The sequence below is a fragment of the Pseudonaja textilis genome, chromosome 2 (assembly GCF_049901715.1).
Source record: "Pseudonaja textilis isolate UNSWEBS1 chromosome 2, rPseTex1.2, whole genome shotgun sequence".
In the NCBI taxonomy this organism is placed as follows: domain Eukaryota; kingdom Metazoa; phylum Chordata; class Lepidosauria; order Squamata; family Elapidae; genus Pseudonaja; species Pseudonaja textilis.
In genome coordinates, this window is record NC_141991.1 from 19,776,853 (window position 1) to 19,920,553 (window position 143,701).

General features: G+C 40.0%; 8 protein-coding genes, 1 long non-coding RNA gene and 1 other non-coding gene across 18 annotated transcripts in view; 7 read left to right on the plus strand and 3 right to left on the minus strand.

The window, feature by feature from the left end:
* The first annotated feature begins 5,258 nt into the window (after window positions 1–5,258).
* Window positions 5,259–6,224, plus strand: LOC113449656 (olfactory receptor 2G3-like). Its single transcript, XM_026720763.2, has one exon. The coding sequence runs from the start codon at window positions 5,259–5,261 to the stop codon at window positions 6,222–6,224; it is 966 nt and encodes a 321-aa protein (XP_026576548.2).
* Window positions 6,225–10,351: 4,127 nt separating this feature from the next.
* Window positions 10,352–22,601, plus strand: LOC148126789 (uncharacterized). The gene is made up of 2 exons (XR_015742530.1): window positions 10,352–10,487; window positions 21,983–22,601. It is a non-coding gene; the product is annotated as an uncharacterized LOC148126789 (long non-coding RNA).
* A 576-nt stretch (window positions 22,602–23,177) lies between these two features.
* Window positions 23,178–60,167, plus strand: MGAT1 (alpha-1,3-mannosyl-glycoprotein 2-beta-N-acetylglucosaminyltransferase). Of its 5 annotated transcripts, none has more exons than XM_026720709.2 (3): window positions 23,178–23,327; window positions 24,152–24,666; window positions 55,678–60,167. In XM_026720709.2, exon 3 carries the CDS (start codon window positions 55,751–55,753, stop codon window positions 57,089–57,091), a length of 1,341 nt encoding a protein of 446 aa, XP_026576494.1. In that variant the 5' UTR covers window positions 23,178–23,327; window positions 24,152–24,666; window positions 55,678–55,750; the 3' UTR covers window positions 57,092–60,167. The 5 variants fall into 5 exon arrangements, with proteins under 5 accessions (XP_026576494.1, XP_026576493.1, XP_087784750.1 ...); XM_026720708.2 differs by having other exon boundaries at window positions 23,246–23,333; XM_087928624.1 differs by lacking the exons at window positions 23,178–23,327; window positions 24,152–24,666 and adding an exon at window positions 31,030–31,258.
* An 11,187-nt stretch (window positions 60,168–71,354) lies between these two features.
* TRNAY-GUA (transfer RNA tyrosine (anticodon GUA)) lies at window positions 71,355–71,444 on the plus strand. The gene is given in 2 exon segments: window positions 71,355–71,391; window positions 71,409–71,444. It is a non-coding gene; the product is annotated as a tRNA-Tyr (tRNA).
* Window positions 71,445–79,778: 8,334 nt separating this feature from the next.
* LOC113449614 (uncharacterized) lies at window positions 79,779–85,403 on the plus strand. Of its 2 annotated transcripts, none has more exons than XM_026720701.2 (3): window positions 79,779–80,245; window positions 81,863–81,976; window positions 83,281–85,403. In XM_026720701.2, the coding sequence occupies exons 2-3, from the start codon at window positions 81,898–81,900 to the stop codon at window positions 84,651–84,653; spliced, it is 1,452 nt and encodes a 483-aa protein (XP_026576486.1). In that variant the 5' UTR covers window positions 79,779–80,245; window positions 81,863–81,897; the 3' UTR covers window positions 84,654–85,403. The 2 variants fall into 2 exon arrangements, with proteins under 2 accessions (XP_026576486.1, XP_087784744.1); XM_087928618.1 differs by having other exon boundaries at window positions 79,779–80,191.
* A 7,506-nt stretch (window positions 85,404–92,909) lies between these two features.
* LOC113449630 (histone H2A-like) lies at window positions 92,910–93,392 on the minus strand. Its single transcript, XM_026720731.2, has one exon. The coding sequence runs from the start codon at window positions 93,381–93,383 to the stop codon at window positions 92,910–92,912; it is 474 nt and encodes a 157-aa protein (XP_026576516.2). The 5' UTR covers window positions 93,384–93,392.
* A 5,094-nt stretch (window positions 93,393–98,486) lies between these two features.
* LOC113449615 (butyrophilin subfamily 1 member A1-like) lies at window positions 98,487–112,533 on the minus strand. 3 transcript variants are annotated; one of them, XM_087928622.1, is made up of 8 exons: window positions 112,304–112,533; window positions 111,619–111,753; window positions 110,171–110,361; window positions 107,745–108,020; window positions 107,208–107,312; window positions 105,199–105,219; window positions 103,312–103,344; window positions 98,487–102,041 (listed from the first exon to the last, which is right to left on the minus strand). In XM_087928622.1, exons 3-8 carry the CDS (start codon window positions 110,181–110,183, stop codon window positions 101,524–101,526), a joined length of 966 nt encoding a protein of 321 aa, XP_087784748.1. In that variant the 5' UTR covers window positions 110,184–110,361; window positions 111,619–111,753; window positions 112,304–112,533; the 3' UTR covers window positions 98,487–101,523. The 3 variants fall into 3 exon arrangements, with proteins under 3 accessions (XP_087784748.1, XP_087784747.1, XP_087784746.1); XM_087928621.1 differs by having other exon boundaries at window positions 107,745–107,987; window positions 110,171–110,518; XM_087928620.1 differs by having other exon boundaries at window positions 110,171–110,518.
* Window positions 112,534–118,135: 5,602 nt separating this feature from the next.
* LOC113449624 (vespryn-21) lies at window positions 118,136–125,901 on the plus strand. Its single transcript, XM_026720723.2, has 4 exons — window positions 118,136–118,275; window positions 120,455–120,549; window positions 122,715–122,810; window positions 124,658–125,901. The coding sequence occupies exons 2-4, from the start codon at window positions 120,471–120,473 to the stop codon at window positions 125,143–125,145; spliced, it is 663 nt and encodes a 220-aa protein (XP_026576508.2). The 5' UTR covers window positions 118,136–118,275; window positions 120,455–120,470; the 3' UTR covers window positions 125,146–125,901.
* Window positions 125,902–133,113: 7,212 nt separating this feature from the next.
* On the minus strand, window positions 133,114–134,153 carry LOC113449629 (histone H1t-like). The gene has a single exon (XM_026720730.2). The coding sequence runs from the start codon at window positions 133,830–133,832 to the stop codon at window positions 133,350–133,352; it is 483 nt and encodes a 160-aa protein (XP_026576515.1). The 5' UTR covers window positions 133,833–134,153; the 3' UTR covers window positions 133,114–133,349.
* Window positions 134,154–141,547: 7,394 nt separating this feature from the next.
* RACK1 (receptor for activated C kinase 1) overlaps window positions 141,548–143,701 on the plus strand; it is an 8,981-nt gene continuing 6,827 nt past the window's right edge. The window contains exons 1-2 of one of the 2 annotated variants that reach the window (XM_087928637.1): window positions 141,548–141,777; window positions 142,597–142,684. Coding sequence is in view for 1 of the 2 variants with exons in the window: in XM_026720715.2 (XP_026576500.1) it covers window positions 141,669–141,777 (109 nt within the window). In the remaining variant the exon portion in view is untranslated. The remainder of the gene's footprint in view (window positions 141,778–142,596; window positions 142,685–143,701) is intronic. The other variant, XM_026720715.2, reaches the window with a different exon arrangement.

Below are 143,701 nucleotides of genomic sequence, written 5' to 3' on the forward strand. Positions count from 1 at the left end.
AAGAGGTTTAAGTGTGTGTCACTTTAACTGCAAAACATGTAATTTTGGGTGTGGTGTGAAACCACCATAAGAGGCAGCAAGACAACCTGACTGATTGCTGACGAGACGCTGACAGTTTGCTGGCAATTACTGACAATTACTGGATTGGATTACGTTGATGTTTGGTAGCTTCGTGTTTCTCTACTGAAGAGTTGCTGATAAGGAAGAGAGGAGTTTTTTCTTCATATCTCTCTACTGCGAGGAGATATATCACCGGACTGACATTTGTAAGTGTACTCACCACTCTTTTTCGACACTGGAATTTGCAAATGAATAATCCCTGGACGGACTGAACTAAGTGAATGATATATGGACTGTTTTGACTATGCTTTAACTCTTGCCGGAATAAAACTATTTAATTAGCACTGTGCCTCTGTTTACTGAGTGTAAGCTACAATCTCACATATTTTGCCTGCCTGCCTGCCTGCCCTGCAGATCTTGCTAGGGGTGTATCCCCAACAGTCAGTGAGGCCCCCGAGCCAAAAAGTTTGCCCACCCCTGATACTGATTCAAAAAAACAAAAATAAAACTAACACTAAAGTAGAGGGGAATAGTGAAAAGCTTTAAAACAGGGGTCCCCAAACTTGGCAACTTTAAGACTTGTGGATTTCAACTCCCAGAATTCTCCAGCCAGGTAGGTTTTGCCGATGAAAACCCAAAACTCAGGCAGAGGCAGAGGCTCTTTCCCTCCTCCTCAAACGGCCTTTTAGATTGCTTGGTTAATTAACTCATGATAAAACCTTTTTCATCTTTCTTTTCATCTTCCTTAATGAATTAATTAGCCCTTCCCTGTATATCCCTTCTGTACATCACCACTTCAGAGGATATGACTCAATGGTGAAAGGCCTTTAGGGGAGAGGAAATACATGGCTTCAATGATTAATCTCTCTCCTAATTAGCATTCAGCATGATCTAGGATTCTTGGTGGTTTTAATTCAGAAGGCAGCAGACAATAGCAAGATCACAGCTTCCTTCTCCATGCTGATACCCACAAAAGAGTTCTTACTATCTGCAGCACAAGACCCTGTGCATAGTCACAGCTGATATCTTGGGACACAGTATGGAACCCGAATAACCAAGATTGAATTAAAGAGGCTGATCAGAAGAGGAACCGGTAGGGTGGGTAGTAGAGATCAATGCCATATTTTCCTTCTTATGTTTAAGAATATCATTATAACTTCTTCTTGTGCCATATCCATCATTGGATGTTGGTGATCATTTTGTTTTTTGTTTTGTTTTTAATAAAATTGAAATATTTATTTCAGACATATTAAAAAATAAAACCTTTCTTGATAGCTTTACTTACTTTCTTTCCACGAGGTTTCCCTGTTCATTTTCTGTGTACACTAGAATAAGTAATGAAATAGAAAAAAGAAGACAGTGAAAAAACAGATAGGACTCTAACATGATCAGATCATTCCCATATTTGGAGAGTGGCTGGAATCTTTTCCCCAGTAAAACCCAGTTTATGCTTAATTCATGGACTCTATTCTTTGAGGTCCAAATCCAATGGCCCTGAGTTCTCAGCATCTCATGGCTTAAGACACAAATACTCCAGCAACAAAATAGTTTGTTACATAAATGAATTTAAACCAGAAACATGTGGTATGAGAATTGTCTATGCTGTTAATGGGGCATAAAATCTGCATCTGGCTATAGAATAATGTAATAAAGACCTTAATAATTTGATCTCTGATGGAGATGCATAAATATGTAATTATCCATTAATTCAATATAGTGGATCAACCATTTACTGTGTTCTCAACAAGCTTTCCAGTTCTCATTTTTTCATCACTTTTGTTGCACTCCCCTCATCCCACCACATTAGTCTGCATCCTTCTCCAACTATCTTTTTTCCTTTTCCTTTATTTTTTTGGCTTGCTTGCTTCTCTTCCTCTCTTCCACAGTTCAGGAATAACTCAGGAAACTCTTCCTCCTCTTACCTTGTATGAGAGACGCTCAGTTTATTCTGTAGTGTTGAAGGTTTCCACCTATCCAGAGCTGAACCATGGATAACGAAGTCATGAGGTCAGCCCCTTCCTTCTAAAACAAAGTTATTTACTGTCTCTTTCAAGCAGCAAGACAAAAATACAGCTGCAGACCTTCACATCCCAAAATTGATGCATCAAAGATATTCCTAGCCTCAGTACAAAACTTGATATGGAGAGAAAGAAGCTCCTTCCCAATACAGAGGAATGTTGAAAATACAGTATCTTAGGGTGGGATGGAAGTCAAGAGACTATAAGTTGCAGAAGTAATTTAAATGACCAAAAGGACAGAGATTAAATATTTTTCCAAAAATGTTTTAACCTGACCAGCTTGATTTTATCATCTTGAGGCCAAATAGAGAAGTTTACTGAATCTCTGAATCAGCAGCAAAGAAAGTTGCTGATCTGTGTCTGGTATACAACCCATAATTGAGTTTGTTTGTTTTTAATTGGGTCATGGGTTATGTGGTTGTGCCCTTACATATATAAATATTACATTATATTAATTGTATAGTAACATATTATATAGAATAGAATAACAGAGTTTTTAAGTCTTCTAGTCCAATCCCCTGCCTAGGCAGGAAACCCTACACCACTTCAGAAAAATGGTTATCCAACATCTTCTTAAAAACTTCCAGTGTTGGAGCATTCACAACTTCTGGAGGCAAGTTGTTCCACTGATTAATTGTTCTAACAGTCAGGAAATTTCTTTCCTTCTACCCATTGATTCTTATCCTGCTCTCAGGTGCTTTGGAGAATAGCTTGACTCCCTTTTCTTTGTGGCAACCCCTGAGATACTGGAAGACTGCTATCATGTCTCCCTAGTCCTTCTTTTCATTAAACTAGACATACCCAATTCCAGCAACCGTTCTTCATGTGTTTTAGCCTCCAGTCTTCTAATCATCTTTGTTGATTTTCTCTGCACTTTTTCTACAGTCTCAACATCTTTTTTGCATCATGGTGACCAAAATATATCATATCATACTAATTGTATGAATATTTTTTTCAATTTGGGATTTGTACTTTCAACATGCAATGTGACCTGTACTGTCATAGATGGTTTGTCATGAAAATTCTGTCCCTAGATAATTTTTCTGAGCTAAGGCTTACTATAATACTGTTCTCTTACATCATTTGTTCAGAGAATTTTACATTTAAGGTGGAAGGGACATCAGAAATCGTTTTGAAAGATGAAAATGACAATGAAAGAGAGAAAAGGGGGAGGCAGAATTTGCAAAGGGAACTAAGATGATCCTCAAAGAATAAAAGGTTGGAAACATGTAAAGAAAGAAATGAGGCAAGGATAGGTGGAGAAGTCATTAGGGGGAAATTCACCTTCCAAAGAGTAGAATAAAATAAGGTGAGAAGACCTGATCCATAATGTCGCAAAAGAAATAAAGCTATAAAGAAATCAGTTTGTGGTTGATTTAATCAAAAGCTTGTGATTTCTTTATGACATTATTAATTGCACTCTCATTCAAACTGTAACTTTACAGAATCATAGGTGATTTTGATAGGTCTTAGGATCCCATCAGGTGTCAAGTTGTTATTGGTATTTCAACTTTGTTCTATGACTATATTGAGGATTTGATTTATTGCAGTCCAATTATACTTCTTGGACTCTTAACCAAGAGAGAAAGATGTGTAAGATGAAAAGCATGTTCTTCAAATCTGTACCAGGAATTCTGTCCAAATATCAGGGTATCAAAAACATATTTTATCCTCTCACATAGTAGTTCACTGGCGATCGAAGAGCTAAAAGATATAGCTAGCTATGACCAAGATTAACTATATTTCTGGATCACAGATTCATGTCCAAAGCAATATTTGCTGCTCAGACAAGCCACAATTCTTTCTATATCACTTCTTTATAGCCTTCCATATTGTGTTGGTGATTTATTTATTTTCACGTGTATTGTCCTAGGTTGCATTAACAGAGGGATAGAATCTCGATCACGTGAAGTGATCTTGCCACTTTATAATGCTTTGGTAAGACCACACTTGAAATATTGCATCCAGTTTTGGTCACTACAATATTTCAAAAATGCTGAGACTCTAGAAAGAGTGCAAAGAATAATAACGAAGAGGATTAGGGGACTGAAGGCTAAAACATATGAAGATTGCTTGCAGGAATTGGGTATGTCTAGTCTAGCGAAAAGAAGGACTGGGGAGACATGATAGCAGTCTTCCAATATCTCAGGGGCTGCCACAAAGAAGAAGGAACCAAGCTATTCTCCAAAGCACCTGAAGGCAGGACAAGAAGCAATGAGTGGAAACTAATCAAAGAGAGAAGCAACTCAGAACTAAAGAGAAATTTCCTGACAGTTAGAACAATTAATCAGTGGAACAACTTGCCTCCAGAAGTTGTGAATGGTCCAATACTGGAGATTTTAAAGAAGAGATTCAACAGCCATTTGTCTGAAATGGTGCAGGGCAGGGGTCGCCAATCTTTTGGACCTCAGGGACCACCAAACTCATAATTTTAAATCCTGTGGACCAGAGACCTTGGGAAAATCTCAAAAAAAGTCTGCAAGAAAATTCCCCACCATGTTTTCCTACTGATTGATCATTCTTTATTTGGGATCACAGGATACCATCTCCAGCTCTGTTCTCGGGGGTGGGGGGAGAGAGAGACTTTTGACTTTATGCAAGGAAAGCAGTAGAAGCAGCAGAAGTCTGTCTTTCTCTCTCCCAAACTCCACCAGAAATGGGTCTTTGTGAGACTCGTTGTGCCAGCACAGCCTCTTGGAGCAGGATGCCTTGCAGGGCCCCAAAGTCTCATTTCTGACGGAGTTTGGGGGAGGAAAAGAAAGACTTTTGCTGCTTTCCTTGCATGCAGCCAAAAGCAGAAGAAGAAAGAAGCTGAAAGAAGCCCGGTGGCCAGGTGAGGCACATGGGGTGAGTGGGGCAAATTACTCCCCTCCACCCTTTCCTCCCTCCTCTCACTACTTCGTGTTGTTCACAATGCAAGCGACATAAGTCTTGTGTTCCCATGGGCCATGTGGGTGGTGCAGCCTTGTGTTCCCACACAGCCTGGATTAATTGATTTGGGTGTTGCTTTGGAGGTGACATTTCTCTGTGGAACACCAAAATTTTCTTATGGACCACCAGGGGTCCACGGCCCACTGGTTGGCGATCACTGGTGTAGGATGTCCTGTTTGAGGTTGGAGTAGAAGACCTCCAGTGTCTGTTCCAACTCTGTTATTATGTTTTGCTTTGTTTTTTAAGCAGATGATCCATGGAAATAATGCCTCATGGAAAGACAGTAGCCAAAGCTATCAAGGAGAATTCATATTATTGGGAGTAGCTGACCGACCATATTTGGAGATGTTGCTCTTTGGACTTGTTCTGACCTGCTACATGATGACCCTGTTGGGCAACATTACTATCATTATGGTATCAAGATTAGATCCCCATCTCCATACCCCCATGTATTTCTTCCTCAGCAATCTTTCCTTTCTTGATCTTTGTTATACCACCAGTCTTGGGCCCCAGATGTTGGTGAATTTCTGGAGAAAAAGCAAGACTATCACTTATGGTGCCTGCGTGGGTGAGCTCTACATCTCTCTTGCTCTGGGCTCCACGGAATGTATTTTGTTAGCTGTTATGGCCTATGACCGCTATGCCGCCATCTATCATCCACTGCACTACACTACCATTATGAGCCAGTCTCTGTGTTTCACAATGGCTGCTGTCTCCTGGGGAAGTGGCTTCAGCAATTCAGTAGTTCAAACAGTTATGACTTTTAGTCTTCCACGTTGTGGCCAGAACCAGATAGACCATTTTTTCTGTGAGCTACCAGCCTTAATCAAATTGGCCTGTGTGGACATCTCTGTTAATGAGGCAGAGATCTTTGCCTCCAGTGTGGTGTTCCTTCTACTACCTCTGGGTCTCATCACAGTATCTTATGGCTACATTGGGGCTGCTGTGCTGAGGATCCCCTCAGCTGAAGGCAAAAGAAAGGCTTTCAGAACCTGTTCCTCCCACTTAATGGTGGTGTCACTCTTCTATGGCTCAGCCATCTCCAGTTATCTCCAATCTCCATCCAATTATTCTGGTGACCAAGGCAAGATGATTTCCCTCTTCTATACCTTTGTCACCACCATGCTTAATCCACTGATCTATACTTTAAGGAACAAAGAGATTCAGAAAGCCATCCAAAGAATAATAAAGATCAAGAATAAAGAAGATCAATAATGACGGCCAATGACTAATGAAGGTCACACCTTAATAGACTAGACTAGACTAGACTAGACTAGACTAGACTAGACTAGACTAGACTAGACTAGACTAGAATAGAATAGAATAGAATAGAATAGAATAGAATAGAATAGAATAGAATTCTTTATTGGGCAAGTGTGATTGGATACACAAGGAATTTGTCTTGGTGCAAAAACTCTCCTATACATAAAAGAAAAGATACATTCATTCAGAGTCAAGAATCATAAGGTACAACATTTAATAATAGTCATAGGGTACAATTATTTAGCACAACAAGACCAATACTTTTAATAAATGCACATTTTTGTTGTTAGTATACTCTTTTTTTGTACAAACTCTTGAACATTTTCTTTCTGTTTTGTGTCATTTTTGGAATAATTCAGGGAATCAGATTATATTAAAAATTTAACTCCTTCACCCATGGTACACAAATAGTTCTCTTTAGGAATTCAAACTTGTGCTCAGGAGATAACAGCTAAACATTCCAACAACACCTGGACAAAGAAGTTGGTTTTATTTGAAGCTTCAGTAAAAGAGGCCATTTTTATTATTTCAGCTAAAATGAACTACAGCAAAATCCAACGGGCTTTGAGGTGTGTTTCACCTGTAACTAATTTCTCTTGTTTGTCAGTTTTTAAGGTAGAGGGCATCTACATTAGGTTTTGTTAACATTTTTCAACAGTTTGTTTCTGATCTTGCCACTCTCAGTCCTCTTAAAACAATCACGTCCCCCAAATTTTTATTTCCCCATTGAAAGTTAGACACCACCATTCTACCAAATGGCCAGATAAAATGCCATTGAGAGAGCCAGAAAACTTCAGCACTCTACAAATGTTTATGCCATAATAATTTAATAAATATTTATTTCCTATGACTTGTGTTGCATTTCTAAGTACTGGTTTTAATTTGGTTTTAACCACTTTTTTCATTTATTTCCTTCTAAATTTGCAATGTCTCTTGGAAGAATGAAAATGGATCATAGTCTTATAGGAAGAATGAAAATGGATCAATTTAGGCCCTTGTCTGTAAATATTTTCAAATTCAGGTAAAAGTAATTAGGGGTCTAAAATTGGCAGATGAACTTGAAGTAGAAAGCACAAACAGGATAAATGAAGTGCTAATGTCAATAATGTAAGCCAGCCATTTTCAATTACAATAAATTCCTGATGATCATAAATACTAGGTGCTGGAAACCAAGGTTATTCTTGATAACAGTTAAAATAACAATTTAGCTGTAGTTCTTGAGGCCCTTAGATAAAGACATATGTAAGGGAAGCTTGAGCTCAGGTTTCTACACTTTTCCTCATATTAAGTATATGAATTTATCCAATTAATACTAAATGTATCAAATGGATGATAATGACAAATCACATTATCTTAATTTTACAGAAACTCATCAAATTACAGTGATGACTTACGTAAACATATAAAGAGGGCTTTTAACTTTAGCCTTCAAATATTATTTAACAAATGGTATTGATTGGTTATTAACAACAGTTGCATTTGGGGGCTTCCAGAACACATGAACATGTTTAATAATAGATTGGTGTTCAAGACTCAAAGAGAATTGATTTTGTAGAAAGTCCCACTTCATAACCCAGAAAAGATGTAGGTAGTTCACTAGCTGAAGCACTGGAAAAGCTGTTCTGGCAGCAGTTGCCAGAAATTCAGAAGCAGTGTCAGATACAGGCTCAGAAGAATGAAGTGAACCTGTTGGGAACAGATAGTGCTCCAAATCTGACACTGGTTTTCTTGTTGACCACCATAATTTATTTCTTGCCTGGAACAAATCATTACTTGGTTGCTCCCATCCACCCTAGTTCCATTTTGGATTGGCTCAAGATTGCCACAATCTTCCCAGACTCACAAGTAACAAAATTCTGAGCCAGGAGACAAGCATATTGAAGATATACAACTCCAGATTCATTATTTTAATTAACAGAAGGAATCAGATGAAAAATGCAGGAATTCCAGAGACCAGAAACCAAGGAATGGAACAGATGCCCCATATACTATGGTCTTCTTGGACTTGTTTCACTGTTGGATCAAAGTTATCCCCCCAAAAACCTACTATTCTCTAATTAATGGATAACCTTATCTGAAGGTTATCTGAAATGATATAGGGTTTCCTGCTTGAGTAGAGATTGGACTAGAATATCTCCAAGATCCCTTCCAACTCGTTTTTTTCTATTATGTCTAATAGAAACTCAGAAACTACCACTAATGTTGGTATGAAAACCTGTTGTGAAGACTCACAGAACAAATATGGGCAAATACTGTACACTTTGTCTCAATTGTCTCTATTATGACGTCTCTATTAGATCAGCCACAGCTACCTCAGTTCCAGATCTATAGTAGAAATCCAGTTGTAAAGGGTTCAAGTATTCTCGGTTTACCATAGATTTCTACTAACTTCTTTAGATTTCTTCCACTTGCTTGAGGGATAGAGTGGTGGCCATTTAGTGGGGCTTAAAGGTGATTTGTTTTTCCTTGAAAATGTTTCATTTCTTATCCAAGAAGCTTCTTGGATGAGAAGCAAAAGGTCTTCAAGGAAAAACCAAGAAAGTCCAGTTGCTTTTTCAAAAAGCACCTTTGGGACAAGCATGACCTGGATGACTGAGAATCTCCATAGACATCAAGTGGGGCTATAGTCCAGAAAAGTTTATTCAGCATTGGTCTTAAAAGTGTTCGTCCATCTAAGTTTCCCTTATTTTGATCCAGGAAATTAGATGGAGGATGCCACTCAATTGGCCACCTCTTAAAGCTGTGGCTAACCCCTCTGAGAAAGGGGGAAACTCCCAGCAACTTCAAGGAAGAGCTGCAAGAAAAAGCAACACAGGGAGAAAGGACTAGCTTCACCTCATTTCAAATAAAGTTTCTTCTCTTAAATGGGCAGCCATTTTTGTTGATTAGGTTTGAAATTCAGAAATGTTGAATCTCCTGAGCTGTTTCTTTTTTTGGCAATTTGTGTTCATAGAAAATTTGAATGACTAAGGAGAGAAGTATCATCTAAGGAGATCTGATCCCCAGTCATCATTATATCTCATTGTTTTAAATGTTTTATCCTGGCACAATGGGTCTCATTAGTTTTTCTCTGCTGGGAAACGGTACCTGAAGAGAGCCGTGTTTCATATTAACACTGATAGTTATTGACAATTATAGAACCACAAAAATATCTTCAAAGTTTTAATGGCAGAAAGTTTATTGATGAATCCCAAATGAGTTGCAAACAGTGTTTAATTACGGAGTGTTTTGAAAAAGTTTTAATGAGATACTGTAATCCTCAAAGAACCTTGCAGGCAGCCTTCTCTAAGCTGTACTCTCCAGATACATTAGAACAGGAATGTCAAACTCGATTTCATTGGGGGTTGCATCAGGGTTGTGTTTGACCTCAGAAGGGATGGGGGAGACATGGCTAGGATGTGTGGCCAGCTCAATGTCACTCAGGTACTGTTTACTGTACTGTAAACTGCACACACAAGGGATGTAGGTTGCACACTCCCCTTCCCCCAACCCTGGTCCATGGGAAAATTGCTTTCTAAAGACTGGGACTGCTGATCTAGAGCAGGGGTTGCCAACCTTTTGGACCTCCGGGACCACCAAACTCATAATTTTAGATCCCAGGGACCACTAATTGGTTCTGTTGGCATGGCCTAATTTGTGGGTGTGGCTTGGGCATGGCTTGTATGTAAATATTATAAATATTTATATAAATATTGAATTTTTTATTTAAAAAAAGTGCAACTTTTACCTAAAATCAGGCAGAGCAGGCAAATTGAGTTGCTCACAGAATCACAGATTCATTCAGAAATCTATCTATCTGTCATTGGCTAGCTCAGTCTATCACATAAAATTTGCTTCCAAGCAACTTTGCTTGCAAGCAAACTCACAAAATTAACTCACAACACAGCATGAATGTAAATATTGAATTTTTTATTTTAAAAAAGAGCAACTTTTACCCAAAATCAGGCAAAGCAGGCAGATTGAGTTGCTCACAGAATCATTCAGTGATCTATCTATCTGCCATCGGCTAGCTCAGTCTCTCAAATTTGCTTGCGGTGAGTCTGAATTTGCTTGCAAGCAAACCTTCAGTCCTAAGGGAGATTTGGCTGTGCTTAGCTAGAAAGCAAGAAATCCAACCATTTCCTGCTTCCTAACTAATCTAAATCTCCTGGCACAGCAGAACAGATGATGGTCGGAAAAAAGGAAAAATAGCAACTTAGCAGACAAGTTTGACTGGTAAGGAGTGAGTGGGCGGGGACGGTTCCCGCGCGCAGGCCATGTGGGCTGAGCAGCCTTGTGTTTCTGTGAAGCCTGGATTAATTGCTTTGTGGGGGTGCTCTGGGGGTGAGATTTCTCTGCGGCCCACCAAAATTTTCTCATAGCCCACCAGTGGGCCACGGCCCACCCGTTGGCAACTGCTGATCTAGAGCACTACATATATGGAGAGCACCAGATTGGAGAATTCTATTCTGAGAATAACTACTCCATGAATTTTCTAGTACTACTCCTGTGTATTGTATAGGTTTAAAGCAGGCAGAAAATGAATTGGAAAAAGAGGCAATGAAGAGGAGAAAACTCACCTAATAAACTGATATCCATCATCTACCCTAAAGGTACATAATCACGTACAAAAGGAAGAAGGTGGTAATAATTCTACCCACCTTGACAATTCTTCAGAAGCTCATGAAGTTTTTGTAAATTTTATCTCCCAGAATTTTACCTAGACCTATTTTGAACTGAGTTTGACCAAACTGGGCTCAGGGTAGTGTTGACATTAAGAATGTCACTAAGTATCCAACAGAAATAATGAATAGAATAGAATAGAATAGAATAGAATTCTTTATTGGCCAAGTGTGATTGGACACACAAGGAATTTGTCTTGGTACAAATGCTCTCAGTGTACATAAAAGAAAAGATACATTCATCAAGAGTCAAAAATCATAAGGTACAACACTTAATGATAGTCATAGGGTACAATAAGCATCAAATCATACTAGGAAACAGTCAATAAAATGTTAGGATACAAGCAACAAGGTTACTGTTATATAGCCATAAGTGGGAGGAAATGAGTGAAAGGAAGGATGGGAGGATTAATAGTAATACAAACTTAGTAAATAGTTTGATAGTGTTGAGGGAATAATTATTTGTTTAGCAGAGTGATCGCGTTCAGGAAAAAACTATTCTTGTGTCTAATTGTTCTGGTGTGCACTGCTCTATAGCATTGTTTTGAGGGTAGGAGTTGAAGGTGATAATGATGGGCTTGTAACTTTATAAATAGGGATGTATAACTTTATAAACCTTATAACTTTATAAATAGGGTTTTACCTTCAGCAGCAAACTTTGTTTGAATAATACTATTATCTAGTGATTAAGGCACCGGGCTAGAAACTGGAAGAAAGTGACTCCTTAGCCATGAATGCCTACTGGGTGACCTTGGGATGGTCACCTGTCTCTCAGTCCAATTTTTCAACCTCCCAGGGTTGTTATTGTGGGGAAAATAGGAGGAGGAAGGTAAGTTAGGACTTTACAAAGAACAAGAGGAAAGCTCCAGCTACATTCAATGTAGGTTAAAAATAAAAATGATAAAAAGGAGAAACCAAAGGGTAAGAGCAAAAGAAGGAAGAACATCCCAAAGTGCCTTTGGTAGAAACAAATTAAGTAAAGGTTTCAAGTTGAATTTGACTCTGGGCAGTTCTTAGACACATTCAAGCTATTATTATTATTTTTTTGGCAATGAGAGGGACATAGTTTGCCACCACATTATTTCAGAGGCTTTTCAGTTTCCCAGCCTAGTAGTCTCCAACTGGATTTCCCTACTTGCCTCCAAGGCAGGATCTAATTGATTGCAGAAATTCTTTGGTGAGGCTCCAGAACAGATGAAAGGATTGTGCCAAAGGCTTCACAGAAAGAGTGAGTTCTGAAGAGGACTTGAAAGAAGTGAGAGGCATTCAGGTGGTGTTCCTGACTTCGGTAGCATCATGAAGAAAGGACAGAGTCCATTTAGGAATGGTGAGACATAAATAGACACTGTAGGGTGGTGGAGCAAAATGAGCAAAGACACATATCCCATCCATCCTGGGGAAAGTACAAACATCCAGCAAAAGAAGGACATGTCTGGGGGATTTCCCTGCTGGCTGGGGAATTCTGAGAGTTGGGGTACCCACATCTAAAAGCTGCTCAGGTTGAGAAACAATGCATTACACCAAACTGGTTTTTATTCACTCTCCCTCTCTCTCCCATTCCCCCTCCTTTTCCTTCTTCCTCTCTCTCTCTCTCTCTTTCTCTGTGTCTCCTCCTCCGTCTTCCCCTCTCTCTTCTACTCTTTCTCTCTACCCCTCTTGCTCACAATCCCTATCTCTCTCTCTCCCCTCTCTCTCTCTTCCTTTTTTTCTTTGGTCTTCCCCTCTCCGCACTCTTCTTCCTACCTTTTTCTCCCTCTCCTCCTCCTCTCTCTCCCCCTCTCCATCTCCATCTCTCTTTCCCTTCCTCTCTTTTCTATCCTTCCTTCCTTCCTTTTCTTTCTTTCTTTTCCTCCCTCCCTCCCTCCCTCCCCCCTCCTATTGTCTCAACATTACTCTTGTGTTTCCTATTCTTATTCTGGAGAGGGCTTCAGACCCACCAAGAAGCCTCAACACCAGCCACGACCTTGTCCTCTCTAAATGATACCCTAACTTAGCTTGTGCAGAACAACTTTTTGGTCAGAACCTGAAATTAGGTTCTATGAACCTAGATCCGGCCACACATACACAATATAACTTATCCTTGAGAAGTTCTGAGTTCCCAAAGGTTGTATGTAGGACTTGTATGCTCCATCTTTCTTTTGGTGTGGAAGACACTGAGAATCCTAGGAACTTTTACATTCTGGGATATTTTATGGCTTCTTAGAACAATAGATTCTTTCCTGTTTTTCAATTCAGTTTGGCTTTCCTGTTAGTCAATTCAACTACCGGTAGTTTTCCTGTTATTGTCAACTCGTAAAGAATTCCTATGCCTGTTTTTGAGTTGCCATGTGGGGACGGGAAAGGACCCAGAAGTACAATCCACACATTTCTTACAAAAATTGTAGCTAGGCTACCGGATCTTCTGCCCACAAAAATCCTTCATTGGAGAATGTGATTAATGATGGCCAGCCCATGTGCTTCTTGGAGAATTTGATTGATGACACACCCAGGGGGGAGGGGGGGAACGGGCACAGGTGACCACAAATCATGTGTGCCAGAGTTGGCTCCAACTGGGATAATGCCAACATGTTTCTCCTAATAAATCTTTTGGATTTTTTTGAAGCTTGGCTCAAGGTTCATGATTTAATTAGGGCAATCACCAGAACCCTGACATTTATCCAATTCTTTTAGCTTTGTCTTTCCTGTTTTTCAATTCAGTTTGTCCTTTCAGCCAGCTATTTCCTCTTACAGCTGTTTTGAAGCTTGTATTCTTCCACTTCGCACTCTGAAAACCTAGTTAATTTTAGCCTAAGTTATTTTTAAAGTTCTTAAGCTTGTGAATTTTTACTTTTTGTTCAGAATTGAAGAAAAAATACCCCAATTAAGATTTTTCTTTTTAAAAAAAGTTTTATTGTTTTTTAAGACAAACATAGACAAAAAAACATAAAAACATCAAGCCATCTTCCATATATATACATACAGTGTGTCGGTTGGTTTACAAATTGTTTTGTGCTTCCACTTCATAGTCTTCAATTACAATTACATTATATATATTCTCATATTGTCAATCAAATATTCCTAAATACATTAATATCATTATTAATCAGTCATTTGACTATACTATTATTCATTCATGTTTTACAAGATAATCCATATTTTATTTAATTTGTTTTGTGACAATTCATATTATCATCTCAGATCTATCCTACAATCATTTTGTAGATATAATAAAAAAATACATTTTTATATATTCATTATGTTCTAAAAATCTACATATTTCATTACCATGTTTTATTGTCTAACCATTGATAGAATAGATCCCAAATTTTATAAAATTGTTTATCATCTTGTTCTCTGATTTCAAATGTCAATCTACTCATTTCAGCACATTCCAATATTTTCTTAATAATTTCTTCCTGTGATGGTACTTTCTCAGTTTTCCAGTTTTTGGCAAATAGAATCCTAGCTGCTGTTAATACATTTACAATCAGATATTTCGATTCTTTACTATATATTTCAGGTAAAATTCCCAGTAAAAATACACTGGTTTCAAGTCTATATGCTTTTTTGTCATATTTTTCAACCATGTGTGGATTTTAGTCCAATATTTTTTGGCATCTGCACAAGTCCACCACATATGGTAATATGAGCCAGGTACTTGATGACATTTCCAACATTTTTCAGATTTGTTCTTGAACATTTTTCCTATTCTTGTTGGGGGGAAATGCCACCTGTAAAACATCTTATACAAATTTTCTTTATATGCTGTTCACAATGTCATTTTATAATTTTGAGACTACAATTTTTGCCATTTCTCTAGATCAATCCCATATCCAAAATTCTTCCCCCAAGCAATCATTGTTTCTTTAATTTGTTCTTCTTCTAGTTTAATTTCTAATAGATATCCATACAATTTTTTTATCACCTTTTCATCAGTACCTGTCAAAATCTTATCTAAATCAGTCAATTTATCATAGAAACCTTCTGTTTTAGAATCTTTATCATACCTTGAATGTATTTGCACATATGAAAACCAATTCATCTTTATACCTTGTTCTTCTAATTTTTGCACAGATTTAAGTTCACCCTTTTCATTCAATATTTCACCATATTTATTTCTTGCATATTGGCTAACAATTCTGTTGACATCCATATAATATCTATTCTGGACCATGATAAATGTCTGTCTGAATAGAAAGTGTATTGTTTAGTCTCAGCATTTCTTTCTCTCCATGCATCTTTTAGGTTTATTTCATCTGTCATTTTAAAAAAGGATTTAGGGAGAGTCTTTCTGTTTTGCTTTGTTGTTTTCTGTGTTGTATAGTCCAATGTATTGTCTACAATTCCACTGAAGTCTCCCATCATAAAGATATTAATATAGTCCAGTTCAATTATTTTCATATGTAGTTTTCTATAAAATTCTTCTTGGTTGTCATTCGGGGCATAGATTGCAATCAGGAGTGTTTTCATATTATTGTCCATTATTTCCACCATTACTACTCTTCCATCATCATCTGTATCGATCAATTTCTCTGGAATAATATCTTTAATGTATAAAACCACACCCCTTTATGGCATTGTGTCAAAGAAGTAAATATTTTCCCTAACTTTGGCTGTATCAACAGTTGTTCATATTGCTTTTTAATATGTACTTCTTGTAGGCAGATTATATCAAATTTTAATTTCTCTAATTTATGGAAAGTTTTCCTTCTTTTAGCAGCTGAGTTAAGTCCATTTATGTTAATTGTAATCAGCTTTTTCTCTTCCATTTATAAGTAGGTTTAGCAGATTTTGTAGATCTTGGTTGACATTGTTCCTTAACTTCCACCTTTCCACCTATTGCACCTTCTTCTTTTTCAGTCGCTATTTGGCAATCCTCTTGGAATTCAATTAGTGACGTTTCTTTTTCTGTGTTCTCCTCTCTCCCTCCAAAGTATTCAGTATAAAACAATTCAGCTTTCCCAATTGAGTCAATTCTGTATCTCTGTTCTTGCCATGTGAACATTAAACCTTCTGGCATCAGCCATCTATAATTCACCTCTTTTTAAAGTAGGACTTTAATCAGGAATCGGTATTCTCGTCTCATTTCTCTCACTCTTCTGGGCACTTGTTTCAGGACCACAATCTCCTTATCTTTATATTTCAATGTTTTCTCTCTTGCCACCTGTAATATTTGTGTTTTAATGGCTTTCTTTGTAAATCTGATGTGAACTTCTCTTGATAAGCTATTTCTCATTGCACATCTTGTGAAGACTCAACAAACCTCGTCTATTCCATCCACCAGCTTCTCTTTGGTTATTTTCAGAGCTTCAGCCAAGATTTCTATCATTATCTCAGCTAAGTTTTGTCCCTTTTCTTCCTCTATGTTTTGGAATCTGAGATAAAATTCTGATCTGTCCATCTCCTATCTCAGCATCCCACTTTTATGTTGTTCAACCACTGTTAATCTGTCATCAATATCTCCAATCTTCTTATCTCTTTGTTTATCTTCTTCAATTTTTTTGAATTTCTCATCATACTTCATCATTTGTTGAATATTCTCCACCTTTTCATCAGTTTTTACTATTCTCCTTTCAATATTCTCTGTTCTTGCTTGTATGCTTTGAATTCCTTGCATTATCATCTGCAATGTCACCTTTTCCTGTTCTTTTTCTTGCTGTAACATCGTCTGTATTGAGGGCTGTCCTCCAGTTGGTGAAGAGGAAGAAGTAGCAATTGAAAAACCAGCCGCTGTTAGTTTCCTGCTCATTTCAGACAATTCAAAATCTTCAGGTTCTTCTAGACCTTAGTCCACTTGTGAAATAGCCAATTGTAAATCCAAGTAAAAATAGTGGAAAAAAAGAAGCAAGATAGAAAAAAAAAGATTTCTTCAGGTTCTTGTATACCTTAATCCAATTGATTAGTTAAATAGCAGTAAAAGCTCAAAAAAGGAAGAAAAAAGAAAAACCATAAACAGAGAAAGGAAAAAATGGTTGAATCTTGTAGAAGGCAGAAAAATAAAAAGTAAAAAGGCTAAAAAGAAAAAAGAATTTCTTCGGGTTCTTCAACACCTTAATCCAATTAGAAAGTCTCAGGTATGAAAAAGTATACAAAAAAAAGGAAGCCACAAAAAAAAAAAAAAAACCCAATATGGAAGGTAGATAAAAAATGCTGGAGAGGGAGAGAGAAAAAAAGAAAAGCCTACACTAATACTTTAAAATAAAGTGCAAAAGTAAAAATTAGGCTCCAAAAGCAAAAAGAAAGACAAAAGCAGGTTCCAAGAGTCCAAGAAATAACTATTACAAATAATAAGCTGATAAGGAGGGGGTGTGAGGAATAGCCCAACTTAAAAAAGAGAAAAAGAACACACTGCACCTATTTAGTTCTCCAAGGCTTTTGTAAATTTTTATAGTTCTCTTTTCTAGAATCTTATCTTTTTTTCTGTATACTTCAATACCAGACTCCACTTACTGACAGAAACCCAGAAGAGCACCTGCAATAACACTCTCCCATGCTCTTCCCTCTATCTTATCAGACAGGCTCAAAGTCCTTGAAAAGAAGTCTGAATTCTTTCTCAGCTTTGTCTGGTCGAAAGAGAAAAAGTCTGAATTCTTTCTCAGCTTTGTCTGGTCGAAAGAGAGAAAAAAGAGAAACAATATTTCTATGCCTCTAGTTGGCAGTGTTACAAAGTTTCCTCTGTTTTCACTTTCCCCTTCCTTTTCCAAACAAATTATTATAAAAAGTTAATTAAAAAGTAAAAAGGGTTTCCCCTCAAAAAAGGCTAAAAGGGGATCTCTAGCCTAAAATATTGTAAAGACAAAAAGGAGAAGAAACAAAAATGAAAAATAAGATAGAAAAAAAGACCAGTCCAGTTCAAAGTAAGAAATCATATAGAAAGGGTCCAGCAAAAAGAAAAAGAAAAAAATTAATTTGACTTCCCATTTAAGATCGCCGCTTAATTACTTCTGTCTGAGATTTTACAGATTCTTTCTTTTCTTTAAGGTGTCCTTTTAAATCTTAAAGTAAAGAAAAACTTCTCACCAAACCGGCACACTTTCTCTTTCTATCCTCTTCCGTTCCATTTTGGAGCTGTCCCAACTTCAGCAGCTTTAATGGCTGCCTCTTTGCCACTGGCAAAAAGAGTTTCTCCTGGATCTACCAAGGACTTTGCGGTATCCCTGGGATTGACGGGATGCGCTCTTTACATTCACCATCTCTTCGGGATGGTTTAGATCCATTTGGACCGTCCAGGAGCAAAGATATCAGCAGCGATCTCAGACCTCCTAGATCACATGCCGTATCGTCGCGACGCCAGCTCCACCCCCCTCCCAATGAAGATTTTTCAAGCCGGTTGTTCCCACAGGGTTCTAATACTTTTAGAATAATTAGTAGGCAATTTCTGAAAATGCTTAGTAAGTTAAGTTTATGAATTTAGTGCCCTTTAAAAGTTTTTGCCATTGTTGTGAGCCAGATGGCTGATTCTATAATCTTCTGGCACTGAAACTCAACATAAAACTGTTGTCCTGCAATTTCCTCATAAGGAACAGCCATTTGAAACACATGTGGGTCCAGGGGTGGGATTCTACTGGTTCAGACTGGTTTGAGCGAACCAGATGTTAAATTTGCATCTGGTTAGCCAAACAGGTATTTGAACCGACTGAGCCCACCCCTCCCCTCCCAGGAGTCTCCACATGGCCCATATTCGATGCAGGGTCTGTGCAGAGGCTCTGGGAGAGAGAAAACCGGGCCTTCCAGAAGTCTGGAAACGGGCCTGTTTCCAACTTCTGGAGGGCCTCCAGAGCCTGGTAGAGGCCGTTTTCACCCTCCTAGAGGCCCGAGGGAAGCCTCTGGACCCTTGGAAAAGTGAAAATGGACCTCCTGGAAGTTCTGGTAGGCCACGTCCACAATGGCCACACCCACCCAGCAACTGGGCCGCAAATTGGTTGCTGGGATTTTTGAATCCTACCCCTTATCCTCTTCTTATCCAGAAAGGTTCCAGAGAACTAATTTATTCACTGGTTCCTTGGACTTCATCACAGTCATTGTCTCTGCTTTCACAGAGCCATCTTCAGTTCCCCATACCTCCCCTGAAAGTTGAGCCATATATCATTTCTTAGTTTGGATCACCACATCACTTACCTAAGAGCCATTACAGGTTCTTCTCTCAACATACACAAACCCACCAATTCATTATAGTGTGTAGATTGAGACAAGGCTTCTTACTGACCATTTAACCAGTGTCATTAGCTAAATTCCAATGTTTTGTACATTTTAGAAACACACCATTCTCCCAGAACCCAATGTTACTAATTGATTACAAAGATTGCTATGCTGTCTGACTCTAACTGATTGACTGGATAAACAGGAGCCACAATAAACCTGTAATTTATGGAATTCCTTCCCCTGTCAGGCATGACTGGCACCAATATTAGCACCATTTTGGCATCAAGTAAAGATCTTTTTATTTTCCCAGGGTTTTTAATTGCATGCACTTGTATTCTACTTATATATTAATTCACATTATCTCCAACTTCGTTGCTGCTTAGTTTGTATGGCATCTACGTGCTGTATTTTACTTGATGTTATTGGATCTCATTTAAGTCTCTGCCTTACAATCTTGAATTCAGAAAAACTGCCATATTAGCTAATTTGCTGGTGCTTGCCAGACTTTAAGGAGCTTTTATTGGCAGCTTCTGCAACTGGATCTGCTCCATAATGCAAACAGTGAGAACAGTTTGACTTTTTAGTCACGTTGCTTATTAAAATACATCTCAGTCGCACTGTATACTTTCCCTCATATCTGAGCACACAGCATGATTTGTTTTCAAAATGGCAAAATGGCATTCTGGTTAATGCTTATTTTTATTTAAAGCATATGCTTGTGTATACTGTAGTAAAAAAAAAAAAGACAAATGTTTGAGAAAGAAAGACACAATGTCAGATTGGCTTTTTTTAAAACATCAAATTCCAGAAATTTGAGTTCTTTTTCAATTTGATTAGTATCAGAAAATTCATTTGGCTTTTTTCATGGTTTTTACCCACCAAGAATCTGGGCAAAAAAGGTACCTACCAACTGGCAAGTCAAAAGACGTGTGAGAAGAGCCATCCTAGGACAAGATTTGCCTGACTCTGCCCACCCATCCCAGAGCCGGGCGTGTGTCGAGGGCAACAAAGTTGGAGGCTATTGGAGCAGCCTTCTGCAGCATTGGGGCCCCGCCATGTTTCCCCTTTCAGAGGCAAATCCACACTCTCACTTCTTGCCTTAGAAACCTTTGCCTTTTTAGATGGCTAATATTACATGTAGTCACATGTTACTAGATTGGGTTTCATGCAACAAATAATTTTGATGGAAGAGATTTTGTTCACCTTAAGAGACCCAGCAGCAGAGGTGGTATTCATCTGGTTCTGACTGGTTCTGGCATACCGGTAGCAGAAATTTTGACTAGTGCAGAGAACTGGCAAATACCACCTCTGACTGGCCCCACCAGTGGTGGGATTCAACATTTTTTACTACTGGTTCTGTGGGTGTGGCTTGGTAGATGTGGCAGGGGAAGGATACTGTAAAATCTCCAGTCAGAGGTGGCATTTGCCGGTTCTCCGAACTACTCAAAATTTCCACTACCGGTTCTCCAGAACTGGTCAGAACCTGCTGAATACCACCTCTGGTCTGCCCCACCCACCCACTGCCACCATTAGCTCTCCTATATTCCCTTGTTTTTTTAGCTCAGTTGATTCACGCGGCAGAGCAAATTGCTGCGGCTCAGCTGAGCTAAAAAACAGCTCAACTCACTCACCAGCATTCAGACAGAGGTCAGTTTTTGAGCCCTGTGCAAAGCGCACATGTATAGAACCACTCATAGAACCAGTAGGAAGAAATCTGGAAACCTACCACTGCACAGCAACCCAATTTTTGACAGTAAAGACATAGAAGTGAGGGATAACTTCTGCCTTTTAGGATCAATCATCAACAGCAAAGGAACAAGCAGCGAAGAAACAGACTAGCCACGATAGAATAGCCATGAAAGCCTTGGAAGCGATATTCTAATGCTATGATGTGTATATGGGTGGTCCTTGACTTACAATCACAACTGAGTCTAAAATTTCTGTTGTTAAGCAAGAGCGTTATTAACTGAGTTTAGCCCCATTTTATGAGCTTTCTTGGCACAGTTGTTAAGGAAATCTTTGCAGTTGTTAAGTTAGTAACAGGGTTGTTAAATGAATCTGGTTTTCTCATTGACTTTGCTTGTCAGAAGGTCGCAGAGGTCACTGTAACTGTCATAAATACATGCAAATACATGCTAAACATCCAAATTTTGTTCACATGACTGTGGGAATGCTCCAATGGTTGTAAGTGTGAAAAACGCCCATAAGTCACTTTTTTCAGTGCTGTCCAGAGTTTGATAAAGCAGTATATAAGTCTAAATGCTACTGCTATTGCTATTGTTCTAACTTTGAACAGTCACTAAATGAAGGGCTGTAAGTCGAGGACTACCTGTATACCTTCACAGCTCAGAACTGTGCAAGTGATGGTATTCCCTGTGACAATGGAAATGAAAGGTGGATAGGAAATATTTACATTTTGAACCTTGATGTTGTTGGAATCAAAATCCAGTTCCAGTTCCAAGCTGGGAACAAAATGGAGGCTGCTTAAGAAAGATTTATTGATGAGCAGAACCAACACACACGCACACACATACACACACACACAGCATGCAGTTCTGGGACAGCTGAACAAATGGAGTTGAGAGTGGGTGGGTTTTTATACCTTCTTGATTCCAACGGGGTCATGTAGGGGTCATGGCTGACTCTATAGGCAAAAAGGGAAATGCAAATCCCAGGTGTTTGTCTGAGCTAATCTTGTCAACCTTTGGCTTGTCTAATTGTGTTGTTTATATGAAGTCTCTGTCCGACCCAGTCTTTCTGAATAGATTACCAAAACTGCATTTCTAAAAGCTGACCTCCTCAGTTTCTGCCTGGGGCAGGGAGACTGGGGCTGGTTTCTGCTTCCCTTGAGATTTTTCCTCATTTCTCCTTTAGGGGAAATATTCTATCCTGCCTTTTTAATATTCCCCCCGATATTTCATTTTCTAGGAGGAATGCTGGCTTTCTACAGTGTTGGAGAAGAGTCCTGAGAATAGCATGGACCGCCAAGAAAACAAGATGTATGGCTCAGTTACATCCTCAAGCCCCCAAAACTTTAACCTTAAACTGTCTACCGTGGACCTTACTCCATTCCTAACAGGTCTGTAAGGAGGTATGCATAAGCGCACCAGCGTGCCTACCGTCCCTGTCCTACAGTTCCCATTTATTCATACTCATTTATTATGTATATACTTATACCCGTTTATACTTATATGTTTACATGTTATGTTCATACTTATATTTGTTTTCTCATACATGCTTGACAAACTAAACTAAATAAATAAACTAAATAAAATAAAGTTACAGTGTTGATGGAGGCACCATTGAAAGATCTGAAGGATCAGGTTAATATTATGGAGAAATCTATGTGATCTCTAAGAGTCAACAATGATTCGATAATACCTAATCAATCATGGGGATAGTTTTAGGGTAGGGAGTTTATTTTATTTATTTATTTATTTTGTCAAGCGATTATAAAATAACAGGTATAAGTATAAACATAGTTATGAATACATGAAATGGATACATATAAGAAAAATAAATAAAGTTATAAACACTGGCCTCATAATCGGTTTTTCCTCTGCATTATTTTCAACTTTTGTAGAAGCCAAAAATGGCATCAACTACTTGCCCATTCCCGCCTTCGAGAGAGAGAGAGAGAGAGAGAAAGAGAGAGAAGGAAGGAGGGAAGGAGGGGGGGGAAAAAGGAGAGAGAGATGCTGATCGTTTCCCATTTCAATCCAGGACCGAATTTCAAGCTCCTATTCTCAGCCGCTAGAGGGCGCCGGAGACCCACGGACGCCACCGACGAGCGCAAAGGCGTTCCAAAGGAGGGAGGGGCTTGAGGAGACTGCCGGGCGAAGATTGGAGCGCTCGAAGCAGAGAGGCGTGGCTACGAGCCTAACAGTTTATGGCTTCTACGTCACTACATAAACATTACTGTTAAGAAATGACCGAGAAGCGTCGCTATTAGGAGGAGACGCTTTGCGGCGCCCACGATCCGGGGAGTTGGGCGTGGCCGTTTCTAAGGAACGAGTCATCTCTCCACCCCCACCCCACCCCACCCACATCCGAAACAGGGGAAGAGGGAGAGGGCGTGGCTCCTGTGGAAGCCCCTCCTCAGCGCGTGCATTACGTTCGAAGGAAGGGGGCGTGGTTTCAAGCGAAAGCGACGGAAGGCGCGGGGAGGGGGGCTGGGGTAGGACGGCTGGTTGCCATGGGTTCGCTTCCGGCGCTGCCAGGCGGAAGTGGCTGGAATTCTGGTGCTGGTTGGGGTCTGGCATCGTCGCCGTCGGTTAGTGTAAGCGAGGCGCGGGGTGGGGGGGGAGGCGGGGTGGAGGACGGAGCAGGCGGGAGTCCCGGTTTGTTTTTTTCCCTTGGCTGCTCGCAGGAGGGAGGGCAACAACGGTTCCCAGAGGGAGAGAGCATGGCCGAGGCAGTTTGGGGGAGGAACCGGGAGGGGGCGCGGGGCTCGTGGATCTCGGGACGCCAGCTTTTCTCTCTTATTTAATAAAACGTGTGGCGTGGTGAAGGAAGAGCCCCTTCCCCCCCCCCCACCCACTCCCAACGTTGCTGAGGGGCGGAAGGCCGAGATAACGTTCAGTTTTCGAAGGGCACCCATGAGGAAAACTCCTAAAAGATGGGTGCATAAAACCACCGCGGCATTAATACCGTAGAAGAACATGAGGAGCTACCTAATATTGGGCCAGAATATTGGTTTATTTATCTAAGGCTAGTATTGGCCTTTCTGATTGGCAGCCGAGATGTCAGTGGAGACCTCTCCCAGACGGGGTTTTTGGCAGGGTATAAAGGGATGGATGACAGCAGCTGCATGGGCATCCCTATCTGAGGAGATAGTGAGGGGACAGGTTCTTTCTTGCCTTAATTCTGGAGGTGAGATGGTCGAGAAGCTCCATTTTTGGATCATGAGAATGTCTTTGCTGAGCCTAACATGTTAGATTTTGTTATGGAAAGCAAAAAAAAAAAAAGCCTGGATAAAAAGGAAAGCTTTGAAGCCCATCTCTACTTCTGGAATTAGCAATTACTGGTCAAACTATGTGGCAGTAACTTATCCCAAGATCAGACATGTTTTCTAATCCAGATTTACATGTTATGCAGGGCATGGTGGCTGAGGCTGGAACAACTGGAAGAAGACCCTGTATGGATAGTTTAAATCCAGAACAATTAAGCTTATTTGCGTTTGCCTTTGAAAACTACTCCATGGACAGATTTAAGTTCCAAGACAAGATCTGAGGAGTCAGCCAGGATATGATAATGGGACATTGTGCCTTGTGCACTCAACAGTACACGTACTATAGAATGGACATCTACATTATGAGATGGAAAAATCTTTAAGAACCTTAAAGACTTGAAGGGAATTATCTTGGGATCAGAAAATCAAGTCACAAACCCTGAAGTAGTGGCTAGGATTACACAAATACTTTTTAATATTTCCGGCATAAGAAGATCTGTCTAGGCAGTTAAAGAAACATCACTCATTTTGCTCCATCTGTTTACACTGATTCTTCAAGAAGCAACTTGGAAGGGGGAGGGGGGTGCCAAGAGGCCCCCCTCCCCCAAGAGAGGGTTTGGGGTTCTCCATCCTACATCTATGGAACAAGGATGTTTACCAGGTGAGATTCATTATAGTGGAATGGGATTCGGCATAATTCATTTGAGATGTATATTTTATGTATAACACTGGAAGAGCATGGTTATGTGTCAATGTTCAAATCCATTTTCGGCATGTTTAATATGATTATTTTAAGTTTCTGGTCCCATGAGCAGAATCTGTTAAAACCCAATTACTTTTTAGATTTCTTTTTGTGTCTAATTTTCTTCTGGCATATAAGGTAAGTTAAGTTGACTGATGTTTATTTGGCTTTCATTTATTTATTCTTGGGCAGTGTTACAATTTAGCTTCATGGTCACAGTTCTTTATTTGAAGTTTCTTGTAAAAGACAGGGTTTTTTTTTTTAATGTTGCCAGCACTTGAAGCATATAGAATTTGGGCCTCCAGAAGATAGCAGTCATTAGTGCAGGAACAGGTTTTATGGTCCTATAGCCATGATGGTGAACCTGTAGCACACGTGCTGGAAATGGCACGCAGAGCCATTTCTCTGGGCACACCAGCCATCGCCCATTGCTTTTCCAGGATTCAGCACGTGCAGCTGGTCTTTGCCAGCCAGCTGGTCTTCACACACACAAGAGCGCTGGAAACCAGAAGACCAGCTCCCTGGTGTGCATGCGTGTGCCGGCCACCTGGTCTCCGTGCATGCATGCACATTAGAAACCAGAAGACCAGGTGACCAGCACGCATGCGCACACCCAAAGGTTGAGTTTCAGGTTTTCGGCACTCCCGCACGGTGTGCCAACACACTGCTCTTCCAGTTTCCAGCGTGCACACTCCCGTTTCATCATTCAATGATGAAAATGTTTGCCACTACTGTCCTATAGGATTAGTTCATGAAGAAATGTATACCTTTCCACAGTTTCACAAAGGGACTTCGGGGGAATCCAGGAATTGGGGCTATATTTGTCCATAGGGCAGACAAAAGCCATATATATGTTTTGTGGGACAAGCCAATAATATATGGGATAGTTACATTGAATGTGAATGGTACATATTAGTCCAGGTAGATTCTTTTAGGATGATGAGATATTCTTTTATAAGTATTTTCAGGACCGATATAGCTCTAATTCCTGGAAAGTAATGTGAAAATGTGTTCCTATTCATATGTTCTGAATCATCAACAGATTTTATAATAGTTTGTACTGGAAAAAGGTGTGAATAGGACAATGCCCAATGTTGATCCTGCCATTTCTCAAATCCAGTTTTAACTATATTTGACTAGAGTAGCTATCCTGGTATGGTAGTTATGAGTTAATGGATTCTTAAAATAATCTGTAACATCTTACAAGTAAAAGCTGTTATTCATAAACTATCTTTTTATTTAAAGCAGCAGATGTTTTAAATAAAAGGTTTTTTAGTTCATGTAATTTGCAGCACTCGGATGCAAATGTTATGTTTTGAGCAAAGATTTAAGCACTCTTCTTTATATCCTGATAAGACATGTTTATTAAAATATCAGCATAATTTATTTCAAGCATAGCAAGTTTCAGAAGAGCCAGTAATTCTCTGAGAATTAAATATTAAATATTATTCTATTTAGATGCTGTATGATTCCAGATAACTCCAGGCATCTTATATTATAACAACAATAAAATACAGTGTGAATAATAAAATACTACAAAGGACAAGAAAAGTGTTCCATGTATGCTGGGTGTGCCAAAATAAAAGTAGCTGTATAGTTTTGTTTCAACCAGTAGCACAGGGAAATTATAAATGGTATGACTTCTTAGCCAGCAAGACAAGGAACTGCAGTAGACCTCCAAGACACCAAGCTCTGCTAAGCAATTTATTACCATATAACATTAAATTATGAAAAGGGTTCCAGTGCATAATCAAATAGAAGTCCAGTTTATAATGAAATCAAGGTTCGAATTTCTGTGCCTCTTTGTCTCATGCATCCAAGGTAATGTGCTAGAACAGAAGTTGCTAGGGACCAACAAACTAATAATTTTAAATCCTGCAGACCACTAATATGAATTTTGAATGATGGTGGCTTGCTGACAGTGGGTGAGAAAGAGAGATCTGATCTAGCCTTGGAGGGCTGGCGGTTATGTTATCTCTCTCTCTCTCTCTCTCTCTCTCTCTCTCTCTCTCTCTCACACACACACACACACACACACACACACACACACACACACACACAGTCCCTCCAAGGCAATCATATTCCTAACCTGCTTTTCAGCTCTGTTCTGGGGGAGAGGAGATAGAGATGGTATTCTGAACTCCCAAATAAAGAATGATTGGTTGGGTCTCTGTAATCCCCAAAAAAGTCTGCAGGAAAATCCCCCACCCTGTTTTCCTACCGATTGATCATTGTTTACTGTCTCCAGTTCTGTTCTCGGGGGAAGAGAGAACAGAACTGGTGACGGTAAACAATGATCTATCGGTAGGAACAGAACTGCTTTCCTTCATGCAAGGAAAGCAGCAGAAGCAGCAGAAGTCTCTCCCCCAAACTCTGCCAGAAATGAGTCTTTGCCGGTGCAGCCTCTTGGAGCAGGATGCCTTGCAAGGTCCCAAAGGAAGAAGAGGAAAGAAGCAGCTCAGTGGCCAGGCAAGGTGCATGGGTGCCCCCCACTCCACTCTTTCCCCCTCCCCTCACTACCTCGTGTTGTTCGCAGTGCAAGTGACACAAGCCTTGTGTTCCCACGGACCATGTAGGCAGTGCATCCTTGTGTTCCCACGCAGCCTGGATTAATTGCTTTGGGGGTGACATTTCTCTGCGGACCACCAAAAATTTGTCATGGACCACCAGTTGGCGACCACTGGCCTAGAAGCCACTTCCTGTTGGTTAGGAAGGACAATTTCTACCTGGCTTACTTCTGTTTAATGTACCGATCTCTTATCTGTCCCTTTGCTTTTAATCATGTGATATTCTGCTCTCACAAATGGTCTCCTACAACATAACTGATCAATTGATGTACTAAAGTAATTAATTTAAGTAATCAGACATTTAAATACACTATATGCAGCATTTAAATATACTTTATGTAGTGTATAGCACAAGGGTGTCAAACTGGATTTCTTCGAGAGCCGGATCTGCATTGTAGTTGTCTTCCGTGGGCCGGCTGTGTGGGGAGGAGGGACAGACACCTCCTGCAGCACCCTGCTAGCCAAAATGGGGCAGCGAGGGGAAGGCTGTGTGCAATCCCTGTGCACCCCATTTTCGGCCTGGACAGCCTTTTTGCAGAACCCTGCCAGCCAAAACAGGCACAGAAATTCTTTGCTATGTTGTTCTTTTAAATTGCTTTTAATATTGATTTTTTTTCACATAGAGGGGTGTAAAAGCTTGTGAAGAAATCATATGTGATCTTTTACATTTTTATTAATATTTTTAAAAGAAACAAGCAAGTGAGCAAAAGGAAAAAGGGGGAAAAAATCAAAGAAATATGTAAATGGACAAAGTAATAGTTAAAATTGTACAGTTAGTGCTCAGTATATCTTTGACTAGAAATCGACCACTAAAAACATTAAGTTGCATTTAAGTACATAACATTTTAACAGAAGGAATTTTGATATCGAGTTTAGCCTAAATGTTCACTCTTTGTTCTTTAAGAATACAAAGACTACCTACTGAAAAGAGTATAGATAAAGCGTTAGTTTTTAACTATTTGTCATACTTTGCTTAACATACAGTGTTTATAGACATTCTTAAAAGCTTATTGAAATCAGTTCTTTTTCTTCTTAAAAATTGTACTCTGGATACTTATATTTTGGAATATGTAATATGTATGGGACCCATTCTTGCTTAAATTTGATTAAACTTCTGTTGTGAATATATGCTGTTACTTTTGCTATTACTGCATATTCTCTCAAATTTAAGTTTCCAGTCTGATATTTTCAGTAACACATTCCTTTTTCAATGTTGGGCTAAATTTATCCTTGCTGACGTAAACAGTATCTTGGTGATTGTTTTTGTTCATGTTCTGGAATTATACCTAGTAAGAAGAATTGTGGCTTCATGTCAAATCTGATTTCTAAAATTCTCTGAATAATGCTGTGTTTCTTTCTAGTACTCTGGGGGCTTTTTACATATCCACTACATCTGAAAGGATGTTTTTTCAGTTTGATGACATTTGCAATAATTACTACTATATGATTTGTCAATTCTGGCAATTATTGACAGAGTTGTATACCATCTATAAAATGTTTTGTATTGGTTTCCTCATAACTTACAACCTAGACTAAATGTTATATTCCATAATTCTTCCCTTTGTTGGTTTGTGATTGTTTAAGGTTTAAAACATTATATCATCCAGTTTTTATTTCTTCAATCTCCATATGAGTTTATATATACATCCTAGTAAATGGCCTTGATTCTCTCGGAACATTTCAAGTTCTGCCTTATTTCCCTCATTTTTTACGTCACTAATTCTTCCAGAATTAAAATTAAGAATTCATGTGTGATCCAAAAGAGATTCCCCATGCCTAATCAATTCAGTATTTTTTGCCTTCCTGGGAGCAAAAACGCGCCCCCTCACCCCCCAGGAGGCTTGCCTCAGGCCCAGAAGGCCCCAAAAACGGGGGGAGGGGAGCCTGCAAAAAAGCCACGCCGACCCAGTCACATGGCCACGCCCACCTGGCCACGCCCACAGAACCGTCAGCAAAAAATTTTGAATCCCACCACTGGCGTACATGTTCTGGAGAAGAACTAATTTTATTAGCATGAAATATTGAAAGCCATTTCAGTGCAGTTGTATAAGCTTGGCAAAATGTATGAATAAACATTGCCAAGCTCAGACTTTTGCAAAGCTAGAAATCTTTGACTGGTTATGCTGAGGTTTTATGCTCAGCATTTGATTGCCAATGTAATAGATGGGGAATACTGAAAGTTGAGGTCTATATTGCTTAAGGTTGCCAAATTGGAAAAACACTGATATAAATGTTTAAAGAACTCTGATGCAGTGTAATACAGCTTCATGTTTTGGCTCAGCCAAAACTTTTTTCTGACTAGTCTTGATGGAAACACTTTCTCTCAACATAACAAACAGAATAGTAATAAGTAAGGTAGTCCTCAATTTATGATCGTAATCATGACCAGAATTTCTGTTGTTAAGTGAGTCATGACCAGCATTACGACCTTTTGCCACAGTTGTTAAGTGAATCACTCGGTCAAGTAAATCTGGCTTCCCCTATTGACTTTGCTCGTCAGATGTTGGCTGGGAAAGTTACAAATGGTGATCACATGACCCCAAGACACGGCAATAGTCAGGAATAACAACACGCTGGTTGCCAAGTGTCTAAATTTTGTTCATGTCTTTGTGGGAATGCTGCAACAGTTGTAAGTGTGAATTCTGGTTATAAGCCACTTTTTTCAGTGCTACTGTAAAATGGTTGTAAGTCGAGGACTACTTGTATAGGAAGAGAAAAAGGTCTCTTTCGGGGAGCCTGAGGTTCAAGAGTAATCATAAATAGAAAAGCTGCTCCTTACCATAAATGCGTTGGCCTGTGGTAGCTCTGAATACTAGGACAGAGTTTTTCAATCTTAGCAGTTTTAAGGTATTTGGACTTCATCTCTTCATTCTCCTGAGTTGAAGTCCAAATACATTAACAATTGCCAATGCTGAGAAACATTGCTCCAGGGCAATGACTTGTGTTACCTTTTGACTTTAAAACGATTGCACAGTATTTGTGACACCAAGAAGATGCAAAGTTCCCTTTTTCCCTTCTCAAAAGGGATTTTTTTAAACAATAATTATGCATACTGAAAAGTTTTTGGTAGGCAATGATCTGTTTCTCTCTGCCTCCTTAAAATAACAGTAGCTATTCAATCAAAAAGAAATTTGTGGCACTTTAGCAACTAAGAAATACATTATCTTGGATATCATGTTTATATGATAATGGTCTGTGTTTTAATCTTTACAGGCTGCCCGGAGTCACTGATGTGAGAGAGGTAGCCACGTAAACAATTTAAATAAAATAAAAGTAAAGATAAGTTACACAAATGTTTATGAGATGTATCCATTTCATTGGATAGATTGAATTTTAGGTTGATTGGGACAAAATATACCTCTTGTATATCTTCTGCGATAGGGAGTAAATTGAAAACAATTGAGAAATGCAAAAGATGTCCCCTTGCAGACAGTTACCTTCTTTATAGCGATTGAAGTTGCATGTAGACACAATAAAAATATCGGCCTGACCAGCTGGGTTTGCCTCCTCACCACCTCCCTACTGACATTCAACCAATTTAATAACATTCTGTCTGGTTGGCTCTCTAAAGCTGCACCACTCTGTTTGGTTGTACATTTTTGCACACTTTGTCCCTGACACTTTGTTCTTGTCTCTGCTTTGAGTTGCCAGTAGGAAATGCTGCTTGGTCATATAGCTTAATTGGGGAAAGCAGCAAAACTTTGAAGAGAGTGTTGTTGGCAATTGGTGACAGGTCTTTAAAAAAGTAGGTCAGGATGGAAGAGTTTTATAGGATGAATGCTGGCTATTCTGTGGTTCAGCAGAGGACAGATCTTGCCACTCTGTGGCCAAGGCTAATAAATGATCCATCCAGAAAGAATGCCACTGGCCTGTGGGCATATCATATGGAATATTTAACAAACTTTGGAAGATCACAATCAGCACTGCCAGAAAAGCACAATCTGGTGGGTATTAACTACTTTGGGGTGTTGTATTTTTAAAGTATCACATTCTCTGTGGAAAACTTTTATACTCTTCTAATATTCACAAGGAAGAAATCATTTATAGTTATAAGCCCTGAACTTTTTTCAGCAGTTACAGCTGTCTAGAAACTTTTGTAAATGAACTGAAACAGATTTTGAGTACTTTGACATTGTCATTTTTATATGCTTTTATTCTGAATAATGTGAATTTTTCTCTGGGGGGAAATAACTCAAGTATGTAGATAGGAAATACTGCTACAGCTGTGAGCAAACGTATGTGAGACTTTTGTTGTCCAGCAATCTTAGAATGGTGGCTGTGTACAAAAACAAACAAATAGTCCTTGGGTTACAGTGATAGTTGGGACCAGGACTGCTGTCGCTAACCAGTGAAGGCAAAAAGTGCAACATTAGTGATGGCAATCCCAGTCCCGATTGCCGCTATAACTCAAAATTACCTGTATGCCTATTGTTCAGAATCATCCTAAGTTGGATAATAACATTCTTGCATATGGTAATGCAATGCTTTACCTTTTAGTTATACTTTGGCCCAGAGACCCTTTCAATCGTACTTTATTCTCCCATTGTGATATGGATCTATTTTTGCTTCCATTGTTTATACAGGTGCTCCTCATTTAATGTTCATTTGTTCAGCAACCATTCAAAGTTATAATGACAGTGAACAATGACTACTTGCAACAGGCTCTTGTAATTGTGGCTGTCGCAGTGTCTCACTCATGTGGTCCCCATTTATGACCTTCAGTGGTGACTTTCAACAATGGGGAAGCAGATAGGAAGTCACAAATGGCAATCATGGTCACAGGTCACTGCAGTGGCATAGGGTTTGCCTAGCGGTAACTGGGACTGCCAAAGTTGCTGTCATAAATCAATATGATTGCATGACATTGCACCTTATGACAGCATCACCTAATGACAGAGTTCCCAATCCCAATAACTTTCAGTAAGCAAGGCCGCCTTGAATCCCCCCAAAATAGTCATGTGATGACTTGACTAACATTAGCCTGCTGTGCTCTCTCCCTCTTATAAGCAGAAGTAGAGGAAGAGAATAAGTAAATGTTCGCATTAGTAATTTATTTTGAATTTGCAGACACCTTATCACCTGGGACCTGCTTAAGTGCATTATCTCAATTATGTTAAGTACATGGGGAACTATGATAGGAGAAATATACGTAGGCGATAGTGGGTAAAAGAGGAAGCATACTTCTAGGTGTCAGTCATGAGGTTCTAATGGGTTAACACAGATGGAATTATTCAGACTTCTATTCAAATCGGAAGCCTGTGTTTCATTATAGCCTTATTTTTATGCTTTTCTTATTAGTTCAATGTAACTATATTATCAATGTATTGAAAGGGGAGGATAGGAAGTGTGTATAAATGCATGTTAAATCTGGGCACAGTGAATCAGACTGAAACCTTTTGGAAACCAAACTTTCCAAAAATTAAAAATAATAATACTCATGTTTAAGATGTTGGGCTTTAGGTTTGAACAATAAATATCGCGGCTTCATCCCAAGTTAACTGCAAATATCAAATATATCTTTTTTTATATTCAATATACACTTTGAAACATGAAACAAAAAAGCATTTTAAACAGCATTTACTTTTTTAAAACAATGCTGTTGTGGTACTTTATTTTTCTCCCAGCACAAGGGCATGCTGTAGCAAACCACATTGCTGTTTATACATTGCTTAAAAGAACAAAGCATAACCAACTAATACTTCTTATAAACTTACTTGAAAGTTCAAGTAGATAGTATTTTGAAGATTGTTGGCAACACGCCTCATACTTCAAAAACTACCTTTAGGGTAGTTTTAATTCTTTTTTTCAAAGAAGTACATCATTCATGTTCCTAAACAAGGGATAGCATAATTAAGGAACCAATTCAAATTCACTTTTCACTTTATTTGCCAAGGTTACTAAACCATTAATACTTTTACAAACATTCTATTAGGATTGCTTGCTCTTCATGCAAAATCATCTTTTCTTCCCCATCTGGAGACAATTCTTATTCATCACTGTCAACTAAAAGAATGAATTGTTTACAAAATTTAGCAAAGATATTTTCAAAAATGTATTATGTGCATATGTATGTCTATTAAAATACCAAGATGTTTGCTGTGAAAGGGTGGAAAAAAGTTTCACTGAAAAAGGGAAATGCTCAAATGGAAATAACAACTTATCTATTTTTTTCTAAAATAAAATGGTTTTAAGTATTGTCAGTAGTTGAAATGAGAGTAGAGCTGCTAATATGAGTGCATTATCTCAACAGGTGTCTGTCTATAATGCTTTAACGACTTTCAGATTTGAACAATTTGAGAGCCAATTATAGTAGTTGGAAACTAAAACATGGCCTTGCACAGGAAATGCTTGTGTGTTTGGTTTACTATTATCTGTTCGTTTTTCTAGACTGATGTACTTCCTTTTTTAAACAGAAAGCTAGCAGGCATTTTCCATGCTTTATTAATGTATTTTTAGCTACATGTTGTCTGTGGTCCCCCAAATGGCACATATAAAGAGAACTTCTGAATGTGTTCCACTCAATCCAATTTTGTTTAATTAGCCTTGGAATTGTTCATGGAGTAGAAGAGGCCACATGTCATGAGGCCACCAACTGTATTTCATGGTGGAAGTATCTAGCCCAGAAAAAAAATGTTAAAAAAATAAAATAGATGTGGCCTGAAAGAAAAAGTTCTCACAAATAATCTATTTTAGTAAACATTATGAATGTTGCCTTATGTGTGGCTATAAACCTGTTTCAGATATTAAATCTCTTCATAGCCCTCTGCCATGCTGTTATCAAGCATGATGCCCCAGATGGAGTAGATTGGAGTCACTACCTTGTATGTGTACTGACATATAAGGTACTTGTTAATAGAATAGAACATTGTCATGGGACACAGGTAAAACAATAATCAGTGGAACAACTTACCTCCAGAAGTTGTGAATGCTCCCACACTGGAAGTTTTTAAGAAGAGAATGGACAACCATTTGTCTGAAATGTATAGGATTTTCTGCCTGAACAGGAGGTTGGACTAGAAGACCTCCAAAAGTCTCCTTCCAACTCTGGTATTCAAAATTTGTCTCCGGTGCATAAGTTCTCTATGCATATACAAACAACAAAGTGATAAATCATAAATTGTAAACACAGTCATAAATCATAAGACTCAAATTACAAAGCGATAAAACATGAGATACCAATAGGAGAAGGTAATAGGAAAGATGAGAAGGATAATAGCGATACAGCCCTACTACATGGTAAATATCCTTAGGTGTAAGATCGTGTTGTGGGAATTAGGTATTTAGCAGAGTAATGGCATGGGAGGGGGGACTATCTTTGGGGACTGTGACCAGTTGTTTTGGCATGCAATGCTCTACAGTGGTGTCCCGAGGGGAGGAGTTGAAACAGTCTATGTGCAAGATGTGAGTGTCTATAAATGGTTTTCTCAGCCTCCTTTCCAACCTGTGCAGTATACAGGTCCACAATGGAAGGCAGTTTAACAGTTTCTTTTAAAAAATGGACATAAACCAAAATAGCGAGTGGTATACAATTATATAGTTCAGAACTTAGAACAGAGAGAAAAAATTGTCTAGTAGATGAATTTCATTCATCTAAGAAGACAACCCAGCAAGTTTTCTTCTTATGCCTATTTTCCCAACTTAGAATTAATCATCTCGGGCAACTTTATTGACTACTCTTATAAAAAAATCAATATCTTCTGAAATCTTAAAGGTTCATTGAGTCATGAGCTAGAAGCTATTTCAGGAGGTGCAAAGGGCATTGTCTCTGTTACAGTAATTATCACTGGAAACAAGGAAGGAAATTGGATGGAAAGGCTTTGAATTTGTTCACTGAAACATTTATGTAGAACAGTTAAGCATAATGACTGTTCATAATAACTGAACAATGGAAAGAGAAGGCACACACATGATTCTAGGTCAGCATATACTGAGGTCTTACTGTAATAATGTTACCTAAGTAAAATATATGGAGTTGCCATAGATAAATTGTAGAACTTGGCTTAGTTTCTGGATTTGTTACTGAGGTCAAGCAAAGGTTTAAAGCCAGAACGAATGTTTTTTTCTCCTCCCTCATAGCATTCGTGCTTCCTATTTGTTTCAGTTCAAAGCTAGATTGAATTTGGGACTCGTTAAAAAGGAACAAAGTATGCATAATATACACACATTCGATGTACTTAGTACTAATTTCTACAGCCTAAAGCCAGCCACCGAGTCCGGTGTTAAAGATTAACAGGTATACAAACAGTGGGACCAGAAAGTTTCCAGAAGTGTGGTTTTGAAGTGGCTATGACACAGCCTTTTTCCCTTTCAGTGCTATAAATTCCAGTCCTACTTATGCTTGATGGTCTTGCTCAATTAAAGATAAACTGAGCCTGGGTTTTTTTTTTCTTCCTGTTTAACTTCTGGTGCCTTCTTGAAAGTGCTAACTGTTTTTTTCCAAAAAGGCCTGGTTGCTTGAGGAATACAAGGACACCTATTCTTTGAGCCTAAGCTCTCTCAGCTCTGCTTCCCCAACTTGTTGAGGTAATTCCCCGTTAGGCGAATGAGCGCAAACAGGGAGACGTAGTGAGAGAAGTGTTTGAATAATACACACACAGCACGCAGATACACTGTACAGTTAATGTAGGTTTTTACTTTCAATAAACGTTTAAGCACAGTCCAAACAAGCAGTCCAAGTCATTCACGGGTAAAGCAGTCAGTGTTCAGTCCAGGGATAATTCCAATATCAAAGTCCAGTATCAAAAATAGTTCAGTAACAGACTTACATCAAATCCAAGAATAACAGTCAACAGGGAAAAATGGAGGAATGGCAACTCTTTCCAACAGAAGGAAACAGAGACCCACTCACTTCACTGAGACTTCTGAGACTAAACAACCCAAGTTTCTGGCTCCATCTTATGGCCATTTGCGGAACCACATCCAATTACAGTTTTTAGCATTTACTTAAAGACACAGTATTAAAATTTCTATCCTGGTTTATATATTTCCAACCCAAATAGCTGTTAGGTGGCTTACATTCTTAACACAACTCTTCTTCTTTATATAGATAATATGACTAGGTTTGTAGTAATATTTCACCCTGCATTATCTTATAATTCTCCCAGACCTAATAGCTGGGAGCCACAGGTAGGCAAGGGAACATTTAGGTAAGGGAAAGCTGAACAGGAATAAGCTAGACAAGAAGGACTTCCTCCTGAAGTTTCAAGAGAAGACACCTTTGTACAAGTTTGCCTTCATTGTTGACTGCATAGCTCAGTGAAATTATAAGTTGTTAGAAAATTTCCATTTTTCTAATAAGAAATTTAAGAAAGTCATCTTCCTCAATGTTATTTTTAAACATTTTGGGATACTAGTAGTACTTGCTTTCTGATCATTCATTCAGTGACCATTAAAAGTTGCAATGCCACAGAATAAGGAGAGTTAACAACCGGTTCTCAAGAGTTCTGGCTGTTGCAGCAGTCACATGATCATGATTTGGGTACTTGGCAATGGGTGCACTTTTATGACAGCCACAGTGTCATATGATTGCCATTTGCAGCCATCCCAAGCAGTTTCCAACCTGCAATTGGCAGGAAGTCACAAATCACAGTCATTTGACATCACATACTAAGACCAGGTGTTTCACTTAATGGTCACATGGTTTTGTTTTATTTTCATTTTACTACCATGTCAGTGAAAGAGTTGCCAGTCCCAATTGAAGTCAGTAATTGAGGAATACCTGTTATTGAAGAATATGCTGGCCCTGAATTGTTCAAAGCTAGTTAATTACAGTTTATTATTATTTTAACATTGACTGAACTGCTCAGGGTCTTCAGAAATGAACCAGTATATAAGCTGTTGAGGTAATAAATAAGAGCACCATAAGCAGTAAAAATACAGAGAAAACAAGCTGTTGTAGTTAAAATACAATATAATAAGCAAAAAAATAAATCTGTAAAATATATTTCAGCAAACGTTTTAAAATATTACATGAACAAAAATGTTTTCCTCAGCTTCATGGTCTTCCAGAAATCTGAGTGAGTAACAGCCAAGAAGACCCACTTTGAAGTCCTTTTTAAAAAAGTGTTAGCCAGAAAGACAACACATCTTCTATTACAGATTCTTAAAATATGAGTAAGCTCATGTGATGCACTTGTGGTTTCTCAGTTTGAATTGACAGTATATCAGGCTTTGTGCGTCATAATTATCACTTTGAATTTTATTCAGAACCTGACTTGTGATTAATGAAACTGATTAGGGTTGAATATGTTCTCCATAATTTACTAGTCAGTACTGCATCTGCAAGGATTGGGAATTGACTGTACTTTTTACAGTTGAAACACCTAAGGCATGATGCATATTGTGCAGACACATCTACATGTGCTGTCCAAAACAATATGACCTTTGTTAAGTGAATTGCTGCAATTGCCATTGTAGTATACAGTTGCTTAGTGAATCTGGTTTCTTCATTGACTTTGCTTGTCAGAAGGTTATAAACGGTGATCACATGATCCTGGGATACTGAAATATGTCATAAATATGCCTTGTGGAGGAGATCCAGTCCAAGCTTGAGGAAAGTACTTGACCTAACTAATCAGTCTGTCAGCACTGAGTAGCTGCTTCTTAACAGATGCTGCCTTTTGAGTCGAAGAGCTACTGGTGTCATTCTGTGGGAGGACCAGCTTTAGGACTGATCAGGATCTGGACAGCTGACTAATAATAGTCTCCTTCCGTCTTAAGCAACATAGCCTTTGGAAAAGCTTTGCCCTTACAATGCATCCCAGCTGGACATTCCTTTGGGTGAGCCAAAATGCAAGGAAATGGGAGTGAGCAGCTGAAGCGATGGGAGAGTCCTGCCTAAAGCCTCTTATACTGTTTGAAGCAAGTAATGGTGGGCAGAAACTTGAAGAGCAGTTTGTTGATGTCTGAGTTACATGAAAGAAAGTGGCTTAAGAAGGGAAGGTGTTTTTTTCTTCCTTTCTTGAAGGTCCGTATAAAAACAATTTAGGCCAAATTGCACTGTCAACCTTCTGCTTCTCTTTCCCTCTGTCATTTCAAGAAACCAGTTCTGAAACTATTTGTCCTTTCTGGAATCAATACCAGTTATCTCTCTGGGTGTCCTTTCTAGCCTTCAAGTCATTCTTCCTGCCTGCCTGTTCTTGTGGAAAGACATGTTATTCCCATGGTCAGAAGTCACGTGAGATGAAAACCATAATATTATAGAAAGGAAGATAAATTAAAATGATTTAAGTATTAGTGGGTAGAAGTTTCCATGGTTCTAAACAGTTCACTAGAGCTACATCTGTCCGGGAGGGCGGATAACTAACAATCTGAACTGGTCTCTCCACACGTCATCCTTAGTGAAGCGGGCAAAGCAGCGTCTGCATTTCCTGCAACGGATCTTTCTCCTTCTGTCCTGGCCACTTTTTTACAGAGGCATGATTGAGAGGCGTTTTAGCAAACTGCAACACAGTTTGCTTTGGTGGTTGCAGTGCCTCTGAGAGATCGCTCAATGGACTACGTAGCTCTTCAGATTCCTTTGTCACAGGTAATACAGGTGGTTTTTGACTTGCAGCCATTTGTTTAATGACTGCTTGGACTTACAATGGCACTGGAAAAAAAGGACTGGTGTTTTTCACACAACCATTACAGCATCCCCCATGGTCACATGATCAAAGTTTGGCAGCTTGGCAACTGGTGGTTTGTTGTTGTTTTTTTAGGGTGGTTGCATCATGTGATCCCCTTTTGCGACTTTCCGACAAGCAAAGTCAAAATGGGAAGCCAGGTTCATTTAACAGCTAACAATTGCAGTTACTTGCCCTAACAACTGCGGCAAGAAAAGTTATAAAATGAAGCAAAACTCACTTAATACCTGTCTTGCTTAGCCACAGAAACGTTGGGCTCAGTCATGGTTGTAGGTCGAGGACTACCTGTACCTATAAACTCTGCCAGATGCTCCTTCCCATTCAGCCAGAGCTCATTGTGCTGGTGGAAGAGTCAACAATAGAGCTCAGCAAGAATGACAGGCTCCTGCTTCCTCTCTACCTTCCAGTTCTATTACAGGACTTGGGTGGGTTGGCCACAGTCTGGATCTGAATACACAAGAGACCTGTTTGTTTTGACTGGTGGTTCCATACAGTTCTGCTTTCCCCATCCTGTATCCTGTTTATTCCTCAACAGCTTTCTCTTTAGATTGCCCAAAAGGAACAAGCCAACAATTGACTGGGAAGAGAATAGTTAATGGTTAACTCTCTTCTATGGTGAAACGTGGCAGCAGAAATTAGCTCATTGTGGTCTTTGCTTGCTTTGCTAGCTAATCATCTCCAGGAAAGCTGTTTACCAGAGTCTTTTCTCAGCATTTTTAACAGTCATCTGCCGGGAATTTGTGTTCCATCTTTTCCCTAATACTGCTGTTGAAGTACTGACTTCCAGCCCCATCCCACATGCACAGCTAATAAAACAGGACTCCATTTGATTTTTCCAACTGGCTAATTGCACCTTGATAAGGATCCCTGTCCCATAATGTGAAAGCAGGAATTAGAATCTGTTTCCTGCTTTGACTTTAGTGGAGTTGCGGCATCTAGTGTGATGCCACTAACAGAAACAAAAATCCAAGCTTTCATCTTTTCCCGCGTTTGTCGGAGCAGCAGCTATAGGATCGCAAAGGCCTAACTAAAAGACGAGCCGTGTAAGAGTGTGAGAGATTCTCTTGCCATCTTCAGCTGCTGTGTACTTTTGTGAGTATTTAAATTATTTATTCTGGTATTTCCCTGTGGCTTTGGGTGTGTGTGTGAGAGGCTTCAGCCTTCTTCTCTGCTCAGGTTGGAGGGAAAAAGAGGCCCTGACTTCCTGACTGGGAGGGCTGTCCTGTGCAACCTCTTTAACCCTGCCCTCCCTCCCCCTCCAAGGGAGGGGTCATGATTTAGACTTCCCCTTAGGGAAATGAGATTTGGCTGGCCCAAGCGTTGGTTGCCGTTTTACTCCCCACACACAAGATCTGACAGAGAGCAGGAACTTTGCTGCCTTCTTGCCAACTGGAATTGGATCCTGGTAGCAAAGACTTCTCAAGCAATTAACGGTGCCTGACGGAGAGCAGCTTCATAACAATGGATGAGAATGGAGAGCAGTAGAGAAAAGGGCAGAGAAAAAACAGGTAAAGGCAGAACTTAACACAGAGTGTTCTTGAACTGGATTTATTTCTGTGCTGGGACACAGGAGATGTCTCCAAAGTAGGCTTGATAATCTGCTTAGTATGTGTTGATTTAAACAGCTTGGTAGAGAGAGGAAAACGCTTGTACCAAGTGTGTGATGGGAATATGGTGATGATGGTACAAGCTGAACTTTCCCCCCCTCCCTCCCTCCCTCCCTCCCTCCCCAAATGGCTGTACAGAGAAAAGGATTAAAGAACACTACAAGCAAAAGTTTAGTGAAGGCCTTTGAATATTTCTAAAATGAATGAATTCCAGTTGTATTCAGGAACTCTGTGGAGCACAGAAGGATCATAAGGAATATGGTGTGAAGGGACAGTAGAAGCACCCTTATATATCTTAGGTGTAGAATGGGGCTTTGTATTAATTGAAACCAATCACAGGACTTGTAAAAGCTTGGGAACATGTGCGTGATCTTGGAAAAAACTGATTGCAGGAGTTTGTATTCAGGTGTGGATTGCTATAGCATATACAGTACACATATCTCCCCCGCCCCTTTAAAATAGTATAATTTCCTAGCAGTGCTCTGTAAATTGTGGACGTTGTATCCCTGCTACTTTTGTATGTATTTTTCCCTAAAATGAATATTCAGAGTCATTGAGAACTTAAATACGGTAGTTTCTTCAATGAAATTGTGCTTTCGTCACATCAGTCCTCTCAGTTCCGTTGGTGTAGAGTGATAAGAGTTGAAATCCAGTACAGATCGTCCTTGACTTATTACTACATTTAGGACCAGAATTTTCGTTGCCAAGCAAGGTGTTTGTTAAATGAGTCACATGCAATTTTACAATCTTTCTTTGCCATGGTTGTGAAGTGAATCATGCAGTCATTAAGCAAATCCAGCTTCTCCCAGTGATTTTGCTTGTCAAAGCCAACCAGGAAGGTTGCAAGTGGCAGTCACTTGATTCAGGGAAGCTGGTCAGCACATGCCAGTTGGCAAGCAGGCAAATTTTGAACACATGATCTTGGAAATGCTGCCACTATTATAAGTGCAACTACTGGTTGTAAGTCCCTTTGATGTAATTTGGAACAGTTACTAAACAAATGGTGGTAAGTTGAGGACTAGCTGTACTTTCCATTAGGAATAATACAATTAGATAATGTGTTCTTTTCAATAAATCCAGGGAAAAGTTTTATTCTCTGAAGATGAAATTTATTTATAAGAATATTTGTATTCAACACTTTCCAGTTTGTTTTGCCTTGGAATGGAGCCCTGCTCTGTGCATTGTTAAATGTTATTTATGAGAACTGAACATGCTTCTTTGGTAAGATAAACACAAGGTAGAGGTCCTGTGTGCACATAGCCCAAAATAAGATATGGATATGGTTTAGCTTACTTGGCAAGAGCCAAGCAAGCAAGATTTGGCAGTATCACATACCATATATTAGAATTAATCTTTCCACATTTTGGCCCAATGTAATGTGCATTAAGGGATATATTCTTTGAAGCTGTGCCATAATTGCAACAAATTTGTGGCGCCTTCTGCGCACTGTGCATGTGTGTAGAAATATAACTAGAACTCAAGGTTAAAGGGCGACCCATGTCCATAGGCTGTATTGCTAATCTACCTCGAGATAACTTGCTGATAGTTGCTATTTACTTTTTGCTGGTACAATGTTTGCTAAATATGATTGCCCCATTTTGGGGCAACTGAAATTTTGTAAGTTTCCAGTGCTTTTTGGTCTTTCTTCCAGATTGAAGAATTGTGGTTAGGGGAATACATCTGTTTTCTCTCAGTTTCTTCCCTCCTATTTCTTTCCTGGACAGCAGAGTAGAGAGCAGGATTGGGTTCCTGTGAATATAAAACAGGATGGAAGAGGGTGTTTCCATTAAATTTAGGCTGAGGCTGCAGCTGCACCGAATTCCTGAATTGCCCAAATTAGTTTATTTAGCTCCAGTACTGTATGAAAACACATTTTGTTTTCTCTGGGTAGGACAGTTTGGACTTGATGTAGAATTTGCTGGACAACTTTTTTTAAAAAAATATGTCTGAGGCACCCCTAGTCAATTTTACTCCTGACAATGATATTAATATTGTTAGTCTATTTGAGAGGTGTTACCCTCAGTTTCTCATATATCTTCAGCTCTCTGTGGCCTACATAATCCTAGTCAAGGATAAAGGGAGTTGTTATCTAGGTGGAGCTAGAAATAAACAAGAGAATTTGAGTTTGATTAACCTTGTGCTTTACAGTTGCTGAATTAGCTATTTGTTTTATCAGTAATTAGATTTAAATCCCTAGAAAGATGGAGGAAATATGTTCAGATTCCCCATAAATGTAATGAGAAGATCCAGTTCAGAATTTAGAAATGGCCCCCTAACTTTCATAGAGTTTAATTCTAATGGGAGAAAAATGTGATGTTAGAACTGATTGCCTATTTATTTGCTGGACTGCCATTTGGACTCCTGCTTAGGTGGGTGGGGAGGTTGAACTAGATGACCTACAACTCAACACTGATTATCTGTTATCTGTTATTTATTAAATAGAACAACATATTTCTTTCAGGTGTCAAGGTACAGTACATAACATTCGATTTCCTTTTATCTTTCCTGCCTCAACATTCATGTAGGGCCTGTTGAATTGATAAATAGTGATTAATTGGTCTAGAATTATCCACTGAGTTATGTGGCTGAGAGTGGGGTTGAGCCTGGTTCCCCAACTATAACCAACACCTTGATCAAGGTATCCTGGCATTTTCTTAATTACCTGAATTTCATCCCCGCATTCTATCTCAGATAATGTTTCATGAACCTGTTTGTTGGAGTAGTGATAGTAGTTTTTCATATATATGATGGAAGAAAATTGGAACAGTCATAATTTCTCTTTCTAGAACACTGGAAACAACAAATAGGATGCCATTTTTTGTCTTGATACTAAGGTGCTCTATCAGTACAGTTTTTTCTTGGATCTGTGGCCCTCCTGGGTCATTAGGGTTGCCAGGGAGGTGACTTGGAATTGGAGCCATGCTGTGGTGGCAGCTTCTCTGGGGGAATCTTGAAGGAAGTGCATCCCCTCAAGAGGCAGTCCCTGCACCCAGGGGTTTTATCCTTGTGTTTCCTAAAAAGGGAAGTTTGTGTAGTGGCTAAGGCACCAGGCTAGAAAACAGGGGGCTGTGAGCTTTGGTCCCCTTTGGGCATGAAGGCCGAGTGACTTTGGGCCAATCCTTCCCTCTTAGCCCAGTTCAATTCACAGGGTTGTTGCTATGGGAAAAATAGGAGGAGGAACAAGTATTAGAAATGTCACCACCTTGAGTTATTTATAAAAATAGATTTTTTAAAAATGCCTAGAACCCTGGAAGGGAGTAGATTATCTACCTGGAGAATTGATTCAGTTGGGTTTCAGATCAACTTTAGTATGGAGATAACCAAGATGGAGGTAGTGCATCTGTTCTCATGCTCTGTGATTTTTTTTGGTGGTTTTCAGTTTCATCAACAATATCACCCTCTTGTTCTCTATTTTTTGTATGGGTGTTTCTATTTTTCTCCATATTGTACTTCTTTTGTCTTGTTTTATGGTGGGGCAGGGCCTAAATTTAAATAAATAAATCTATAAATTATCACAGTGTTCAGACTAAATCCATGTCAAAGTATGTTTGAGGTTAAAATACAGTTATCTCAAGTTGGAACTGCATATGTATGTATACATGCATCATATATATATGTGTGTGTGTGTGTGTGTGTGTGTGTGTGTGTGTGTGTGTGTGTGTGTGTGTGTGTATATATATATATATATATATATATATATATATATATATATATATATATATATGAAAACTTAAGAAAACACACACACACACACACACTACACACATTGTATATATATAATTCAGAATCCTTCATGTTTTGGAGGAAGCAAGTTTACTAGGTAGGTACTGAAGCAAATGCTATATTTAAAACAAAATAATTATGAATCAGAGGAGCAAAACACTTTGAGAAATTGGCTTGTGTATGCTCTTGGTTTTTTCTCGCTTGAGGCCAGATTTTCCTTCCCAAGGCTTCAAGCTGGAACCAGATGAAGCAGGGAAAAACCAGTATCTGTTGACCCCCTTTCCTTTTCAAATGAGGTCAGGGTTCAGATAGGCAATCAAACTGGTTTAGCTGCCAGAAACTTTTCTCTAACAGTTTGATAAATGCTCCTGATATTCTGGTAGCTATTAGTCTAGCAGTGTTTCTCAACCTCAACAATTTTAAGCAGTGTTGACTTCAACTCCCAGAATTAACCAGCCAACATAGTTAAACCAACATCTTAAAGTTGCTAAGGCTGAAAAAACACTGGTTTGGTGGTAAGACTCAAAACACGAGTTGCTGACTTCTCCTAGATGGATTTGTGAATTCACAAAGCCTTGGTTCCTTTATTTAATCATGTTTAATACCCAGAACTATCCTTTTCCTAGAGAAAAAAAATCTATTTGTTTAAACTGTACTAAGTCAACTTCTATGCAACACACACACTCCCACCCCATCCCCCACCCCTAATTATTGAATGTTAGAGGTGAACACCTAAGACACTCTTTTCTGTACAGTATCTGTTGCTTGGGATTGCTAAATGATTTCGTTGTGATTATGAACTCTCCACCTAGTCTGGCTGTGAGGGGAAATGGAATTTTATTTACCATTGGATTTTTAAAGTCTGATCCAAACCTCCAGATTGAAACTCCACAGAGGCATATATGAAAAAATTCTATTAAGCCTCAGTGAATTGATACTTGCATCTTACAAATTCAGACAATAGGCATTTGGAATGTTTTTTCTTTTAATGGGGGTAGGTGTTAACATGATGCCACATTTAAGTACATGTTTTTCTTTTGTTCAATCATGTCAGTTTCCAGACTGTCTGGACAAGTCCCCGCAGTTTTTTTAGCAAGAATTTTAAGAAATGATTTCCCACTTCCTGGGACTGAGAGAGAGTGACTGACTGCCTGCCCCAAATTCACCCAGCTAGTTTTGTGTTTAAATGGGACTAGAGCTCACAGTCTGTTGCTTTCCTTCACCACTGCCCCAAACTGCCTCTCTTGGGTTCATTTATTCAGCTGCAAAAGGCAGAATCCTGCATGCCGAATAAAGGTTGCCAATAAAGTTGATTAATTTAGCAGCCTAGTTTTGGTAGAGATTCTTAGGGTCAAATACATAAAACAGATGTGACTTTGTTGCTATTTAGTTTTTGCATTTGGGGCGCATGTGTTTTCACATCTTTTTAATTTTTTAAAATTTTTGTGAAAACACTTTTTTTTTAAAAAAAACTTCATAGAAACTTGAAATGTAAAACTGTTCTATAGCAGTGTTCTGCCCTGTGCATATTTGAGAAATTCAAATTATTTTACTTTGCATTGAAATATAAATCAACCAATGTAACGATCATCCTTGATTTTCCCAAAAATATAAGTTGCAGCCAAAATGGCCAGCAGAAACATGTAGCTAGGAGTTCAAAGTCAAAGCACTAGAAAAAGTGAGACGTTCTGTCTTCTTTTGTGAACAGAGCTGTGCTGTATTTGGAAAGTACAGGTAATTCTCAACTTACAACTGAAAGTGTGACTGGAATTTCAGTCATAACTCATGACCACTGTAAGCTGAGGTACCCATACAACCAGGCCTGATTTTATGACCATTTTATGGCATTCATTAAGCAAATCACATGATAAGTCAGTCTGAATCCATTATCCCATATAGACATTGTTTGTCAGAAGCCAGCCAAAAAGTCACAAATCTCTGTCATGTGACACTACAGCCTGTCATAATGTGAGCCAGTTGCCAAGTGCCCAAGATGTAACTATGGGACGTAGAAGCATAGCATTTTATAACAGCAGGAAGAGATTTACTTGCCATAAAGCACCTTTTATGAGGCTATTGTAATTCCAAATGGTCATTAAATGACCACTAGTAAATCAAGGACTACTATGTGTGTGAGAGAGTGTATGTGTATAAGACAGAGAAAAGAAATTATTTTGATTTGTACATCTCAGTTTCGGAAGAGTGCCTAATGGAATTGTCTCTGAGATTTACTAAAGTAAAAACTTGGTTTGTTCCTAAGCCCAATTGTCTCATATTCTGTAAATTGATTTATCTTTGTAGCCATTTTATCCTTTGTAGGTCAAATCACTGATTCCACTATAGGCGAAACTTTGTTGAGTGAAACATCATAAGAAATTGAAACAAAACGATGCTTTTTCAAGGGGCAACTGGACTTTCTGGTTTTTCTTTGAAGACTTTTCGCTTCTTATGCAAGAAGCTTCTTCAGCTTTGACTGGATGGTCTTCAGTCAGAGCTGAAGAAGCTTCTTGAAAGAGAAGCGAAACATCTTCAAAGAAAATCAAGAAAATCCAGTTGCTTCCCCAAAAAGCACTTTTGAGACAACCATGACCTGGATGACTGAGAATCTCCACAGGCAAAGAATTGAAACATAATAAAAGGTTTCTGGTAGGTGGAACATTCTGGAAAGGCAGTGCTAATACTGAAGTCAGCACATCCTAATCTTTATTTTGCAAGGCAAATACAAAAATCTAGTTTCCTGTTCTGAAAAGGAACTGAACTTTGTTTTTATTAGAGGAAAAACAGCTTTGTTGAGGTTTTTTTTTTTTTTAAAGACTAGTCTCAGTTACTTGCTGCTGCTTGGATAAATTTCAGTTGATTAAAGAGGAGGAAAAAAATAAGACTCTGATCCACTTAGACCTTTTCTCCCAGTTAGTAAACTACTATATAGGAAACTGTTCCTCTGCTTTAAAAGATAAAATAGTAACACCCTTTTTTAACATATGGATGATCCTGATAGGATTAGCACTCCCAGCCACGGCTGACAGATGAGGCAGGCTGTGGGCCCCTTGGTCAAGGAATTTGGTCTATCAGGGTCCAGGAGAAGAGCCTTTCATACTGCTGAAAAACATCTGGCAAAATTGCCAGTTTTTATAACTATTATTGGCTGTTTCTCTTTTAAACGGGTAAAAATGAAAAGAGAGCTGTGGAAGGTGAGCTTTCCATTAGCTTTCTTTAAAAAAAATGTTTTAATGATTAATTTTCTCCAAAACAGCCTGAAATTGTACAACCAGTAATTTCCATTGCTTTCCCTCTTGCACCCTAAAAAGCTGCTTATATCAGAGGTCAGGTGTATTTGGAAAATGCAGCCAACCTTGGTGAATTTACCATGCCAAGTACAGAACTGGCAGTTCTCAGAAAATCTGACTGGAATTAGGTAAGTGGGTGGAAGATGACAGCCAAAACATTTCTTGAGCCAAGTGAGCAAACTGCTTGCATCCTATGCCGAATCCATAACCTTCCTGGAGAACTGAAGTTCCTACTAATTTTAGTCAGTGTAACTGTTAGTGAGGAAATTTGGTATTGTAGTTCAGCCACATTTGAGAGACTGCCGGTTAACACATATGCGGTGGAATAATTAAACTTCTTTTGGGCCTGATATTTAAAAACTGTCAGCACTGTTTTCCTTCATGTTGACATAGGAAAGCAATGGAAGCTAGCATAAGGCTTAAAGTAGTCAATATAAAACACACACACACACACACACACACACACACACACCTCTAATGCTCCCCAAAATTCAATCCCATTCACTCCATCTTCTTGAAGTACGTTTTCTATTTTCAAGAGTCCTTTGGTGAATAGTTGAGTTCCACATAAGAAATAGATTGCTTCTTATATAATACTTAATGGGTGATGAATTAAGTGTTAATTATGTAACACTTAATGATCCTTTTGATGAGGAAACATACCTATACTTCTTCATATTTTGGAGATAGATTTGTAAGTTAGGCCAATAACACAAAGCCTAAAAATACAGAACGTTACTTTTGAAAAATGCTGAAATCAGACAAGGCAAATCTTTGCAATTGAAATTATGTAAGTATAGTAGAACCTCCGGTCACGACCATAATCCATTCCAGGACTTCGGTCGCAACCCGATTTGGTCATGACCAGAAGTAAGACTGACTGCGTATGTGCGGACACAAAAAATGGCGCAGAAAGGGAAATTGCTGCAGCAGGGGAAATTTCCGCAGCTGTGTTTGATTGCCACCTGAGGATGTGTTCACAACCAGATGCAAAAATTTTCTGAAATTTTTGAAGGTCAGCAAATTTGGTCATGGTCAGAAGTGTTCATAACCCGAGGTTCCACTGTATGTCTGTGCAGGAATGCATTGTTACATAAAGACAGTACTTTGTTACAAAGTCATGTCTGCGCATCAGAATACTGTACACGTTTTGCTGTGCTGAAAGCACTTTTCTTTATGGTATGTCTCAAAAATTTCAGTGTGTATTAGAGAAATAGTGGCATTATGATCCCAGAAAAACAATTTTGAAATGAGCAACAATTCTTCAGTAGAACTGTTGAAAACTTCAGACAGTTAGTAGCCTTAAAGAGCTCATTCGTATTATAGAGTTCATATTATAAGAATGAGGGCCATTTTTTGTTAAAAGCAACTTCTGGGAATGTCCCAGAATGTCAGAGAAATCATTCTAGTTCTGTTTCTCTCCATCCTCCCACTCTTCTCTTTCAAAATGTAGTCATATTGATACTACTACAGCAGCTTTTCTGATGTAATGTCATTCAAATATGTGTGTCAGGATTCCAGCACTTAACCCCATCTAAATCATGAGTCTTGAGCCAAACTTCCAAAACATCAAAAGGATTGATTGGGAGTTAAAAGGTGTGGCATTGCCTGGGTGTAGCTGACTCTGAGACACATCATTCATTGTCACCCTTGACCCAGGTTTCCCCCCACCCCCTGGGTGTATCATAATTCATATTCTCCAATGGGACACATCCATATCCAGGAGTCATCAATCATGCTCTCCAAGTTAGAATTTTGCACGGCAGAAACTTCGGTCACCTAGTTACTATCTTGAAAACATTTATGGGATGCAGTTTTGATTGCAAGCTGTTACACTGCTCCCCCCTCCCTTTCTGTTGGCAACTCTAAAAGACCATAGAATTATTTTATGAGTTGACAATGTGGGTCTAAAGTAACCAGGAAGTTTGTGTAGTACTTAAGGCACTTCGCTGGAGACCAAGAATTCTTCACCCGCCTTAGGCACAAAGCCGGCTGGATGACCTTGCTCCAGTCCATCTCTCAGCCTAGGAAGCAGACATTGGCTACTTTTGAAATCTTGCCAGGAAAACTGAAGAGACCCGTCACCCAAATTGGACTAGCCTGCCCCACTCTGGCTAAAGAAGTCTATTGTGGACCCCATCTGCTAAGCAATTCCAGCAGACAGGGTCAAGGAGAAGGGCCCTTTCCACTGGATGGAACGTTCTACCAGCAGAGGTGAGAACTCCCGCCATTTTAGACTTCCGGAAGGGTATTAAAACTTGGGTTTCCCAGTTGGCTTGTGGCCCAGGCGGAGGAGTTGGTTGACAGCGTAAGAAGACCTCAAAATACACACACACACACACACACACACACACACACACACACACCCAGAAATCCTAGTCTGGATTGGATGTGCTAGCTGAGATTACCATAAACTACTTTGTCTGGAGAAAATTAGATTGTAAAAGGCTGCAGTTCACTTTACACGGCTGTTCATTTTACTTTTTATTTATTATATGTTGCGCCTTAAGATATGGCTACACTTCAGTTCCCAATAGAGTAAACCAAATGTGACGTTTCTGCGGGGCTGTTCTCTTTCCTTTCAATGCACTTGTTTCACATCCCACAAAGAGTGCTAGATAATGGCTGCCTTCTATAGATCATACCTGATATATCAAGTAGGAATATTTTCTTTTGGTTTGTTTTTAAAAAGTGCAGTAAGATCAAGTACCAAAGTGCCTGCAAGCTTGAGGTGTTAATTATAGGGAGTCTCCCAAAAGACTTAATGCAGTGTTGGAACTTTTGCTGAAGGGGAATTAAGTCTACTGGTGCAGCTGCTAAGCAGCAGAGACCATAGCTGAGTTAAGACGATCAGGGATTTGTTTTGAAGAGACCAACTGAGTTTCTAGAGTCAAGTGATTACTTGTTAAGTTTATATCCCACTTTTTTTTTCTTTACATAACATTCTCTTCAGTTTTTCCTGAAATAATCCTGCTTTGATGTAAGTTAGGCACAGAGAAAGCTTGATTCACTCAAAGTCACAAATTGAAGTGGACGTGAACCAGATATCACTTGCCGCAGTAAATTTGGCATGAATGATGTCACAGGAAATTGAAATGTCAGGCAAACCATTTTATATTGCCTAATTTTTACTGCATCACAGGACACAATGATCCCCGTCTTACATTTAAGTTTTCATGCTGATATTCTCTGGAACTTCCTTCCATGCTTGTCTGCTCAGCAGACGTTATTAAAAAAAGTATGTTAGCTACCTTGCCATTCTAATCATTAAAACAGGGGCTTAGTTAGCAGTAGTCCCCATTAATATTGCAGACCTCCCCCCCCCACCCCAACAGTTTGTTCAGTTTGTTTTTATAGCAGAAGATTAAATCCTAGACCATGGAATTATCTCGCCTTTGGTTCCTCTCTGGTGATAGAGAAGAGCCAATTCAAAAGCTGAGAGTTGACAGATTCATTATACCAGCTTTTATATTTGTGTTCCTCCACACGAATGCATAATCATCACTACATCTTTGTGTGTGTGTGTGTGTGTGTGTGTGTGTGTAGGAGAGAGGGGGGGGGGAGTGAGAGAGAGAAAGAGAGAGGAAGGGAGGAAGGAGTGAGAGGGGGAAGGGGGAGAGAGAATAAGCGAGAAGGACATGCTCCACCATTTTGGGAATAATTTAACAATACATTAATATTTTTGCCTTTAACTTCTTTCCAACAATGTAATTCCCCATAGTAATATTTTTTTTTTTTTGGGGGGGGGTGGGGGAAGAACCACCAGAGGATAGGCACTAATGTTACTTATATTGATAACATCTCTAGCATGTACAATAACAATAACCAAACTTTCTGGAAACATCTGCTGAGTCTAATAACCCCTCCCCTAGGGTTCCTCTGTTCTAATTGAAGCTCCTCTGTTCTAATTGAATTGTGCCCAGGCAGGTGATGGTGTTTCTCAGCCTACTAATGCCAGTCAGGCATTATATTTCATTTCATTTGCATCAGAGCTCAGATTCCTGCCTGGTTAAGCTATCATTTGACTTAAAAACATCATTTCCCACACTAAAAACAAAGCCTTGGTATATAATTTCAGTAGGCTCAAGGAGTATTCTGCAGTCTTCCTTATAACCAGGAAAAATAGCTGGCCCAGGTATAGGTAGTTCTTGACTTATGACCACAACTGAGCCGAAAATTTCAGTTGCTAAACAAGACAGTTTGAGAAACTGTCACAAGTCACTTTTTTCCACTGTAACTTCAAATGGTCACTAAATGAATTGTTATGAGTCAAGGACTACCTGTGTGACCTCTAGTTGGTAATCAGTTGTTTTTTACAGTAACTGTTTATCTTCTGAGTTCAATGTCAACAAATTGATGTGTTCCTAAATGTAGAAGCCATGGAAATTAAAGTAGAACATTAGATAAACTATGTGTTGCAAAGCCATCCTGAATATTTCCAGTTTTTTTCCTTGATGGTACTGCTACAGAAGCGCCCCAGTTGCTTAAGAAAGAAATGTTCCTTAAATATGCAATTGTCCCAGAAACATAGAAAATTAATTGCAGAAAAAGACTTACTGGTATATCAAGTCTGCCCTTTGAGGTTTTTTTGTTTTGTTTTTAACTTATTCTTTTTAATTATTTTTTTTATGTTTTATTTACTTCTATATATTATTGTAACAACGGCCCAACCATTCTCTTTTCTTAAGAAACCAAGTTGAGAGGGGAGTTTTGTGACTCTGAAAGGATAGCTGTTCATACTTGTTTCCTCCAAAAGATGGAATTGTATTTCCAAATAAATTATGCAAATAGAATGCACTTAATGACTCAAACCCTTTTATTAGTCTGAAGTCAAGTCTTTAAGGTTTTGTGGAGGTGGAAACAGGATGAAAATGATTTGTTGAGGAAGAGTAAGAGGATTCTGGTGATATAATTCAGAAAAGATGTGTGAGTATCATCCCCATGTCGTTTTCCTGTCACCACTCACATAAAAGGCAGTACTGTTATTATTTACCCAGGGCAAAAATAGGTTCATTTAATCTAATGAAGTTAGGTTTAGGCTGTCTCCAGACTGACCTATTTGGGAGGTCTACCAGAATTAGGAAAAGCGGTGTTTCATCAAGGTATTTATCTCACCCTGCACTTCTGAAATGAACAATCTCTTTGTCTTCTTGTCATTGGTTTGAGCCTGGCTTGGCACATAAGTGTGGATGTCCCTGCCTGCCAATACAAGAAATGATATATTTTTGTTCGTTTTCTTCTTTTAAGTTTAATGGAGTTAAGGCATTTATATGTCTAGTCATATCAGGGAAAACCTGAAGCTTATTCTGTGATAATGTGAGAAAGAAAAGAAGGAAGGAAAGAAAGAAAAAGAAAGAAGGAATGAATGAATGAAAAGAAAGAAAGAAAGAAAGATTTTAAATATAGGAATTCTAAACTCTGCAATACAATTTCTAAAAGAGTGGTGGTTATGTTAGTCTGCTCCAATACAGTTGAAATAATATTTTCTGATTCTTATAAAGCCTAATTTTATGGGATAGAAATAAAACCTGGATGGGTTTTGTTTAGTTGGTTTTATCATTTGCACAGCACCTCTTTCCAATATTCAAAGAAATACTGGGTGACTCATAGCACAATAAAAACAAATGAAAGGACAAGGCAGCAATAACAAATAAAACAATATTCTAAGAATTACAAAAAGATCACATAATTAAAACACATATAGGTTGTTCCACAGCAATGAGCCAGCATGGAAACCAGAAATTGCCTCTAATCATCCTTCCCCCCCCCCCAAACATTCTACAAAGGAGTTGTAGTCAGCTGCTCTGTAGTTGGAGGACTATGTCTAAAAAGGCCTGAATTCAAATCTCTGTTCACTGACATCCTGGGGAAGGGGATGACATCTACAACATGCTCCTACTGTGGCCTGCTCCTACTTCATGAGCAGATTCTAATCACTTTTTTACTTAATACCTTTAGAAACCACCCGACCCAAAACAGTTTTGGGCATTTAGAGGAGAAGGTCTTGAATATAACTTGGACCTCGGTAATAAACCAGCTTCTAGAATTCACCCAGAAACAAACCAGAAGCAAGTGCAGTTACTAAAAGCGTTGGAATTACCATAGCTTTCATCTGTCAGCAGGTGGGCAGCAATATTTTGCACCAGGTATATCCGGGAGCAGCCCGATATAGACAACTCTAGTAGTCTAGGTCAGTGGTTGTCAAACGTTTTAGTCTCGGGATCCCTTTACATTCTTAAAATTATTTGAGGGCTCCAAAGAATGGTAATTCCTGTGGGTTTTATCTGTCAATATTTGCTGTATTGGAAATTTAAATGGAGAAGTGTTTAAATAGTTCTTTATTTGATTTTGCAGATCCCTTGACAAGATCTTGGGATCCCCAGACCACCCTTTGAGAACTGTTTGTTTTGAGATGATGAGGGCTTGAGTCTCTGTTCAGTTGAGCTGCTTATCTTGCAGTCTATTTTTTATGTTCCTTGTTCAAGAATAGCCATTTTAAACTTGGTGATGCTGCATATTGGGATATTAAAAATGCTGTTTTGTTCTATTTTGTCATTTCTTTTTGTACATAATTTTTAGTAAAACATTTCAACAAGAATATAAAAAACTAGCCCAAACATAAAGGGAGAGGGGAAAAATTAGAAAAAAGCAGAAAGAGCTAGAGGTAAAATATAGAAAATAAACAAAAAGGATCTTAAGTCGCTTCTGATATTCTTCAGAGCATTTACAAGTACAAATACATTAGCCACTCTCTCCAAAGTTGCATCATGTTTTTCTTTCTATAATCTGGCCTGTCAAAACCATAAATCACAAATTCATTTTTTGTTCTTGGGTGAGATTTCCTGTTCCATTTATGCAAGAGCTGTTTAAAATGAATGCAAGCATATAAGTTCCTTGTTAACTTGCTTACCTGTGCTTTTAAAAAATCTTTTACATTTAACAAGAGAAGTATGGGGAAGTAACATTAATCACAATTAATTTAATTTAATTTAATTAAAATAAATGAAATGTTATTCTCATTCAGACTGATTCCACATCATTTAGGGGGCAATTGTGACCTTTAGTCAAGAAAATGTTGTATATCCTGATCTAGGTAGATTGGTTTTGCCTTCATAATGTAATTTTGAACTAGGAAACAACGGTGGTGCCTGCTTACATACAGTTCTTCAGTGAAATTGCAGGCTCATATATAGCCTTTGATTAGATTAAGAAGCAAGTGCAAAAATCATTTGGGAACCATTTAGACAGCAGCTTATCTAACTCAGAGCAAAAATGCTTCTTTCAAAAACACTCAGCAAAATCTAATTTTATCTGATATTTAAAACAAATCATGAGAAACAATTCCATTTTAAAAGATATGGATGGACGGACAGACAGACCTTTTCTGTGTACACAACGGCACACATTAAAATGAAATTCAGATGCCTTCTCTCTATGTGTGTGTGTGTGTGTGTATCTATCTATCTATATCTATCTATCTATCTATCTATCTATCTATCTATCTATCTATCTATCTATCTCAGTCCATTTTGAATACACGTGCTCAAAAATGTGTTAGAAATAAACCAATCGATGCACTGTATGTAAATTTATGAAGAAGGATATTTTTATGTTTTTTGTGTTATGTTTATGTTTATTTTGTTATGTATGCTTATGCTTGTTATTAAAAAATAAAATAATTTTATTTAAAAAAAAATGTGTTAGAAATATTAGTCCCAATTAGCTCATTCTGGGGTGTATCTGTGAAAATCTAATTGCACAAAGGAGTATTAAAGCCTAAAAGGCCCAGTTTGTCTACTAAACGCTGAGGAGTGATTGTATTAAATGCCAAACTAAAATCGACAAACGGCATTCACACATGAGTTTTTCTTTCCTCTTAAGAGCGCCAAGCTCAGATGGAGAACAACAGAGGAAATAACGTCCTCTGTGGAGCGATTTCCCCGGTGAGCAAACTGAAGCGAGTCAAATGATGGAGGGAGGCTGGCTAGATTCAAGTACTTTTATCAGCCTTTTCCAAACGTTTCCCCATGACGGACATAAGTGCAACCGGACGATAATCAGAGTGGTGAAGGAGGGGAAAGACAGATGAATCATTAACACTGTGTTATCCTTCATTTTTCAGGTTGATGGTGGCAACTTGAAGCTCATCCAGGGGTGGATATAAGAGGAGAGGGTGCGGCCTATGCCTGTGAAGGATGCTGAAGAAAAATAGCCTGATTGTCTGGGGTCTGGTGCTTTTTGTGGCCTGGAACGCCCTGATCCTTTTCTTCCTGTGGACTCGGCCACAGTCTTTATCGGACCATAGCCGCTTGACTGAAGAGGTGATCCGACTGGCCCAGGATGCCGAGGTAGAATTAGAGCGCCAAAAGGAGCTCTTACATCAGATCTACCGCTATAGTTCACTCTGGAACAAACGGAAGGCCAAAACCCTCCGCCTGCCAGCTCCAGTGTCGGTCCAGCCTCCCACAACTGCGCTCTCGCCCCATCGCAGTCAGATATCGCCCGATGCTGTTTTGCCTGTGGTGGTGATTGCCTGTGACCGCAGCACAGTCCGCCGTTGTCTAGATAAACTATTGCATTACCGTCCCTCAAAGGAGCGATTCCCCATCATTGTAAGCCAGGACTGTGGACATGAGGAAACCGCTAGAGTCATTGCCTCCTATGGAGATTCTATCGTGCACATCAAGCAGCCCAATTTAAGTGACATCCCTGTGCCTACTGACCATCGCAAGTTTCAGGGATACTACAAAATTGCTCGACACTATCGCTGGGCCTTGAGCCAAGTTTTCCGGACTTTCAAATACCAGGCAGCCATTGTAGTGGAAGACGACTTGGAAGTCGCTCCCGATTTCTTTGAATATTTTCAAGCGAGTTTCCCACTTCTACTGGATGACCCAACTCTTTGGTGTATCTCTGCCTGGAACGATAATGGCAAGGAACAGATGGTGGACGTTGCCCATCCTGAACTGCTCTATCGTACTGATTTTTTCCCTGGTCTGGGCTGGCTTCTGCTGTCTGACTTGTGGGACGAGCTGGAACCCAAGTGGCCCAAGGCTTTCTGGGACGACTGGATGCGACAGCCTGAACAGCGGCAGGGCCGTTCATGCATCAGGCCTGAAGTGTCACGCACAATGACTTTTGGCCGTAAAGGTGTGAGCCACGGTCAGTTCTTTGACCAATATCTGAAGTTCATCAAGCTCAATGACCGTTTTGTGCCTTTCACCCAGATGGACCTTTCTTACCTCAAGAAGAAGAACTATGAGCACTCGTTCTTGGCCCAGGTCTACGATGCCCCTGAACTGCGTGTGGAAGAACTACAGGGGAACCAGCACCGGGAGTTGGGTACTGTCCGAGTGCAGTACACCACTCGTGACTCTTTCAAGGCCTTTGCAAAAGCCTTGGGGGTTATGGATGATCTCAAATCAGGAGTGCCCCGTGCTGGGTATCGGGGCATTGTCAGCTTCCTTTACCGAGGCCGCCGTATTTACCTGGCTCCACCTCCTGACTGGACAGGCTATGACCCCAGCTGGAGTTAGCAGCTGATGATTTTTGAGCATGTTGGACCCCATCGGGGAAAAGGGTGCTTGGGGAGGGGTGGGGGGTGGCGGGGCAAAATGCTGTATTTTCTTCTCCTGTGTGGCATTCAAGGTGCATTCCAGGAATGAGGATTGTTTTGTGCACTTAATTTGGGGGAGGAGTTAATGGCAGGAGGGACGGGTTACGGGGTGGGGTGGGGGCATTCCAAAGCCCCAACATGGTAGGTGAGAAGGAGCATTCTGGGTTCTCTGTTCTCTCCCCAGTGCCTGCCTGCCTTCTTGACATTGCTGCCTGTCCGCTGATTAGATCTTTTGGTGGCTTGTCCAGATTGGTGCATTTTGAGAATGCTAAACCAAAGGAGTGACCCACTGAAGTGTTCCCAGTTTCGTTGAGGTACAGCAGGCCAGAGCAACTTGTGATCTCATGAGGCAGATGTAGTAACTCCTCAGTCAGGTAGTAGTAGCCACAGACTTCGTACATATCTTTAAATTCTAGCCAAGCAAAATGGGGAGGCTGGTTAAGTTGCCGAGAAACTATGATTCAAAACCGGCACACTGCGTTCAACTCACAGGTAAGCTGCAGGGAGAACATAACAGGTTTTTTCCCTCAGCTCTTGGCTGCTGCTTCACATCTCACCTGGGCACCTGTAAGGTTTGGAAAGCAGGAAGTTCTTTTGGATGACCATTGAACCCTGAAAAGGACCATCTTTATTGACCATATTGGCCATTTTTATGTTGATCTCTTAGATATCCAGATTCTTTAACCCTATTGAATGGGACAGTGGAGATAGAATGTGCACAAATGACAAACTTAATATGATTGTCACTCAGATGAGATGGAAAGGAAGACCAGAGCCTCTTTTATTGCTTTTACTTGGGCATTAGGGCAGGGTAGTCAGAGAGCATGACCACGTGCTATCTTTTTATAGCTCCATGCTGGGACCTCTTTAGCTTAAAGAGCTAAAGAGCTCTTTAGTTTTGGATGGAGGTGGGCATTTTCTTCTCCTCCTCTTAAGACCTGGTTATGAGATACCTGAAAGGTACTGACTTTGCAGCCTTCTAGCCAGTGTGCCTGCTGTCAAATGGTCCTTTCTCTAAGCACAATGTGAAATGTTGGGCTGCAAGTGGGCCATTCAGTTTGAAAATGGCACCGGGGGAGGAGGAAGGCCCAAGGCGACGCAGTCATGATGCATGAGGGAGCATTCAGACCTTTCAGCCTCCACTTGTAACCTGAAATGATAGAGGCTTCTGGTAGATCTGTTTAAGGGAAGCTGACCGATGGCTTGATGTTGGTGCCATGTTCTCTTCCCAGGTTTATGAGGAGAACTTGCCCAAGGCTGCCTTAATTTCCCTGGTGTAGGAATTCCATCCAGATCGAAGGCAGACTGTGCTGGTGGCTCTGTTGCATTTTTAATTGCTGTTTTCTTTTCTGAATGGCCATATTGGAATTGATCACTGCTACCTATTTAGAACACCGTGGGCCCTGAGTGGAGGGAGGAGACTCCTTGAGGCCTCGGAGCATCTCGTGAGAAGGACTTCTTCAAACAAGGAGTCCCAGCCTTATTCAGTGGGGCAGAGTCCAATCTTCCCCATTCTTGCCTTTGGGAGTCGCCCTTGAGCTTCTCCCGATGCCACTTTATGAGGCAGGCATGAGGAAGCGACTTCGGACCTCCTTTGCCCAAAATTTAGACCACACCAAAGGGTATGGCATTATTTGAATGCTTATGACTATTTTCTCTCTTCTGTTTTTTTTAATCATGTGTAAGACCCCCTCCGTGATGAATGGAGGAAGGAAGATTGTGTTTTGGCATTCCGCTTCAGTGAGGAGGGGAGGTTTTTCCCTTGGGCAGATAAGGGATGGTGCCTTGGGGAGACTGCTTTGAGTGGTTTGATGCATCTGCTTATGTCCTGAGATTTTTTCCTTTTGAAAAAAAAGAAAAGAAACTAATGCCGCAGAGGAAGAGGCTCTCTGAACAATAAAAAAGACCTACTGTGATCTGCATCTGGAATGTTGATAATTTGGACATGTTCATCTACGTTGATTTCACTTTAACTCTCTGCAAGAGACTACCGTTTTAACAATTTTCTAGGTCAGACTTCCATTTGAAAAGAAATATGTAAAGTAGGGCAGAAATGTGTATAGAACACAAATGGAAATGTCTCCATGGAGAACTAAGATCTTTCGGCATGATGTTACTCACCTTTAACAACTTCCGGAATATACATGCGGAAATGTAATCCGTTTACAGTGTGGTCCCCATCAGAACCCTTGTACTCTACCTTATCTGGATGTGGAGGGTGTGTGTGGAGGAGAGGTTTATAATGGAAAATTGGGTATATTTTTTTGGCAGGTTATTTTAATCCCTACTTTCAAGGTTTGCTGGATCCCGGGTGAAAAATTGCCATTTTTAAAACTAGGAATAGCAAGAGAGCTGTTCTTACTTTTAGTATTATGCTCTGGAACTCAGCCTCGATGTCTCAGTTTGCAAGTTACATTGCCATCTCCTTTCAGTAGAAGGCAGCTACTGAACTTACGGAGGAAGGGAAAGGAAAATGGAAATATCTTTTCGAGTCCCTTCCTCCTTTCACTTCTGTCTTCTGGTGCTCAGTCAGCCAATCAATCAATCAGGGAAATGAAAATAGGAGGGTAGAGATAGTACATCATGTTTTTTTTTCCCTGAATCCTCAGTTCTGTGTAACTTAATCCACGCCATCTGCAGCCCAAACTCTCTCCTTTGGCTTACTGTCTGTGTTCGTGTTTTGTCCTAAGTCAACAATGAAATGATCATATTTTCCATTCCAGTTTGTGATTTTGATGAAACAATTAGAAGATGCTCAGTGGAGATCCCAGCAGAAAGGAAAACCCACCAGCAGCTACCATTTTTCTCCCTTTCTGTCCTGAGCTGCCTTCTGTTCCTGAAAATATCTCTGCTGAAAAATAAGTGTCACCACATCTGGATGTTTGAATCAAGATTGTTTGATGGAGAGACACTAATTTTATGTTGACAATTGGTGAAAAGAGCTTAAAGAAGCAAAAAGTTATTTTACACAATAAAATAAAAACCGTTCCTTTTCAGACAGCCTGTGTAATTGATCTCATGCAGCAAATTATTGCGTTGGTAATGCTTTAAGTGGAATTCAACAAAGGAAAGGGGGGCATTATCTCTTCAGAGGCCTACACAACCATTTGTTACCCGCCACTTGAAACAGGAATAACTCCTGGCATCTAAAGTGGCGGTCTTTTTAGGAACATCAAATATATATTTACATCAAATGGGATCAAGACCCTTTTCTCTGTTGTTAGAGAGTACGGGACATGGGATAATGGGTTTAAGTTACAGGGAGACAAATACCAATTATTTTCAAGCAATAGCAATAACACTTAGATTTCACAGTGCTTTACAGCCCTCTCTAAGCGGTTTACAGAGTCAGCATATTGGCCTCCAGCAATCTGGGTCCTCATTTTACTGACCTAGGAAGGCTGAGTCAACCTTGAGCCTGGTAGGATTTGAACTGCCAAATTGCAGGTAGCTGGCAGGCAGCAGAAGTAGCCTGCAGTACTGCACTCCAACCACTGCACCACCGTGGCTCTTACTAACATTTTTTTCCTCGCATTTTGATAGGGCGAACTAGTCAAAGAACCAATGGGACAACCATCTCTTGAGGATGCTTTAGAGTTTGGGTTGCATTGAGCAGAGGGTTGGACACAATGGTCCAAGTGTTCTTCGATTTTACTTCCAGGTTTATGAAGATGGATGAGAAGAATCAAAGGTCCCCTTCAGCAGTGGTTTTCAAACTCCGCAACTTTTAAGATGTGTGCACAGTCAGCAAGGCTGGCTGGGGAATTCTGGGAGCTGAAGTCCACACGTCTTAAAGCTGCTGAGGTTGAGAGACTCTGCCCTAAAGCAACAAGGAGAATTCTGTCATGGAAATCCCAGCACCATTCACTTTCCTTGCTGACATTTTTCCAACACTTTTCAACCTCGATTTATGCAAAGCCCTAGATTATTATTAGCATTATTATATAATCCAGCTCCAGGATGCTTCCTTGCATTTCAGTACTGATGTGTTTAAACAAAATATATGGAAGGACTTGTTGGCAGCCGGTGTTGTTTTGTTAAGCAAAACTATATCTTCTATCAAAAACACTTAGATTTCCTCCAACTTTTTATTTGATGGGGACATGCAATTTGAGAAATAGAAAATTGAGAAATTACTGCTTTCTGAAATTCCCGCATTCTAAGCTCCTCAGGTTCTATGTACATTTTGAATGAGCATTCATTTAGTATGAATGCTGCTATTTATATTGGTAGTGCAAATGCAACACAACAATTCCACTTGATTAACTTTTTATGGGATTATTTCTTGGTTAGTCCATTTCAAATTGAACAATCCAGATAACTGCATTTGTTTTGCTTCTGATAAATTGCTGGTGATAAATTGCTCCAGCAATTTCATTTTTTAAAAAATTATTTGCAGAATCCTGTGGAGCAGCAACTGGTAAAAGGCTAGTGGTAAAGCCATTCTCCCTTCCTTGTAGATTTTTCAGAAAAAATACCTATCTAGCACTGCTTTTAAAGCTCTTAGAAAGTGCCTGAACCTTTTATAAATACAGGTGTGGGCATTGGGTATTAAAAATTTGGCAAGTAGACTAATGGGATCAGCTCTTGTGCGTCAGAATATGTACTCTGAAAAGAACATCCAAAGAATAAATAGTTGTGCAATGCTCATTGAATTTTTTACCCTCACATTTTTACTCTTCCTGGTGGCTGGTTCAGATACTGATTAGCAATTAAACAGAAGAATAATTTACAAATCCAGTGTCAGCCAACTGTCTGCAAAAGAGAGAAAAATATGTTACTTTCTGGTAGTACTGAGAAAAAGAGACAGAATCATATGTATGCCTAAGAAAATGAAGAAAAGAGCTAATGCACTTCCCTCTTTCCATGTTCACTGTCTCAAACTAAGCCCCAGAGAGAAGTTCTCCAAGCAGATGTTATGCTATTTTTTGTTGACAACTAATAATAGTTTTGAGAGCAAGAAGGAGAAGGAATGTCTAGTTTTGTTTGCTTGTTCCTTTTTAAATAAGGAGCCTGGATTTCATTTGGAGGGTTAGATAAAAGTCGAATACCATATCTGAAAAGATTGTGAACTCCTGGGATATATTATAAAGATATGGCAAGGTTAGACATTCACTAGAAGTGAAGTCATGCACTTGTGGCCCACTCACTAACCTAAAACATGCATTTCAGAAGATTGTTCCCATATGGGATCCTATCTGTGTTCCCAGCCCTTAAATTGCTGAAAAGCAATACGCCATGGGAATATGCTGCCACAGGCCTGGTCTATGGGCTTTCTATGGGCAACTGATTGTCCACTGAGGAATGCATAATGCTGGTCTAATAACGGTTAATTGTTGTCACCTGAAAGGGATAGGCTCTGAACATATATGGAGGAGACCAAGAAGTTTCTCATTTCTCTTTTTGAGTACTATTACCTATAGAACATCCTTGTGGTGGCTTCTTACCCTCCTAGCCTTCCCTAGTCTTTCAGGGGTAAGCCACTTGATGTCCTCTGGATTTTTGTTTTTACACTCACCATTAACAGTACTTCTTGAAGTTGATGGAATGAAGCATTTAGATCAGCCTTCCTTAGCTGGTGCTCTTCAGATATGTGGCCTTTGACTCCCAGAATTTCTAGCCAGATGTCCATTGCTACATGGAGACTATGTATGTGGAAGCTGCCAGATTAGAGAAAACTAATCTGGACTACAAAGGGAAGACTGGTATTCCTCCAAATAAAGATGCCCAACTCTTTGGCTGCCACAGTTAATCACTGGTAAGGACTGCAGTCCACAACATCAGGAGAGCCACAGATTTCTTTCCGGGTTTCTACCGGTTCTGTCCACCTCTGTAGAACCGGTAGCTCTGAAGAGCAGCAGACATAGAACCAGTTCTATGTCTGCTGATGTTTTTGCCTACCTGCCTGCCCGGGCTCTTACCTGACCTTTATTTCCTGCTTTTTCAACTTCAGCTGCCAGCTGCAGTTAAAAAAGCAGGAAAAAAGTGCTTTTTCAAAGGCTGCTTCTCGGTACACAGTGTGCTGATGACAATTTAGCGCAGGGAAGCACATCGTAAATAACCGAACCTCGTAAATCACTGAACTGGTAGTTAACCCTGTCGGATCCCACCCCTGCCTAGAAGGTACCCATTGATTTACATATAGTCCTTAGTTAGCAACTGCCCCGTTTAGCAACTATGCAAATTTACAACAGTGCTGAAGAATTAGCTTTACAGCCAGCTTTCCAACTTAATGACTGTCTCAGCATCTACAATCACACTATCATCATTCAGGCACTTCACAAATGTTACACATTTATGATGGTTGCTGTGTCCCAGAGTCGTGGGATAAGCCATTTGTGAGCTTCTGATAGCCTTATGCCCATTTGGCTGACTTTTCATAGCAAATCTTGATTTTAGAGCAACAGAATAATTTGAACCTGGACATTTGTGCTTTGAACAAGAAGTGTGGATTGATTTGTTTCTTGACTTTTCATTATTCTCAGGAATCTCCTCCAATGTGAAAGTTCAAAGTACTTGTTCCTGTTCCCTCAAAATACAAATTGCACTTACACAAAGAACACCACTGCTTGTACCATTCTGATTTTTGCAGGTATATTTCACATTGTGGCATTTGAATATTTCTCCCCCCAAAATATTTTATTGCTTTGTACCTAATCTGTGACATATTTCTTGACTTCTAGTTTTTTTTCTGTTGATAGTCAAATTTATAGAAGAGACTATTTGTAGCTCAGAGTTGAACTGTGGGGCCCTTAGTGCTTTCTGAGCTTGGTGTTCTTGCAGACATTCATTACCCAACTAGGTAACATCATCAGTGCTAGTAGGGAGTGGGGTTTGCTATCATTTTATAAACCAGTGGCTTGCCCTGGCAGTTTGGCAGTGAACTGTCTGCAAGAAAACAAGTGCAGAGAGGAAGAAAGACTCCACGGCCAAACTTAAATAGCAGAAAATAGAGTATCTACCACGGATACACAGACACATAAATATTTAATATTGGACTAGAAGACCTCCAAGGTGTCTTTAAACTCTATTATTCATTGTCAATTCTAAGAGCATTGCTGTTCTTATCTTTTATTTGGTCGTCTTTATATTTAAAGAAAATGAAAATGTTTTCATTTGAGGTTTTTTTCCACTGAGCTCCTTGATTCTCCTCACTAGTATTTGCAGATCATTCGCATTTTCAGCTTTGAGAAGAGTGTCATTAGCATAAAACAGGTTCCTCCAGTTTTAAAACCACACTCATCTTCTAATTCATCTTCTGTCAATGTATATTTAGCATAACGTTTGAATAAATAAGGAGAGAACATGCAGCCTTATTCTCACATCCTTCGGTGATTGAGGAACTAGCTTGTTTTGCTCTGACTCTGGCATTCTGTCCTATGTATAGGTTTCTCATGAGAACAATGTGACCTTCTAGGACAGGGATCTCCAAACTTGGCGACTTTTAAAACTTGTGGACTTCAACTCCCAGAATTCCCTAGCCAGTCTGGCTGGCTGTGGAATTCTGGGAGTTGAAGTCCACAAGTCTTAAAATTGCCAAGTTTGAGGACCCCTGTTCTAGGATTTCCATTTTCCTCGGGACATTTGAACTAACTGACACAATGAAAGGCCTTTGTGTAATCAGTGAAGCATATGTTGGCTTATTTGTGTGTGTGTGTGTGTGTGTGTGTGTGTGTGCGCTATTCTTTGACTTTTTCAATTATCCAGCATGCAATAATGTCTCTTGTTCTTTGGCTTTATATAAATCCAGATTGAGCATATGTCTTTCCATTACAGCTCTAATCTGTGTTGAATTTTCATAAGCATTGTTTTGCTAATGTTTGAAATTAAGGCTATTGTATGATGTTTATACACTGTGTTAAAATCTTTTTTTTTTTAATCGAATTGCTATGTAGGCAGATCTCTTCTAATCTCTTGGCCTACTGTGTCATTCTTTAGATTTCCTGCCCTAATTTGTGTTTTTCTGTGGTTTGCCATATTTCTGTAGATATTCAATCAATTAGTGTAAATAGTACACCAATAGTGTAAACTCTGGTCTGGAACTTGCCAATGAGACTCAGAGCTTCCAAGTGATTCCTGGTTTTATTTTTTCCTGAAAATGATGAGTCATATGCTCGAGATTGTATCATGAAAAATGATTGGCTGTTTTTTTTTTCCTGCTTCAGATTGTTTTTTTATCAGTTCATGATCTGTTGCACAATCAACTCTTAGTCATGTCTTTGCTGTTATAACTGGACTCTTTCATCTCCTTGTGGTAATAATTTAATCAACTTGACTATACGCCATCTGGTGCTATCCAAGTACATAGGCATCATTTGGATTGATTGAAGACTGTTAGTAATAAATTGCATTGGTAAGAAAGTGATAAGTCACTCTCTGGTTTCATTTTGGTTACTTCGACCATATAGTCCAACTACTTTCCTCCTAAAGATTTCCAACTTTGGTATTCAATACCAAAATATAAGCTGGAGAACTTACATGTTTTGTTGGTTTCAGATTGAACTTGATTAATAATCAGCCTCGTTCTCTTCTACAGCAGAGGTTGGAGCATAAACTTGGATAAAGATAATATTAAAGGACTAGCCCCAAAGTCTATCACTGACTGAATTGTAGCTGACTGCCATCTTTGCAAAGAAAGAGGGGACGGGCATCAGAATATATTATTCCTGGATGTTAAAAACTATGTTCCTTCATTTCATAATCCATCATATCCATCAACATCTAGAACTGTGCATATATTTAAATGTTCCCATTCTGTGCAAATCTTATCTAGCACAAAACTCAAGGCAACATATGAAGATATAAGACACAAATATATTCCAAGCCCTGGTGATCTATCTCTCTTTTTATCCAAATTAGATTTTTTTTTAAAGGCTGCTAGTGGTTTCTTTTTTTAAAAAAATAAACGTGTTTTTTCTCTTTTGGCACATGGCTACTCCAGTTGAATCCTGGGAAAGCAACACACATACACAAACACACAGTCCAGTGGTGGGATTCTAATTTTTTAACTACCGGTTCTGTGGGCGTGGTTTGGTAGGCATGGGGTGGCATTGTTTAGTGGGCGTGGCTTGGTGGGCATGGCAGGAGAACGATACTGCAAAATCTCCATTCCCTCCCCACTCTTGGGGGAAGGTTACTGCAAAATCTCCATTCCCTCCCCACCCCACTAACCTGCTTTCCAGCTCCGTTCTCCTATGCAAGCCAATCAGCTGGACTCGGGAGGCAGAGAAGAGATGGGGGCAGGGCCAGTCAGAGGTGGGATTTGCCAGTTCTCTGAACTACTCAAAATTTCCGCTACCAGTTCTCCAGAACTGGTGTGATGACCCGTAGTCTCTCAAAATAATCCCAAACCCCAAACATACATTAAAGTCCGGTAAAGCCTTCAACTTAACTTCACTGTTTTATTAGACACAGTTTAAAGTCACAAAAGTAAATAATGAGGCAAAAAGAAAACCAAAACAAACCTCATTGACTAGAGCTCTGAAGCAAGCCAAGATAACTAATCATAAACTCCAGGAAAATAATCGGGGAGAGTCCATGGGAAGAACACCAGCAAAGATAAACCTCTTTCAAAGTAAACACTAAACTTTGACTCCAGCAATTCTGACTACGCAGTTACAAACTTATATACATAGCTCCCTGCTGCAAGCCACGAGGAGGATCATGGTAATCTCCTCCTGAGTAGACCTCGCTTTTCCCTGATCCTCTCTTCCCTGTATGACCTAGGATGGATAGGGGATGGGCCTGGATCCTCCTCTGATTGCTCAGCTGGCCTCTGCCCTTCTCCAGCCTCCTCCACCACCTCTGGAGCCACACTCCCACTCCCTGTTGGCTGTTCCTCCTCTTCCTCAGAGTCAGTCTCCACCAGGGGCATGACAACTGGTCAGAACCTGCTGAATACCACCTCTGATACACACACACACACACACACACACACACACACACACACACACACAGAGCTGATTTGCCTTTGCAAGGAACACAGAGGTTGCATTGCTGTTCTACAGGGTTTGCAAAAAGTGAGTGCTAACCAGGAAGCCTAGCAATCATTCTGTGTGAATTGTACACCCAACACCTCACAATTCTCTATCGCATTCAGGAGTTCAATGGCAAGTGGCAGTCTCCTGCAAGAAATGTTGCAAAGACACTCCTTTAAGTTATGAGAAATGCTCAAAGAGGAAATGGGCAGAGGAAAACATCTGTCTGTCTGGCTGTCTTCTCTTCTGATGGTCCAAGCAACAAAAAAGGCCAGGGCCAATTTTAAGAAGTAGTTGTCAATCATGCTCCTCCAAAAATAGGGTACTGTGAGAATCAAGGATATCGCTTATTGATCTATTAGATTCGATAAGTCCTATGGATGATAGCAAGCCCCAGAAGAAAGAGACATGGACCAAAGTTTTCAGCTAGGATGGATTCAAAATATACCAGAACTATTTGTAATCCTGCTGAGCCATTGCTAACAGTGAAAACATATTTTGCAAAATATGCACTTGGATGGATAAGTTTAAAACAGGAAGAATGAAACTGTTGGAAACGAGGAACTGCAAGTAAGTTACACAGGTGTTTAAGGAAAGTGACAGTTAGTGAAGTTATGAAGTGTGTATGTGGATAGAAGAAAAGTATAAAGAAGAGGATTGGAGATCAGCTCGGGGCCTTTTGATTTATGGCAGTCCTTGCAGGACCTGCTATATGTCATTGGACCCCATTGCAATGGCTTATTAATGTAAGTGTATTGCTGCTATTATATCTTTTGTGTCTATTCATTTCTTATGTTCCAAATTGTTAGAAACAATAAACCTCTGATCTTAAAGTAAGAATGTTTGTTTGTGTTGCTGTCTGTTTCCTATTGATATTTTTTTATGGCAGTACTTTTTCTCTCCGTATATCAGATCTGATTGAACCACAGGGATCTCTGCCATTACCAATTCAAACTAACAATTCGGTTAATCACCAATTTCAGACCAACACTGGATAACTAACTGAGGAGCTGGCACTTGGATCAGATGACACCTGGGAAGTATGAAAATCGTTGAGTTGAGTGTGCACAAGTACAAGATCCAGAGACACTCTGAACAAATGGGGCTATCCAGTGGCTTCTGTTCATTGCGATTGTGACATGCAGACTGTTGGAAGAGTTATCCTTCTGGGTTCAGTTCCAAGTGGGGAAAAAGACATTGGAAACATGGAGGCTGTTTGGAAAGATGGTTTAATGGTGGATAGGAGCACATGGCTTGGAGCTCCAAAGTGAAAAGGGACAATCACATGCTTCAAGATGTTGGGTGAAGGAAAAGAAGGGGCAAGATGCTGAGACCCTTAGTTATATATACCCTCTGTTGGGCCGCACCTTAGTGTTTCCTGTTCTTGAGTAAGAGATGTATCCCATTGGCTGTCAAGACTCCCAGGGGCGGGGTCTTAGCTAACTTTGTAGGCTTTGTCTGGACCACACGGCTTCACCTGAGTGTTGGCTGATACAATCTTCCTAGGCCAGGTGATGAGATGGGCAGAGGCCTTTGTTATGTAGAATACTCTGGCCCAGGCCTTAATGGCCCGCCCATTAATAAAGGTGTGGGGGGGTGAGCTTCTGCCTCTCTGAGTTTTTACTTCCCTTTTAGGGGAAATATTCTGCCTTTTTAATATTTCCTAGGATATTTCATTTTTCTAGGAGAGGGGTGGGTGCTAAGTTCCTACAAGACAACACACACACCTGCCCTTTGTGTCCTGATCTGTGTACACATGGGGACCTCGTGGCAGTGTGACAGAACTCAAGGTTGCTAGTTTCTGGGCAAGATCTGTTTAATTTGTACCTATTTTAATCTTGTATTTTTTTTCATTTTATGTCATCTAGTATGCCTTAATTGTGAAGCTTCTGACACAAATAAACAAACCAATTCAGAAGAAGCTGCCTTCAGAAAGTATGAAGAAATGGGGCGGGGGGGGGGCGGGGGAGATGGATACCTTTGCGGCTGGAGAATATTTTTGATTCTTTACCCATCAGAATTTATAACGCCTACTCCTGGGCAATCTCTATCCGCCCTCCTCCCAAAAACTAATAAACTTGAAGCTACTTTAATAGTGGCGCAACCCTACCACGTTACTAAATTTAAAAAGGGGGGAGGGAGAATAGAAAGCGGATACAGGGGTTGGACCTTTGCAACCCCAAGCAGATGACTTTAGGGGTCATCGGACGAAATACCCCTGAATTTAAGGCAGTCTGTGGGGATTCGGCACAAAGGAAGCAGAGAGAGCACTCTTTATGTTTAGTTTATTTTTATTTCTTTATTTTATTTGTTTGTCAAACATGTACAAGATATAAGTATGAACATAAACAAGAACAAAGGGTGTAAATACAGTTCAATGCGGACAGTAAGACATGGATGGTAGGCACGCTGGTGCACTTATGCCCCCTTTAAGGACCTCTTAGGAATGGAGTGAGATCCATGGTAGACAGTTTGAGGTTGAAGCTGTGAGGGGTTGAGGCTGTAACTATGGAGTCGGGTACAAGCAGGGGTCTCCAACCTTGGCCTTGTGGAGTTCAACTCCCAAAATTCCTCAGTCAGCAAAGCTCATTAATTCGGGGGGTTGGTCCACAAGTCTTAAAGTGGCCAAGGTTGGAGACCTCTAGGGTAGAGCATTCCAGGCATTGACCACTCTGTTGCTGAAGTTGTATTTTCTGCAATCGAGTTTGTATGTTTGTATCGGCTTACCTTGAGTTTGTATCGGTTATTTGCCCATATTGGTTGTTTACCCGTGTATTATTGTGATTGAGGCTGAAGAAGTCTAAACTACTGAATTATTATCACAGTACACAATAATTATAATAATAATATACTACAATGTCCTACCAGCCAATGACTACTTCAGCTTCAACCACAACAATACAAGAGCACACAACAGATACAAACTCAATGTAAACAGCTTCAAACTCAATTGCAGAAAGTACGACTGCAGCAACAGAGTGGTCAATGCCTGAAATGCACTACCTGACTGTTGTTACATCCTCTAACCCCCCCCCCCCACTCCTTTAACCTTAAAACTAACCACCCCATTCCTAAGAGGTCTGTAAGGGGCGTGCATAAGTGCACCACCGTGCCTCCCGTCCCTGTCCTATTGTCCCCATTTATTCGTACCTATTCCCTGTGTTCTTACTCATGTTTATACTTATACCTATTATCTTGTAAGCGATTGACAAATCAAATCAATAAAATAAATATTGTGATAATAATTCAGTAGTTCAGGGCTATGGTTGAAAAACGATCGCTGAAACCGATATGTGCTTCCAAGCAAGCGTGATACACGCCAGGAAAGCCTAAAGGAAAAAATGGAAGCCCCCCCCCCCATCTTAAGTAGCCCTCGAGCACCTTAAAGGCAGGTGATGGGCAGCGCCCCAGGACAGCTCGCGGGATCCTTGCCCTTGAGCCACGTGGGAGGCGCGGAGGCTTCCGGCTTTGTTGACACCGCGCCCTCTGCTGGAGGAAAGCTGGAACGGCAACCGGTTAAGTGGCTTCTAGGTGAGCGAAGTTGCAGTTATTTGTTTGTTTGTTTATTTGTTTATTTAGTCAAGCGATTATAAGATAACAGGTATAAGTCTAAACATAGTTATGAATAGGACAGGAACAGTAGGCACGTTGGTGCGCTTATGCAGGTAATTAAAGTTTGTTCCCGGGAGGCTGGATGGATCTCGCCAAGTATACTTGTTTCGTTGAACCCACAGGCACACACATTACACGTGTTTCTTGCTGCCACGTAATATGGTTTTGGAGCACGTTTAAAACCTTTTCCTGCGGGCGGTTCAGTTGGATCGTCCTTTCTCGACTTGCGGTTCACGCAAGGCGCTCGCCCGCAGCTCAAATCAGTGCCAGCCACGCTCATTGTTTCCCGAATCCTGTTTTTATTTATTTATTGCATTAAAAAAAAGCCCTCGCAAATGAATCGGAGTAAAATACTGTGCAAAACTGAAAACAACTGTTTATATTTTCTCAGACGCCGTGCATCAGGATTATCAATCATGATTGGACTGTAGAGTTGGCTTTAGAATTAGAAAAGATATATTATATCGCTGTAGGAATATGCTTGGGTAAAAAGAAATAAGAGAAATGAAGTGAGAAAGAGGTGAAAAAATATATAGCCCGGCACTTCCTATTAAATGAAATATATAGGAAACCACCCGAGGGAGCTGCCATGTTCCTTCGATAGCTCAGCTGGTAGAGCGGAGGACTGTAGAGGCTCTAGTGTCAGTCATCCTTAGGTCGCTGGTTCGATTCCGGCTCGAAGGAGATTTTTTTTTTACTCTTACTTTAATTCCTTGGTTGAGCAAAACAGAAGCCGATCGCTTTGAACAGATTACGCTTTGCATCTTTTTTAAAATTAAAAAGTATGATCACCACGTATTTCTCGAAGGATGCGGGGTTTTTTTTTAAATGAGCCCTTTATTTCTATGTTTTCTCAGCCTGATCCTCGCGCGTTGTGATCTGAATTTATGTTTATTTTGAAATAAAAAACACTTGGAGCGCAACCTGTTTGTTTGTTTTTTTTGCTCACACGTGAGAACAGAGTAAACGAACAGCCTCAAAAAAAAGTTGCGGCTCAGCGCTGGAAACACGCTTCGTGATTGGCTCCTACAGACCAGCATGAGCCCTCCTATTGGTTGCTTAAAAGATAGGACGCCGGAGTTGAAGCTGACCTAAGGAAGTTGGTGCACTCATCTGTAGGCTGATCCCAGTTGCAACCTGAAATCTCTGACTTGCAACCTGTTCACACGTAAAACGCACACGCGTGGAGAGTTTGAAAGCTTGCAGGCACTTCTGGGGCCTTGGCTTGACCAAATGAACTTATTACCTACTTGTAGTTTTTCACACGGATTTTGCTTTTGAGTGAGGATTTGTTTCTCTTTAGTCCTAAATCAGAAAAACGGTGGCACTGTTTCCGATTCACAAAATGTATTCAAAAACATGAACTTGCACCCAACTTCATTAGGTGCATTTCAGTACAATTTTGCCACCATAGACTAACATGGCTCTCCACCTACCTACACAATGTCTTAAATGATGCATAATACTAACCTCAGGGTCATAACAAGCCAAGATCAAAAGAATGAAGTGTGTATCCTCACATTACCCAAACTGCGAAACCATTAGGATGTGACTTGCCTTTGTGTGAGGCAAATCTCACCAATTTTGAAACCACTATGTAGCTATTGACGCTGCTATGAATGTTACAGATCATTTAAGACTAAGGAGAAATAAATCATTTGTTTGCCTCCCCATGTTTTTCCATCATTAGTGACCAGTTAATATTTGTGTTTTGAATAGTATGAAGATTGTGGCACATATAAGGTTTAATTTTGTTGAGTGATGTCACAGAAAAATATCCAATGTTATTGAGACTTTGGAAGTTCTTTCTTTTTCTGTGTAATTTCTGGAAAAAAACGATATAGGTGCTTTAAAGAATGACAAAGGTGCTATATAAGCCATTTGCTTGCTATAAATCTGAAGTACAATATAGGGAACTTAGGATAGAATTCAAGAGTTGTGAGTCTCTCCTATAACCTGTTGGATTAGCTTGTTCTTGCTAATTGGACTGGAAAATGGATTGTAACTGAAGAGATTTGAGCAAAGCTTGTTCATACAATCTAATATGGAGCCAGTATATTTCCATCAATGTCCATTTTTTTACCAATAGTATTTACATTTTAAACATCCAGCCTTCTTTTCTTTTTCAGTCTGCTGCCACTCAGTGGACATTTGTAGGCAATTTCTGTTCAGAGATGCTGCTTGTGTGCGATACTGGAAGCCTGCCCTTCTACCATATACAGCCTCTAAAACAGGGGTCCCCAAAACTTGGCAACTTTAAGACTTGTGGACTTCAACTCCCAGAGTTGAAGTTCACAAGTCTTAAAGTTGCCGAGTTTGGAGACCTCTGCTCAAAAAACTCACAAAACCATTCAAAGGCAGTAAAGGACCCAAATGGTGAAAGCCTACATTTTGCTGTGTTTTGAACCAGAAATCTTGTACATAAAATACAAAGTTCCTTGTCACTGTGCTGCTTCAGTACCGATTAAAGAATTACTGATTAACTTTATCCCTTTTGTTTAGTTTTACAGGTAGTTCTTGACTTACAATGGATCACTTAGTGACCATTGAAAGTTATGACAGACCCCCCCACCCCCAAAAGGCACTTGTGACCCAGTTCCAAATTTGTGACTGCACCCCCTCCCCTTGGTAACCATCCCACATTTATGGACATTTGCATCATCCTGCAGTCACATGATCACGGTTTACAATGCTTTCTCTAAAACCCAGCATTTACTTTCAATTTTGGAAACACTCCATAGTGAATAGTGGAACACTGCTGTTGTTAATTGGGACAATGATTCATTATGAAAGTAAGTGCTGGTTTTCAGCAAAACTGTTGCAAAATGTGGTCATATAGCAGTGGGATGCTGCAAATGGCCGTAAATGCAGCCATGTTGCCAAGCATCTAAAATGATCACTTTGTGGGGATGGGGACAGAGTGTTGGAACTTCAAATTCAGGTTTTAAGTAGCTCCAAGGTAGGTCTGCCATAACATCAAACAGTTGCTAAGCAACCAGTCATAACTTAGAATAACTTTATTGTCACTGAATGTACACTAATCAGCATACATTAAAATGTAATTTCATTGCATTCAGCTCTCAGAGGATTACTACCTCCAATATACACTACATAAACACGACAATATAAGTTGAGGACTATTTGTATATTTTTTTATCATAAATAAATGACACTACAGTAGAGCTGCATGTATATATTGGAACCATTTGAATACAGAATGCCTGATGCAGTTTAGCTAAGTTTATAAAATATGCTTGACCCACTTGGATAAAAACCTAGCGGATCATCTGTACAACCTGGTGGACTCTTTGAACAGAGATTTGTTCTTTGAAAGTCATTTTGCTTGATGCTTCATATAGTTCAGTCTGCTGTGCAAACACAAAACATTGGTTCATTAGGTAATCAGGCAAACTGCTAAGTCTTCTTCAGTAATTCAGCTGTGTAAATAAAGAAGACAATAGACTAAGCCTGGCCCATTGCCAATTGCTGTGCTTTGTGCCTGAGCAATCACCTCAGAATAGGGTGTCTCTGCGGATCTGAAGGGTAAGGAGTGGAGTGCAGGCATAGCACAAGACAATATCCAGCTTGCAAGCAGAAGATCCTGCCAAGTGATCTAGACTGGAGAAGGATCCCCATAGTTGGATCCTTGTTTTTTTCTTCTTATCCATGATTCATTGAAAGTCACGCATTCAGTCAACCCATAGCTGGTTTTTGCATGGAAAGCGATGCTTGAGAAACAGATGATATGTAGACTTCTGAAATCTGCTCTGACCATTTGCTGAAACTATCATTTTGAGATAGAAAATTAGAACAAATGAAAAATGGGGATTTTGTTTTTTTAAAGATCAAAATTGCTTCTCCACTCAAACATAGGAACCTCTCATTCCCCCTTCCCTTTATTTTACTCCCATTACAACCCTTAAAGCAGGGGTCCCCAACCACCGGTCCCCAGAACAATTTCTACCGGGCCGCCAGTTTGCTGGGCGCCGCCATCTTGTTTTGATGAAAAAGTGCTTCCGGTGAGCTTTTCCGGGTAGAAAGCGGCGTTTGAGTGCTGAAAGAATCCTCGCGCCTTAGTTTCATCGAGGGGAGGGCAGCTTTGAACAAAACTAAGGTGCGAGGATTCTTTCAGCACGCATGGCAAGGCGAGCCGACCGCCCCGAAGCCATCGCGAAGCCCATCGACACAGGTACAAAGGAAGAGTTGAAGGTGGCGGGGAGAAGTGGGGGATGGCTGGCTGGCCGGTCGCTCGGCTCGCCTTGCCATGCGTGCTGATGCCAGTACCGGGCCGCGGATGATTTTGTGATGCCGGTACCGGGCTGCGGCACAAAAAAGGTTGGGGACCACTGCCTTAAAGGATTGTCTTCGTAGAACCACAGTTTTCTTGGTTTACAGGTAAGCCGTGGTTTACATGTCAGGTTTTTATTTTAAGTTGTTCAGTTTCCAAACTGAACTGAACTGAAAATAGGTTTGGACTAAAGGATGAGATTACTGGCTTTGTGCCTGAGCCTGTGTCCATAGTAGATCAGATCAAATTAGGTCTTATTGCATTGACACGGTTCAGTGATCTCAGTCACTTTATGGAATGGCTAGAATAAAGAGGAGAGGAGGGGAAAGAAAAATTAGGAGATGGAATTGGTTAAAAACCTTGATAGCGAAGATCTTTGGACAATAGGATAATGAGGAGGGGTAAATAAAATGGGCTGGAAGATAATGAGAACTTATTTTAAAATGTTGATTATTTATTTATCTAATAGACTGTCCTCAATTAAGGCCACTTGCTTAGTGATTGTTCAAAGTTACAGCTGACCCATCCCAACGGTAGCCAAGAAAGTTAGCACCCACCCTCCTCCATTTTTTGCCTTCCGTGGGCCTCAGCGAAGCCTCTTGGGCAAAGCAGTAAGATAGTGAGGGGAATTCCAGCACAGCTGATCATGGGAACAGCTGATCGTCGGAGGGAGGAGAAATACTTTAAGGAGTGACTGGGTGGGGAAGAACACAGTAAGCGAGGTTGGGCATGCGCACAATGGTGTGCATGTGCAATAAGGACTGACTGGACTGGGTGGGTGGAGAGAGGCAGGGCCAGCCAGGGGCACAATTTGTCAGTTCTCTGAACTGTGCAGAATCATAACAACCGGTTCTATAGAACCAGTCCAAACTAGTAGAATTCCACCCCTGGGTATAGGCAGGGGTGGGTGGGCAGGCCCACATGATCGTCAGAGCAAACTGATTCACTGTCAGCTGATCTTTGGAGGTAGGGGTTCACCCAAACCAGTCCAAACTGGTAGAATCCCACCCCTGACTACTTGTGTTTGTTAATTCAACTTGTATAGCCACACAACTCATTTTAGACTCTGAGCTACTTACAAGAGAATTTAAAAACAATTGTGTCAAAACGATACAGCCAAACAGAACAGATGGGCAATTGAGGACACCAATCAATATGTTACAAAGCCCCGTAAAGATTTATAACTGAGTTGTTTTAACTGTGAGAAAGAGAATAAGACTGTCGCCATTGTAAGGGGAATATGGTCTATGTCATTAATATTCTGCAAAGGACAATTTCCTTCCATTGTGTATTTGTGGGCCAGTCTGCGTAAAGGCTGTTTGGCAGGTAATAGCTGTAACCCAACACATCTGCCAGATCGAGATAGTTAACCAAAAACTTCAATCATTCTTTGAGAAAGTCAACCATTTTGTAATCTTTCTCAGAATTCTCTCCTTTTATACTGCTTTGAATTTGCTGGGCAAGTTTATCCATGAGTGTAGATAGCCTTGTGATCATTGTTTGATGAATTTCTGCATTCCTTTCTCAAAGCTCTCAAAGCTCTTGGTTCACTGTTTTCATTTTGTGACAGTAAGGTGATTATATATTGTGGGAAATATCTCCTTAGGCAGCAGATACCCAGTTTAAATATGCTGTTCTCTATCATCATGATTTGACCAAGGTTGTAAAGATTGCAGGTAGTCCTCAATCTACAACCATTCATTTAGCATCTGTTTAAAGTTACAATGGAACTAAAAAGTGACTTATAACCACTCCTCATACTTAGGACCGTTGCAGCATCCCCACAATCACATGATCAAAATCCAGGCACTTAATAACTGGCATGTATTAACAAAGGTTGCAGCACCCCAGGTGTCATGCCCTTGTTAGAGTCAGACTCTGAGGGAGAGGAGGAACAGCCGACAGGAAGTGGAGGTGTGGCTCTGGAGGTTGTGGAGGAGGCTGGGGAAGGGCAGAGGCTGGGGAGTCAGAGGAAGAACCAGGCTCATCCCCTCTTCATCCCAGGATATGCAGGGAGGAACGGAGAAGGAAAGAACTTGGCTTAATGAGAGAGGAAGCGGCCATGATCCCCCTCATTGGTTGCAGCTGGGGAGAATAGTATATAAGAGAGACAGTTAAAACACAGCATTGCCAGAAGCAAAGCATGTGTTATTTTGAGCTGAACTTATCTTGGTTGGCATCCTTCCAACAGTCTGTGCCTTGTTATCTCCTTGAAATTGGTAATTACTTATCCTGGTCCTTTGAGGAAATTCCTTCATTGTAATTTGTTTTAGTTTTTTATTTTACCTCTATCTGCTCATTAAGTTTGGACTGTATTGCTGTCTTTTGAAGACTATTTTTGAGTAAGTTTTATCTCCAACTGAGAATTATTGAACAGTGGGGCCAAGCTGGAGGCATTAAAGGACATTTATTTACATTTTGGATTTTGTTATGTTTGTGTTACACTCCGAGTCATCACACCGGGTCATATGATTGCCACTTCCAACCTTTCCAATAGACTTCTGACAAGCAAAGTCAATGAGGGAAGCTAGAGTCACTTAACCACAGCATGAGTCACTTATGAATCATGTTGTGGTTAAGTGGTTTGCTTAACACTTGTGGCCAAAAAAAAAAAAAAGTAAAGTTGGGCACAACTCTCTTAACCTTGCATAGCAAAGGAAATTCTGGTCCTAATCATGTTCGTAAGTCAAAAATCACCTGTTTTTTTTCTAGGATAATTTAATTGTTCCATAAATGATAGGTGGAAAAATGTGTTTAAAAAGCTATTCTATAGATAGGAAGAGAATTCTGCATGCATATTACTTAGCACATTTTTATGTCCATAAACATGTGCCCTGGAAATGAAGCACTGGCTGATCTTCAGAAAGCTACAGGTTATAGGGTTATCCAGTCTGCTTTTAAAGTGGAGGAACCTTCTCTTGGCTTATCAAAGACAATATGTTAGAAGTATTGGAAAAGTTGCCAAGGCGCGCTAGGGAAGAAATAAGATAACACACAGCCAAAATTCCATGAGCAAAAAGGAAAGAGAAGGGACTATGTGAAACTTGGCAAAAGGATGGTTTGCAAAAGTTGAGGCGGTTCTTCTTTCTTTTCAAGAAAGGTCGCTTTAAAACATCCGGCATTTGACAAGAGCAGGAAGAGATTATGAGCACTTGTTAAACTTGTCCAGTTATTTTATGTGAGATAAACTGACAAAATTCATATATTTTCCTGTCCTTTGAGAATTGCAAATGAGAGTATTTGTGCTCTGTTTTTATTTCTCTAGCTGGTGCCAGTAGGAATAAGCAATCAAAAATATGCTGCAGTCTAGCACTTGGTAGAGCAGCCATGAAGGCCTTGGAAAAGATACCCCAATGCTTGTGATGTGTATACCTACAAAGATCAAACTTGTGCAAACCATAACATTCCCTACTGAAGTTCAAATGGGACTTTGTAGAAGCAGCATAGGAAGAATATTGATGTTTTTGAGCTTTGATGTTGGAGAAGACTCTTGAGGATACCAGGATCAACCAAGAAAACAAATGAACCATTGAACATCAACCCAAAAGTTCTCACAAAGGACTTGGCTCAAATTGTCCTGCTTCAGATACCTTCTTGGAATACCCAGCTCTCTGGAGAAGGCCCTAATGCTGGGAAAAGTAGAAGGAAAGAGAATGACCAGCAGCAAAGCAGATAGACTTAGTTACATGGCAATGGGTGTAACTGTTGGAAGACCCAAAAGAGGAGGATAGGAATACATCATATGGAGAAAATCTATGTGAATGAAGGTGAATAAACACGTCCCAGGATAATATTACAGAATTCAATCTGGGATGGCCACCGAGACCAGAGATGTTGTCTTCTGAAAGTGACCAATCCAGATTGGATCCTGCAAAATCCATGTGGTCACTAAGAGCCAGATACAACCTGATGGCACATAATCACTTACCTGGATGATATTTAGCAGCCTCTGTACTGTGTATCGACTGGCAACTCTCAAATATTTAAAGTCTGCGCTACTATTACTGTTAAATCTTGTCATCACTCCTTATCACCCATCCCTTCCCACTTGTGACTATATGGCTGCAACTTTGTCGCTTGTATACTTACAATTTATATTGACTGTTTCCTAGTACGATTTGATTGCTTATTGTACCCTATGACTATCATTAAGTGTCATACCTTATGATTCTCGACTTCTGACAAATTTATCTTTTCTTTTATGTATACTGAGAGTATTTATACCAAGACAAATTCCTTGTGTGTCCAATCACACTTGGCCAATAAAGGTATTCTATTCTATTCTATTCTATTCTATTCTATTCTATTCTATTCTGTGACTTATGAGTCTGCTCATCTCCAGGAAACACAAATAGTGCTCAGGAGGTAATGACTACAACAGCTGTTTATTAGATGTACATCCCATTTTTTCTCTCCAGAGACTTATATGGGAATCTCCTTTTCATTCTAGCCCCCTAATAATTGCCCTTTGGGGTGACTTGTAACTGGCCTCAGAGGCTAGTGTTTGTATTTTTATTTATTTATTTATATTTGTCAATTGCTTACAAGATAATAGGTATAAGGAAAAACATAATTATGAATACATGGATACATATAAGAAAAATAAAAAATATATATAAATGAAACAATAGGACAGGGACGGTAGGCACGTTGGTGCGCTTATGCACCAATGTGAATGTGAACCTTGGTCTTCCCAAACCATACCCAAGTGTTACACCACACAGCTGGAACCGCTGGCGTGCAGGCTAAGAGCGCCAGAGACAGGCCAGGCTGACAACAAGCCTGGGGAATCAGCGGCCTCGGGACCTGGTGGCATCTGGAGCGGGACACGGAGTCATCGCTGCGTCCTCCAAGCCACCGTGGCTCCTCGGTCGGAGGGCATGCCAAAGCCGCCGTAACTTCCTGTTCAGCGTTACCTCTAGGACCTGGAGGGAACCGAAATGACTGGGCTCCGCCGAGATTGCAAGGAGGAAGACAAGCACCACCATAACCGGGTCTGAAGTCGGGCTGTTCCCGCAAATCCAGGCTCCCTTTTCTTTCCTCCCGGACCTTGGCAGCCTCCGCTTCTCCCAGCACCGGCGGAGAGATCCCTGCCGGCCGCCTGCTCCCGTTGGAGGCTTTCTTTGTGTCCGACAATCGCAAGGCAAGCGGGGAGGGAAGGATTCGCCTCTCTGGCGGCAGAGGAAGCGGAGGCTCTGTGCGGGCAGCTCTTTTTCTCCGGGGAGATGCGGGAGGAGGGAGGGAGGAAAACAAACAAAGGGGCGCAAATGAAGGCTTGGAGGCATCGCGCAAGGAGAAATTGTGGCCTTTGCAAGTCCGGGGTGTCGCCTATGTAGAATTGGCAGGGCAGTTGATAGGCAGAAGCTGCTCTTTCTTTGTATAGAGTGGAAAGCCCGTCTCGCCTGAGTCGCCTGTGGCGGCTGTTCCCAATCTCCTTCACCCAGGCCGAGGCGGGGGAGGCTGGTCTGCCGATGCCCAAGGGCGCAGTCCCGGAGTTACTTAGGGTTGCCCTTTAAATGCCTGGCCTCAAAGGCAGAGCATTTGAAGGGCAGAAGCCAAGAGCTGTGAAATGCAGCTGCCTCGCCTTTCTGTGCTGTTTGTGCACTCATCTTGGTTGTTGCTGTTGTATTGTGTGTGTGTGTGTTTCTTTATCCACCCACCCATCCATCTCCCCTACAATGTGAGGGTTGTGAACTGTTTGTGCACTTGTCGTGGTGGTGGTGGTTGGTTGTTGCTGCTGTTGCATTGGTTGGTTGGTTGCTTGGTTGCTTGTGCCACCCATCTCCCTTACAACGTGGAGGTTGTGAACTCATCTTGGTGATCCTCAGCAGGACATCAGTAACTGGGCACTACTGACTTTGCTTTAATACCTGATTGCTGGATCATCTTTCTCCGGAATCTTAATTGCGCAGCAGGACCTCCACGTTTCAAAACCAACCTTCCTTTCTTCAAAACCAACATTCAAAACACAATATATATTCTTAACTTTAACACATAAAAAACCTGTTAACCATAGAAAAATCATAGCCATATAACATCCCACAATATTTCTCTAGTCAAATCAAATATAATTAAATCCCAAAGTCAAAACTTCAGCTTTCTCCTTTTCCTGAAATCTAACAGTGATCTATCTCTAAGCTGCAAGAAATGTAGTTAAATTGTTGTCTCTAACCAAAACAATTTTGCCATCTCAACTAGCTCCAATCCCTTAAAACAGTGGCCCCAAACCTTCTTTGTACCAGGGACCGGTTTCATGATTATTCATTCTTCCATGAACCGGTACCTGAGTAACGCGAGACTCCACCGCCATCGGGACGGCTCTTCGTTCGAAGCCATCCCCCCCGCTTCGACAAAACTAAGGCGCGAGCACCCAAGTGCCGCTTTCCAACTAAAAACCCAGAAGCACTTTCCAACCGAAAACCCGAAAGCGCCGTCGAAACAAGATGGCGGTGCCCAAGCTTTGCGGCCCGGTAAAAAATGATCCACGGACCGGTACCGGTCCAGGGACCGGTGGTTGGGGACCCCTGCCTTAAAAGATTACTTCAGTGCCCCAATCAAATCTTTCCCCAACTGGCATCCATATACATTAGGACCATAAATCCCCGAATTTACAGTATATGAATTACAGAATGTGAAAATGTAACATTTCCCCCAAAATACAACCCAAGATTGGAGAACTGCCATCTTGTCTCAGCACTTAGAAATTTTATGCATGAAACTTCACAGTTTGCTGGAATGTTCCCATGTCTAATTGCAGTTCTGACTTGTTTTCATTTCCATTTCTTTTTTTTATTAACTGCTTTTCTCTTTTTAGGATTTCCTACCTTAAAGTATAAATTAATATCTAAGATGGAGAAGGAGGAAAAAATACAAGATTCAGATTCCCAAAGCACTGGAGAAGGGACAGTGAGAAATGAGACCAGCTCAGGTAAAGAAGTGGATAGAGAAACATATTTTTAAATTATAACTGTGTGGATCATTCTGAGTTCATCTTCTGAAGGATAATTGGTCTGTCCATCATTGATTTCCCAGGATTTGAAGGAATGGTTTTTTTTTTTCTTGCATCCTTCCTCAAGTATAAAATGATACAGGATAAGTCTTGATGAGATAGGTTTCACACTTCTCTAACTTGTTGCTTTGTAGATATATTGAAATCTACACGGCCATCCGGATGAGTTCTTATAAAGTGATGATGGAGTGAGTTTGAAATTTAGCTAAGATGGCAGATGACTTCGTTATCCTGGGAGTTTTGTTTTCAGTGCCTTGGAGTTGGCGTCGATTGCCTGTAGTTTTCTCAGCAAGGTTTTTCACAAGTGGTTTGCCCTCACTTCTTCTTTCCTAGGGCTGAAAGAGAATGAGGGACCCAAAGTCATTCAGCTGGCTTTGTGCCTAACACAGAACTAGAAATTATGGTTTTCCAGTTTCTAGCCTGGTACTTTAACCACTGCATCAAGCTGGCTCTCCCAGTATAATAACTGTGAAATAAAATATTCCATAATCTGTAGAAATTCTCAGTCATCGAGGTCATGGTTGTCCCAAAGGTGCTTTTTCAGGAAGGCAACTGTACTTTCTTGTTTTTTTCTTTTGAAGACGTTTTGCTTCTCATCCAAGAAGCTTCTTCAGCTCTGACAGGATTCAGCTCTGACAATTTGGGATGAACACCCTTTTGAATGGTGTGAGAGTAGGAATGGATTTCCCCAAAAATTGCAGTCTACAGGAACCAGGAACACTACTCAGGTGACCCTGAGGACACAGATAAACCTCCAAGTGCTTCAACGACCCTCTAAAAGGATGCAAATGACCAGCTGGCTGCAAGAAATATAAATCCTTCCATTCCCCACCATCCAGTCAGAGATGAAGAAGCTTCTTGCATGAGAAGCGAAATGCCTTCAAAAGAAAAAAAAACAAGAAAGTCCTCCTAAAAAGAAGCACCTTTCAGATTCCAAAATTGTTCATTGGATAGAATAAATCATGCAACATAAACTGTCTTTGTAAGCGATAGAAGGTGACCTTCCCCCAAAATATCATCAGGCTACTTGAGGTGATTTCAGAAAAGCAAAGAATGCCACTTGTTTTCTGTTGGCTGAACCACAAAGTTCTTGTTTGGTATGGGGGAGTCTTAAAAGGACTGGTGGAAGGGCTGGTTGATTTCTGGAGAGTTTTTCAGTTAGGTGGACTGATCTTTTGTCTTCTAAATATTTTTTCCTCCTGCTTCTCTTCCCTGACTTTCAGAAGTTACTGTGGCTGGTGACAAAGTGGCCTCTGCAGCCGTCACTGTGGCCACCGCTGCCGTAGCTGCTGTCAAGACTGTTGTCGGGATACAGTCACAACTTTTCAGCCGTTTGGCCACCCGCCGCACGTTTCTGCCCAGCCACCGTCGTGACCTCCTAGAGCTTGAGCAGATGGTGGAAAACGCAGCCGCCGTGCGCCTCCGAGCAGTGGTGGAAACCAGCATTGATTCTTTGCGCGCCATGATGTGTTCATGCCTCTTCCAGTCCCCGGCGGTTCTTGCTGGACTGATAGACGAACTCTACATCATGGAGCGGGCCTTCTGGGTGCAGCCGGGCCGCTCTGAGTGGTGGGAAAAGGTGGTGCTGCCCCATTGGGATGACCACCTTTGGCAGGAGAACTTCCGGATGAGTCGGCAGACTTTCATGGAGCTGTGTGACGGATTGAGGCCAGTTCTGGAGCATCAGACAACCAACATGCGGGCTCCCATTACTGTTGAGAAGCAGCTGGCCATAGCTATATGGAAGCTGGCCACCCCAGATAGCTACCGCTCGGTAGCAGAGTGCTTTGGCGTTGGTCGCTCCACTGTCTCCAGGATAGTCATGGAAGTTTGCCAAGCTCTTTATGATGTCTATCACCATGTGGTTCTTCTGACCAGGCCCCAGGAGGTGATAAAAGGCTTTTCGGCCAAAGGTTTCCCTCATTGCATTGGGGTGATCGATGCAACCCACATCCCTATCATTGCTCCTGCCCACCGAGCCATGGAATATATCAACAGCCGAGGGTATTACTCGATGGTTCTGCAGGCCCTGGTGGATCACGAAGGCAAATTCATTGACGTGTATGCTGGGAGATCGGGAAAAGTTCATGATGCCAGGATCTTTCGCAGCTCCCCCATCTTCCGGGCCATGAACCAAGGCACTTTCGGTCCTAGCACTACGATGGACATAGAGGGAGAGCAAGTGAAGCCGGTCATCCTTGGAGACCTTGCTTACCCTCTTCTGCCATGGCTAATGGCTCCTTACAGTGGCCAGTTGGACTCCCGAAAACAGCTCTTCAACAGCACGCTTGGCCACTGCCGGACAGTGGCGGACTATGCCTTTCAGCGGCTCAGGGGCCGCTGGCGGTGCCTCCTCTCCCGCCTCGATGTGCGAGAACGCTACGCCCCGCGGGTCATTGTAGCCTGCTGCATTTTGCACAACATCTGTGAGAGCAAAGGGGAACCTCTTCAGGAAGGCTGGGAAGAGGTGGTGAGGTCCGTGTCAAGATCTTACCAGCAGCCAGAAAGGCAGCTGATGTACATGTCCAACCCTCATGCCCGGGAGATCAGGGATCTTTTTAGCACATACTTGGAAAGGAGAGATCAGGACAAGTAGCGTGGAATTCGTGCTTATTTATCCTCCTTTCCCTCCCCTCCCCACCCCCTACCCCCCAAAAAAAACCCTTGGAACAGAAGTTGGGGAAAGGAAAGCTGGCTTTTCTCTGCTTCTTTTCCGAATACAAATAGTCCTTGACTTACAGCCATTCATTTAGCAACCATTCAAAGTTATAATGGCACTGAAAAAAGTGGCTTGCAACTGGTCCTTGCACTTAACTGTCGCAAGATCCCCACGTGATCAAAATTTGGGTGCTTGGCAACTACTGGAGGCTAAAACATATAAAGAACAGTTGCAGGAACTGGGTATGTCTAGTTTAATGAAAAGAAGGAGCAGTCTTCCAGTATCTCAGGGGCTGCCACAAAGAAGAGGGAGTCAAGCTATCCTTCAAAGCACTTGAAGGCAGGACAAGAAGGAGTGGATGGAAACTAATCAAGGAGAGAAGCTACCTAGAACTAAGAAATTTCCTGACAAAACAATCAGTGGAACAACTTGCCTCCAGAAGTTGTGAATTCTCCAACACTGGAAATTTTTAAGAAGAGATTGGACAACCTTTTGTCTGAAATGCTGTAGGGCCGTGATGGCAAACGTATTGCACCTGTGCCACAGGTGGCACGCAGAGCCATTTGTGCTGGCATGCAAGCTGCAGGCAATCTTACCTCACTGCACATGTGCATGCCTCACAGCTGATTTTTGGGCAGTTTGAGGCCTTTTTTGGCCTCCCAAAGGCTTGAGGAAGGCTTCTGCCGAAATCTAGCCCCGTTTCATCACTTCCAGTATTTTCAGAAAAACAGAAAATCATGAAACGGGGCTAGATTTCGGCCTACAAAGCTTGTAGAAGCGTGCAGAAGCCTTCAAGCCTTTGGGAGGCCGAAAAAGGTCTCAAACTGGCCAAAAATCAGCTGTGAGGCGCAGTGCAGGTAAGGGGCAGCAGTGGGGTGAGGCAATTGCATGTGCATGCGAAGGGGACATGGGGGGGCGTGCATTGCCTTCCTGTTGCTGGCATGTGAGTGTGAGCATGCAAGCACACACACAATTTTTGGCACAGGAGCCCAAAAAGGTTAGCCACCACTGCTATAGGATTTCCTGCCTAAACAGGGGGTTGGACTAGAAGATCTCCAAGGTCCCTTTCAAACTCTGTTATTGTGTTCTATTCTATTCCATTTACCACAGTTTGCAGGGTCCTGGGGTCATGTGATCTCCCATTTGCAACCTGGCGTCTGGCAAGAAAGTCAATGGGAGAAGCCGGAGTTTGCTTAACAACCACATGATTCACTTAACACTTCCAGTGATTCGCTTAACAACTGTGGTGAAATGGTTAAAATCTGGAGATGACTCACTTAGCAACTGCTTTGCTTAGCAATGGAAATTCTGGCCCTACTTGTGGCTGTTAAGTCAAGGAATATCTGTAAGTTGTTATTTACTAGGGTTAAAATGCAACTGACCATTTCTGATAGTAGGTAGCCAGTTTATCTTGCTCCTCCTTGACTGAAGCAGGTGGCCAAGGCTGCCTTCTGCCTCTGGGTTTCCTGTTGCCTTCCTGCAGGTGGTGCTTCTGCTAGAAAGCAGCAACCTTAATGCTGCACCTTTCTTATTATCTAAGGCTGCTGCCTTTACAGACATCAACTACCCAGGTTAGCATAATGTGCCCTAAGACACAGTTTATTCATTAGTTGCCATTTATAGAACAAACTGCACTTCGCCAGATTAGTACAATGCACCAAAACCAAAGAAACCATATTTTGGCCCAATGCAACTTTGAAACCCAACATCTTTGCCAGGGTTGGTTTCAGATTTGAATGTGGGAAGCTCTGGAAAGAGCTTTTGAAGGACTTTGCCTTCCATTTGTGGACTTCCCTAGCAACAGCCCTCTGATTGGTGCTGGAAGTTGCCCTTTGCATTTCCCATAGTTCCCCCGTAGAGTGTCATCCTTTGGTGTTATATATTTTAAAATGGCAGCTCCCTTCATGTGATGCAACTTAGGAAACGAATGAATGTTGTGTCTTCCCTGCCCCCACCACCATCCCACTCCTGTAACATGTCTTACAGACCAGAGGCTGTTCTGGTCTACGCTTGGTGCTTCCCAAAATGTTCAGTTAGGTTCTTACCAAAAGCTACTGAAAGAACCATCTAGTCACTATAGTAAGGAGCTGTTGTTAATCTGATGTCCATGAATGTATTTATATTTACTTTAAACTTCTCCAGGTTGGCTCCGCATCTATGGGGAATGAAATCCTTCCCCTTTACTCAAAAACACTGCAAAAGGCAAGCCACAATTTTCTTATGATCAGTGGTTAAACCATGCAAATGTAATTTTCCAAGATGCAGGTCAGTAATTAGCGCTTATCGCTAATTACTGACCTGCATCTTGGAAAATTACATTTGCATATTTTTACTCAAAACTATTGAGGTAGTTTATTTACTCTCTTATTTCTCTGGGTAGGGATGAATAACCCTGATGGATATGGCAGGGTTTTTGTTAGGATTACAAAACAATTCTCATTGCAAAATTTGCAATGCGATCAAGGAAGCAGTCAAAGATATTATGTATTTGAATAGAATGCAAACTGAAAAGAGGTAATTTGTATGTGATGATTCCCATCCCCAAATGAAGGCTCAGTATTTAGAGCTTTGTTTCCACCCAATATTGCCCTCCTTTCTACCTCTCTGATTCTTCTATCCAAACCAGGCATGTACTGTATTGTATCTGTAGGCAATATGAGATACTTGACTGGATCTTCAGACACAATCTGGTCCTATGGTCCTGCTATTTGTTTTTAAATTACATACAGTTTACTTAATTGTCTGCACAACACACTCATAAATAAATATGATATTCTAATAAATCATGTACCTTACAGAGTTGTTGCCGAAAACTATAGGCACAAATTTTATGGAGTATTCTGACTATAACCCTTAGCTTGGCTCAGAGCTTGGAGTTGTCATTACATTTACTCAAGAATAGACATTTTCTTTGCCTCAAATCCCAGGCTTTTCGTCTTCCAAACCACTCCATTATCCAAGGGGACATGACACAAATTCCCTTGAGGTTATTTAAAGTGGGATTTCTGATCAATTTTGCTTGAAAACAGGTACCATTATGTGGAGGGCAGGGAATTGCATTTGACCATTGAATACCAGGAGAGAAATGTCTCTCAGAAAGTAGCAGAGCCAGACAAAAACTATCTGATTTAATTTGTAATAATACATTTGTAATGTTACTTTTCACCTGCTTCATAGTTGCCTCTTCTTATTACAGATTGGCAACCCAGTTGTGACTGAGGTTGTCTCTTAAAATAGATAGAGTAATGATTAGTGGAAGGGAAGGAATTAGATAATTAGTAGTTCAGGTATAGAATAAGAGAATAAGTAGAAAACATAGAATCAGGAAGATGGACAAAAAAAGCAAACACAAGAAAGGAAAAATTTTAAAGACCCAGGAAAGGAGCTGTATGGTTCAGTGGAGATTGCTGCATCCAGATCACTCCTACCTTATTCTAAGAGACTTGCTATGATGCTGGGGCTGGTTGGAACTGGGAACTTTTAAGCAATATTTAAGAGAGTTGAAAGGCCTCTATTCCTGTTTGTTGTAAATCTCATAGCCAGACTATTTCAACTGCTTCAAATCCAGGATCTGCCAATAATGGCTGGAAATTTTGGTAGTTTTAATCCAATAGATTTGGAGGGTGCTAGGAGAGCTGCTTTACAACAATTGTTTTGTTCTCAAACACACAATTTTGGAACAGAGTAAGATATGGTTTTGGTCTATTTTAATGAAGCACAAAATTCATCAAACTGGAATTAGTAATGTTTCTACGTGTTGTCAACTCATAAAGCATTCCTATGCCTGTTTTTGAATTTCCATAAGCAGGTTGGGGTGGGGGAACCTGAAGGAGCAGTACGGCAATTAAAACCAGAAGTACATTCCACACTTACCTTACAAAGATTGTAGCCTAGGCTACTGGATCTTCTGCCCACGAGAATCCTTCATTGAAGAATATGATTGATGACACCCAGCCCTTGAACGTGCTTCTCATTGGAGAATCTGATTTATGACACACCTGGGGGGGGAACAAGGTCACAGGGGACCATAAATTACGTGTGGCAGAGTTGGCTTCATATAGGACAATGTTGACATGTTGCTCCTAATAAATCTTTTGGATTCTTTTGAAGCTTGGCTCGAGGCTCATGATTTAATTAGGGCAATTGCTGGAACCCTGACAGGTGGCTGGCTTGATTGTGTGGATTTCTAGTTATGGTTTATGGAATGATTATAAAAAGTGTCTGGCTTGATATGTCACATTAACTCAAACAATCCATGTTATTAATTAAAGTATTGAGTGAACCAGCCCAGAATTCTGGCATGACTTTAATTTTCCCCCTTGTTTGATTTGCCTAATCAATGTCATTTTAAATTAGAGAATGTCCTGTACTTCCTGCAAATTCTAAATAAAACTGTTTAATGAATGTTAGTGTCTTTCATTTTTTATCATAATTGTAAAAAAATATGTACCTCAGCAAGTAGCAACTCAGTTGATCTTGGTCATGATTGCTAAGCAGGGTTGGGTTTGGTGATGTGTGAAAGAGCACAAGAAATAACAAAACAATAGTCTGAATTGGAAAGTTAAAAAAAACCCTTCAGGAACAAACCAATGGAAAACTCTTTCAGTGGACATTGGAATGGTTCTGCCTGTAAATTAAACAAACTCATTAGCCATCTGTTGGGATAGCTTGCCAACAGTACATGTCCTGTTCTATACAGGGATTGGGGGAGCCAAGAAGTATTAAACAGGGACAGTTGAGGCCTTGTGGAATAGCTACTGGATAAGTAGGAGGTTGCTGGTTGTGAGAACATTTGCAATAACTACAAAGTTAAAGGCTGTTTAGTAAAAAGAAAAGTGAAAAAAGAAGACAAAAAAAATCAGAAGATTCAAAATCCATAGAAAGTACTCACAGCTCATAAGATGTGATGAAACAAAAAAATGAGGATAAATATGGAGGAGAATTATTAGAGATGTGTATGAAGGTAAAACTAAAAACCTGTTGTACTTGTTAGGATAGTTGTGAAAACCATGGAGAAGATATTTGGATAGTATGATATGTCTATCAGCAAGATCAGAAGTGACGATCAAGGATTTCCCCTGTGACATTCTATGGAGGTAAATGTTGGACTTTGAAGAAGCAGGATAGAGTATTCATGCTTTTGAAGTTTACTGCAAGATTCTTCAAGATGTCATAGGTGGCCAAGAAATCAAATAAATGGATCACAGTACAACCGATCCAGAGTTCTCCCTCAAGGCACCAGTGCTGAAGTTCAAATTATGTTTTGGTACATTATGTAAAATTCAAATCCCTTGACAAGTCCATAGTCCTGAGAAAGCTGGGAGGAAAAGAAGACAACAATATCAAGCTATTCTCCAAATTTAATAATTTATTCTCTAAATTTAATAAATTAAAAAGTATACTGAAACCAACAGCTGTAATTTTAGGGCTGTAAGCCTAGTTCTCAAGTGAGCAATAGCATCATGCTGGTTGCTCAACAACCATGCTTTTTTTGGAAATGCCCAAACAACGAGAAATAATCTTATGCTAAGCATTCAGTTTTTGGGAAAGCTAGAATTCAAGCAAACAGAATTAAAGCAATTTGTAATTCAGTCAATTTGTAATTTATGCAGTTTATTGTTCTAACAAATTATCTTATGGCTTTATTTTTTGTTTAAGATTCCAGTTTGTTAAGAAAGCAGAAAATCAGAGATCGTAGTTTGAATATAATACTAAATAAACCATGGAGAAATGACACTGGATACTCCTTTGCTAAACATTTCTACTGACAGAAATCAACAGCAGTTGATTCATATGTAGCAGCAGCCTTATTCATGTAGAATGTAGGCGGTCTGTAGATTTTAAAAATAAATAAAAGTTTATGCTTTTGAATTTCAATTGGCGGGGTCTGGAAGGGCCTTCTCTGCAGCTGCTCCTGCATTGTGGAACATCATGCCCTCAGAGGTGAGAAAAGCCCCCAATCTCTTGGCCTTCCATAAAAGGACGAAAACTTAGCTACTTTGAGGCCTTGTGGGGGGGAAGGGGCAGAGGCCCACACAACCATGTGGCTGGCTGGCCCCGTGTGAATCCCCCACCCACCCACATTAACAACTAATCTCCCACCTTGGAATTTTTCACCTTTGGAAAGTTTTATATTATTACAATTTTAAGACTATTTAACTTTAAATTGATTTTATTGATTATATTGTACATTGCTCTCTGAGGGAGAGGGATTAAGAAATATGAAATGTAAATATGACATTTTCCATTCTGTCTGACTTTTTGGTACTGAAATATCAGAAGAAATAAATTTTGAGAGCCTGTTTTCCTTTGGCTTCTGGAAATAAAAATAATCAAAAGTACTCTATTAATACTTTGTAATTTGTCATAATTAATAATTTGTCAGAAATGGTATAAGGCCTACCACTTGGGCAGGGGGTTGGACTAGATGACCTATAAGGTTCCTTTCAACTCTGATTATCTGTTATGTTACCTTATTTTTAATATCATTTGAAATGGTAGTCTAAGTGAATAGCATAAAAAGCTTGCCTTCCTTTTAATAAAATGTGATAATTGGAAGTGTTCCCAGATTTATTTTTGCATATTGTTTGGGCATTTGATGTGCAAAAGTAACTTTGAATGTATTTAGTGTATTTGTTTTTATGGATATTGAAGGATCTCAAGTTTGGGGATTTTCACTCCTCTCCTCTTCAGATTCAACTACATCTCCAGCTTTGGGAAATTCCATTCTTTATGTGTTTATGGTTTTGACAGTATTTGCTTCAGGAGGTAGAAATAAAGGCCGCAAGAGAAAATTCGGCAGTGGATGTTAACCAAGAAGTCTGTCAGATGAAAGGGATGATCCCCTTGGCCCAGAAAAGAGAATCTGAGCTTTGCAAAGAGACAACATCTTGATAGGGGCGAGGAGGCTTGCTATTTCTGTATTATATAGGCTCTGAGGAGCAGGAGTGAGATTCAGGAAGTTTGGGCTGGTTCAGGTGAACCGGATGTTAAATTTACATCTGGTTCCTGAACCAATAATTGAACTGACCGGCTGACCCCTCCCAGTAGTCTCCATGCAGCCCATTTGAGATGCAGATAAACACAGGGTCCACATGGAGACTCTGGGAGGGCAAAACACAGCCCCCTCAGAAATGGGCCTCTGGAGGCCATTTTCACCATCCCAGAGGCCCAGGGAAGGCGAAAAACAGCCCTTCCCTAAGTCCAGAAATGGGCCTGTTGCCGGCTTCTAGAGGGCCTCTGGAGAACTGGTTGTTGGGATTTTTGAATCCTAGCCCTGCTGAGTAGTAGCACGTTTGATGCCCAATTAAGCACCTTCGCACTTTTTCACCTGCTGCTTTTGCTGGAGAGAAAATTGTCCTTGCTGTCAGAAGAGCAAGTCAGAGCCCAATTGTTTTTGGAGCAGCCCTGTGACCCAGCACCAAGGATCTCCTGGTTTAACAGGAGTGTGCTGAGGAAGAGGAATAAAATTAACCAAGGCATAGAAATAATAATAGTAGGGTCAATAATCAAAGGAGGTGGATTTAATTTTATCCCATTTATAAAAACATAACACAACAAAAATACCAAGTGCTCCTTCCTCTTTGCCTCATTCACCCTTATGAGGTAAATTGGGCTGAAAGCAATGGCCCAATCACCCAGCCAGTTTTCATGCTTAAGGGAGAACTAGAAACACCAGGTTTCTAATCTGATGCCTTAACCGCTAGACAAACTGGCTATCAGAACAGTTGTTTACACCAATTTAAAATTTATGTTAATTTAATCCAGGATTTTCTCAATCCCAAGAGGTTACCAGTTGTCAATCAAGATATTGGCAGCCTATGTACTAAGTTTATTCAGCAGTGGAGGAAATAAAGGGATTATCACTGTTCAATAGAATCAATTTGCCTATATACTTTTAGAACAGGGCCGTATGACCAGCACTTATAAAACCATGGGCAACTTTTTATAAGCCGTCACAAGTTTTTGATAGCCCTTACACTAGGCCTACTTTGTTAATACCCCTGCTCCTATTGTGTTCAGGTTCATTTTAACGTTCCTTAGATTGGTGTTTAAAAACATTCTTATACATTTGTTTTTTTTGTGAATTTCTTTAGTGCAGCGAAAAGCTCCTCCAAAAAGCCTGTGGGTGGCTCTGAAAAGAGCCTTTGGGTCTCAGTATTGTCCCCCGGGGCAGGGTTGGTTATCTTGTCTTCACTGGACAGCAACAGGAGCGGTCGTCGGTTTGACAGCAACTTTGGGCACTTTTGTAGACTTGCTCACGCTAGTGGTAGGCTTGCTGCTACTAGCGCTATGTAGAATTTCGGTTTTTTTCGGCAATAAAACCGCATGGATATTCGGTAAGACGCCACCCTGAGCAATCGTGACTCCCCCCAGCAACTTATTTAATTCTTCATCGTTGCGCACCGCCAACTGCAAGTGTCGCGGGATGATCCGACTTTTCTTGTTGTCCCTCGCAGCATTACCAGCGAGCTCCAGAATCTCAGCGCTCAAGTACTCCAACACTGCAGCCAAATATACCGGTGCCCCTCCTCCAATCCGCTCGGCGTAATTGCCCTTGCGTAGAAGCCGATGAACTCGACCCACAGGAAACTGCAACCCGGCTCTGGAAGAGCGGGATTTCGCCTTTGCTCGTGCCTTGCCTCCAGTTTTACCTCGGCCCGACATCTTCAAACTCTTCTGCCTCGCAAGACAAAACAGCAGCGAATAATCGCCGTTGAAGGTCTTTTATACCTTTCTTGACCGCATTTCTCTTAATGCGATTGGTTGAAAAGAGCAGACCAATAGGAAGCATTCTATTTTAACCAATAAGAGACTAGTATCGCTGAAGTCGAGTATAATAAAACGAAATAACGGCTTTTATAAAGAAAAAAAATCTCTAATATTCTTTGTATAATTTTATTCTAGTTTTAATTATATGCGAGAGAAGTCATTTACTTTACCACACTAATAAGACTTAGACATATTTTGTAAATGTTTGCTCTTGTTCATAGTACCATATAATCTAGAATGGATCTATTTGATTAAAACCTTCCTGCATATGAAATCATACGAAGTTTTGTGCATGTGTTGGGTAGCCACAGGTAAGTTGGGGGGCATATACATTTATTTAATAAATATATAATTTTAATAACTAAGAGAAAAAACTGCTGAGAAAATTTAGAACTCCAACCATTTTGACTACATCACTTTGAAAAATTCCTTCTTTGCCTTTGACATCCCTATCCCTATTATAAATCAAACGCTGACGAGCAGGACAGGTTGACAGAATACATTTCTCTTTCTAGTTTGTATGATTATTTTATTAAATACTGTCTACAAAACGTATAGTTCTTGATAAATTCTAAATACTGGAGATATAGCCAAAACTGTTCATTCTGGAGATGGATGGCAGTACAAATTGAATAAATACACTTAATTTAATGTCCAACCCAAAATTTTGCTTTTCATCCTAAACTTTTATAAGTGAGGGTGTCCTTAGTGCTCTCGGAACTTGGTTGTTTTCTTGCAGATGTTTCATTATCTTGATGTTACCTACCTAGTTTGGGTAATGAAACGTCTGCAAGAGAACAACCAAGCTCCGAGAGCACCAAGGATCCATCATTTCACACCTGAGCTACAAATATTATCCTTTATTGGCATTTTTATAAGTGCAGTTAAACGTTACTTTGCAGGCTAATCTGACAGGAACGTGAGGGTCATCATACATATTAAACGAGTCCGAACTGAAACATGAATCTGAGGTCTTCCATTGCATTAAATGCAACACAATCTACAAAGGTTTCTTGAAAGACTTGAGGATTTATCCCTTCAAACGCGGAAGTAGGATTACAATCTTAATATAGATTTTTCTGACCAATACTTATTAAAGCTAGCCACAGTACCATTTCCTGTTACAGCAAATTGCTGTTCTTCGTATATCCCTCATTGGTCAGTTTTTCTGAATGTAATCCACTTAGAACTTACCATCAGAATCGAAGTTAATATGAACTGGAATGTCTCATTTGAGGCGAACTCGACTCTTAATGATACCGTAGGCGCATCCTAAGAACGCTTCACTTGTTTTCATTTTTAAAGTGTTTAGTCACACACATGATCACAAGTGAAAATATAGATCCCAGTTATTTCAAATTAATTAGCATCGTGAAATCTAAAATATGCCGACCCAAAACATGTCTCTCGGAATTCTTAGATTTCATCAGAATACTGTATCGACCAATGCGAGAAAGAATCGGGCGGGGAAGAAATGACAAGTGTGCTTGTGTATCAGTTTTAACCTTCGGTAACACCCTCCGCTTTAATATACAATAAAAGAGTCATGGAGAATTTTGTGAACTCTGAAATTTGTTTATTAGGATCAGCCCCAAATGTAACTGATCAGCGTACAGAAATAGAAAGATCTAGTGTGATAGCTCCGTGGCTGAATCTAGAACTGCACTAAGAAAGTTCCGTCCAATCCAAATAAATTCATTATCTCCGTCGATATACCGGTAGCTGCAACGATCGATTCGTAACCTCCCCCCCCACCCACCTCCTTCCAATGGGCGGCTAGGTATTTTTATTAAGCTAATTCCGTACAGTTTTTCCATTTAATTCAATTTTATAAGATATGTTATTTTTAATTTCCTTCAAAGCCCCAATAATCTAAGACAAAAATCACAAGTAAGTGATTTTGTTTGCTTCCCACGTCGGGTGGTGAAGACAGAACCTAAACGGTAAAAAAAAAAAAAAGATCGGAAGAACAGTAAACCAGGGCGCCTGCTCAAATCAGCTTAGAAAACCCATCTGTTTCGATGCAGGAATATAAACTACCCCTGATTCAAAGATTAAGTTGGAATAGGACGGTTGAGAACAAAACCCGTCGGTACCAACTTTTCAGTCAGGAGAGTCACGCCCCCTTTACAGTCGGCCCTGACAGAAAACTTTGAAAAGATTGACTTTGAAGTAAACATGCGTGATATTGCATTGCAGCATCCTTATTGACTTTTGGTTGATTATTATGGTGATTTATCTTGTATTGTTTCTATTGCGTAATCAAAAGACCAGTCTGGGAAAAATACACAATTCTGTGATGCTGTATAATGTCGAGAGGGATGTGAGAAGAAATTGGATTTAATGCACACACCATAAAATACTGGATAGGCTGGAGAACATAAACCGATTTTTCAGAATATAAAATTAAAGTTCACTGCAGTTTTGCCTGGAATACCATGTGCAACGTCCTCAAGGCATAGAAGTTATTTTTATGCCTAAGGCAAGATTAGAACTCAGTCTCATGACTAAACCAAACCGCCTCACTTCCTCATACATAGTAGCTCTTGTAAAAGGTAACTAGTTTCTCACAGGGAAAGGTTTTCTGTCATGTTCAGGTAGTTTTCAGAGGATTAAGAGAATTAATGGGAATAAATTAACAGTGCAACTTGCATGAGAAGCTTTATTTGTTCAAATATATGTCCTCCCACAGCAATCATTAAGAGTCTTGTCCTCTTTTACCTCTGCCCACTCTAATTTATCAAATTGGGAGAATAAAATTCTTCAGTTCCATGTGAATTATGTCTTCTCCTCCTACGTCTTTCTGTTTTTCACCAGTTAGAATCTCCTGAAGAAAAGGGTGAAGTTATTGAAAATGTCTGACCTGACTGAAAATTGAATGTTTTCCAGGAGACATTAAAAAACAACAATGTCCATCCTTAGCTGGTCATTTTATAGCCATTATATGATTGCAGTCTATAACTTTTCAACATCCCTTATGATGTTTAAACAAATGATGGTCTTAATATATATAACCTTTTATGTCATTTATTTTTCTTAATTGGTTTCTAGTAGATAGCAACATATAGGTGCTTTAATAGATATATCTACAGAATAAAACACACCAGGCTAGAAACCTGTCTTAGCCATCAAAACCAGTAGGTGACTTTGGGCCAGTCATTCTCTCTCAGCCCAAATCACCTCACAGGGTGATTGTGGTGAAAATAGGAGGCAGAAGTTGTGTTGTATATGTTTGCCACCTTGGGTTATTTATAAAAATAATAAAGATGAGAAACAAATAAAATAGAATGAGTGTTCTCCTACCTCTTCATATTATATGAAAAAAGGCTTACCTATCATCTGTTTTACTGCAAATCTAGTGTATTTTATTTGCTGTAATTTTGAGGAGTGGAACTTTATTCTGTCTAGGCTATAATCCCATCCAAATGTTATTTGATTCTGGAAACTGAAATGCTTTTTAAAATATTATTTTCAAGATGAAGGCAAAATAGAACTCAATGCTGAGGGCAAAATAGTGATTCTGACAGAAAATGCAGCACATTTTAATCTTTCCCTTTCTCCTGAGAATTTAAACTAGCTAAAAATCCTCTGAGGTAAATTAGTTGAAAGGTTTTAGTGGGCTAATAGCTTCAGGGGAAATTGGGGAACTAAGATCTGTGTGGTCAGCCTTCCTTTGTCATTTCTTTCTTATGCACATAATTTCAATTATAATTATAATCATAATTAAATTAATTTTAATCCTGCAACAAAAATATTATTGCATATATGTAATGGCCAGTGTATTCTTCTGGTTTGATTATATTATTGTGCTACTGATTATTTGTGAATTTTTGTTATATTTTTTCATTATGCTATCTTAAAAGTGGAATATTCAATTTCTTGTAAATGTTTTGTATTAGCAGGACTGCATGCAAGTAAGAATAAATTTAATGCCCCAACCTTTTAAAGTTTCTTTCTTTTCCATCATGACACAAGCTCTGCCCCTTTGCAAAATTGCATGGTGAATCTACATTGCAAGTATTATTGTGACATGTAATTGAAAATTGAACCTGTGGGCTTTTCCAGACAGTTAATTTTTCTACCACTGACATTATCCATATTCCCATCATTCTCACAATATTGTAAAAAGATAGAACTCATATCAAATGTTAATAAGTGGGGGGGTGGGGCGGTTTCTGCAAATGTAAATTTTCTTCAGAATCTGCTCCATTTGTGGTTATTCAAAGATCAAGTGTTTTCATTCTAAAATCTTGTGAGACATGTTTGTAAGGAGTGCATTCTCCAAACCATACTGTGTCAAAATGGATCTTGTTACATCCACCTTAAATGAAGTTCAGGTACTCAGTTGCTTCTTCTCTTTATTTATCTAGCTGATTTCCAAGAAATTGTATGTTTTTATGATGGACAAATAGATGGGAAACCAAACATGATTCTTCCCTCATTTTGGGGTAGAAATTCACCCACCATACAGTACTGACGTTAGCGTCTCCCACCCAGAGTGGTTCACACATTCACAGACTTTGAACCCATTTCTTTTCTTGAAAAATATGCTTACTTTGGCAAAAGAGACAGATTCTCCTCAGAGACTGCTTTATGGAATATTAAAAACAAAACCCCAGATACCACAGGACCATTAGTCCTCCTGACTAATTTATACCTGCCTCAAGTATGTGTAAGCTTGATAGTGTAAAAATTGACTATATTCAAATATGCTTTTTTTTCCAAAGAAGCCCTTTCTACTAGCCTCTTCCCTACATTTTGAAGTATTAACATTTAAAAGAACTCTTGTTCATTCTTTTACTTAAAATATATTTTAAGAATATAAAATGACATGAAAACAGAGTATATCAAATAAATGAAGCTTCATTTAGAGCTATACACACAAACACACACTTGGACAGTTTTCCCTCTGAGTATATCACAGACCTACCTTTTTTATAGTAGATTTTTATTTGATCAAGAGAGGGTTTTTCTCTCAATAAACAGATATCATACATATTAATTATTATTAAGTTATTATTCCTTAAAAAGTCAATAGAGAGAGGAACAACTGAAATAGCAACAATAGGTCACTTTTGTGACCTATTTTCCATTCTTATGTGGGTGTGTACATGTCTCTTGGTAGCTAGCTTTAAAAATGGTAAAATTATTAGAAATTAAAATTTAAAAGATACAAATTAAAAGAAATGAATAAAGAAAAATACAATGTGCAGAAAAGGGAAAAATAAAAATATCAAAAAGGAAAAATAAGCATATATTTAAGGACTATGTAAAGAAAAGGAAAAAAATTAGATTGAAAAGAAAGGAAAAAATATATAGATATATAAAGAAGTGGCTTCCTCCTTCATCACAAGTATAAACAATTTTAGCAACTTATCATCTTCCCTTAAAATACAGCAAGTGATCTTTTCTTCCTATATCTTATCTATAAACAAGTTCTTTAAAGTCTCATCTTTCAGTCCTGATCAGCAAAAGTTCATTAAAGGTTACCAGAGATAATGCTATATCTATTTTAATCTTGATCAAATAAACCAATTTCCTTTTAACAATCTCACTCTTTAGTCCTGTCAAACAATGTCCTTCCTAGAAGTTGATTTCTTTTAGTTTTTATTTTGTCCCTTTTCACAAAACTTTTCCAAACTTTAATAAGTCTTTTGTAAATTCAATATATGAAAGTTATTCAGGTGACTCTTTTAGTTTATCATTGGTTTATCACATTTTTAAGAGAATTTAAAAAGCATTTTATCACAGGAAGAATTCTTATAATTAATTCCAAAATCTTATTTCTAAACATTCTGAACCCTTAGTCAATTTGTAACTTTCCTAATTCAAAGTTCCAGTCACCCTTTTTTTTATTTATTCCAAAAATACTGAATTCTTAGACTTCTATTTAAAAGTACTTTCTCTAAAATCTGCTGATCCAAAGGTTCCTAATAGCAATAGCACTTAGACTTATATACTGCTTTACAGAGCTTTACAGCCCTTTCTAAGAAAGAGCCAGCATATTGCCCCCAACAAAGCAATTAACAAACAATTTCAAAAGTGATTAGAAAAGGAACTATGAAAACCCACTGTTCTTTTAAAGGCAGTGACCACAGTTTGAGCAAAGCTGGCTTTCCTGCATCTCCCAGAGCTCTAAACACTCCAGAGATTGTCCTGCAGCCTTCTCACAAGAAGCAATTGTATGGAGCACTTGTGGGCTATCTCAAGCCTGTTCTTTGTCCAAAGAGGAAGTATGAAGAACTGGTCTACTCACTGACTCTTCATTCTGCTGCAGTTGTTGCTGAAGTTGGAGCCAACTTCAGTTCACCATTTCTTCCCCAGAAGTCCCTTGCTTTTAAAAATTGTGGAGAAAAATTTCCATTTTGAATTTCATCACCACATTACTTCACGTTTTCCTTGGAGGACACAACTCATCCGATACAAAGCATTCTATGAATACTCCTTTCCTCTTGAAGCTTAATCTTGGTTTTTTTTTTTCTAAAACAGCACTCAGGATGTAAATCATACAGTTTCCTGCTCTCATTCAGCTCCAGTTTGGGGCAGGGTGGAGGACATTAACAGAAGGAGTACCAAAAAGATGGAGTTGTTTGAAAGGATAAAACTTCTTTTGTTTCATGGCAATATGCTTGCAAGCATGCAATTATTCTGTCATTTCAGTGCAAGGAGTCCTTGCTTACCAAATACCCTTGTTTAATGACCATTCAAAGTTGATAGTGTAAAACAAACCCCAGTTTTGTAACCAACCCTTACATTTATGACCATTGCAGTATCCTGCAGCTCCATAATTGCCCTTCACAGGCTTCATAACTGGCTTTCAACAAGCAGAATTAAGCAAGCAGTGAAATCACAAATTGCAGTCATGGGATGTCTAACTAAATGATCCTGGCTCTTAGCAATGGATAAGGAGTACTGATATACCATCAACATATCAAGTACTTAGGAGGCAGGGCTTGGCAGCACAAGGAAACAATAGCCAAGGATTTAATAGCCAGCTCTCAACCCCCCAATCAATGTCTAAAAAGTCACACATAACAAGCACCATCTAAATACCACAAAAGGAATAGCCCAAAGCACACACACTGCTAAAGAGAAGTTCCCTGAGGATGGGCTCCAGCCCTCTGGTCCCGGTGACTGATCTGGTTTGGATCCTGCAACATTATCTTGGGACATATATATTCACCTTCATTTCTCTTATCAATGGAGTTGCCAGTCCCAGATGTAATTGTTAAGCGAGGACTACCTATACCCATTCCTGCCCTTCCACCCTGTGCATTCCCTTCCCTTTGCTCATGACAGGCAACCTGTGAGCTACATGCTGTTCAGCCTGCCTCTCTCGATTTTATTTCCAGAGCTGTCCAGATAGTGCTTCCCAAACCCAGCCCTAATTTGCTGAATTGTAAGAACAAGATTATGCAAGTCTCAGGGTAAGTGCATTAAGGGTCCCATTGCATTAATACAGTATTCTATTTTAAAAGCAAACCTGAAAAAAGAAAAATAAAGGATTAACATTTTAGCCCCCACTCCTCACCATATTTCACCTAAATTATCATTCTTACAGAGTCTGGAAAAAAATTTTTTAGAGTATAATTCCTGACTGCCAAAAATGTTGCTCCCCTCACTTAATACACATATAACACACATGTACCACCTTAGTCTATAGCTCCAAGGTTGTTTCTCCATTCCTGATCTCCTTCCAAACTTGTGAGGGTCAAGTAGAGGAAACAACCTGAGGTAAATCAGAACAAGGTAACTAAGATATAGAAAAGGCTGGCCTCCAACTTTTTCTTGCTTGAGGTGAGTGACATCCTTCCACCTCTCAAGACCCCACAAGTTTCTCCTTCTCCATGATATTAAAGCTGAAGTAAGCAGAAGTGATCCCTATATGACAATTTACAGCCCTTGCATGATATGGAAAATGAACTGCCTGTCTCTGTCTAGTGCCATATAATGTGAAGAGAGAGCTCTACTGCATTAACTTTTCTAGATTTTCTAAGATTTCTAAGGTTTTTTTCTAAGATTTTCTAAAGGAAAATCACCAAGGACACAATCTAAGCCAGCACCCTACCCCTACATATAAGAAGGGGAAGACTACTTCCCCATTGAACGCGGCTGAGAAGAAGGTGAATATATGCAATTGGTGATTGACGTCATGAAAGGCAACTAGTTCCATCTCATAATCCAAGTAAACTCCCAGTTTCCTGGGCTTCTTCTTCAGAGTCAGGGGGGTCTTGGGTAGGGTAAGAGCTTTGTATTGGATCCGATCTTTTCCCACTGCCCAGATTCCTTCTTCTGGGACAAGGATGAGCTTTCCCTTCCTCTTCATGGAATTTCTAGCCACCCCCAAGGCCCAGTATCCATCCTCTCCAACTTCTACTTCCCAATAATGCTTCCCAGAGGAAAATCCCTCCCTTCCCAGGACACAGCGCTCCATGTTAAATCTTTTAGGACTGTATGGTAGACTCTGCCACATGAATCCCTGTATGACAGTTTTCTGGTCTGCAGACAGGATCAGGTCTTGGTTAGCCGTTTCTGGGTCCAGAACTATGTTTGCTGAGAGGAAAAGGAGAAGTGAGAAACGAGAAAGAAGGGGAGGATAAAAAAGGTTAACCTAAAAGACAATGCTGCAATTGCCCCATTCTTAATTATAATGTGGAAGAAATTGATCAGCCCATAAATCTTATTTTGAAACAACGTTTAGCGCTTATCCCATTAAAAGACCCATTTCCACTACTGCACCATGTCTCCCTTAATCTATTTAGTCGATGATATGAATGGCACTTCCCTGGACTAAACTGTGCGGCAAAACAAGGAAGTGGTATCTTCATGCCTTAACACAATAGGCTAATGTTATTTCATTTTAAATAAAATACACAATGTATTTGACATCTAAGTATACATTAAGTATATAATATTTTGTACTTACTACCTAATTTTTGGAAGTCTTTTTATTGTACTTTTAACCATATGTTGATGAAGATTCTTAGCCATCCAAGTAGAATTGTCTGGAAGTTAAATCGTGGAAACAACATGACTCAGCATGAAAAAAAGAGCCCATTTGCCATGATTCAACTCCCAGACATTTCTACCTGAATGACTGAGAATCTTCATTGACATATTGCTACATAGTTTAGGGAAGAAACTCTGAGACTGGTGCGGAAATGCTCCTAAGAATTTTAGGAGTATTCCAACAATTCTCTGCCTACTCATTCCCTAACCAACTAGCTCAGACTAAAGAAGCTGCTTGGATGGACAGTGAAACATCTCAAACCAACAAGAGAAAATAAAGCCCAGCTGGCACAACTCAACTTCCAAACTTTAATATGTCTTCATATTATTTTGTGATGTATTTACAAACTTCCCAAAGTCACCTAAATGAGCTGAAGGTGTAAAAATTTGATAAATAAATACAATAAATAAGTAAAAAAAGTAGCCATATGTTAAGCCAGAACCTAAAATTAGCTATTTGCACAATTCATGAAAAGGTCTTTACACATGGATGATAGGGCTTCTATGGAAGTCCCTTGTGTTGCTAAAAAAATAAAATTTCCCCATAAAATTTCTTTAAAGAATGATATCAAAATATCCACTGATGTGTATTGTATTTGTCTTTGAAAAATGCTGCTGGGCTGATAGCACCTGATTCCTTTACATATAAATACCACAACTTAGCCCATGACATCACTTTTGAATAAAAAAAAATATTTGGAATATGGAGTAAAAACCTCATTAAAATTTGGTGTAAAATATTCAGTTTCAGAGATTAGCACAACAATGATGGAATTTACATTTTGGAGTGATAACAAAAAGAACAATCACCAACCTTTTTCTATTGGTACCACCATGTTCCTCCAGCCTAAAAACAAGATTAAAGATTAAAATATATCAAAGGAACATTTTAATGTTGAAAAAATAATTAAAAAAAACCCAACTGTTCAAAATCACTACAAAATAATTTTCTTTCTTCATCATTAGAACATAGCAGGTCCAAGTGCCTTTAAGTGGGAGCACCATCACTTGAGACTTTCAAGAGGAGATTGGACTGCCATTTGTCAGAAACGGTGTAGGGTCTCCTGCTTGGGCAGGGGGTTGGACTAGATGACCTACAAGATCCCTTCCAACTCTGATTATCTGTTATCTGTTAAGTTTTAAGGACTCCTCCAATGTTTTTCTATACAAATTTAAATCCTCATCACCATTGTCATCATCTTTTGGTTCTGAATGAGGTTGCCCCCCTCCCCAAACCAATCTGAGGGTTCTCCTGAACTCACAGCTTCTATTCGAACAAGAGGTGGCAGCAAGTGGTGAGGAGGGCTTTTGCAAACTTCGCTTGTGAACCAGTGTATCATTTCCTAGACTTGAAGGCATATCACTCATGTCTCATATCACTCATGTCTTGCTCATCTCCCAAGTAGATTACTGCAATTATGTGGGACTGCTTTGAGAGACCATCTAAAAGCTGCATCTAGTCCAGAATGTGCCAGTATGAGCAGTTTTGGTTGTTTCCTCAATACATCTGTGTTATGTCTGTTCTCTGAATTCCACTGGCTTCCAATGTGCTTACAAATGGAATTCAAGATGTGGTTGAACTTTTTCAAAGGAAAAAAAGAAAGTCCAGTTGCCTGGATGATCAAGAATCTCCATAGACATGTGGTTGTCACTTATAATACCTTCAATGGCATGGAGCTGGATTATTTGCAGGACATTGTGTTGTTTTTATCAGGTCCAATAGGAAAGACACTGTCCAGATCCCCACAATTAAAGAATGCCATCTTAGGAACACCCTTATCTCACAAGATTAAATTAAAGCCAACTCTTTCAGTCTGTCAGAAAGTTCAGAAGACCTGGGTGTGCTCCAGAGCATGGAGGATGGGAAACTAGATGTGAGATATCATTGTTCTTGATGAGCATTCATTGCCTTTCTTCTTGGTGACCAGTGTAAGTTTTATGTTTCTGCTGTTACTATTTTTTTCTTTTTCTTTTAATGTGTTGTTAGCTGCACCTAAATCATATTTGGGGTATGGGTGGCCATATAGATTGATTTAATAATAAATATTTACACTTATTTATTATCTACCATAATTTGTTAGGAGTGGTTGAGAAACTGTCCCAGGAAAGAAATCAAAAGGAGTTTTGATGCCTATGATATTTCTATTTCTATTTAAGTGTCCACTTAAAAAAATTATGAAGGAGTTTGAAAATTATAGCATTACACATATTTTTTAAAAATTCACCTAAAGGAGTGATTATTGCTCAACAACAGAATTACATGCTTTGCACATTGGAGACCCTAAATTTAACCCCTTTAGATAAGAGGTCTAGAACTTTTGTTATTCGAAACCATGGAAAATGCTGAATGTCATGATGAGATAACTGGTTTGTTTGTTGGTAATTTTCTGAAGTGCACACTTTGTTCCTATCAGCAAATATTCTGCTACTGGCTTTTATTTGTCCCTTTCTATTTTGTTACACAGAGTGACAATTTTACAAAAATATAATTAATTTTACAAAAATATAATTAAGTACAAAAATATAATTAAGAAATTCTTTCTTTCCCATGAAAGACACAACACAGAATCACCTATAATACCTATATTATACATTTTAAGGAATGCTTAATCTCACTGGGATTGATGTATTTAAGATTGATAATTTCTGTATTGGCCCAAATGTTTTTCTCAAAAAACAGAAGAAAAAGAAAATCACTTACCCAGTTCAGTGACCAGCTTTCCTAGAATAGAAGAAAACAAAACCAATGTAGTACTGCTGCAGAAAACATAAATGTATGGCTTTAACTCCTCCCCTCAGGATGCCACTGTAGGGCATTGCATGTCAAAACAACTAGACACAAAGACAGTCCCCACACCCAAGCCATCACTCTGCTAAACACCGAATTCCCACAGCACATTCTTATACCTAAAGATATTTACCCATGTTATGATTCTCATCTTTCCTATTACCTTCTCCTATTGGTATCTTATGATTTATCGTTTTGTTGTTTGTATGTACATTAAGTACACCTTGTGTCCAAACACACTTGGCCAATAAAGAATATTCTGTTCTGTTCTTTGCCATCATTATCTGTAATTAAAGCCAACTGGTATTCCCTAAGTCTTTGGAGAAATAATGAAGAACAAAATAACAGCTAGACATAATCTTCATTCAATATATAAGATATTTGAAAACTAATCAAAAGCTAGCAAAGATTTTTTTTATTTCATATTATACTGTTGATTGATTGATCTGGGGGGGGGGAGTTATTCCTTTAAACCAGTGGCTTTTAAAATATGGTCTAAGGATCCCTTTTGACAATTGTTGAAGATATTTGCAGAATTTTAAAAGAAAGTAATTCTTCTCATTATTGCGTTTTATTTGTTAAGACATGTTTTTTTATTTTAACATTTTTTATTAAATTTCAAAGATAAAAGATTAAAATACAAAATTACAACAAAAAAGAAAAATTAAGGGGCAATAGAGAATGTTTACTGTAGGTTTTTTCATGAAATATAGTTATGTCAGTGTGTAATGGGTTTAATGATCTTTTTACTTATTCAATAAATAAATATTTTATTTTAATTTTTAAGATGGTAAATATTTATAAACATAATCTATATAAACAAAGGTCTTTTGGAGTTTTCCATAATTATTAAAAGTTCAAAAAGATTCTTTGAGCGAAAAGTTTAAGAAACACCGCTTCAAACATTGGGGGAATTGGATCACCAATCTACCACTAGATGACAGCAAAGTGTAAGACTTTTCTTATAGCTGCTGACTGCCATCTAGTGGTCAACTATTTTATGCATCTGAGATATAGTTGTTGAAGAACTGAAATTCAACTAAAGATTAATTGTGAATAACCCTGTGGGAATTGTAAACTATCCTAAGAACATAACTGAGGAAAGAAAGTAAGGAAAAAGAACTTTTTAATGTGCTGTGGCCAGGGGAGAGGGAATTTTGTGATGGCTCCTTTAATATCATTAACATTATGGTTAATATCATTCTCTCCTGTTCTGTGTTTTTTTTAAATTATTTTTAATTGTGATTGCTTTTATGTTTTTTTATTAAGTGCTGTATGTCTCCCGGTGTCGCTTTCATGTAAGATGGTCAACTACACGAATATGATAAATACATAAATAAAATTGCCTGCTAGGTTACAAAAATACAAAAGCTTGAGTTTTTTCCATTCCCTTCCTCCTCCCTAGTTCTACACATTCAGCCTGGAATGGGCTGATCAATTTCAAGACTAGAAGAACCAGTTAACCAACCCATTGAGAAACAATGGCTACGGAAGCCAAAATTCAGTCAACCTTACAAGGGAGTGAGAGGTGAGGGACAGATTAAAGGGGCAGATTAGAAGAACCATGAGATTGCCAGCATAGGACACATCATTTCAGGTCGCCTCCCTGAACATGCCCTATACGACCGCATGTAGCATCTTGAGGCAGAATAGGGAAAATACTCCTTCTGGAGCACAGCATCTTACACCATCCTTAGTGGCAGATGAATGCTAAGGTTCAAGCAAAGACACAAAAAGAGTAGGGTCCCATCCTTGCACACTGAGGATTTACCCTTGGAAAAAACATTAGCCAGTGTTCCCATCTATTAAGAAACACTGATTCCAACCAAACACAATTTCTGTAACTGCAGAGCTATCTTGCAATTAACTATGCATTAACTCTACTTTTATGTCAATTAAAGGCCAGTTTCTGATGTACTTACTGTATTTGTTCAGTAGGTAAAAAGTAAATATAGCGAATACAACCACAGCCATTAAGGAAAAACATATAGCTACTATCCAGGATGACATTTTGGGGAAGAAGTGATCTGAAAAATGAAAGAAGTATAGATGAATGCATTTTAAAGCAACTCTGAAAGATTGAAAAATGCTTTGCTTTTCTCTTTCCTATCCCTTCCGCTATGATTCATTAATGTTTCAGAAACATCTGCATTAACCAGTAAAATACATCCAAAATTCACACTATACCCACTGATTCAGATAAAAACATTTCCCTAATATTTTCCCAAACTTTTAGTTCTCAAGAGTAAAAAAAAGGAGAATGCAAAGAATTCATTTGATATTTTCTTTTGGGAAAGATGTCTTGTATAACTCTTCATTGATTTTGAGTTTGCCCTAGTCAAGACATGGGCATTAGCTGCAACTTTGTCTAATTTTGAATTCAGAATTTCAAACTCATACTATTGCAAAGCCCAATTCCTAAAATGTAGAATAGCTATTAACAGTTTTTATGGACTCACTTGTTATGTGGATGGTTGACTCCTTTTCCTGACCAAGGAGACTATTTCTAATGACACAGGTCAAGTTTGAACTTGCTTTTAAAATAATGTCAGCTTGTACATCGAATGTCCCATCATTTCTTTGTGAATCTTTTTTTGCCAACGAAGATAAAAGCCTCCCGTTGAGCTCTCTCCATAGGACTTCAGGCTTTGGATACCAGCCACTGGAACGACAAACCACTCTGATCCCTCTGTCCTGATAACCTTCAATGGAAAGGAGAGGAGCAGGCCCTAATGCTAGATGTGGGACAAATATGCATATTTTAAGCATTTTCAGGCTGTTCTGAAAATGGGTATCCTGCAGAGCCAGGGAAATCTGCAACCCCCAACCACCTAAGCTGACATTCTGGCTTCAATTGCTGGAAAAACTAAGGAATGCCTTGCTGCTATTGTGAGATGAAAACACGCACAAAATCCCATAATATAAGCAATATAAGGTTTTTTTTAAAAGAAAAAGAAATCTTCAAAAAAGGAGGGAAGAAATTTGAGAAAAATTAACACCTCATTTGTATCCATGTGATGAGGTCCTATTCACTTTGAATTCTTGCCCCATTTATTCTGTCTTTCAGCCCTCCAGCCCAAATATTAAATCAGGTTCTTGGCCCCCAGAAGTTGCCCTCTTCTAGTCTGTTCAAAGAGTTATGGAATCAGTTCAAAGAAAATAGCAGCAAGATATCCAACACTGTGGGATAAAAGAATATTTGTTTTTTTTTTAAATACTGTAGGATCAGAAGATTGTCCAGTCTTATCTTCATCCTGTAATTATTTAGATTTTTTAATCGTCACTCTGTCTCCTTCCTCATCCCCAAGTATAAAACCTAAATTCTACCATAGAAAGTTGGCATACTGCATAACGGGTGTCTTCGGATGCCAGATGAGGTATAAAAGGCAAAACATACACTAGAACTATTATTGTGGAGAACTTTTTAATGTCTGGATTATGATGAGTATTGATAACTTCTCTATTTGTCTGCTTCTATATTTTACCTCTTAAGGCAAAGAAGTAAGCGTGATTTTTCCTCCTCCTCCTGTCAAAACGATCCTACCCTTTCCTTCCAACAAAAGATGAATGGTGGATTGAATCAGTTCCAGACACTGGAATATCATAAGAACATGAAATGAAACTTTCCAGGTCTGATAAAACTTCCAGTAGTAGCATTTCAGATATTTCTAGTAAACCTACAAACAGAGCATGCAGTCAACAGTACAGCATGGCTCAATTCTTCTCAGTATTCACTATTAGAAGTATATTGCACTTGAATATGGATATTCCAATCAGGTATCACAGATGTACAGATGTACAACCAGTCATCAGTGAGGTTGCATACTTTTAGAGGACCAGCTTTGAATGGTGGTAAATATTCGAGATGTCACTTTACTGAAGAAGCGCAAGGAGTGATAAGGGCAGCAGTTATTACCAAAAGAAGCTGCCTGAATTTGCTTTATAGCAGGTGTTTTATAGCAGGTGAAGCCTCAGCTCTGCAGCTGTAAGAGATGACTGGCTGAGCCCAAGGGAGGGGCATCTTCAATCTGGAGTCCCTTAGTGTCCACAAGAGATCTAAGTCCAGCCCACCTTGAATTACTCTGACTCTTATCTACCGCCTATTTGCTTCAACTGTTAGTAGTTCAGATTGAGGGGTCCTTGATGCTCCCTGAGCTTGCTTGGTTTTTTCGCAAACGTTTCATTACCCTAATTAGGTAACATTACTAGGTAACAGTACTAGCACTCTAGCACTGATGATGTTACCTAGTTAGGGTAATGAAACATTTGCAAGAAAACGAGCAAGTTCAGAGAGCACCAAGGACCCCTCATTTCAACCCTGAGCTACAAATATTCTCCTTTCTTAGTAGTTCAGATTCTTGTAGAGAGCATAAACTTGCAATAAACCTTGATATTCATTTATTCATTTGAACTGCCTGGATTTTTGATTTCCCATGCCTGGCAGAAGTCCAGACCTACATATGTCCCCTGAGTCTAAAATTGGTCGCAAAATGGCATGGTTCTTCCCATTTTCTCCTCAAACATCTGGAAAATTAAATTATTTTGTGCTTGATTGTTTTTTTTATGCTGACATTGAAAAAGGAAAAACTAAATGTTTCAACCGACCATTCTTTCTTCCTTTTCCCATGTCAAGGAAGTGAAAAAGAAATAAACAGCCACTGGAAGAAAAATGGTTATCCACCTTGACATTACGGAACAATAACTCTTATTCCTTCTAAATATCAAGAAAAACTGAATAAGTAGGTTGAAAGATTTTTGGGGTAGAAACCTTAATAGCCCTGGTTTTCTCACAATCTAAGAACATATTGGAAGATTGATGACTGCAGAGGTTTTAGAGCCAACTTTGATTACACGTTTCTATTAAGAAAAGTTACCCCTTACTTACCAGTCACTTTCATATCTAATGTGGCTTCTTGTTGGAAACTCCCATTCTTAACAGAGCAGTGGTAGGGTCCCTCATCAAATAGGCTAATGTTAAAAATCTTCAGCCCAATCTTTCCATCCCCAATGCCATCTTTTAAAAATTCTGTTCTTCCTTGGTATTCTGGCTGCTGCTGTTCCAGATGATCTTTGCCACTGTGATAAAGGTGTACATAGGAAGAATTGTGGGAGCGGAACCAAGTAATCTCCATATTCTGAACATTTGTTCTGGGGGACAGATGACATTGTAGCACAATGGTCTCCCTCAGAGAAGCGGTGACTGGGTGAAGTGGTCCAAGCAATGTCAGTTGCACTGTGAAATGTACCAAATGCATAAAAATAATAAATGGGCAAGTCAACTGAAAGAGCAGCGCCATATAGGCAACTCATCTAATTGTGTGAAATAGCAATAGATATTTGGCTGAACTGTTCATCCATCATTTAAATCCAGTGGGTTGAGTTTCTGTTGGATAATCATTCAGCTCATATTCAAACCCAGATAGAGAAAAAATGGGGCGGGGGTGGGATAGCTCAATGGTATAATACTTGCTTTGCACGTACACATACAAAAAAATAGAATCCTTAACATTTCCAGGTAGGCTAAGAAGACCCTTGTGCAAATGGGTGCTAACCACCACAGATAAGGATCACTGTAGTATATTTTCATATCCACAGAGGACACAGACTTTCATCAAACCATTGACTGGAACTCTTTTTGAGCATCTAATGCCAGGTCCCGGTTTCCTTCAGAATTGAGCAGGGGCACAGCGCAATCCCCATTGCACAATTGAGTAATGTAATTGTAAGAACTGGAGAAGTGTATGCGAGAGATCTAACACTAGATATAGATCTGTATCTCTGGTGTGATAGAACCCAGTGCCAAGCTAGATGGACCAAGTGTCTGTTATGTCTGTTTCCTATATTCATTTCCTAACCTCTCTGTTAGCAGGGCATTCTTGTATTGATCAGCCTTCCTTTTTTTATTAGATTGCTATTAAGACAACCCCCAATACTCATGTAATGGGATTCGTTACCCATGTTGATTCATTATATTATTTCTACATTTGTATAATGTTATATTTATATATTTCTTAGGTATGGCACCCATCTTTGCCATCTTTCATTCAGGATCTCAGGGAAGCATATCTATAGCATCTTCAACCCATTTGTGCTCCCATAGCTAAAGGCAGACTGGAAGCTCTATGTCTCCAGTGCCACTCCAACCCTTTAACCTCTACACCACACTGTCTCTTTGTTTTAAGGTGAGGTTATAGGAGGATGTTATGTTTAGCACTCTCTCTCGCGCTGTGTGTGTATGTGTACGTGTGTATAATGCTTCTTAATACATACAAAAGCAATTACATAAAAGCAATTACATTTCTTAAAAAATATAATAACACACAAAGTTCTTACTTGGATTGCCATTGTTAACAGGTAGAATAACTAAGAAAGTGGTGAAAATAAACAGGAAGGAATTCATTCTGGAAACACAACTGAAGGTTTTCACTTTCCTTGTTTTCTAACTCCGGTCTTCAAAGCACGTAGGAACTGTTAGAAGGGAAGCAAAAAATATTTTTAGTATTGTACTGTATTTTGTTAGTACAATTCTCTTTTTCTTTAGCTTGCATGGTTCAAAATGCTAGTAAATGGTTTGTAATGGCTGATTTAGGCAAAAGTTGCTGAATAATGTGACTTTTCAATTAAATGTATTAGTGAAAATATTAAAATACTCAATTATGATTTGGGATCACTATGATACCTAGAATCAAACTAGCATACAATATTTTCGTCCTCATCGTCAGGAAATAGTTTCAATGAAGGAGTGCGTATGGAACTTCCTGCCAGGTAAAAAAATTAAGAAATGTAAAACTGGATAGAAATGTTAAGCCACTGTTACTTTTTTTCTGACAGATTATAAGCTTAACTATTCAACTTTTGAAAATGGCCATAAATACCTCAATGCATTAGAACTGAAGCATGACCACCAATGAGATGAAATATTCTCACATGGAAGACAAACTGAATCCAACACACACACGTACATGTTAAAATATACACAAATACACATTTAGTGAACAGTTGTAGTAATTACTCTTACTCATTGATGAAGAACACTCCTTGGATCACTTCCAACTTGCACTTCCTTAGAACAAAAGTAAACTGCACATTTCCTCCTCCATTGACAATCAGCAAAAGAAAGATGAGAGGAATGGGAGGTGATCTAGATACTCTTTGCACAGGCAGATGCCACCCAGCCCACGCTTGGCTTGAAGGAGTCTTGAGGATGGTGGAGCAAAGAGGGAGAGAACTTGTCTGTGAAGATCTCATTTCTCAACATCTCCTTGTTAAGCTACTTCTTTTGTGCTCCTCGTTGCCTTATCAGTAAACAGCAGAAGGCATAAAAAATGGGAAAGAGGCCAGGTTTTAAACCAACGTCATCTTCAGCTAATCGGCAACAGGCAGCCCACTCATAATGTTTACAGATGTCGCATCAGCATCGTCAACAGTGAGATGGTTTTAGAGATCTGCAGTGTGAGAAGAAGGTGATTATAAGGTTGGGGTTTTTTGCAAGAGGAATCAAGTTGCTTCTCAAATGAAAGGACTTAGTGTAAGCAAGTGTGCTAACAGAGTAGGACATGGTGGCTCAGTGGCTAAGACGCTGAGCTTGCCAGCGGTTTGGCGGTTCGAATCCCTAGCACCGTGTAATGGAGTGAGCTCACGTTACTTGTCCCAGCTTTTGCCAACCTAGCAGTTCAAAAGCATTTTAAAAATGCAAGTAGAAAAATAGGGACCACTTTGGTGGAAAGATAACAGCGCTCCGTGCACTTTTGACATTTAGTCATGCCAGCCACATGACCACGGAGACGTCTTCTGACAGCGCTGGCTCTTCGGCTTTGTAACAGAGAGGAACACTGCTCCCTAGAGCCGGAAATGATTAGCACATATGTGCGAGGGGAACCTTTACCTTTACCTTAATTTAATCAACTACCTATGTTCCCACTAAGCATGAAGTAATATAGGCAGGTTAACATATGCTCAGGTTGTTGCTTATATTATTTCCCTGGGAGCAACTTTTTTTTTTTACTAATGACCAGGCACCAAGCTAGAGACCTTTAGTACCCAAAGCAGGGACTCTTTCATGAAACCATTCATCCTGTCCTTCTGAAAAGACTAAAGAAACCATATAATTGTTCTTCTCTAGTGAAGTCCCCTCGCTATTCCTGGAGCAAGGGTTGCATGCATGTGCATTGTCCCTATTTATTCTCAAGTTATCTGTCGGGGAAAGTGAAATGTTATTGGCTCAACATCTCCCGGTATTTCCTACTTAAGCCAAAATTGGAATTTTGGACCAAATCCAACATTGGCTGTCCCTGTTAATTTCCATAATTAATTTCCATAATCTATCTTCCCTTCCTGGCTACTCTCAGCTTCAATCTTTCCTTTGCTGGTTTTGTTTGCTTTACAAATGATTTCTCACTATGGGTATGGGAAAATGGCTATTATGAGTACTATTTCCAGTTTAGTTTGCTTCCAATATCACAAAAAAGCCATGTTCAATAAATATAAATTCATGTTTTTTTTAAACATCAGCAAAGATCAAAACATAAGGGATAAGGAACAGGCAAAAGCAGGGGAGAGAGAAATGAACAACAAGCAGGAATTTATATAATCAATATGCCTATTAAAAGGACAAAAAACGTTTTCCATTGTTACTGGAAACAATACTGTAGGCAATTATCATGGGCAGCTTTTCAGTGGCCTTTCACTGTTCCAGCTTTAAACCTATTATATGCATACCACAGCAGTATTTCCAATTCTTAGCAACTTTTAAGATGTGTGGACTTCAAATCCCAGAACTCTCCAGCCAGCAGGAGTGTTAAGGGCTCTGTTTCTTGGTAACATCTTATTTATTTATCTGTATCCCACTTCTATTAGTCTTACAAATAAGGTGCTGAACATATCCAACCCACCTTCCTCCTCTTATTGTCCCCACAACAACCCTGTAAGGTGGTTGTATTGAGAGAGAGTAACTGGACCAAAGTCACCCAGGTTGTCATGCTGAGGCGGAACTAGAACTCATGATCCTCTACCTTCAAGGCTGGTGCCTAAACCAAATTGGTGCTATATCAATAGGTAAATACATAAGTATATCCTGCTTTTGTATAATAAATAGATATGTTTATATAAGCTTTTATGTCCTGTTTTTTAGTCTTGAAGATCTTGTCACAGAGTTCCTGAAACATCTGTTGAATTGACCACATGCCTGGAGCCATTAATAGCTAGGATTCAACTTTTCTTTTATCAGGTTGTTCCCTTTTTTATATCTCACAAAAATTTTCAGAAAAGGCCCAGGGGAATTTACAAGGAAGCTGTGGAAGGAACTGGAGATCCAGTAAGTTTTTAATGACTTTTCATCACTCCCTGGTATGGCAGTTGCAACATGCTACCAATCTCAGTCATTCCAACTCTATGTTTGTTGGTTGTTTTCAGAAGGTGGGGATGAATGTCCAATGGTGGGCAGTATCAGAGGATATCGACGATGTTCCGGACTAGCAGGCTCAAAAGCCTGCAACTCTGATTGGCCCGCTGATAGTGGATCGTGATTGGTCACCTCACACTGACCCGATTGGCTAGTAAACGGGCTGCCGCGATTGGCCCAGCCAAGCGCGGCAAACTCAAATCACCGTCATTGGCTGCCTAGCCGCAGCCAGCCCTATATAAGGGGCTGCTGCGGCTGGGATATTTCACTCAGATCTGAAGTCACTAATAAAGAGCTGTTGTTGCTATCTGAGTCTTGTCTCTGTCATTGAACCTATCCTCCCAGATCTAACAGACAACATGATAATACATGCAGGGGTGGGATTCTAAAGGTTTGCACCTATTCGCTAGAACCAGTTGTTAACATTCTAAGCAGTTCGGAGAACCAGTTGTTAGAAGAAATTACTGGCCTAATCTTGTAAGGAAGGCAGGAAGGAAACATTCAGGTGTTACTCACAGAAACTGCCTCTTCGTTAACCCTTATTACATTCTTGGCAGGACTAGACTTCCTTTCTGTGGAACTTCTCTGGAGTTTTTTTCCTTATTTGCTGGGACTTTGTTTGTGTGGAGTGACCATTCAAAGTTACAATGGCACTGAAAAAAGTGACTTATGACCATTTTTCACACTTATGACTGTTGCAGCATCCCCACAGTAATGAGAGGCCAGGCAAGGAGATGTGTGCATCGATGTGAGTGATATTGAGTTGGCCATGCCCAGCCAGTCACTTGACCACCAAGCCACACCCACCACCTAAGCCACGCCCACAGAACCAGTTGTTAAAAAATTTGAATCCCACCCCTGAATACATGACAATACATCACTATTGTCATTGGTACATGACAACAGTGAAAGAAAAGCCTTTGGCTCTTAATCAGGATGCTTGGTCTTCCTGTTTAGGGAGCACTATTGTGCTATGCAGGAAAAAAAAATAGGAATTTGTCACACTCCCTCTAGTCAGCTATGTCTCTCTCTCACTCTCTCTCACTCTCTCTCTCTCTCTCTCTCTCTCTGTCACACACACACACAGAGCTACTCCTCTTTAGGATGCCAATTTAGATCAGGATCAGTCTGGGCTATGTCCTATCTAGGATCATGTATTTCTTACGTTTAACCACATTATTTTCTCAGCAGTCTCTCTCCCTACGTTGGCAGAATTAACAACTCACTGCTGAGTACACAATAAAGTAACTCTTGTTGTAAAGGATCCAGATGAACACAGTATTGTAGCTTGCAAGGCTCTACGAGTGCCTCCAAAAAGAGAGGAGAAAGCAGGATAAAGAGGTAGAAGGAAAACAAACACATGAATTAGTCTATCGGTCATAACCATTTTCTCAGTTGGACTTCTCCTGAATCCTATAGTGGCTTATACTCCAGAATAGATCTATACCCAAAATTAATGTTTCCAACCTGGACAGATTTCATCTTTCAGATTCTCAGCAAAGACCGTGCTGGTTGGGTAATTCTGGAAGTTGAAATCTATGTAACTAGAACTTGCCAAGTTGTCTTAGATTGAAATAGATTGTGATATAGATGACAACGACAACAACAACATGCTGCCTGAATGATTTTCCTGCACAATTCTGCTGATGGGGTATAAGCATGTTAACATGGCAACTCAGTATGGTATCCAATCCTTTCACATGGGAGTTGGAGGGGCAATTCACCTTTTTCAGCTTTCCCATCTTATGGGTAAGGCTTCGAGGTCTTTAAACCTAATGAGGACACACCCTCGGAACAAGTTGTATTGTTCGCTGTTAATGATTATTCTTGCTTGCTTCATGGCCAGACAATGCAGCTGATAATTGGTGTTTTGACTCAGACAATTTTGTTTCTTAAACTAATTACTGAATAAATAATCAAGATACTTGAATGTTTTCTGAATGGGAACTAAATGGAAATCCTTTTAAAGTTTTGAACAGAAGAACCATTCTACTGGACTTGGTGCAATGCAAGTAATCTTTGACTTTCAACCATTTGTTTGGTGACCTTCAAATTTACAAAGTAACTGAAAAAAGTGATGTATGATCATTGTTCACACTTGCAACCATAGCAGCAGCCTCACAGTCACATGATCAAAATTTGGATGCTTAGTAGTTGCCATTTATGACGGTTGCAGTGTCCCGGGGCCATGTGATCACTTTTGACAATCTTCTGATAAGCAAAGCCAATAGAGAAGCCACATTCACTTAACAACCCTCTTACTAACTTAACAACCATAGTGATTCACTTAACTGTAGCTAAAATTGTTGTAAAAGGGGCAAAACTCACTTAACAACTGCCTCACTTAGCAACAGAAATTTTGGGCTCAATTGTGGTTGTAAGTTAAGGACAACCTGTAATCAATTTGAGCCACTTTGGGACAGTAATTAAAGTTGCTAGTCTAAAGCATCTTCAACTGAATGGCAGTCATCTGGGTGACTCTGGATCAGTCTCTCTCTCAGCCCTAGGAAGAAGGTGCTGGAAAACCACTTCTGAAAACTTTGCCAAGAAAATGGGCTTGTAGGTATCAGGAGTTGAGATTGATAAAAACACACACACACACAGACACAAATGGGTTGCGTTATATGCCTGTATATAGTCTTTCCCAAGCTGGTTGTTTCCAAATGAGTTGGGACTTCGGATCCCAAAATTCTAAGATTCAACCAGTTGTTTTGCAGATACAGCCCAACATAATGAGCAGCAACTGGAGAAGTCTAAGATAAAGAAAACTCATTTGAGAACAAGTGGGAAGTTAAAAGCAGCCAATGAATGTAGAAACCATAACTTAGAACACTTAAATCACCACTTTTTTTACCTTCCTCCCATAACCCTCAGTCACTGTGGACAATTGGTTTGGTTGAAGAAAAATGGGAGATATTACCCAACAAACATTTAAAATACTAGGTTGGAGAAGGATGATAGATAGATAGATAGATAGATAGATAGATAGATAGATAGATATAGAGATATAGATATAGATATAGATAGATAGATAGATAGATAGAGATAGATAGATAGAGAGAGAGAGAGAGAGAGAGAGAGAGAGAGAGAGAGAGAGAGAGGAAGTATCTTGTCTTCTAAAGGCACCCAGATAGCATAGAGAAACGTGGAATGTGCAAATATACTATAATTAAATACTGGACTATCTGAATGAGCCACCTTCTGTTATTCAAAATAAAAACAAGTAAGATCTTTAGGGTATCTTAAAGCCCCAAAAATGTATTACTCTTTAAGGGCCAGAGAGCTCTTAATTCTTTGCTGTGATAAACTTGTGCTCAAGATTATGAAACCTGACATGAGCATGTAACATCTCCTGAAATTGCATCATCTAAGACCTCTGATCAAACCCCCAAACTCTGGTCCCTCTTCCTTCTATACAGCATGTCCAGTTGAAAAATGCTGCAGAACAGGCTGCATGGTTTGGTTTGCACTTTTGAAAAAAAGGAGAAACAGGAAACCATATCCTTGACAGGGAGAGTATTTAAGAAGCTTCAGTGAAGGGCTGACATCATTTGACCCAGAGAAGACACAGTCTCCAGGACTCAAAGAAGGTAAGATTTTACAACGCAGCTTTCTTCCAGAAATGCTGATTACTTACCCTTGCTTGTGAATCCCATAATAGCTTGAGCTGGAGATAGAATGTAGAAAGGATCTCTTATTTTCCAAGAGCTCAGAAAGTTTTTTGTGGCTGTTGACACACAAAGTTCTGCATTTTATCACAACTGAAATTTTTGAATTAACTGGAAACATTTATGTCTTTTACCTCATTAATTCCTAGAAAAACATATTGAAGAAAAAGGCTAGACTAGAGCATTATTCATTTGCCCTCAGTTCAATTATTTGTTTGTGAAATAAACCTTGTAGAGATCATCAGTGATTAAATGCTTCATCAGCTGTTGGTGTATACATGCCAGATTATTTTCAGGCATAATCCCGCACAAGTTTTATCTCCTAAGGAAAAAATTATTCAAGAGAAAATTTGAATAAAGATAGACCTCAGTTTATGACCATTTGTTTAAAGTTATGCTGGCACTAAAAAAAGTGACTTATGACCCACCTCTGAAGTTATGTCACACCACCCCTGTGTTCATGTGATTGGAATGTGGGCATTTCCATCCAATTTAAGAGGTTGCCTTGCCCTGCAATCACATGACTGTGATTTGCAGTCTTCTCAGCCAGCTTCTGATCAAGCAAAGTCAATTGGGGAAGCCAGATTTGCTTAATGACAGTGTGATTCATTTAATGGCCATGTAATTTGCTTAACAGCTGAGTTAGTTTACTTAAGAGCTGTGGTGGCACAGTGGTTAGCATGCAGTACTGCAGGCTACTTCTGCCAGCAATCCAGTTCTCACCAGGCTCAAGGTTGACTCAGCCTTCCATCCTTCCAAGATCGGTAAAATGAGGAGCCAGGGGGCAATATGCTAGCTCTGTAAATTGCTTAGAGTGGGCTGTAAAGTACTTTGAAATGGTATGTAAGTCTAAGTGCTATTGCTATTAATGATCACAGTAAAATTGATCATAAAAATGGGTCCAGTCACATGATCATTTACTTAGCAACTGCATTTGCTTAGTGACTGAAATTCTGGTCCCAATTCTGGTCATAAATTGAGAACTATCTGTAGACTCATCAACAAGTTGGGATAATGGAATTGGGAACTTGGGACTGGTAGTCACAAGTTGCGGCTTAGATTTTGAGTGATTAAAACAAACTCTGAGAAATGCCATTCCCCTCTCCCTATTTTTCTTCTATTGTCATATTCATTATTTTCCTCTAAAAAAGTGGAATAATGAGGAAATGCTAATTAGAATTTATAAAACCACAGAGATAAACAATAATACTGCTTTTTTAAAAGTTTAAACTGATTACTTTGTTTTACATCTTAAAACTGAGTTCTGTAGGAAACAGACCTTCAGCGAGGAAAACCCAATCCAGAGAGAACCCACTGGAATTCAATCTTTCACCATCCTGAACTCAAAACTATCCAACTTAAAGTGGCAAAAGGCATTCACCTTCCAAGACCTATCAAATTGCTGAAGCTGCACTATGCACATACCACTGAAAACAGGCTGTGTATGGTACGAAAAAATACACACACTACTTTATGATGCTCATGAAAGCATTGCATGGCTTCAGAAGTTTGTGGGCTCAAGGAAGAAAAATGTCATCTGCCATTTTGTGTGAGATCATGTTACCAGTCAGCCATCTGCTATTTTAAGTACTGTAACAAGTCGGTCATCTGCCATTTTGAAACAGGCAAGCCCATTAATATCCAGGGGTTGACTTTAAAAGTCAGGTGTTCTTAAACGGGGGACTTCCTGCACTAAACAGATAAAATTCTAGCAGAAGACTTCGTAAACTGTTACACAAGGTCTTTTGGAACCTGTTGTGTGGAATTGTGCAACACTTTGCATGTCCTTCTATGAAAACCTGTGATGCAATCCTTCCTGAAATGTTGGTTGAGTATTCAACCAACTCATTGCAAAACAGAAGGACAGTTTTGTATATCAATCCTTTTGTAATTCACAAAAGTCTTCAAAATATTATTTATTGTTCGTTCACCTGAGAATGAACTGTGTCAGATGACTCACAGAAAAACAGAATAAAAAAATTATGACATGGTATAAAACAGAATGAAAAAACCATGACATTATATGTCATGCTCTGGATTCACTTGAACTAAGTTTTTAAGCCACTTAATCATTTACTCATTTTCTCTATTCCTTCTGTAGGAAGCTAGAGTTTATAATGGTCATGTCCCTTTCTGCTGGTTTCCAATTTAGTTTGAACTTCCAACAAACAGAGAAAGTCCTGCGGAAGCTCACAGGTAAAGATTATCTCTCTATATCTATATCTATATCTATATCTATATCTATATCTATATCTATATCTATATCTATATATCTATATATCTATATCTATATCTATATCTATATCTATATCTATCTATATCTATCTATCTATCTATCTATCTATCTATCTATCTATCTATCTGTCTATCTATCTATCTATCTGGTATTCAGCTTTCTTCGGGTATTTTCCCATGTCATTGTAGTTGTGCTTTTAAAGTTGTAGCAATGTTTCGGCAGAATCTCATCTGCCAGCATCAGGCTTCTGTATTGTGTTCGTCTGTGAGTCAGACTTTCACAGCCGTTTCAGTTTTAAATTTGGGGCAGCCTACTGCTGTGCCAGAATGGTTTTTTCTTCATCCTGATTGACTGGGAGTCTTGGTCGGTGTTTATTGGTCGTGGAGTTTGTTGTGTTCTGCTTGATCGGTGTTTCTAATATCTTCTGTCTGTTTTGTGGCTCTTTTTGTGTCTTGATTGGCTGGCAACATTGTGTTCCTGTATTGGAGGCCTTTAGTGCAGCTTGGCTCTGAGTAAATGGACGGCTATCATTTGTTAGGAAGCTAGGTTTCATCTGGGTGCCTGGTTGGGGTGTGTTTGAGCTGGAGGTATCAGGGGGGATCTGTTTGTGCCCAGGTGTTTGCCTGGCTAGTGGTGTGGAGATTTTTTTGTTGGTGAGTGCAGGCTTCCAAATAATTGACAGTCTGGTGGAATCATCTCTTCTATTCATGCTTTCAGGTCTTTTTTCAATCTCTATGGCTTCTCTGATAATTCTGTGGCTGTGGTTTTCTATAGTGGCTAGGGTTTTGATGCCATTAAAGTTGATGCTATGACCTGTGGTTTTCATGTGTTGGACTAGTGAGGAAGTGTGTTCCAGCTTTTTTACTGCTTTTTTTCTTATTTTTTACTTTTTTACTTTTTTTTAGCTTTTTTACTTGGATAAATACAAAAATGCACACACAAAAATGCACACACAAAAAACACACACATTTCCCCAGTCTGATCAAACACTCCCCTTCCGTTAGGTATGTTTGCTGCCTTCTAGTTATATATATTTTTAAAAGATGGGATAAAAATATAAAGATAATGCCTTCATATGTTGCAAAACATTTTCTTTCTGCTTTGGTCATCACTGAGCCATAGCATATAACTATATGCTTTTTGTCATATTTTGTTCATATACTGGTGAAGTCTTGATCGCTATAGATTGCTGGGAAAGACAGATTTATCTTAGAAGTGAAAAGGAAATACATCCCATTATGCATTTATCAGCCAACCAGTCAGTCTTCTCCAAATATCTCCGCCAAACAAATGAAACAGAATACTATATTTGGCTAGCAAGGGAACAAAAGTTAGAATGTTCCCAAGACCTGCCAGCCATTATAGGCATAAACAATAGCACTTAGACCTATATACCGCTTCACGGTGCTTTACAGCCCTCTCCAAGAGTTTAGTGTCAGCATATTGCCCCACAACAATCAGAGTCCTCATTTTACCGACCTCAGAAGGATGGATGGCTGAGTCAACCATGAACTGGTGAGAATTGAACTGCTGGCAGTTGGCAGAATTAACCTCAATGCTGCATTCTAACCACTGCGCCACCACAACTCTTGACATGCCCATAATTGAACCCACAATTGCAGTTGTAACTCATGACAGTCATTCAACAGGTCATCATACGACTACACCCGATCTTATTACCTTTTTTGTAGCAATCATAAGACTTATGTAGTGGTTGTAAAAAGAACACTATGGTTGTTAAGCCAATGCCATAGTTGTTAAACGAACCCATTGTTTGTTATGGGAGTTTTTGCCGGAAGCTGGAAGTAGATGCTGTTTTTTGTTAAATTGTGGTCATGTGACCACGGGACATGGCAAAAAGGTCATCAAAATGCACTCATATGGCCATGGGCAGAGTTGTGGAACTGAGTGGATATATGTGTGTGGATCCAGATGTTGGTACTTAAAATGCAGGTAATAAGTAGCTTTTTTGGAATCCATTGTAAATTGAGGACTACCTGTACAGGACATGTGACAGCAAGTGCTAAATTATGCCCAGTTTTTCTGTAAACCAAACTTTAGCATCTATAAGACAATATAAACAATGCCTTAGCTATTCTTGCCTTTGTGTTCTCCTCATGTTTAGGAGTCTCTTGCCTGCTCCTGTTCACACTGTGCTTTTTTGCTGACCAGGAAAATGGTGGAAAGGCTCTGGCTTCACCCCCTGGGAAATGGCAGAAAGGTAAGAGATGGCTTAAATAAGAGTGTCCTTCTCCAGGATCAGTCGGGTCAGTTGAACAATAATGCCAGACAAGCTCATTGCAATTAAGTTTGGATTTGCTAGATATTTCCCGGCCTCCTTTGTGTGATCCAACAAGAGCACTCCTAACATCAGAGTCTCTTGTTGAGATAGAAATCAAATAAATAAATCTATTGTGGAGGGAAGGGAGAACAGAGTCATGTGAAATTTAACCAACGAACATTGGCTTTCCCGGCTTGCACCTCACTATAGCTTCAGCTGTGTGGGCATTTTCCTTTATTCTGACACTGTATAAACTGTCAGGAGTCATCTTGGTGAGATGGGTGGCATAGAAGTCTAATAATAAATAAATAGAGTCAAACAGGGCCTTGACTGTATAAGATCTGCTAGGCTTTGTCATCTCAGAGCAGTGTTTATCAGCCTCTGCTAGCTGGAGTGCAGAATAGTTTTTTAAATGGGCTAGCAGGATACAAGAAACAATGCAAGTGACCCCATAACTGTAGGCAGCCCAAGTCTCCTTTTTTGAATGGTCAGAAGTAGGGGTGGGATTCCTCCAGTTCACACCTATTTGCTAGAACTGGTTGTTAACATTCTAAGCAGTTCAGAGAACCGGTTGTTAGAAGAAATTACTGGTCTAATCCTGTAAGGAAGGCAGGAAGGAAACATTCTGGTGTTGCTTACAGAAACTGCCTCTCCATTACATTCTTGACAGCACTAGACTTCCTGTCTTAGGAACGTCTCTGGAGTTTTTTTTCCCTTCCTTTGCTGGTACTTTGCTTGTGTGGAGTGACCATTCAAAATTACAATGGCACTGAAAAATGTGACTTATGACTATTTTTCACACTTACGACTATTGCAGCATCCCCACAGTCATGAGAGGCCAGGCGAGGAGATGCGTGCCTTGATGTGAGTGATATGAGTTGGCCACGCCCAGCCAATAACATGACCACCAAGCAATGTCCACCCAATCACATGACCACCAAGCCACACCCACCAACTAAGCCACACCCACAGAACTGGTTGTTAAAAAATTTGAATCCCACTCCTGGTCAGAAGCCTTTTTGACAATGATTCTTGAAAACTAACCGCCTGTAATCAATTACTTGCAAAAAAAAAAGGGTAGTGGTAAAAATGAACCATATTGGAGAACTGAGGAAACCATTATTTGTGATCAATAGCAATTGCATTTAGACTCATTCACCGCTTTACACCACTCTCTAAGTGGTTACAGAGTCAGCATGCTTCCCCCAACAATCTGAGTCCTCATTTTACCGACCTTCCAAAGGATGGAAGGCTGAGTCAACCTTGAGCCAGTGACATTCGAACTCCAGCCTGTGAGCAGAGTTTGCCTACAATACCCCATTCTACCCACTGCATCACCACAGCTCATATCACACATACATGTGTGTGTGCCTAAACATACATTATTTTACATTACATACTGTACATACATTATCCTTTTGTTCATAAACATAACTTTTTGGGAGAGAAGTGTGAGGGATTTTGTTTTCTAGAAAGCCACAGTGCACCTCTTACCTATCCCTTAACTTTTGACTTGTTTGAGGAAAGCAGAGTTTTATAACATCATTGAAGAAGCAGCTGGCCTTTATTGCACTATATATCTTTACATAAAGCCCTATTAAAAAGCCCTGTGTTTATGCGTCGTATCAATATGTAGAAGAATGCAGGCATGGGAAATGAAGCTGGGATATTTTGTGGCCTTTCTTGGCTCTCTAATTTGGGGTAGGTGGGTGGGTAATAGCATTTTCAGTGACGTTGCTCTCCTAGAATTTGGTTTGGCTTCTGATGTTCTATCTTTCTCCTTGCAGCTGACGTGAGGTTTGACTCAAACACAGCATTTGAATCACTGGTTGTGTCACCAGACAAAAAGACTGTGGAAAATGTGGGTGTCCCGCAGGTTGTGCCAGACAATCCAGAGAGATTCAATAGCAGCCCCTGTGTGCTGGGGTCTCCTGGATTCCGATCAGGGAGACATTTCTTTGAAGTGAAGTATGGGACGCAGAGGGAATGGGCTGTTGGGTTAGCCGGGAAGTCTGTGAAGAGAAAAGGGTACCTCAGACTTGTCCCCGAAGAACTGATTTGGCAAAGGGGCCTCTGGTGGCTTCGGCGATTAGAAACGGATTCTGACAAGATTCAAAAAGGCTCTGGAAAGATTGTTGTCTTTCTGGATTACAGTGAGGGAAAAGTGATTTTTGACCAGGATGGTGAAGTCACTACCGTCCAGGCCAATTTCAATGGGGAGGAAGTTGTACCCTTTTACTATTTAGGGGGAGGTGTTTCACTCACAAATCTTTAAGGAGTTACAATTCTTAATTAAAACTTCTCTCTACATAACCTTTGCAACGCCTGTTCAAGCATTTAATAATCTCTGGCTTTGGGAGAATAATCATGTAGAGGTAGTGCTCAACTTACAACGGTTGGTTTAGTGGCTGTTTGAAGTTACAACGGCATTGGAAAATATAACTTATCACCATTTTTCACACTTATGACGGTTGCAGCATTCCCATAGTCATGTGGTCAAAAAACACTCACTTGACAACAGCCTTATATTTATGATAGCTGCAGTGTCCCGGGGTCATATGATCAGTTTTGTGACCTTCTGAGAAGCAAAATCAGTGGGGAAGTCAGATTCACTTAACAACTGTGTTACTAACTTAACAACTGCAGTGATTCACTTAACACCTATGGCTAAAAAGGTCATAAAATCAGGCAAAACTCACTTAACAACTGTCTTGCTTAACAACAAAAATTTGGGGCTCAATTGTACTCATGTCGAGGACTACCTGTATCATACGTCCTTCTACATCCCCAAACTGCCAACAAAACTTAAATTCTAGATGTATAAGGGTTTGTTGCCATAGACTTTACACTCCTTTGTTTAAACAATATTGCATCCTTTTCCCCTTAGACACATAAAGGTTTCTTGAAGGGAATTACGGCAAAGCCATATTGAAGGTTGTCCCAGTAATACACCAAATCTGTTTAATCAATTGGACAAAAGGAATCATATGTGTACTACTAATAAAGTCTCAATGTTATTTCATCATTTAAATATGATTTTCTTCCAATTTATGGTTACCCTCCAAGCAGGCTTCTAGATCTTTACTAGTATGTGTATGTGTAGCCATACTTTGGCAATCATACTTTGATAGCCATCACCCAAGGCAATCAAAACATTTCATTATCCTAATAAGTCTGGAAATGCACCTAAACAATATGCAGAGTAGCATTGATTCCCCTTACGGAAGCTTAGTATTCACCACAACCAAAGTGATTCTTCTTAGTGAGGCCAAGTCAGAATCTAATTTACTTTGACAAGGTAATTTGTGTCACTTTGCAGCCTCAACTATGTTATAAAATTACCGTGGGTAATATCCATATTAGTTTGCACTTAGCATAGTTCCAGTCAACCCCTCTGTCCAGATAACAGCAAACCCACTGTTGAAGATCAGCTAGCAAAAATATAGCTTGATGTCTGTCAACTTTGTGTTTAGAACAGTAAAACTCTTATTATCTAAGCAAGGAAACCTGACTGAGTTGTGTATATGAGTATATAAGTCCCTGCAGTTTTCATGGCAAGATTTCAGAAATGGTTTTACATTGCCTCATTCCTAGGGCTGAGAGAGTGGGCCTGGCCCAAGGTCACTCAACTGGCTTTGTTCCTAAGGCAGGACTAGGATTTACAGTATCACAGTTTCTGAAAGAATTGGCAAAATTGAATAATTGAATGAAATTCTGAACACCATTGAATGAAGTTAACACATGAATTGACAGTTGATAAAATCTTAATATGGTATCTGTTCTTTGGCTTTTGATTTATAAAAGATATAGATAATGGCCAGTTAAACTCTGTATTTTGCAATGTTTCTAAAGTTCAGATGATTCCTTACAGAATCTTGTGACAAAGACACATTATGATGACATATATCAAGCATGGAAAATCTATGGCCTTCCAAATGTTCATTAAACTACAATTCCCAACAGCACTGTCAATTGCAAAAGGTGTTAGGGATTGTTGTTTAGAATAATAGCTGGAGATTCACAGGTTCCTCACCTCTGATATCAGTATTCTTAAATACAAAGAATTCTTCAGAAATTCGTGAGTCTGTTCTGGTATTTTAACTTAACATTTAATCTTTATCACCACCATTCTATTTGACTGATCAAAATGAGATCATCTGCATGAATAAGAATACTGGGATTTTATCCACTACTCAGGTAATCCATATGTTGCCTTTGTTCTTCCAGGGCAGGGAGGTCAAATTTAAGGCCCACGGGGTGCTTAGATTTGGCCTGTGGGGTTGCCCGGAAACAGCAAAGGACTGGCCCACGGTGCCTCTGCCAGCAAAAATGGAGCTTGGGAAGGCTGCGGGCAGCCCTCCCGAGCCCTGTTTTTGCTGGCAGAGGATTGCAGGAAGCCATCAAAGCCAAAAACAGAGCTCGGGAGCCTGTTTTCACTGGCAGAGTGCTCAGGCCACCAAAGGTGCCCCCAGCACGAGTGATGTCAAGCTGGCCACACCCCCACAGTCATGCCCCCCCGAGGTCAACACAACCCTGATGCAGCCCTCAGTGAAATTGAGTTTGACACCCCTGTTGTACAGGGATCCTGGGTTTATGTAATACACCTACTGGTGATTGGGACACTTAAAATGTAGCTCCTATAGTGATACACCATGCTAAATTTGGTTACCTTTACCTGGTTACTCTTAGTTTTCTCAACTTTTTCTTCATTGGCTTGCATGACTTCAGCCTATGCAGCCAATTTTTTCATTTAATGTATTATCCAGAAAATAGGGTACTTTGGCAACCACATTAAGCCACCTGAATGAATTACAAAAATGAGTAATCAGTACACATGAATTAGGTTGAGGTCATATATTGAGGATAAAAACATACAACAAAGAAAAAAAATGCATCTGAAGGATGGTGAAGAAAAAGACAAAACCGATGAGATCCTGAGGAAGAGAGTTGAGAAGTTGTTTTTTTAAAGGACAAGGAATAAATTCATATATCAACATGGGGGAAGCAAGGATGGTTTGCAATAATAAAAAGATATGAAGAAGTATCATGAATTGTGTTGGCATCAACTGGTTTCAGAGAGCCAGTTTGATCTGGTAGTTATGGCACCAGATGAAAAACCAGGAGACCTGTCAGTTTTAGTCAAGCCTTTGGCGTGGACCCAGCTTGGTGATCTGGGGCCAATCTTCTCTTAGCCCTAGGAAACAAGAGACTATAGATAACAGGATAAGCCACTTCCAGAAATCTTGCCAAGAAAACTTCAGGGACTGATCCAGGCAGTCACCAGCAATCAAGACTGACTTGAAGGCACAAACCACAAACTGTTTTTAACTGTGTTTCCTTTCTTTGCCTTAGAGACCTTTCATTTCTTTGTTTTATTATTGACCCTTTTCTGTGCTTTGTGTAACACTGATTCTGCTGAAAGCATGCAGCTTGACGGATCTGTTCGTATGGTGTGAGACGTATGCAACCCTTTCCTCATGAATAACAGGAAAGCTTCTTGCTCTTCATTCCTTCATGTGATCAACTAAAAGCCATCACAAAAAAGAAAGGCTTTCTGCTATTATACAAAGGTATGTCGAGAAGAGCCTCCCTGTCTAAACTACTTTTGAATAGGATGAAAATGTGAGGGTGGGCGGGGAATGTTTATGAAAGGTGAGTTCTCAAGGACAGAAGCGAGCATTGTGATTGGTTGCTAGGAACAGAAGCCGGATGAAGTACTTCCATTGTGTCAGCTTTTGCTATACATATAGTTAAGACACTAAGGACAAGATTCTGTCTCAGCAGAGGCTTGGCACAGAGAAACGGCAGGCAGGCACGCACAAGTCCCATGAGAAAGATGATGACCCATGAGAACATGATGCCTATAGGAATGCAGGCACCGGTTCCTAGAAGAAAAGTGTCCAGTCAAAGAAAGAAAGAAACTGCTAATTTCACCACCAAGACCCTGATGGTAGCAAACTCAGTGCAAAATAAGAAAAGCTTGATTCCTTGGAAATCCATTGATTCTCTGCCCAGCATCTCAGGGCTTATTATTGAAGCAATTGCATCCTGTAAATCACACAATGGCCTCACTTTTGCAGAGCTGAAGGAAGTGCTTGGTACAAAGGGATATGATGTGAGGAGGCACTATCCAAGACTTAAGAGGAAGTTACAGTCCTTGGTGTCTAAAGGTGCCCTGGTGCGTATGACATGTGGCAATGGCTCAAGTTCTTTTGTCGTCAGAAAATACCAGGAAAAGATAACCAAGATATCCAGAAACTTGGAGAAAGCTGCAAGGATAAAGAAGGCAGGGATGTGTGCTTCTGAAAAGATAAAGGGAAAAGCTGAAGAAGCAAAGAGTTTGAGTTGGAAGGCTGGAAAAATTAGAAGAAAACCCAAGAGATCCCATCGGAAATTAAAAGCAGGACAAAAGCCATCGAGGCGATCCGTCAGCCAAAGTAAATCTGTTGAAAGAACACCAAATCTCTGTCAACGAGCCCTTTCTGCTGCTAAAAAATCAAGTTCTGCTGGTAGCAAAAGTAATTGTGCTTTTCGAGAATCACACCACTCCAATCAGGGATCTGCTTCTGTTTTAAGGAGATCCAGCAGAAACTGCAAGAATACAGGTGCATCTTTTTTCAAAACAGCCCAAAGTTCTCTTGACGAAAGTGCTCCTAAAAGATGCAGGCCTTCCAGGAAAGGGCTTCCCCCTCCGGTAAAAGTGCAAGTCAGCCCTTACTACAAGGACAACCTCCTTGCAAAGCAAAAATCTCATTGTAGAAGGGTGAAGAAGACCTACTCTACTAAACGACAAAGCCGTCGCCGGATCAGAGCTGCATTTCACCCACCAAGGAGGACCTCATTCAATTCAGAAAAAGTCCCGAGAAGATAACAGAACCAAACCTCAGGGACGGAGGCCTTCAGAGTAGATGTCTTCTTTGTATCTATTAGAATCACAAAACATTCAATAAAGGTAACTAAGGCCTCAGCTTCCATTCATAATGGATGATTTCATAGCAATAGCAATAGAATTTAGACTTATATACAGCTTCATAGTGCTTTACAGCCCGCTCTAAGCAGAGTCAGCCTATTTCCCCCAACAATCTGGGTCCTCATTTTACTGACCTCAGAAGGATGAAAAGCTGAGTCAACCTTGAGCAGGTGAGATTTGAACAGCCAAATTGCAGGCAGCTGGCAGTCAACTGGATTAGCCTGCAATACTGTAGTATAACCACTGTACCACCATGGCTCTTATTTCATAACTATAAGCTAGGGTCTATAATTTAGGGGAAATACAAAGTGGTCTACAAAAGTGTTTTAAAATCTGTATTTCATTTAGGAGCTATTTAAAAGGAAAAGTTAGCTCCTAGCTATTGCATTCTTCTGTTCCACTTGGAATATTTTGGTCTGCCATATAGATATGAATTCCCTCTATGAAATATAATATTCCTGGTATCCTAAAACCAAACTCAGATGTTGCACATGCCCTCATTGTCCACAAGTACCATGATGTTGAATTTGCAGGCCCTTCAGTTATAGTGGCCAAATTCTGAGAATGCCAGCCAATCGGTGCTTGCTCACTCACTTTCAACTTTGTTCCTGAATTTATAACTCTCTCTTCCAGAATTTCTACTGTTCTGAAAGGCAGAAATTTAACCCAGTCTGCTGTCCTGGCAAGCCCCGTGGAGTGTTATCTCAATAAATCCTGCTTGTGTAATGCACCTGCAAAATTAGTCATTCTGAGGGCTTTACCCAAATTGGGCAGCATACAATTGAAATGGAAGCAGGAGGTCAGGGCTCCAGCAGAAAATGAAAACTGAAAATACTGAATAATGTTAGCAGCTGATGAATTTATTCTGTGGCAGAAGTGGGGGGGGGGGGTTAAAGAGGAGGCATGAAAGCAGATTCTTTTAGGGGATCATTTGAATATGCTGTCATTTGCATTGCCATCAAATGTATGTTGGAAGTGGGTGTATACAGTTACAAATGCTGAGTAAAGTTGTTTGAAGGACTTATTGTTAGAAAAGAAAGTTACATACCTGAAATCCAAGAACTTTTCTGTGAAGACTGCCCCTCCAAGATACCCAAATGGGGCAGGAAAAAAATGATCCTCTAATTATTTGATCAGTGGGACCCTTCAGGGGGAGAGGGGAGGAAGAACTGGATGGGACAAGAAAACAGGAAAATTGGGTCATGGGTGAGGGGGAAAACTGCAGAGATAAAAGGATGGGTGGATGGATGGATGGACTGAAGGAGGGAGGGAGGTATTTGGGTGTAGCCTGCTTGGTGATTGCATGTATATCTTGATAGGAATGTGGGATAAAATGCTTTCCTTGTATAGGGTTAACAGTGGATTTTGGAAATGATTTTGAATTAGATGTTTAAGAAATTTCTTGGATGAGACGTGAAATGTCTTCAAGGAAAACAAAGAAAGTCCAGATGCCTTTTGAAAAATCACCTTTGGGATTTTGAAAGAGAGATAATGGGTTTAAAAGATATGGTATTTGTTCTGACCTGACATCACACCTTTATTCTGGTTTTAGACAAAAAAATTTGTTTTCCTTAACGTTACTACTTTGCCTTGCTGCACAGTATATATTTTCGATATGACCAAATCGTCCATGGAAGGAAGAAAATTAATACAGAATAATCTGTTTTGAACCTTCGATATGGAAGATTGAGTAATTTACAGGTTCCAATCCGGGTCGTTGACCGAGACAGATTGGATCCTGCAATATTATCTTGGGACACTTAATTTGCCTTCATTCGTGATTTACGCGCTCTCTCCCTCATAAACAGTACATGGAGCTTGCTTCTTATTGGATAAAATAGCTTCCCTTCAGAACCAATGACATTTAAGGAAGCTTTATTTTGCATTGTGCCGTTCGTTGTAGAAAGGAGAGCTGTTTTGCCTGTAAGTGACGAAAATTGGAGGGAAAGTGGGCGCGTAAAGTTGGTTCTAGAAGGCAGCATTGTCGTTTTTGTAGGGGCGACGGGAGAAAATCAGTTCCGAAAAGGGACTGTATCAACTGAATCAGACGAGGAGCGCCCAGCTTTTGAATTTAAGAGCTGTTAAAACACGAAGCCCAAGACAATAAAATTCGCCGAATAAATTACACCTTCCAACTACATAAAGATCTTCGTTTTCCTGCTAGACCGGGAGCTCTCGCCGCTGCTCACATCGGGACCTAGGCAGTAAGTCAACGCCAAAACAGCCCTGGAAGTTGGGACAGCCTGGAAGCGTGACAAAATCAAAATACTGCTTTGGCCAAGAGGGAGCGATGGCTACAACCCCAACCGCTAAAAGGTCTTCTTGAGGCATAAAGCTTATTTTTAGAACCATGTTTCAATAACTGAAGAGGGAATAATAAAGTTGCTTAGTAATAAAGCTAGAAACCTGGTTTGTGGGTTTTGATTAAAAATTTTCGCTTTCTGAATAGATAATAAAAAGCCGTTCTGCCAATCTTAAAGTGGATAGAATTAATTTTGTATAGTGCTTGAGCAAATCAATTCTGCCCACCTTTCTTGGAATTGTGCCGATAGCAGCTCGTGTTTTACTTTGTTGTAAAGTAAAAAATTAAGCTACATTGAGAATCGTTTCTCATATTTAACCCTTAGGCATATTTAACATCTTAGTTAGTCTCCATCTGCAAAATTGGTGTCTTCAAAAGTTTTGAACTAAACTTTACCATGTATTAAAAGGGCTGCCAATTTTTAAACTGATAGAGTCAATAAAGGGCTACTAGAATAAAGTGCCTCAAATATACCAATGCTATTTTGTTTGTCTAACATAATCCGTTTTCATTACTTCATAGTCTTTTACAGGTATCTAAACAAAGAAAGCAACCTACATTAAACATGAACAAGCCAAAGATGTTTTAGAGAGAAATATGCTTAACATCAATACCAAAATCATTGAAATAAGATCTCTTGATTTAGAAAGTACAATGAAACTAAGTTATTTTCCTTTTGATATCGTGAGAAAATTCACTTGACTATACTCCCAAAAATACTTTCTTCCACATTACTATACTATATTCTCATAAAAATCTTTGCTGCTAGCAAAGCCACTTACTCATTGCAATAATTTTAATATTCATCCTACCTGATTAATCAGCCAACTATGATTTTTAAGTTCTATTCCTGTATTACAAGTTCAATTTAACATGGTTGAGTTATACAGTAATTATGAAATCCTTCACCTATTTACCTTGCAATATAAGAAAATAGCGAGGCTTCTGAGGAAAAAAAAGGAACTGTAATCCTCATTTGACACAAGTTTATTTTATATACTCAAAGGCTACTATTTTTTTTTAAACCCTTCGATTTTTCCGAGTACACTTAAACTATTAACCCGAGATCATTCAAAACGGGTGTCCTTTACTGGTACTCTGCAAAAAAACCTGATCCGAAAATGTCATTAGCTCTTTCAGCGATTCCGGAGTGGCTCTTAAAAGAGCCTTTTGTAGTTTTGTGAAGTTAGGAAAAGCGAGGACCTCGTTAACGAGATTTCCCGGCAGGGCGTTTGTTCACCTGACGTTTCCTTCCAGAGTTGGAAGGTTTACGACCCTGGAGACCTTTAGGTTTATGAACTGCCGGTTGTTTCTTCCGGCCCTTTTTAGGCTCCCTTTTCCCCTTGGCCGTTTTGTTAGCCGCTTTTTTCGACTTCGGTGGTTGATTCTTGCCGAACTTGAAGGAGCCAGAAACACCACTGCCTGTGACACGGACCACCACTCCATTGGAGACCAAGTTGCGCAGCTCCCTTTTGAGGCGGAGGTTATTCTTAGTCAGGTTATACCCAGCTTCGATCAGAGACTTTTTGAGAGCAGCCAGCGAGATACCTTTTCGGGAATTGCAAGCTTCTAAAACTTGAAGAATCAATTGCGAGAGAGAGCCCGAAACACGTTTCTTTTTCTCTGTCTCCGTCGAAGTACTTGCGTTAGAAGCTTCAGCAGCAGTTCCCTGCCGCTTTTCGTGAACCATTCTTACACTAAAGCACTGAAAGCCCGTACTGAAAACTGTTGGGGAGGAGATGTAAATATATACAGCCCTCGGTCTGACGTAACGACATAGACGGCCGCTGCTTTTCTTTGTTTCCTGAGGTAACTGTCGCACCGTGGAAGAGGACCTCGCAAAGTCAGTTTTCTTTCAGGTCCACTTCTCCTCAGCGTATCCAACAACCAATACTTTTCATGCCGTCTTTAAAAATAGTGTTTGATACTATTGCTCTCTGTTCGCTTGTTTCGGAAGGATACCTGAGGTTTAGAAGCTTGCGGGTTCCACCGCCTTCTACTTCTTTTCTCTCTCAGGTGTAAGGAAAGAGGTACGTCGCACTTAGCGGCGGCGGTAATATTCAGCCAGTTAGTTTACGTCACTATTGGACGGCTAGAATTGTCACGGAACTTGAAAGGCAGACCCATTCTGTCTTATATGGAGAAAATAGGATAGGGACATTACGTTCTATGTTTTGTTCTTCGTATCGCAAATTTCACCCTCCTCCGGTTTTCTCCTCAGTGAGATTGGTCCTGCTTTTATAAAAGGACACTTTTCATATGTTTTTAATCTAACAGCTGGATATTATCCACGTGTATTTGAGGATCAGATCCTATTATGGGTACAGGCTTGACACCTAAGAGCACAATCCTCTGTATTTCACTGCAGACAGTGGAGTTTATTCTTAAGTAAATTAGTGCTAAAATATTTTCTAATATTTCATTCTGCGTAAATTGTAGAGATCGCATGTTATTGGACACACTTCTACGTTTAAAAAACAGCATTTTATCCTATTTTATACAGAGGACAACTTATTGAGATGATCCAGTCAGTTTCATTTGTGATAGGAAAACAAAAAGTGGCTTGTTTGTGACTTTTGTGTGAACCCAGCTGCTGTTTTGTAATCAATATTTTTGACAATTGCAGTTTATCCAATAAACATGATTAAATCACAGATTTGCATGTTAATGATAAAAATCTTCTGTTCACAGAGTAATTAAAATATTCTGTATTTTATCAATGATGCCAGTTTTAATTACAAAAAAAATAAGCAGTTTTTAACTGGAAGTTTTAATTTGTGCAGCCTTAATCTCAAACTATAAATATGAAGAATTATAAAATACCTAAAAATAATGTTTTAAATTGATGACCAACTCATTTTTTATTTGGTGCCTAAGTGTATCCACTTAAGAAAATCTGATATCTGAGTTGCTACTACCAATATATGTCTGGAGATTCTCAGTCATCCTGGTCATGATTGTCCCAAAGGTGCTTTTTTAAGAGGCAACTGGACTTTTTGTTTTTCCTTGAAAATGTTTAGTTTCTCATCCAAGAAGCTTCTTCAGTTCTGACTACCAATATACTGTACTTCTCTCTTCTCCTTAAATAGAACATATCTAATTAAACATGTTTTTTTTTTTACAAAATGACATTGACAATGCCTAATTTTGGAAGAGTAGGCATTCCATTTTAATGCTATTAAATAACACTGACATAAAATAACAACACATAAAAATTGCCCAATATTGAGTAAATATGCAGGAAATGAACATCAACGTTCGAAAAGGGTAATTTGACATTTTTGCGTGGCACAATTTTATTTCAGTCCTACAGTATATAATGCTGATACCTAAGAGAACAAACATACGTTTGTTCTTTTTTTAACCAAAATTCAAACAAACTCTGGTCTATCCAAAATATTAAAGTGATTATGTGAATGTATGTTTCAAAGAAACACTGAATATGAAAATAATCTTAAATAAAGCCCAAGTATCTGTCCCTCAGTTTATGTTGTTATACAATGACAAAAGGCTATGTGTCTGTTTTCCCTTACTATTTCCAACTCTTTTACCCCTTGCAAATCATTTTCTGATGTTAAAATGAAATCATCTGGCAATCTAATGTCAAAGATAGTGTTTGAAAGCTCTAGAAGCTCAACATTAGTTTTTCCAGATTTTCAGATAATGAACTGTCTAAATATAATGGGCATCATTTCAAAGACTATGATTAAACAAAATAGAAAGATGTTGTGACCAAAAAGGGACCCCAGAATAATACCTAAGTCTGACTAGAACTAAACTCATGTTCGACTTCTTCACAAATATGAATCCCTACTGTTCGACCACAACTTCCATCATTCTGGAAATGTTTTATTTGAAAATTAAAATCTAAGATGTCATTTCAACTCCATACATTCTTAAAATCCTATTGATTTCAAATTTTGTAGCATTTACTTCAAGGTGGGTATAAGATTGCAGACTTATACTTTCCTGAACAAAATTATGAGAACAGAATATATGATATATGAATACACCCTAAGTTTTTAATTACATTTGACCATACGAAATAATAAATGGAAGCTTAAATACCCGCTACATCTTTTTCTAGATCAATTCTTACACTGCCTTTCATTTTTATGGATATTCTCCAAATTCATGGATTTAACTGTCAAATTTGAAACATGAAAGAAGCAGTATTGATATTGCTTAATAAATGCACAGACCCATCAGGATTTTTAGAAGCAATCAAAATATATTTAACTGAATTTAATATTATTGTGCATGGATCTATTCAAATTAATCTATTAAAAAAAACCTCTTGGGTATATACACATATGCCTGGTTTCAAACGAGGGATCATTTTGTGTGTGAGGTGAACTGCTATACTACAAAAACACAAGTATGTATGGTGAGCTGCTCTTGCTGATAAGAAGAACATGGAAGAAATACCACAACTCAGCAGAAGTTTTCTTACCAGAGTTGCAGTGGTGGATGCTCACATGAGTAGTGGGTACTTTGAAAATAGTTTGGGAGAAATACTTGAGATTGTCTGATGGCACTTCTCTGATGGCACCTCTCTCCACAGCACAACCCTTTTCAGGCTGAGGAACAAAAGCCTGGACAAGATTTATTTTTTTCTCTAAGACGCTATTTAAGAACCACCTTAACTTCAACCAGTGGATTTCTTAAAAAGAGCATCTGTTTTTCAGGCTTGTGCAAATGCCCAGGCCTTCCCCTTCCAAGTCAAACTTCAATAATGAACAGAGAGCTCCCAATTTTAAGGTGAGGTGCTGCTGCCTGTTTTCCACATTTACCAAGGTAGATAAATCTATTTTAGTAGGCATAGGCATAGGCAAAATTTCTAATGTGCCTGTAACCAGTTTTAAAAAGTAGCGGAAACAGATCTATTCCATTAATAAAAATGTCAGTATTTAGCACTGATTATGTTACCTAGTTTGAGTAATGTAACATCTCAAAAAGACAAAAATCAATTTCTGAACCAAGGACTCGCTCATTTCAACCCTGAGTTACAAATATTTTCCTTAATTAATATTGCTATTTTTTATTTGTCACCTCAGGATTATTGTGAAAATAGGAAGAGGAAGGTGTGTTATGTATCTGGGTTGCTTTGAGTTATAGTTTATTTTTACTCCATTTTTATTTTTTATAAGCAAGGTTATAAAGTTAATTATGTGCAAATAGTTTTCCTCGACTATACTTCAAAAACATTACAAAATAATAGAGTTGAAGGGACCTTGGAGGTCTTCCCCACGCTCAGGCAGGAAACCCTAAACCATTCCAGACTAATGGTTGTCCAATCACTTATTAAAAACTTCCAGTATTCACAACTTTTGGAGGCAAGTTGTTCCACTGATTAATTGCTCTGTCAAATGGCAACACTTCAACGTTTTCCTGGAGAAATAATATCAGAATGTAAGGTGCCACCACCAGAAATCCTTCAGCTCCTATTTTATCTTTGAAGGTACCCGTGGAGTTTAATGACCTGAGACTAAATTGCAAATCTTCTTTGAGCCTTATTTCTGAACCAGCAGAGATAAATCTATACAATAATGCTATCTGAAGACAGGAACTTTTTGAAAAGCTTCTCTCCATTCCCCAATGGACAACTCTCTTCAAAATTATCCCTCCTAAATATCCCTGAATGAGGCCTGAGAGGATCAAACTTCTTAAAAAAATACTTCTTAAATAAGCTTTCCTCTGCCATAGCAGAACCCTTAAGCATTATATATATCATTCAGAACCAGCTCCTTACCAAATCTATGGTCCTTAGCTACGGCCATCCCTATCTTCAAAAAAGGTGACCCCAGCCTGGTTGAAAACTACAGACCAATCTCACTGTGTTATGTCACGTGCAAAGTCATGGAATCAATCATTAACCAATTCATCACCCTCCACTTAAGAGTCAAACAACCTACTCTCCAAAAAACAATTTGGTTTCATGAAAAAATTGTCCTGCAACCTACAACTCCTACACTGCAAAAACATATGGACTACTCTACTTGACCAGGGTAAAGCAATAGACGCAATTTACATAGACTTCTGCAAAGCCTTTGATTCGGTGGTACATGACAAACTACTGTTAAAATTAAACTCTTCTGGCATTTCCGGATCCCTTCATAAGTGGATTATTGCATTCCTGTCAAACAGGCAACAAATAGTAAAAATAGGGAGTGCTATATCAATAGGGAGTGCCCCAGTTAACAGCAGTGTCCCCCAAGGCAGTGTTTTGGGACCCATGCTCTTTATACTCTATATAAATGACCTTTGCGATCACCTTATAAGCAACTGTGTCCTCTTCGCGGATGATGTAAAACTATTCAACACCACCGACAATGCTACTGCTCTTCAAAGTGACCTTGATTATGTGTCTGAATGGTCAAACAATTGGCAACTCCAAATCTCGACCAACAAATGCTCTGCCCTACACATTGGTAAAAAAAATCAGTTCACCAAATACAAGCCAGGCAGATATGACTTCATTGATGACCCTCACTCTGTCAAGGACCTCGGAGTACTCATATCTAACGATCTAAGTGCCAGAGCTCACTGTAACAGCATTGCTAAAAAGGCATTAAGAGTTGTAAATCTAATATTACGAAGCTTCTCCTCTGAAAATATTGAATTGCTACCGTGTTTCTCCAACAATACGGCCTCCCCCAATAGGAAGTCCCAGCATGCTTTATAGGCATAAAATCAAATTAAGCCCCTCCCCCCAAATTAAGGCCTATATTAAACATGCAAAATGGGGGGGAATGGCGGGGGGGGCTGGCTGTTAGGAAGTACTTTTGTTGCATACCCGGATATGGTGCTGCCTGCGTTGACCTCGGCGTTGGTGGGACACTTTGTATCAGGAGACCTTCTGCCGTTGCTTTCCCTTCTCCCCGTGCTGCCGCGGCGCTTAAAGCAACACCACCCACGAGGTTTGGCACAGCCATGCGTGGCCAGCCAGGACTCCAATTTTTTTAAAAACGACGGCCTACTACTGGTACAACAAAGACTCCCCTGCCCGAGAGGGCAGCCCAACCCCACATGGGGAGGCGAATCTCCCGGGGCCGCAGTGCAGGATTGGCCCACCCCAGGAGAAGCGCCCAGCCGCCATCCCTGCCTGGTGCTGGGCAGAGTGCAAAGAGCTTCGCCTGGAGCGCCGAGCACAGCTGACAAGCGAGCCCTCCTGCCCGGAGGTGGAGCTCTCGTCAAGGCAGCGAGCGCCTCCCCGCTGGACCCTCCGCTCAGCCTGCCAGAGCTGTGTGTGCTGGGCAGAGCTGGGAAAACGAGCCAAACCGAAAGAGCCGGGCTGACCCGAGCTTGGCTTCCTTCCCAAGTCCCTCAAAGCCCAAACCTGAAGGCGCCACTGGGAGAGGCTGCCCGAGGCAATGATAGTGCCCACCCATCCACGGACAGGGAGGCGAGGTGAGAGCAGCGCTGCTTCCCTGGCTGGTGGGTCTGGTGGAGAGAGCCCGAAGCCACCCGTCCTTTCCACCCCTCGCCCAGCCCGTCCCTGTCCCCACGCATCTTCAAACACGCCGGCAGCTCCAAACGCTGCAGCGGCATGGGCATCGGGCAGAGGCACTCACTCGGCGGGGCTCAGCTCAGAGAAGGACGCAGAGCAGGCCATTGTCTTGCCTCCCTGTCCACAGATGGGTGGGCGCTATAACTGCCTCGGGCGGCCTCTCCCGCTGGCCCGTTCAGGTTCGGGCTGGAGGGACTTGGGAAGGAAGCCAAGCTCGGGTTGGCCTGGCTCTTTTGCTTGGCAGGCGAGCACGCACCTGCGGCTCGCTTTCCTGGCTCTGCCCAGCCTGCATGGCTCTGGCGGGATGAGTGGTGGGTCCGGCGGGGAGGCGCTCGCTGCCTTGGCGAGAGCTCCACCACCGGGCAGGAGGGCCCTCCTGTCAGCTCTTCGTGCTCTGCCCGGCGCCAGGCAGGGATGGCGGCTGGGCGCTTCTCCTGGGGTGGGCCGATCCTGCGCTGTGGCCCCGGGAGATTCACCTCCCCACGTGGGGTTGGGCTGCCCTCTTGGGCAGGGGAGTCTTTTTCATACCGGTAGTAGGGCGTCATTTTTAAAAGAATTGGCTTTGCCTTCGAAGGCAAAGGGAAGGCAGCGACAGGAGCGCCTGAAGCTGAGTCTCTCCGCCGGGCTCCGGTTGCAGGGAGGAGCCCTGGCTGGCCGCGCATGGCTGCGCCAAACGACATGGTGTTGCTCTAAACACAGTGGCAGCACGGGGAGAAGGGAAAGCAACGGTGGCGGAAGGTTTCCTGATACAAAGTGCTCCACCAACGCCGAGGTCAACATCCAAGCCATCGCCGCTCGCCCGCCTGAGGATGCAAGGTGGGGGGGGAATTAAGTCACCCCCGAAAAGACGGCCTAGCCGTTTTTTCGGGGGTCAAAAAAAAATAAGGCCCGGCCTTATTTTTTGAGAAACACAGTAACTAGGGCATACAAAATCTTTGCTAGACCAATACTCGAATATAGCTCATCTGTCTGGAATCCGCACTGTATATCACACATTAATACAATTCAGCGAGTCCAGAAGTATTTCATGAGAAGAATACTACCTCCTCTGCTCGCAACAGAATAGCCTATTTGGGCTTGGACAATCTTGAACTACGCCACCTACAGTTGGACTTAAGCGTAGTACACAATTATCTGCTACGATGTCCTACCAATCAATGACTACTTCAGCTTCAACCGCAACAATACAAGAGCACACAACAGATACAAACTCAATTTTAACCGCTCCAAACTCGATTGCAGAAAATACGAATTCAGCAACAGAGTGGTCAATGCCTGGAATGCACTACCTGACTCTGTAGTTACATCCTCAAATCTCCACTCCTTCAACCTCAAACTAACCACTATTGACCTCACCCCATTCCTAAGAGGTCTGTAAGGGGCGTGCATAAGTGCACCATCCTGCCTCCCGTCCCTGTCCTATTGTCCCCATTTATTCGTACCTATTTCCTGTATTCTTACTCATGTTTATACTTATAATTTTGTAAGCGATTGACAAATCAAATAAATAAATTAAATAAATAAACTTTTTATGCAGCAGAGTTCCCCAACATCTGCCCACCAGTTACAATCACAGGACACTAGAGTCCTTAAGAGGCGATCAAAATCTCGCCACAAGCGGAAAAATTCTGCCGCAAACATCGCGATGTGAGAGTTTAGCGCACTAAGTAGAAAACCTTAGCTTTGTAGGAAATCAATCGCTACCGGTTGATAAATTAAATATACTGACGTACATATTTTGACTAATAATGAAGTATTAGGTTTTTTTGCTAATAATGAAGTATCATAAATTTTCCAGCTTAAATATGCAGGCGATATCTGGAGGCAGCCATATTGTACGGTCCCGGCCCGGCAGCGGAGAGCGTGAAAAGAAACCATTTCCGCTTCCGGAAGACGCTGCTGCTTCCTTTCTCTCTCTAGGCCTGGGCGAGTTGGCAGGTCCGGGCGAAGGGCCTCCGCTGAATCCGACGCCATCCTCCGTCCGCCGCGGGAGCTCGAGGTCTCTCAGCCACCGCCATGACGGAGCAGATGACCCTGCGTGGTACCCTAAAGGGCCACAACGGCTGGGTGACCCAGATCGCCACCACCCCACAATTCCCAGATATGATCCTCTCCGCCTCACGCGGTAAGGAGGAGCAAGACGGGCCAGTCCACTTGGTGGGCAGAGGGGGGGACGGGACAAAGAATAGACTGGAAGAAATCGTAAAAGATACAATTTTTTGCATGGACGATCAGTGAGGCCAGCGTGGATTGCACGGACCTGGTGAATGAGTTTTCCTTTTGGAGAAAACTGCTCGGGGTCGGGTAGAGGCAATTTAAAGGAGAAATCGTGTCTTAAGAATGGGGGATAGAAAGAGAATTACAACAAGCCAAATAATAAATGGGGTGTTGAGTTCAGAATGCGAGATGGTTACAAGTTTTAGGAAGGAGACATCCGTCCCAATGATTACATCTGACATTGTCTACTGATCTTTTCAATGAGGTCTGAAGACACGTCCTGCAATTATGATGGGATAGGAGAGGATCAAGAAAGAAAATGGACGTTTCTGTTAGGGTTTTTTTTTTGTTCGCTCATACTTAAAAGCAGCATGCTTAACAACACTAGCAGTGGCCCACAATTCAGGAAGATGTGGCTGCTAGAAATCTTAGGCTTGTGCATTAGTGCAGGGAGGAAAGATTTTGGGCTTACAAGGCATTATTTTTAGCTGGAATTCCAAGGTGTATCAGCAAAATCCCGATGTGAGTGAAGTGGTGAGCCAGGTAAGCCTGAGTATGAAAATGCCTGAGCATGTGGTTAGCACTGGTAATTTGGAATCAAGTGCAGAACTGTACCAACAAGGATTTTCATAGACAAATCTGTTCCAGGTATCTCCCCGCCCCCCAAAAAAAAAATCTTATATAGTAACTTTCTTAGTGTTTTGCTATAGAAAGCTTTATTTTCCAGTTCTAGCAATTATCAAACAACTGGGATCACAAGTGTTTACTGAGATCACCTTGTCTATTGGCCTGTCCTGGATTACAGGAAAACTCCAGTGAGTATTTCATATTAGGCAACTCCATTTAGGGTAACTTATTTCTTGCTTGAGAGCAACTGAGGCTACATCCTTGGAGCATTTTCGATATTTATGCCTCTTCTCATCCAAAAGAAGTCTAGCCTCTTTGACATTAGGTTATAGCAGCGTTTCTTAGCCTTGATGGCTTGAAGAGGTGTGGACTTCAACTCCCAAAATTCTCCAGGCTGGGGAATAGTGGGACTTGACTGGTCCACACATTTGTAAAGTTGATACAGTTGAGAAACACTGGGTTATAGTGCCCAAGAAGCAGAGATAATTATTCATAACTCCCTTAAGCATCAAAGCTGACTCAGTGACTTTGGGCCAATCACTCTTTCAGCCCAACACCCCACAGGTTTGTTGTTGTGGGGAAAATAGGTTGCAGGAGTATTAGAAGTGTTGCCATCTTAAGTTATCTGTAAGAACGGGTTAAAAATAGTAAAAGTTTAGAAAGTTACAGAGATGGAAGTCCAAAAAACTGTTTGGGGGGTGTTTTTCTATGTTTTTATAATGCACAAGTAGATGATGAAAAAGGGGACACTATTACACTGGAATGTGAGGAATGAGAGTTTCTTCTATCCTGGACATTAAGTTTGCTGATTGAATAAGTAAAGATGTGCAAAGACTTTTGAGTATGAAAGTCCTTGATTAATTGATATTGAAAATGAGATCAAAACAGCTCTATTTAGAAACATTCCTAAATGGTTAAAGTGACCCATTTTTATTTGAAGATGCTTACTTTTAAAAGGAAAATTTTTGGCAGATGTCTTGTCCTTGGGCGGTTACGTTCTTAATAGGGTCTAAATCAGTGTTTCTCAACCTTGGCCTTTTTTGGTGTGTGGATTTCAACTCCCAGAATTTCCCAGCCAACCATGCCCCAAACCAATTCTGGAAGCTGAACTCCACACATCAGGGCTGAGAAAGACTGGTGTAAATTATGTTGTGCGATGACTTTCATATACACTGCTCAAAAAAATAAAGGGAACACTTAAACAA

Excerpts from the sequence above, each read along its gene's own strand:
- LOC113449629 (XM_026720730.2), bottom strand. The coding sequence starts at position 133,832 with ATGGTTCACGAAAAGCGGCAGGGAACTGCTGCTGAAGCTTCTAACGCA.
- LOC113449615 (XM_087928620.1), bottom strand. The coding sequence starts at position 111,685 with ATGAATTCCTTCCTGTTTATTTTCACCACTTTCTTAGTTATTCTACCT. Across the intron at positions 105,220-107,207 it reads TTACCTACTGAACAAATACA|GAAAGCTGGTCACTGAACTG; the intron begins GTAAGTACATCA and ends CTTCTATTCTAG. Across the intron at positions 102,042-103,311 it reads GGTGGTACCAATAGAAAAAG|CAAACATAGTTCTGGACCCA; the intron begins GTTGGTGATTGT and ends TTTTCCTCTCAG.
- LOC113449656 (XM_026720763.2), top strand. The coding sequence starts at position 5,259 with ATGATCCATGGAAATAATGCCTCATGGAAAGACAGTAGCCAAAGCTAT.
- LOC113449624 (XM_026720723.2), top strand. The coding sequence starts at position 120,471 with ATGGTCATGTCCCTTTCTGCTGGTTTCCAATTTAGTTTGAACTTCCAA. Across the intron at positions 120,550-122,714 it reads AGTCCTGCGGAAGCTCACAG|GAGTCTCTTGCCTGCTCCTG; the intron begins GTAAAGATTATC and ends CCTCATGTTTAG. Across the intron at positions 122,811-124,657 it reads CCCTGGGAAATGGCAGAAAG|CTGACGTGAGGTTTGACTCA; the intron begins GTAAGAGATGGC and ends TTCTCCTTGCAG.
- LOC113449614 (XM_026720701.2), top strand. The coding sequence starts at position 81,898 with ATGGAGAAGGAGGAAAAAATACAAGATTCAGATTCCCAAAGCACTGGA. Across the intron at positions 81,977-83,280 it reads GAGAAATGAGACCAGCTCAG|AAGTTACTGTGGCTGGTGAC; the intron begins GTAAAGAAGTGG and ends CCTGACTTTCAG.
- MGAT1 (XM_026720709.2), top strand. The coding sequence starts at position 55,751 with ATGCTGAAGAAAAATAGCCTGATTGTCTGGGGTCTGGTGCTTTTTGTG.
- LOC113449630 (XM_026720731.2), bottom strand. The coding sequence starts at position 93,383 with ATGTCGGGCCGAGGTAAAACTGGAGGCAAGGCACGAGCAAAGGCGAAA.